General features: G+C 42.2%; 7 protein-coding genes and 3 long non-coding RNA genes across 10 annotated transcripts in view; 7 read left to right on the top strand and 3 right to left on the bottom strand.

Moving 5' to 3' along the window:
* The window catches only part of LOC138959716 (uncharacterized), a 25,424-nt gene extending 15,119 nt beyond the window's left edge, over positions 1-10,305 (bottom strand). The window contains exons 1-5 of the mRNA XM_070331305.1: positions 10,264-10,305; positions 8,829-8,945; positions 8,412-8,507; positions 1,663-1,844; positions 485-534 (exon numbers count right to left, since the gene is read on the bottom strand). Coding sequence (XP_070187406.1) covers positions 485-534; positions 1,663-1,844; positions 8,412-8,507; positions 8,829-8,945; positions 10,264-10,269 — 451 coding nt within the window. The 5' untranslated portion in view covers positions 10,270-10,305. The remainder of the gene's footprint in view (positions 1-484; positions 535-1,662; positions 1,845-8,411; positions 8,508-8,828; positions 8,946-10,263) is intronic.
* A 4,734-nt stretch (positions 10,306-15,039) lies between these two features.
* LOC138954247 (uncharacterized) lies at positions 15,040-16,366 on the top strand. Its single transcript, XM_070326138.1, has 3 exons — positions 15,040-15,312; positions 15,665-15,755; positions 16,064-16,366. The coding sequence occupies exons 1-3, from the start codon at positions 15,263-15,265 to the stop codon at positions 16,364-16,366; spliced, it is 444 nt and encodes a 147-aa protein (XP_070182239.1). The 5' UTR covers positions 15,040-15,262.
* A 262-nt stretch (positions 16,367-16,628) lies between these two features.
* On the top strand, positions 16,629-18,206 carry LOC138954240 (uncharacterized). Its single transcript, XM_070326133.1, has one exon. It carries the CDS (start codon positions 16,629-16,631, stop codon positions 18,204-18,206), a length of 1,578 nt encoding a protein of 525 aa, XP_070182234.1.
* A 1,258-nt stretch (positions 18,207-19,464) lies between these two features.
* LOC138954228 (uncharacterized) lies at positions 19,465-20,178 on the bottom strand. Its single transcript, XM_070326125.1, has one exon. It carries the CDS (start codon positions 20,176-20,178, stop codon positions 19,465-19,467), a length of 714 nt encoding a protein of 237 aa, XP_070182226.1.
* Positions 20,179-23,847: 3,669 nt separating this feature from the next.
* On the bottom strand, positions 23,848-45,196 carry LOC138959714 (dentin sialophosphoprotein-like). Its single transcript, XM_070331304.1, has 9 exons — positions 45,155-45,196; positions 43,720-43,836; positions 43,303-43,398; positions 37,826-38,007; positions 37,514-37,563; positions 34,983-36,596; positions 33,704-33,890; positions 33,011-33,095; positions 23,848-31,685 (listed from the first exon to the last, which is right to left on the bottom strand). Exons 1-9 carry the CDS (start codon positions 45,158-45,160, stop codon positions 30,906-30,908), a joined length of 3,117 nt encoding a protein of 1,038 aa, XP_070187405.1. The 5' UTR covers positions 45,161-45,196; the 3' UTR covers positions 23,848-30,905.
* Positions 45,197-53,783: 8,587 nt separating this feature from the next.
* On the top strand, positions 53,784-58,535 carry LOC138959713 (uncharacterized). The gene is made up of 3 exons (XR_011453787.1): positions 53,784-53,982; positions 57,835-57,957; positions 58,440-58,535. It is a non-coding gene; the product is annotated as an uncharacterized lncRNA (long non-coding RNA).
* A 7,746-nt stretch (positions 58,536-66,281) lies between these two features.
* On the top strand, positions 66,282-88,073 carry LOC138959712 (AT-rich interactive domain-containing protein 4B-like). The gene is made up of 8 exons (XM_070331303.1): positions 66,282-66,335; positions 67,949-68,191; positions 70,180-71,355; positions 73,677-73,863; positions 76,907-76,988; positions 78,442-78,656; positions 81,777-82,363; positions 83,164-88,073. Exons 1-8 carry the CDS (start codon positions 66,311-66,313, stop codon positions 83,265-83,267), a joined length of 2,619 nt encoding a protein of 872 aa, XP_070187404.1. The 5' UTR covers positions 66,282-66,310; the 3' UTR covers positions 83,268-88,073.
* A 13,555-nt stretch (positions 88,074-101,628) lies between these two features.
* Positions 101,629-116,124, top strand: LOC138959711 (uncharacterized). Its single transcript, XR_011453786.1, has 4 exons — positions 101,629-102,208; positions 109,926-109,970; positions 110,371-110,532; positions 112,645-116,124. It is a non-coding gene; the product is annotated as an uncharacterized lncRNA (long non-coding RNA).
* Positions 116,125-116,842: 718 nt separating this feature from the next.
* On the top strand, positions 116,843-125,580 carry LOC138959710 (salivary glue protein Sgs-3-like). The gene is made up of 5 exons (XM_070331302.1): positions 116,843-116,911; positions 117,580-117,649; positions 119,404-119,613; positions 122,857-122,922; positions 124,716-125,580. Exons 2-5 carry the CDS (start codon positions 117,592-117,594, stop codon positions 125,009-125,011), a joined length of 630 nt encoding a protein of 209 aa, XP_070187403.1. The 5' UTR covers positions 116,843-116,911; positions 117,580-117,591; the 3' UTR covers positions 125,012-125,580.
* Positions 125,581-141,489: 15,909 nt separating this feature from the next.
* LOC138956646 (uncharacterized) overlaps positions 141,490-144,179 on the top strand; it is a 7,838-nt gene continuing 5,148 nt past the window's right edge. The window contains exons 1-3 of the long non-coding RNA XR_011452742.1: positions 141,490-141,553; positions 143,164-143,226; positions 144,022-144,096. This is a non-coding gene — a long non-coding RNA (uncharacterized lncRNA). The remainder of the gene's footprint in view (positions 141,554-143,163; positions 143,227-144,021; positions 144,097-144,179) is intronic.

The raw sequence follows: 144,179 nt of genomic DNA, 5'->3' as shown, positions 1-144,179 counted from the left end.
CACCCCCACTGACATGCATTGTTTACTTATAGCTGCTCTGATTTCTTGTCAATTCTAAGAATTTTTTGCTGACAAATAATTTAGTCATGTACCGTAATCTTACAACATCCTTAGCAGGGTTTCATTTACTAGTGCGCCCTGCGCCATTGGCGCATTAAATCTGAAAATGTCCCATCACAATTCCCTTCAGTGCGTCAAAGTGCGCATTGAGATTACATACCACTGCGCCACCAAATGCACACTTTACATCGGATCACACACACACACACACAGATAACACAATACAGCGGTCAATTCTCAGATGGCACTATATTGCACCATTTTGCATCTTTAGTTAAAATGCATTCAGGCCTCTTTAGTGTTTCTTGCCTTAGACTATGTCCCATCGGAATTTGGTTGAGGGGGACAAATGTCCCATTGCCTTTTTTTCCCAGGTTAATCCCTGCCTTAGCAAGGTTATGATGAAAATTTAATACAGACTTACCTTCCTCTGATTCAAGGTACTTCTCTTTGTGTTCATCACTGCAAAAAACCCTGAAAAAGAAAGTTGTGGATTTCAAGAAAATTCAAACATCTTTTCTCTCTCTCTCTCTCTGCATGTTGAATGTATACATGTATAATGTAAAAACAAGTCGCGTGAGGCGAAAATACAACATTTAGTCAAGTAGCTGTCGAACTCACAGAATGAAACTGAACGCAATGCCATTTTTCAGCAAGACCGTATACTCGTGGCATCGTCAGTCCACCGCTCATGGCAAAGGCAGTGAAATTGACAAGTAGAGCGGGGTAGTAGTTGCGCTAAGAAGGATAGCACGCTTGTCTGTACCTCTCTTTGTTTTAACTTTTTGAGCGTGTTTTTAATCCAAACATATCATATCTATATGTTTTTGGAATCAGGAACCGACAAGGAATAAGATGAAAGTGTTTTTAAATTGATTTGGACAATTTAATTTTGATAATAATTTTTATATATTTAATTTTCAGAGCTTGTTTTTAATCCAAATATAACATATTTATATGTTTTTGGAATCAAAAAATGATGGAGAATAAGATGAACGTAAATTTGGATCGTTTTATAAATTTTTATTTTTTTTTACAATTTTCAGATTTGTAATGACCAAAGTCATTAATTAATTTTTAAGCCACCAAGCTGAAATGCAATACCGAAGTCCGGGCTTTGTCGAAGATTACTTGACCAAAATTTCAACCAATTTGGTTGAAAAATGAGGGCGTGACAGTGCCGCCTCAACTTTCACGAAAAGCCGGATATGACGTCATCAAAGACATTTATCAAAAAAATGAAAAAAACGTTCGGGGATTTTATACCCAGGAACTCTCATGTCAAATTTCATAAAGATCGGTCCAGTAGTTTAGTCTGAATCGCTCTACACACACACACACACACACACACACGCACAGACACACACACATACACCACGACCCTCGTCTCGATTCCCCCCTCGATGTTAAAACATTTAGTCATAACTTGACTAAATGTAAAAAGTACCTCATTGGGCGAGGATTCGATGTAGTAAAACAACAATTAACAACACGTTTGTATGCTTACTCCAATACAATTATTGATTTGACTTGTTTTGATCTAACTCTTTCATATTTTGATGTGGGTTATGATGATATCAACAAACACACTTAATGACTTACCAATACAGATCAGTTAACTTCCCTTTCTTGGTCTTGTGTTTCCTGCGAGATGTTTTACCTGCCTGCTTTGCACAGTAAAAATGGAATGTTTTCCCGCATTTCTTCCATCCACAGCCAGCAGTGGCACCTCGTTTTGTTCCTTTATGGCTTTTTTTCTTCTCTTGTTTACACTCATTGCAACTCTGCAACAGAAGCGATTTAAATCAGTGCTTTTCTGGTGCATGCATCTTGATCAGTTCTCACTGTACATGCACTCAGAAAATTGCACACACACACACACACACGCACACACACACACATACTCACACACACACACGCATGCACGCACGCACACACACACACAAACACACACACACACAGACACACACACACACGCACACCCTCACACACACACACACGCGCACACACAAACACATAGAGATTATAAACAAGATTTCTGACTTGACTCAATAGTTTTAAGAGCGCAGTACACATAGCTAGCTAGTCATTACACCCATATTACTGTTCAGAAATAAGTCTGTTTTGATTTTTTTTTAGGGCTGTGGAAGTATTATATTGCTCGAAAGTAAGAGAAGCTGAGCTACAGGGTGACCCCCCAAAAATGCCACCCATTAAAATGCTAATAACTGCAGCAATTTACTTCATATTTGGTGTACATTAGCCTAAGATGTAGGATGATAACTTGTTTTTACAGAATATTTTTCACATTTGGATAATGTGTGAACTCATCATCCCATAAGTCAAGCCCATGCACACCACATATGAAGTAAATTGCTGTAGTTGTTTATGAGTTATTGTAATTCAATCAAGTTGGCGTTTTAATGAAACAGATCCTGTGATTGGTCAGAATGCCCCAACTCATTAAAAATTACCGGTCATTAATTGTCAATGTCAACTCGCTAAAAAAGCCATTGGCTACCTGCTGGCGAGGCGCATTAATACAACCTCGACTAGTCTCGGTTAGCTTTGAGGGTCATTTTACAAGTAGGAAATATGAAGGCCAACGAAATACCAAGACCATAAGGTATGTGAAGTGATGACGTCGAATACGTGACGTAGGTTGATGCATGAATTCTTCCGGACTACGTCAGTCAATTCCAAAGATCTCTTTTGTGATAAAAAGAATTTGTTTCAGAGTTTGCTGTCCAGAAACCCGTCAAAAAAGAAGGGAAAATATATGTGAAAGAAAAAAAAAACAGGAACAGAGTGATAAGATAGGAATACAGAGACATATTTCTTGGGACTTGACCCTTGCGGGTAGGTGGACTGAAAGTAGTGTGTGAACAGAACAGAACCAATTCTGTCTGTTTACAGCCGCATGAAAGCAGGAAAGAGATCGTCGTCAGATTGAATTACAATAACATTAACATGCTTCCATTTGAAACTTCTCGGTCTTCATCGTGGATTGACATTTTAATGGGTGGCATTTTTGGGGGCTAATAACCAGTGAAGACACGCTCTTGGCATCACAGCTGAATAATTAAGTTCCTATCTGTATTGTTTTTGAAAAAAAAAGGAATCAAATCTAGCAGACACTGCATAGACATCAGTATCATTTGCTCATAAATGTACATAGAGGTTACAACACGAGTGGTTTTTTATATGGCTTGTATTTCAGTCAAGACCCAGCGGATGAATATCAAGGGACTCACGAGCCTCTGGACGGACGGACGACTCGGGTGAGTACATAGACTCACTTTTGCTTCGCATGTGAGTCAAAAAAATGCTAGTTCATATCCCACTCAGCTGGCCTCCCCTTCAAGAACTACAACTCTCTTGCAGCCCATCAAATAAAAACAGTTTTATTTCCGGAGTTTGTCTATTAGACGTAATCCGCTTTTGCATGATCAAATGACCCTTGTTTGGTGTTAAGCAGCGAGTTAAAGCATTCTGGCCTTGGAAATATGAATTGAACCCCCTCTGGTGAAACTATATATAAATTGTGCACGTAAAAAAAATAAAATAATTGTTTTGTTATTTTTGCTTTCGCGAAATTACGGAGATTTAGGTTACCTGCTGCAGGCCAGGGGGCAGGAAGTTGTTGTAAGGCAGCTGGAGTCTTGCTCGCATCATGACTTGCAGGCGCCTGTACTTACAACAGGAGACAAGCAAGTGCCGGTTTGCTCAACGAAAGCATCCCCAGCACAGCTCTCCACACTTCCGCCCAGGGGGCAGGAAGTTCTCTCCAGAGAGGATACGAGTAGGGGACATGCCTCATACGGTACCTCTCTTCCGGATAACACTGCCTATGACTATGACAGTCAATATGGCGGTGCATTTCCGGAAGGCACTTCCGTGCCGGAAGGAGAAGCGGAATACGGGACTTCCTTTTCTGAGGAAGATCCTAATTTCCGGCTACCAGACAAGCTTCACAATGCAGTGGCGTTGGCGGCACATGCAGGTAGCTTCAAGATACTTTGAGGAAGGAGTGGTGGCAACAACAAGCTTGTCTGCACCACCACCTTCTGCTGTCAGAGATTTTCGCGCATCACAGGGAGAAATACAAACTTTTAGGTTTCGTGAATCTCCCTCAGTGGCGTATGAGATGTCTAAGATTTTGGCTACGAATTCCCGGTCGGGATATGTGCCTTTGGACACGGTGCCTCTGCTTTCAGCGCACAGTCCGGCACCAGAAGTAGCACAGCCGTGGCTAGCTTCCGCACAGCCAACCCCTTATGTCGGGCAAGCTGCTGCACGGAAGTTCGGGTTGAACGCTAGGCTAGGCACACAATCTCTTAGACACTTTTTCCCTACCACGTGCTCCACTTCCGGTTACACCGGAGTTAGCGACACTCAGGGAGGATGGCTACAATAGGGACAGAGCTGTTCATTATACAGAGTCATCCCTTGTAGCATTGGAGGAAACAGGGAGATACAACCTAGAGTTGGCTTCCCTTTCGGAAACGCTACTCAGGTCCCTCTCCCGTTCTATCACTACGTCCTTGGAACCGTTTGAGTTCCGACAGGACGCGAGTGAAAAGGATGTGACGACGCTGCTCGCTATTTTGGCCAAAGTTTCAGCCAAACAAATGCGTCTTTCTGCGCACCTTTATGCTCATGCCGTGCACACGCGCAGGTCAGCGTTTCTCTCGGGTTCCAGGATCCAAGACAAAGCCACGCTGGAGGTGCTCAAGTTTATCCCCTTTCACGGAGGGTGCCTTGTTGGGACAGCCGTCGCTCAACGCGCTCCACAAGCAAACCCGCAACGATCGGGATTTGGCTATAGCCAAGATAGCGCAACACGGCTTTCCTAAGCCTCAGAGCAAGAGCTACGGTCCGCCTGAACCTTCCGCCTCTTCGGCGAATAGGGGCAGGTCAGAACAAGCCAGCTCTTCTTCACGAGGACGGGGAAGAGGCGCGCCTTACCCTAAGAAGAAGCCGTCTTTCGGCAATTAAAGGGGGTCGGGACGCAAAGCACACCCCCAATGATGCGTCCCCGAACCACTAGCCCATGCGTCCACCATGCCTTTGGTGGCAGGCGGCCTGTCAATGGCCCTACCCCTTTGGTTGCTAAAAGTAAACAATCAGTGGATAGTGGGTATAGTGCGCTCGGGGTTCAGGCTACTCTGGAAGGAGGGAAAAGCTCTCTTAACCAGAGTCCCACCTTCGTTCAAGTTTCCCATCAGGCTGGAAGCAGAGTCAGCGATACAAGCTGTAGCCCACGGTCTCCAGATCTTTCTATCGCTGGTGTCAGGCAAGCATGTTCGTCTTCTTACAGACAATACAGTTGCAGCCTACATAAACAGGCAGGGCGGTTCCCGCTCTCACACGCTTTCTCTCAAAGCATGCCGAATTCTGAAGTGGTGTGAACAGCATCAGATCTGGTCATTGGCAAAACATCTGCTGGCGAAACTGATTGTTTTGGCAGACTCGCTCAGTCGATCCTTGAAAGTACTTCACACGGAGTGGACGGTCACCCACCACGCTCTCCGGCGGTTTTGGGTGCAGGTAGACAAACCGATAGTCGATCTTTTCGCGACCCGGTTCTCAAGGAGTATACCAGTATTCATATCCCCGTTTCCAGTCCCGGAAGTTTGGAAAGTGAATCCACTGGAAGTCGATTGGACAGGACTCACGGCTTACGCTTTCCCACCATTCCAACTTCTTGGAAAAGTGCTGAGGAAGGCAGAGTTGGAACGACCATCCCTGATTCTAGTCGCTCCAATGTGGTCGAGTCAGCATTAGTTTCCAGATCTCCTCCGCCTAGCAGAAGGTCCTCCCATTTCTCTAAACCTAGAAAAGGGAGAATTACTGCAACCCCGCACCGGCATTCAGCACGCGAACTCACAGTCCCTGCTCCTTCACGCATGGAGACTGTGAGAAGATCCCTGCGTCTGTCAGGTGCTTCAGAGAGGACACTGGATTTGGTTCAAAAAGCGCACAGGAAGTCTACGAGCTCATGCATGTACGCTTCACATTGGACAGCTTGGGTTAAATGGTGAGCGGAGAATTAAGTCAGTTCTGTCTCTCCGCGTTCTATGCAGGTAGCTAATCACTTGTCATGGTTAGGAAATCAGGGCAGCTCCCCATCGTCTCTTCGAGTTAGGCGTTCTGCCATATCGGCTACGTTGAGGCAGTTGGGTCATAACATTAACCTCAGCGGTGTAGTGTCCTAAAAGGTGCGTCGATAGGTTTTGCTAGAATCAGAGCCCCAGTTCCTGCTTGGGATCTCTTCCATATTCTAGAATTCTTAAGATCGCAAGACTTTGAACCTTTGCAATCAGCAAGTTTAGTTAATCTTACTCGTAAGACACTTTTGCTTGTTCTTTTGGCCACTGCAAGAAGAGGCAGTGAAATTCATGCTCTCTCAGGCTTAGCTAGAGATATAGCTTTTGAAAAAGATGGTTCTATTTCTTTACGTTTTAGGCCGGATTTTCTAGCCAAAAACCAGAAGCCTGTTCGAGCTCTTAGCAGTTATTTGTCCCGTACGGCTCATATCAGAGCGAATCAGCAGAAACTTCTTTTCTTATATCTGAACACAGCTAGAGACAAGGACATATCTAAGGTAACTCTTGCAAAATGGGTCTCAACGCTGATCAAACAGGCGTATGATTGGTGGCACAAAAAGAAAGGGGGGGGGGGGGGGGGCAGTCAGTTCTCCCTCTAACGTCGGCAAGGACGCATGAGGCTAGATCCTGGGCATCCTCCTTAGCTGTGCTAAAATCTGGGAGATTATCCGAAGTCCTCCAGTCTGCGTACTGGAGATCGGAAGATGTCTTCATCAACTATTACCTGCGCGACATTTCCAGTGTGCGGCAGGACGGTACCATGGCGCTACCAGCGATGGTAGCAGCAGGGCAGTTGTTGTCTAGTTCATAGGTGAGCACCCCACCACCTTAATTAGCAATCTGCAGTGATGTACATTTTAGTCGGTCTCCGGTCTCTGACCGATCCAATTTCCCCAGGACCTATAGCTTTAACCCCAGCAGGACACAGGTCCGATTAACCTACAGAAGAAGTGGTCAAGGGTCCGATCGTTTTTGACAATGAAGCGGACATGCGGACTGTTCAATTTTCAAGAGGAAAGCTGGTTTCGGTTTTGCCAAGCAAAAGTATGCACTGCGTGTGAGTTTGTTGAGTGAACGAGGCACCATATGGGATCTGATTCTTTGAATTAATTTATCCTCAAGTTGGATCAAGAAGAAAAAAAGAAAACCGAACCCATATGGTGCCTCGAGTGCATTCATTGGCTCAGCAATAAATCGTTTAAACCAATGGGAACCACCCGTGCATGTTCGCACATGCGCAAGGCATTACTTTTCGTCATAATATCCGGAAAAACCGTTGTGCGTTCAAAACGAAAGGGAAACGACATGGGTCCGAAAAAAAAGCTCAAAGCAGATAAAAAAAAAATCAGCAGACATTGATGTCCATGCTGCGTTCGCCAGCCACTGTGGCTTCAGCTGAACCAACAACAACGTCAACCGAGAATTTAAACTGAAAAATCTTTTTAAATGCGGTTTTACGAGTCGTGTTTTTGTCCTATTGAAATTGCAATCTCAGGACACTGTGTCCTATTGATTTTCAGTCTTCAGGACAATTGTCCTAAAGGCTGCTAGAAAAATGTACATCACTGAATCTGCTATATGTGAATTGGGATAAGATTTGATTAATATACTTACCCAATTCACATACATGTACTAAAGTCCCTCCCGCCTACCCTGCTTTAGATCCCCTAAAAATAAAAGGGGCACTTCGAGCGAATGAAGAACATGGCGGCGAGAGTGCGCATGCGCAATGCATGTGGAGAGTAACCATTGGTCAGAGATGGTCATGTGACTGTTCAAGGCCGTTCTATTTTTAGGGTTACTCCCCCCCTACCAGGGTGGAGCGTAGTTTCAGCGTTCTAGCACTAAACTGAAGTAAATTGCTATATGTGAATTGGGTAAGTATATTAATCAAATGAAAATTTATCCTTAAAATTTTCGATTCTAATCTCCATAATAAAATTTAAAAAATATTATTTCAAAAACTATACAATTCTACTGCTATCGCAAAGCATCATGTGACTTTCAGCGAAATTAGCTAAACTTTACAGGAAATGCAAATGGATGCATTCTCTGTAAGACTGTATACAGGAAAAACGCCTACAGGAAGTGCACCCACTTTTGATCAGCTTAGACCCCCTCTACGCTAGTGGCTTATCCACAACCAAAAGTAAACACAAATCTCTGACAACCTGGAACACCTGTCGGATGAAAACACACTTGAAATAACTAGCAGTATGTACTACAAATTAAATGTCTTACCAGTTGCTTTCCTCTTGACATCTCAACACAGACTTCCTCCACATCGAATCCCCCAAAATGGTCAAACTTGTACTGTGTCAGCCCAGCAGAATATTTCTGGAAGAAAACAGAAATGTTGTGCCAAAAACAAAAGCAACCGTGCAGTTGTGGTTAAAGTGATCTGGAGTGAGCAGAACATACTGAAACCTGTATCAAACCTAACAACTCCCATACACCACAGGAACATTTGGCACAGTCAATAGTGTAATTTCACTTGAATTTGAGAGGCAGCGATCTTTCATGAGCCATCATCAGAATAAAGCACACGCGATAACACAGACACACCAATATTCACAACCAGCAACCGACTGTATGGTTCACACGCATACACTCACACACAGAGTCCACTTCTATCTAAAGATAAAGAAAAGGTCCTACCATGCATTTGTGATGTGCAATAAGCTTTTCTTTGTTGACTATAGCAGAGAAAAGTTTTCCACACACCAACTCTGCTTCCTTTCCATGGCCACAGAATCCACACTGCAGTGTTGGAGGCTGCACATTAGTGACAAGCATTACATGTATGTATGTAACATACATACCTGTCAAGTTCTACGCATTCTGCGTAAATCTTACGGGTTTTCGGTGTTTTTGGGGTCCTACGTCGTATACCTCAAACCATACGCATTTTCAGTTTAAAAAAAAAAAAAAAAAAAATTTTGTTTTGTTTTTTGTTGCTGGCATGGACTTCCGTTCATTCGTTTCTGAGGAGGAGCTTGCACCAGCCACACAACAGAAGTTCTGGCATGATGTGCGCCAGTTCTACGTGGCCTGTGTGAGGAAAATGTTGAATAAATTTCCATTTGGCAGTGAAACCCTGCAACACCTTCAAGTGCTGGATCACAGTCTGGGAGCTGACACACTGACTGCCTTCTTGCAGGTCAAAATTAACTCTGATGCATGCTGCCATGATTTTAAGGTGACTGGCAGCATGATTGACAAAGCAAAAATTTGCACAGATGAATACAACAAAGAACACAAGTGACAAGTGACAAAAAAATGAACGAACAAGAGTGCAGTGTAAATGTATTACATGTAGTGGTAAATAAAGAGCAGTTTGTGTGGAAAGGTATTTGTGTTTTACTTTTAGTTTGCAAAAAACAATCTGATTGGTTAATTTAGTGTGTTGAATTTGTGCGTTTAACCACATTCTTTCTTTATTTGGTGTTTAACGTCGTTTTCAAACGTTCAAGGTTATAGCGCGACGGGTTTCCTGATCCACGCATTAACTATGGTTTTTGATAACCAACTATGGTTTCTTATGCCATTTACTATGGTCAGAGGCCAAAAGTACTTGACAGGTATGAACATAGTAAGGGGAAAAGTGGGTCGAGAGGAGGAAAGAAGGCCTGAAGCTAGATTTGCAGTTTGAGCTTCTTAATTGTGAAACTTTGTTGTATAGCTTTGCAATGGCTGTGTCCATGTGCGGCACTACCGTGCAGCTACCATCATTCTGATCATAGACATATATATTAGATATAGGTCCCTGTTCTGATTCACCAATAACTTAATAACAAAAGTATAAATACTTGGACATAACAGGCCTTTTCACAACATAAATAGTAAAGAAAGTAAAGTAGCCAAGGAGCTGGAAGGGTGAGATCTCCAAATAAATGTTTCCTATGGCTTTAAAGCCACCCCATGACTACTTTCGGTTTTGATTGAACCGTTTAAACTCCACGCAGAAAAAGCACTAACAAAGACTATAATGAAATCCATCTATTCTAATCATGTTCAGCAATCAAAAAGCTTTAATAATATTCAAATTAACACAGCTTGAAAAGATCAAGCGGGTAGATATGACTTGACGTACCGACATAGTGAAGGATGCGCTATCACCACCAGCTTCCCGGAATATTTTGTTTTATCTTTCAATAGAATCTTATACAAAAAAGTCTTAATGGTACACAAATTCAGACACAAGACCTGGCCACTTCTCCATATCTTGTGTGTTCCGTTCAATGTGTGTGTGAGTGAGAGTGAGTGTGTGTGTGTGTGTGTGTGTGTGTGCGTGTATGTTGTTGTTGTGTTTGTGTACGTTCCTTGTGTCCCAGCGTGTTACCATATAAGTGTCTTATTATCGAAACCTTACGATGTAACACACGTGTTTGTTTGCGAAAACATAAAAATAGTGTGAATACTTGACTGAATGATTTAAAGACGTACTGATTTGAGGGCGGAGGGTGAGGGTTGTGTGTGTGTGTGTGTGTGTGTGTGTGTGTGTGTGTGTGTGTGCGTGCGTGTGCAAAGCATTTCAGTCTCAAAAACGACAGAACGGATTTTTTTCAATGTGTACACGTTTTTGTGGACATTTGCTTGTGCCGTTTTCCTCTGATTTCAATTGTCAAAGGGTAACTTGATGACGTTATATTTCCCGTTTGAAAAAAAGTTGATGCGGCACTGTCAAGGCTACATTTTTTTCATCAGTTTTACAGTCTTGAATTTTTTGTCACACAATCTTCGAACTGATCCGGACTATGGGATTGCATATTACTTATTGACATTTTCGAGTCTGGAACACACAAATGACGACATACTTAAAGGCGAGAGACGTTTTTTTGCAAGCATGGTAAAAACATTGTAAAACTTTAGCGCCCAAGGCCAGGCTTTCTTATTTTCGGATGTATCTGTCTGTCTTTCTCTGTCTCTCATGTCAGCCCACAGGGAAGTCCAACACTTTTACCGTTGGCTGTTCGAACTTTCGCAAATCGGCCCTTACCGATCATCAAAAAACCAAAGACCATGCTGTTACTGTGCAAGTGCTATCTCTCCAGAGAGACAAGGAGATAGTTGAAACCCGACAGCTGACAAAACAAGAAAAGAGGGCAGCTGTGGCAGTCAAAGCTGCTCACTTTTTGCCAAGAAAAGTATTTTTGTTCTTTTACCCTCGTGCCAAGAAACTAGTCGAGTTTAATTATATTTACGTTTTGTTACGGGAAAAATGTTTCCTATTGATTTGTTTTTGTTCAGGACAAATGTCCTATCACTTTTACATTGGCCAGGACATTTGTCCTATGCTACCTCTCATGGATGTGAGGCCCTGTTTATATGTGCGCCATCCCATTCACACACACACACACACTGACACACACACAAGGAGAGAGGTAACTAAGACTCCTACTGTTCAGGCTTTTTAATAACAGGATGCTATAGTATAACAACTGACAGGCGCAGTGGCCTAGTGGATAAGACATTGGCCTCCTAATCAGAAACTGAGTTCAATTTAAATCCCCGCCGCGGCCGCCTGGTGGGTTAAGGGTGGAGATTTTTCTGATCTCCCAGGTCAACTTATGTGCTACAGTGCCTTATCCCCCTTCGTGTGTACACACAAGGACAACACCAAGTGCCCACGGGAAAAGATCTTGTTATCAATGTCAAGAGTTTGGTGGGTTATAGAAACTTGACATGAAAATACCCAGCATGCTTCTCCCAAAAGCGGCGTATGGCTGCCTGAATGGCGGGGTAAAAACGATCATACACGTGAAAACCCACTCGTGACAAAACATGAGTGAACGTGGGAGTTTCAGCCCATGAACAAAGAAGAAGAGGATGCTATAGTATAACTACTGAAAAAAAGAAGAGGGTTTCATTAATGGATTAAGAAGGTTTTTTTTAAAGATATAGTTATGCCCATCACCACTACCAATACTGTTTGCAAATCAGTCACTATTTGATACTGGTGACAGAGAAGAGGAATTGAGGCTGAAATTTATAAACTAAACAAGAAAGCTGAAATTGTGTGAGCAGTGATGTACATTACTGAGGAATGTAAAACCATAAAAGAAGTGCTAGACAACGCCATTGTTTGTTAATTTGGTAAAATTTGAGTTTTCTCGTGAAACTGGACTATCGTTACACGGGACACGAATGTAGAGGTTACATGCCGAGTCTCAGTGATTATTAAAAATAATGGTCGAAGTTTGCGGATCATGAAAAATGCGAGCTTTAGCGAGCTTTTTCATGACCGCGAACTGAGACCATTTTTTTTTATAATCACTGAGACGAGGTGTGTAACCTCTTTATTCCTCCTTTCTTCAGTTATTCAAAGAAAAGAGGAGTTTTTTTGCGAAAGTTTGATCGAATCCTATTCTCTCAACCAGTCAACCTGCGCAGGCGATCGATTAATGCGCGGTTGTATAGTTCCGTGCAAATCATTCCATTCTGTTAACACTTCTTGTCAGTTTTCCTATTTTGGGCTAAAATCAAGTACACAGATATGCTGTTATTCTGCTGTGGCAGCAAAGGCAGATATTGTGTGTTTTGTATATGTTTTGGTATCGGTTAGGATAATGTTCTTTCGTCAAATGGGACTAGCAGACGAACTTTTGCACCCGTGTTCCAACGTTAAAAACTGTATGAAGTTAAGTTTTCTGGAAAAAATAGTGTATGAAACCGCTTTATGTTGTTTAAATTGATGAGATGTGTGCATTTGGTTGCGTGTGATCTGTTTATTAAATGAAATATTGTTGAAAACTGACCGTCGGATTGCAGTCTGTTGTCGAAGAAACTGAGTGAAAAGAAGGGGAACTACTCTTGTCGCTAGACAAAGTATGAGTTACTTGCCTTGGGAAATTGCTTGTGATGAACGTCTGATCTAGATTCAGAAAACAACCGAACTCATGGATTTTATATGGAGATTCATGTGTTCAGGCCTGTAGTTGTTAATTTAAATGCGGTATGTTTGTATTGTTTGCTCCAGAGATGTATACTTCGTACATTAGAGCGTTCGGAACTTTTCAGTCGCAAAAAGTAGTACCGAAACAGAACAACCTCTCAACCCATTGCACTATCGAGGATTCAGGCTGTTGCTGGGTCGTTATTTGTTTGGTTGCTGGGTCATTATCGAAAAATAACTACCCCTACAAGTTTACAGAGGTAAAGAAGCAGAGGGGGGAATAAATTACATTAACATAACTATTACAAATGGGTTTGAGTTTATTCATTTTTTAAACAATATGAGATAGTATAAAAAAAAGTTGTTAGCACAAAATTGATGTTTTTATATTTAGTCAAGTTTTGACTAAATATTTTAACATCGAGGGGGAATCGAAACGAGGGTCGTGGTGTATGTGCGTGCGTGTGTGTGTGTGTTTGTGTGTGTGTCTGTGTGTGTGTGTAGAGCGATTCAGACTAAACTACTGGACCGATCTTTATGAAATTTGACATGAGAGTTCCTGGGTAGGAAATCCCCGAACGTTTTTTTCATTTTTTTGATAAATGTCTTTGATGACGTCATATCCGGCTTTTCGTGAAAGTTGAGGCGGCACTGTCACGCCCTCATTTTTCAACCAAATTGGTTGAAATTTTGGTCAAGTAATCTTCGACGAAGCCCGGACTTCGGTATTGCATTTCAGCTTGGTGGCTTAAAAATTAATTAATGACTTTGGTCATTAAAAATCTGAAAATTGTAAAAAAAAATAAAAATTTATAAAACGATCCAAATTTACGTTTATCTTATTCTCCATCATTTGCTGATTCCAAAAACATATAAATATGTTATATTCGGATTAAAAACAAGCTCTGAAAATTAAATATATAAAAATTATTATCAAAATTAAATTGTTGAAATCAATTTAAAAACACTTTCATCTTATTCCTTGTCGGTTCCTGATTCCAAAAACATATAGATATGATATGTTTGGATTAAAAACACGCTCAGAAAGTTAAAACAAAGAGAGGTACAGAAAAGCGTGCTATCCTTCTTAGCGCAACTACTACCCCGCTCTTCTTGTCAATTTCACTGCCTTTGCCATGAGCGGTGGACTGACGATGCTACGAGTATACGGTCTTGCTGAAAAATGGCATTGCGTTCAGTTTCATTCTGTGAGTTCGACAGCTACTTGACTAAATATTGTATTTTCGCCTTACGCGACTTGTTTTTTTATCCGGTTTCTGGTGTATATTGCAGAGTTTTGTATGGGACACTTTAACGATAGTCCGCGTGCTTTTGAAATTTTGCTAGCAACGTGTAATTTGTGTAGTAGGGTTAAACCATATATTCTGTACATTCAGTAACTAATACCTGATATGATGTCAAGCGCTTAGTTTGCTTGATGAATACAATCATTTCCATGTTTAACTTGACAGGGACAGCGTTATACGGGACATGAAAAACAGGCAACACAATGACAAACACTGATAATAAGAACAGATCACATTCTTGAAATACAACGGCAATTTTAATAACAAAAAACATAAACATAAAATCTTCTGAGGTCTCTCTTTTACATAACGGCATGTAAGAAGTGATGTACAGGCACCTAAAATAAAGCTTATTTTAGGATTTAAAAAACCCCACACACACCTTGTTTTAAGATTTCAAAGTTCAAAATTGAAATCCCCCCCCCCCCCCCCCCCCCAACAAACAAACAAACAAAAAGCAAACAAACATTGTTGCAAAAGTTTGAAGCATAGGAAATTGGTTAAATCATGGTGTAGATCTAGACTCCAGTGGTTGGGTATGAAACAGACCAACAATATGACCGCTTACTAGTCAGTAGTGCCAAAACCTAGGGTTACCATTTTCAGGTGAAAATTAGTGTTAATTACTCATTTTCATTTTTGCCTTGTTTTCGGTCACAGTAGTCGGACTTTAACCTTCACCGGGCTTCGTGTTTGATACCCCGATTATGGCATCCTGGGTCCTACAGGACCCATATTTTTCAAAGAAGGATAAAACTGTTTATACTGATTCGGATGATGTGGGTACCACAGGACCCATACTTTTTAAAGAAGGTTGCACATAGTTATTTGCTTTGGCGATGTAATTCTTTTGTTTCCGTGAGTACTGATCATCGTGACACATTGACAAAATGGCATCAGCAAGCAAGGCAAACCTCGAGGAAGCTTTCAGAAATGTTGGGTAAGCCATTTTAAATCCTTTGTTGTCTAAACTTCGTTGGTACTAGAAAATGAACGGCACTGTAATAAAGTACTTTCAACAAGTCAGAACATGATCTCTTTGTGTACTTGGAACTATTTATTCATTTGGGTGTGATAATGAGATTCCCACGTGCTTCAGTTATTTAGCTGAGCTCGAAAAAAAAAAATATCAACGTGCTGCGCGTACTGTCTTGTGTTTTATAGACTACTTTGTAGATGTACAGTGATGATCAGTGATGCATGGTGAATACAACGTCCTAGTGAGTTAACACCATTTTCACCCTAATGTTAGTTCTGATTTCACCAATATTTTACATCCTTTGTGTCTGTAGCGCGGAAGTGCCAAAGGGGATGGTGCATATCCTGCACCACGTGGGTTCCACCAGGCAGGATGTGTACAGGTCAATGTGGAGCAGCCTCATAGTAAGTTAGTTTTACTGTTTTCATTTATACAAAGTGTACTGTTTGTTGATGGCACAGAAGTGTTTATTTATTCGATATCTGGCCTTCTAATTGGAGACAAAGAATGTGTGCAAAAACGTAGATTATCATGTGGTCATTTTGATATTCACACTGTATACCAAATAAGTTCTCATTGCAATGATACTTGATATGTTGCACACACACACACACACACACACACACACACGCACACACCAGAGAGAGAGAAAGAGAGAGAGAGAGAGTGAGTTTTCTAACTCGTAACTGAAATTACTGGTTTTTTTATACAGTACGTTGGGAAACTGTCGACGTCTGGAAAGAGGACACTGGTGTATCCCACCCGCGTCGCTGGGGCCGATTCGCCCGGCCCCTCGTCCATGGGTTCTACTGCTTCGGCAAAGGGATTTCCGGCCACAAGATTTCTTTCGAGGGATCGTGGCACTTTCAAATCGTTACCATCGACTTCCGGTTCGCATCCTACGGGAGTTCCGGTCGTAGGTGGTAACGGCAATCCGTTTCCTGCCTACGCTTCCGCTCAGGCGGTTGCGGACGGTGGGGGACAGGATGGGTCAGCTTTCAGAGCTTGCCCTTAAGCAGGGTCAGAAGAAAGGCGGTTCCACGCAGTCTTCGTCTTTTCGTGGGTCTGGGCAAAAGACGCGGTCGCATAGGGGTGGCAGCCGTTCTCGTCCCTATAATAAGAAGCCTTCCTTCGGGAAGAAGGGGTCAGGTGGTAAACCTAACCCCCAATGAAGGCTCCCCGATCCAACCACTCCTCTAGCCCCTACCCCTTTGGTAGCGGGCGGCCTCTCAAGGGCCGTTCCAGCTTGGTTGTCTCTCGCGAGCAGCCCTTGGGTTATGGGAGTGGTTCGATCGGGGTTCCGGTTGCTCTGGTTAGAGGACAAGGCTCCTTTAACCAGAACAACACCCAGTTTCAGGTTTCCCGCCGATCCGGAGGCATGTGCCGTCATTCAGGCGGAGGTGCTGCTGCTTTTGCAGAAGCATGCGATAGAGGAGGTCATCGATCGTCGATCCCCGGGGTTTTACGGGAGACTGTTTGTCGTCCCGAAAGCGTCAGGGGGTTGGCGACCGGTGTTGGATCTGTCTCCCTTGAACGGCTTTCTCCGGAAGGTTCCGTTCAAGATGGAGACTCCAGCGTCTGTCAGGGAGGCCCTTCGTCCGTTGGACTGGGTCACTTCCATCGACCTGACAGACGCATACTTCCATATTCTGATGCACAGGTCAGATCGAAAGTGGCTGCGGTTCCTGTGGGACGACAGGGTGTTCCAGTTCAGGGCGCTGCCGTTCGGGCTCTCGTTAGCGCCTTGGATCTTCACCATGATAGTGCGCCAGCTTTGCGCTTTAGTGCGGCAGCAAGGGATTCGTCTCAGAGTTTATCTGGACGACTGGTTGGTCCTGAATCAGCTAGAGTCCCTGTGCGATCAGCACACCCGGATAGTCTTGCAGACTGCGAGAGACTTATGTTTCTCCGTGAACCAAGGGAAGTCCGACTTGGTTCCCTCTCAGCAGTTTACGTATCTGGGCATGGTGTTCGACACCCGAGCTTGGACTGTTTGTCCCGCCCAGCGGAGGATAGACAAGCTACAGGATCTGGTCAGGTCCCTGTCGAGCCTCCGCCACGCGCCAGTCAGGGTATTGGCTTCACTCCAGGGCCAGATGGAGTCGATGTCTACCCTGATTCCGCTGGGCAGAGTTCACAAACGCCCGTTTCAGGCGTTTCTGAACTCTGCCTGGGATCCAGCCTCTCAAGGTTGGAATTTGTCTCTTCCCCTTCAGGGATGGTTCCTGGAGTCAACGAGGCAGTGGTTGGATTCGGCCTGGCTGACTCAGGGCGTTCCGATTTCACTGCCCCTTCCGGAGTTGCATCTCTTTACCGATGCTTCTCTTCAGGGTTGGGGAGCTCATCTGGAGGGGAACACAGCTTCCGGTCTTTGGGACCAGGCTCAGAAGTTATTGCACATCAACATTCTGGAATTGGAAGCAGTGTGCCTCGGGCTTCTGGAGTTTGTCGCCTCTCTGCGAGGCAAGCAGGTGTTGATCCACATGGACAACACCACTGTGGCCGCGTACCTGAACAAGCAGGGGGGCACGCGCTCGCTAGTTCTGTCCAACAGAGCATGCGAGATTCTCACTTGGGCGTTCCATCAGGGGATAGTGATCTCAGCGAAGTACCTTCCGGGGTGCCTGAACATCTTGGCAGATTCGCTCAGTCGCTCATCGCAGGTACTGCACTCGGAGTGGACTATCGCGCACCAGGCACTGCGGCGTCTTTGGACGCAGGTGGACAAACCCCTCTTGGATCTGTTCGCCACCCGGTTCTCTCGGCGTCTCCCAGTCTTCGTGTCTCCGGTACCGGACCCGGAGGCTTGGGCGGTCAACGTCATGGGAATATCCCTTTATCACTGCTGCGCTTAAAAAGTGTGGGTCCTGTGTTACCCACATCATCCGAATCGGTATAAACACCTCCATCCCTCTTTGAAACGTATGGGTCCTGTGGGACCCAGGAAACCAGAATCGGGTATATCAAACGACGTCATTGCTGATTGTTTTCTAATTTGACCGATTGACTTAAAATTTGGGTCATAGGAAGCCATGCAGGTGGCCGAGGAATACACCAAATTTCATTAAAAAATTCGTATTAGCACTGGAGTTATGGTCATTTTTATGTGCCTCTGGGTCCTGTAGGACCCAGGAAGCCCGGTGAAGGTTAAGAGTCCGCACTGAGAGGCTACAACGTCCAGCAAACATCACTCTCACACTATTTCTGAAATATCTTTTAATAGAAGGCCTTATCGAGCAAGTTATCCGACAGAAAGATGCATGTAACAGTTTTCTGCAATAGCGCTTTCCTTAACGTTGTTTTGGGTATCTTAGAAAAGAATGATCGACCACGAAAACTTTCGAATCGAAGCTGTTTTTAGCAGACGGACTTTTGATCAGCTGTGGTCACACACTTTCACATATATCTTTCAATGTAATTCCTTATTCGACAAGTTGTCGGGTAGACAGCTGTACCTCATATTTATTACCACTAATAGTAATACACTCATATATAGATCTGCTTTGTAGTGTACAGTCGAACCCACTTAAAACGAACACGCTAGTTACGAATTTTGACTTATAACGTATTAGTTTTAAGTTCCCAACTGAATACCTCTTTCTTCATGCTTAAAAAAAATGCTTAAAACGAATTCTTTATAACGAATTTATGCTTATAACGAGCACTTTTTGGATTCCCAAGCATGCATAATGTCTGTAATTTACTCACGCTTATGACGAAATCTTTAAACTCGTCCCGAGATCGACATATCATGGGAATTTGAGAAGTTTGAATACATGTGTCAAAGTCTTCCCTTGCGTCGACTGCTTGAACCATTGCTCAACCGATCACTGAATAAAGTTAAACTTCTTCTTCTTCTTCTTCTTCCATTTAACGCCCAGGGTCAACGTTCTGACTATTAGTGGCGCTTTGGAGGGTTGCGGAAGAAAATAAAATTTGCAGGGAGAGGGGGGTGGGGGGGGGGGGGGGGGCAGGACCACACAGCATTTTCAAGTCTCGGGCTAGGCCAAGCCGGCGGCCGGAGCGGTTGCAGGGGTTAAACCCCTGCCGGTGCTGCCCTAGCCTTCATCGACCCTACTTACTGGTGGCCTAGGGCAGGGTACAGGGTTTTGTTTACAGGTGCTGGCAGTGGTGGGATGCGCTGGAGGTGAAGGCGGCTGCTGTCGCCGCGCTGACAACCTCCTCTGGTAGCTCATTCCACTCCCTGATGGTTCTGGGGAGGAAGCTGTTCAGTCTCGTATCGGTCTTGCTTGGGATCCTGTTGAAGGCTCTGGTGTTTGTTCTTGAGCTTCTTCTTGATCTGCTGGGAAGGTGTTGGAGCTCGTCGCAGTTGACCTTGACGAGGTTGTTGGTAATCTTGTACAGCATACACAGTCTGGACGTCCGTCTTCGTTGCTCAAGAGAGGGCCACTGGAGGGTCTGCAGCATCTCTCCGACACTTGAGGTGTTGCGATGTCGGTGGAGAACGTAGCGTGCTGCCCTGCGCTGTACGGCTTCGATCTTGGCGATGTTCTTCTGCGAGGAGGGGTCCCAGGCTGTGCATGCGTACTCCAGCAAAGGTCGCACTAGGGACTTGTAGGCCAGTTCTTTGGTGTGGACTGCTCCTATCTTGAGGTTCCTGCGAAGGAATCCAAGGGTCTGGTTGGCCTTCTTCACGATGGTGTCGATGTGAATATCCCACTTCAGATCTGCTTGCACTGTCACTCCAAGGTATTTCGCGGAGGTGACATTCTCGAGGGCGTGTCCGTGCAGCGTATACTGGTGTGCGGAGGTCTTCTTCTTCTTACTGACTGTGAGCACACTGCATTTGTCGGGGTGGAAGGTCATGTCCCATTGTGACTCCCACTCTTCTAGTCGTTGTAGGTCGGACTGAAGGGCAGCATGATCGCTGGCGGCAGCGATGAGCCTGTAGACGATGGTGTCGTCGGCGAAGAGTCGAGTCGTGGAGGACACCCGCGCAGCCAAGTCATTAATGTAGATCAGAAACTGATTACACTGTACTCACAAAACAATTTCAAATTTAGAATCAAAGTGATTGATAGCTCAGACACTGAACATGAATGACTGACTGACGTTTATTTCCTTCGCGAATACCAAAAACGAAACATCAATGTTTAGAACGGAAGCCATTGCCAAAAAATATAGATGCCAGAGTGGTTTCCCTTACCACACTCTCAACGTTTGCGTTCGCCGGTTCGCGATAGTTTATCAGTGCTTTCGATTTGGATTTGAACATCATGTTGCAACAAACAAACAAAAAAACTAAATTGGCCAAGGTTTGCTACCCGTCGCCAAGGTAAGTGATTCCGGACAAATGATAGGAAAACCGCGAATGTGGACAGTGTCAGTGTGTGCGTGTGTGTGACCAAAAACGTAACAACTGGATGAAACATCTGTGTGCTCACTCTCACTCAAACTCAACAATCATCACTCAACATGAGACACACATGAACATGTAACTGAATATGTCACTTTATTGTCTAAACGTGAAGCAGCATGAAAGTTGCGAAAGAAACAAATTGAAACACCATAAAATGTACAAGACTTAAAAAAAATAAAAAAATAAATAAAAAAAAAAAATCAATCAATTTTCTTAGTACGAATTTTGGTTAAGACGAACTTTTTTTCCGATCCCCAGTGATTCGTCTTAAGCGAGTTCGACTGTATTAGTGAAGGACAATCGATCCAAAAATGTTCGAATCGAGAGGAAAAATGGCATCTGGCCGGATGTGTGCTAAAGGTCCGACCACTAGCAGACCGCTCAGTTCGGTCTAGACTCACACACTTTCACAAATATCTTTCGATAGAATTCGTTATTGAACAAGTTGTCGGGCAGACAGTTGTACGTCACGGTTATCTACACATGCGCTCATGCAGCTCTTTTGTTAATTTGGATCGGTTTAAAGGTACTGAACTTGTCAAATCCAGGTGCACGGAGCCCCTGGGGCTTTTAGTCATACCTCAGGCAGCTATCCGTTAGAAGAACTACCGAGTTTCATTGACTTGCACCCAAAGAGTCAAGAACTGCGATTTTTTTACGAATTAATTTCGGACTCTGTCCCGGCTGGTCTTGACCTATTTTTGGATCTAAATTTAGATCAGGTCACCACATCATGCACAAAAAGACACGTCACTAGTAGCAAACTATGTCAGACATCATCATGAGTTTGTGTAAAACAAAATGGAGGCCGGAATCACTCAGTTGAATCGAACTCCGACCAAACACCACGTAATAACTAGGTTAATTTATGCACTCGCGTGAACAAGCCAACTGTCGAGCTTCACAGATGTCGTCGTTGGGTAGTTTTGGGTTTGTTTTACTACCATAGGAGGATTTTTGAACTGTAAATGCACTCAGCTGCAACAAAAACGCAAAACAAAGGCTGTGAGCTGCACTGTGCCTTTAAAGAACTATGGACCAGAAAAGTATTGAATCGAAGGATGTTTCGCTCTGGCCGGTGTAACAGTCGCGCATGCGCATTGGACCTCCACAGTCACGAGGCACATGAAAATTAGTAATTAACACGTGAAAATTACTATTTTTTAGTTTTGGCGCTAGAAAGCCGTCAGGAGGTGAGCCAAAACTGAAAATTAGACATTAACACTTGAAAATTAGTAATTAACACGTGAAAATTAGTCATTAACACATGAAAATTAGTAATTTTCACGTCAGATTTGTCATTTTCTCATGAAAATTAGTAACTTTCACGGGTTAATTACTAATTTTAAGTTTTGGTGCTAGTAATTCAAGCCATCATACAACAACACTGACAGACTCACGCCATAGTGAGTTTTGAGTCTTGATCATTTTTCTTTTTAAATTCACCAGACTGATTCTTGAGGTAACTTTCATTCAAATGAATTCTAAGCCCTTATTTATCAAATGTGTTACCGGCCGCAGTACTTTGACAAGTGCAAGGTTGCATCGGCGTTTGTGAGAGGAGAGCATTTAAAAGTCACATGGAAATTAAACAAACAATTCTGTATCAAACTTTCTCACCTGTTGCTTTATACATAAGGTTTTTTAGTAAAGCAGCAGCAGACACCAGGCAAATTTTGCGCCACTTGGCATATGGTGTAAGCATATCTCGCGTCCCGTCATCGACAGGCTCATGAATGCCTATGATATTAATAGCACGTTTGTTGTTGTGACGTGCACATCTCGTCATTGTTGAGAGCAGGAACATCCGTCAGACTAAAGGTACAATAAGTTAGGAATAGATCGATAAACGTACCTTATTGCCATTGTGTGAGACACAATAGTCGTAAACCCCGACCTACAACTCTTATGCCAAATAAAAGGGGACCCCCAAACTGAAAAAAAAACAAAACAAAAAAAAACAACGAATAATCACAGGTTTCGTTTAAAGACCTATTTTTTTAACAATCATCTTTTCACCTGAATTGTTCAATCTATGATACTGAACGCAAAATTACTACATTTAGTCAATCTGTCGAACTCACTGCATTGTTTCACCATTTCATTTTTCATTTTCATTACTTTATTGTCCCATCGCTGGGAAATTCGGGTCGCTTACTCCCAGTGGAAAGCTAGCAGCAACGGAGTCGCGCTACCCAGGTGTCTGCGCGTTTAGGTGTATTCAGCCACTTGCACTTATGGCAGAATGACCAAGGTCTTTTACGTGCCATTGTGATGACACGGGGGTGGGACATGGCTTCCGTCTCTGGGTCTGCACATAAAGTTGACCCGTGTCCGTCCCGGCCCGAATTCGAACCTGCGACCTTCCGATCACAAGTCTACCAACTGAGCTACCAAGACCGTATCGCATCGTCAGGCCCCCGCATGTGGAAAAGGCGGTGAAATTTGCAAGCCAGTACAGTGCAGTTGCAATTGCACACTTTTCTGTATCTCTATTCTTTTTAACTTTCTGAGCTTGTTTTTTTTATCCAAACTAAAGATATCTTTATGTTTTTGGAATCAGGAACCGACAAGGAATAAGATGAATATGTTTTTAAATTGATTTATGAAATTTAATTTTAATTATAATTTTCTTATTTTAAATTTCAGAGCTTGTTTTTGATCCGAATATAACATATTTATATGTTCTTGGAATCAGGAAACGACGAAGAATAGATGAAATTGATTTTGGATCGTTTTCTAAAAATAAATTTTTTATTACAATGTTTAGATTTTTAATGACCAAACAGTGGGGCAAACTCATTCATTAGTTTTTAAACCTCCAAGCGGAAATGTAATACCAAAGTCCGGCCTTTGTCGAACCTTGCTTGACCAAATTGCAATCAATTTCATCAAAAATTGAAGGCGTGACAGTGCGGCCTCAATTTTCACTAAAAGCCAAATATGACGTCATCAAAGACATTTATCGGAAAAATGAAAAAAGCGTCTGGCGATATTGTACCCAGAAACTCTCATGTGAAGTTTCATGAAAATCGGTCAGGTAGTTTTCTCTGAATCGCTCTACACACACACACACACTACACACACGCACATACACACATACACCACCACTCTCGTTTCGATTCCCCGTCTTTGTTAACAAATTTGGTCAAAACTTGACTAAATGTAAAAATGACCGCTACCATATTTTTGTTTAGACTCTCCCCTATCAAATATTAAGTCTCTCCATTCCCCTGCAAAAAAACCACAAAAAAACAACATGCATTCAAGCAAACATGCGTTATGCCAAGTTATAACTACATAAATGCCATGCTGGATTTATGAATGCCATCCTGAATTTATGCTCCCAAATAACAGGATGCTGCCTCACAGCATGTAAAGATTGCTATTCTCAATTAAAAAATAATGCAACGGAAGTACAATGATGAACAATCACATATAAAAAGCATGATACATGTAATGCTAGCAATATATTGCATACAAAATAAACAGATTATTATTTAAATAAAAAGTAAATGTTTCCAATTACATCAGACTTTTAGCAAGACCACAAAAATTTCCAGATTTGTATTTGTATCGTTTGTGCATACAGGGCTGGGATGTAGCTCAGTCGGTAGCGCGCTGGATTTGTATCCAGTTGGCCGCTGTCAGCGTGAGTTCGTCCCCAAGTTCGGCGAGAAATTTATTTCTCAGAGTCAACTTTGTGTGCAGACTCTCCTCGGTGTCCGAACACCCCCGTGTGTACACGCAAGCACAAGACCAAGTGCGCACGAAAAAGATCCTGTAATCCATGTCAGAGTTCGGTGGGTTATAGAAACACGAAAATACCCAGCATGCTTCCTCCGAAAACGGCGTATGGCTGCCTAAATGGCGGGGTAAAAAACGGTCATACACGTAAAATTCCACTCGTGCAAAAAAACACGAGTGTACGTGGGAGTTTCAGCCCACGAACGCAGAAGAAGAAGAAGTTTGTGCATACATATATTTGTGTGTGTTTCTTTCTTTATTTCTTTATTTGGTGTTTAACGTCGTTTTCAACCACGAAGGTTATATCGCGACGAGGGAAAGGGGGGAGATGGGATAGGGGAAAGGGGGGAGATGGGATAGAGCCACTTGTTAAGTGTTTCATGTTCACAAAAAACACTAATAAAAAAATTGCTCCAGGGGCTTGCAACGTAGTACAATATATGACCTTACTGGGAGAATGCAAGTTTCCAGTACAAAGGACTAAACATTTCTTACATACTGCTTGACTAAAATCTTTACAAACATTGACTATATTCTATACAAGAACCACTTAACAAGGGTTAAAGGAGAAACAGAATCCGTTAGTCGCCTCATACGACATGCGGGGTGCAGAGAAATAAGGATGTGGAAAAGAAGACTTTTGGTAAGTGAAATAAAGGTGATGGATCCAGTCAGGTAGAAATAAGACAACAAGAAAAGAATTGGAAAACTGCAGGGAATAGTAGGGAGAGTTTTCTTGGAAGGAAATATAGGTGAAAGGACTGGTAAGGCAGAAATAAGACAAAAGAAGAGAAGAAACAGAACCGTTAGTCGCCTCTTACGACATGCTGGTTAGCATCGGGTAAATTCTTTCTAGTCCCAACCAATATGGGACTCCCCCTAACCCCAGTAAGCCTCCCGTAAACCATCACAGGCTTTTACACACAGTACAAACACCCTTTCATTTAAACACTCGCCGCTTGAGAACATCCTAGGTGCCCTCCGTAAAGAGCGAGCAATTTTCAAAGAATTTTTTTTTGCGTGGTTTATCTTACCCCTGAGCCATCGTGTGATCCAGTTTCCTTTTTTTCACAATTTAGTCGTCAGTTTGTGATTTCAATGCGACTCGCTGTAAGCTTATCTGCAATAGCACGTTATTGTGTACCTCTGAATCTAAAACGCAACAAACGGCTGCGAGTCACACGAACCCGGACCGCTTAAAGGAACTGGCGCTATGCAGAACCGTCGTCTGCTACAAGAAAGACGTTTTTCCCTGCTTTTCTTTTTTCAAAATTTCAAAATTTCGAATTGTACTGATCTTGTCTTAACAATTCTTTTAAGATTTAAGAATGTTTGTGTAACAAGCTGTCAATTTATTATTTAGATTTTAAAAGTTAGATCTAGCGCCAAAACGAGGCGTCCGATTGTGATACTGAACAATCCGGCTGGCCACGCAAAAATTAATTCTTTGAAAATTGCTCGCTCTTTATGTTGGGCACCTAGGATATATGTTCTCAAGCGGTGAGTGTTTAAATGAAAGGGTGTTTGTACTCTGTGTAAAAGCCTGACAGTATCTGTGATGGTTTACGGGAGGCAAATACTGTGCCTTTTATCAAAACAATGAAAATGTGTCAAGCACTCATGGAAAAAAGGAGAAAAAACACACATGCATTATGTGCAGCAGTGTAGAAGCTGCGCATGATTACTTGCTAGGTATAAAAGGTTGGTTAATTTACCAGTCACAAGGTTTACTTACATAAAGCCAAAAAAGTAAAACACAAAAACTTGACTGATTCAGCATTTTTGTAAACCTTATTCTTTTTCTTGGGGGAGACAGATGGTTGTGTTTTTGTTTTTTGCTGTTTAAAATTCTCATATGACCATTGAACAACACCCCAAAATACCAGTAAGGTAATACAGTTAAACTATCTCTAAAACATTCTTTTGAAGCTGAATAAAATGTACAACATGTTTACTCTGAGTATGTATAAAAAGTAAAGCGAACTATAACTTTAACAAGAAAGCTTTGTAAATGTCTTTGAATTATCTACATATATACACCATTTTAAAAAAAAGCAAAAGATGTTATTAGATACGTAGGGTGTTCTGAAAGTCCTTAGACTCCAAGCTCCTGGCAATACCTCATGATATTTACAATGACGTATGCATACGGCAATCTTTCATCGGCGATGACACAAATGTTCATGTATCTCAAAGTTTCCTCTGCAAAGAAAACAGCTCTTAAAGAACACTACCCGTCCATGTTTATTTGCATGTCATGGAGCTAAAAAAAAAGGGAGTTTACAACAATGATGTATTAACATCTCTGAAAGAATTGTTATGTTTCTCACACCTACTGCATATTGTGTGAATTTGGGGGCAAGAACGCTCCTTCCAAAACGAGTAATTACATCTGGTACAATGAATTTAAATCGGGTAGACATGTCTTCAAAGATGACACCCGCCTAGACCGACAGTTGAATGCTGTTACTGCAACAGACGTTGCTGCCGTTGAAACTTTGAAGAGAGATGATTCACGAATCACACACACGGAGGTAAAGGACACATTAATAATTGAATCGGCACCCAACGATGTGATCTGGCACAAGCCTTTATGGGTACACAAGCGTTGCAGACAGTGCATGGGTGCCCGTGCTCTTTCTGATGTACAAAAGGGGGTATGTCTCGAAATGTGCATATGAATATTCTCCAGTTGTCACAATAGAGAGTGGAAGGGTTTTATGAAGGTTGTCACAGGCGATGGGGACTTGCGTCTATCAATCTGACCCCGGGCAACACATCGATCAGCCGTTTTGATGTTCCTAAACGGCTCCACCCCTATCAACTATTGATGATCTCGGAACACTGGCAAGAAGAAGGTGGTCCCAATTTTTTTTTAAATAAGGACAAATCTCCACAGTTCTAACAGGGGAGCTGCGTACGGTTACCTTATAGCAGTACACTGCATCATTGCCTGCTCGTGGTGTTAAAAGCTTGGCGACAAACATGGGTACTTGAGTGTTGATGCTAGACTCCATTGAAATGTCCCGTTTTACACAGCTTCCAAATCAATCGAATTTCTAACAAATTAGGATGTTTGCCTGATGTTTCGTTTCCTATATTTTCCTGAATTGGCCCCGTTCGACGTTTTCCTGTTTCTACATTAAAAGAAAAAGCTCAGAGGAAACCGTTACGAGAGCCCTGATGTTGCTGTCCGAGAGTAAACGAGGGTCATTTAAGGTATTAGCAAAAACACTCGCGCCGTCACTTTTGAAAGATATTTCTACAGAATGTTAACGTGTGTCGCAGCTGAGGAAGGATCCTTCGAGAAAATGGCGTGGTCAAATTAACGGTGAACTGTGCGCTAATATGAGATTCTAAGGACTTCCAGAACAGCCCTCGTACCAGCACTTTTTTTTTTTTAAGGTTGAAGGGCACTTTTGGCAAACTGCACAAAACATTTTCAGCTCCTTCAGAAAGTGGGTCAAAACTAGTTCATAAGATACGTGTGACCAAAACCTGGTTAATAAAATGGCTGGCCAAGAGGCTCTCACCGAGAGTACACCGTGAGTAGCGAACCAGAGTTCCAACTGAGCAGTTGCTCCAGCGCACGATGTCCTAAAAATGTGCTTCCTGATTTTAATTCAGACACCATTCGCAGATAAAAAAAAGTGCGCCTTAGTCTGAAAGCCAGAATCAACTTTTGTAGAAAAAAATGAAACTTCGAAGAAATCCTTGTGCATGCATTTCAGGATGCTCAAGCACATTGATTCTTTTTCTTTATTTGGTGTTTAACGTCGTTTTCAACCGTTCAAGGTTATATCGCGACGGAGGGAAGGGGGGTGATGGGATAGAGCCACTTGTCAATTTGTGTTTCTTGTTCACAAAAGCACTAATCAAAAATTTGCTCCAGGGGCTTGCAACGTAGTACAATATATTACCTTACTGGGAGAATGCAAGTTTCCAGTTCAAAGGACTTAACATTTCTAACATACTGCTTGACTAAAATCTTTACAAACATTGACTATATTCTATACAAGAAACAAGGGTAAAAGGAGAAACAGAATCCGTTAGTCGCCTCTTACGACATGCTGGGGAGCATCGGGTAAATTCTTTCTCGTCCCAACCAATATGGGACTCCCCCTAACCCGCGGGGGGCAGCACATTGATTAAAGGGACACAACTTTATATTCAAAAGAAGTATTACAGTACCCTGAGCTTCCTCAGTGAAATGAATGAAAGGATAACAATTCCAAGCACATACACAAACAAACAAATATAACTTTGCTCAACCAACAACAACAAAACACACAAAACTGCCCTTGTTTGAATCAATGTTGTGCCCAGACTAAGAGGATCATAGGTGTTGGACCTGGACTGAAAATATGTATAGGTCTAAATGTCCTGGCTACATGTCAAAACTATCGGACAATCGACCAGCCAGGGTCGGAACAATGTGTCAGATCAAATAAGTATGCGTCAATGAACGAAGACCGAGGCCTGGGACCAACACTTTTGAATTCCGCCTCATCAAATTGTACCGGTCAGTGCTGACTGTTTGAGCTATGGCTAGTGCAATTCACGTTGAAAGCATGGTGCCACGTTTTGGCTAAACCAACCAGAGGTGCACCCTTGACATCAATACTACTTGTCAACTTCTTCGCAGAATACATTGCTTTCTTTTAGTTTAGCCAAAACAGTTATAAACTAAACTGTGAATTTCAGCAAAAAATCCATATCCACTAAGAAGTTTCACAGTTTTACATTTGAGTCAACAAAGATCACTTGAAAGAAAAAATGGTGACCCAGACCAAAGTCATATGCATAAAAAGATACAAGAAGAGAAAGACAATCAAAAAAACAAATTAAGATAAATAAAAGCCATTTGCTGATAATGTTCAGATGTACATGTACCACAAAATCTGAAAACATTTATTTTCATCGTTTTAAATCTAACAAACATTATATGTCTAAGCCACAATAACGCCACAATAGAGTGGTAAATGCCTACACACACAATATGACTACAACAACATGTGTTTACAAAAAAAGCCAACATATTTCTTATGCATAACATTCAATCATTAACTGTTCAGATGTGGTAGATCATATTTTAGGTAAATATACCCTGTTTGATAAGTGAGTATATGACACATACACACACAAAAAGTAAGATATTATCACATCAAAAGTCAAATTCATGTCTACAACATTACAAAAAAAGGAAAAAAAACCTTATACATGTAACAAAACAAATCTCAGAATACAAAACAAGAACCAGAGCCAACGTAAAAAAAGCAACAACAGTAACAACACACAACAGCAGTAGTAACACATGATACACACATAATAAGGGCTAACACACAAAAAAGTGAAAAACCTGAAAGGCCAGGGTCCAAGGCAACAGGGCAAAGAACACCTTCTCCTGGTACTAAAATGTATGTCAATACATCATATAATAATACACATTTTGCCTCCATCAACCATCCAAACTAAAAAAAAAAAATTTAAATTTTACTTTAAGAAACCGGAATTTCTGGGTTTAAAAGTTTTTAAAAAAACGGATTTCCGGCGAGAACCGGAAAGGTGTTAGCCCTGCATAATTGACACAGTGAACAAAAAGTGATCACTGAACAAAAGTGTCTTTAAAAAAAGATGAAAAAATTATTGTCAAACAGGAGCCAAACCAAAGTCCGTTGAAGGAATAGTAAGTTACAATTTAAACGTATTTTAAACCAATTTTATAGAACATCCTCTAAAACTGTGATTCAAACATTTCAATTTTTTTTTAATTTTACTTTAAGAAACGGGGATTTCCGGGTTTAAAAGTTTTCAAAAACTGGATTTCCGGCAAGAACCGGAAAGGTGTTAGCCCTGCATAATTGACAAGGTGAACAAAAAGTGATCACTGAACAAAAGTGTCTTAAAAATAGATTATTGTCAAACACGAGCCAAACCAAAGCCTGTTGAAGGAATAGTAAGTATTTAAACGTATGTTAAACTAATTTTATAGAACATCCTCTAAAACTGAGATTCAAACATTTTTGTGGAACTCAAAAGTTCCTGTAATGTCTATAAAAAAAAAAAGAGAACTCCTATTATATCATATCCAAAACCAAGTCATGGATCTGAAATCCTTTCGCTTTATGTATATTCATATTTGATTCCAAAAGCACTCCATAGGTTTGTGCACACATGTGTGTGTTGGAGCTTGCCCAAGTATGTTTGTGTGTATATCTACATGCGTGTGTGTGTGTGCTTGTAAGAGTGTCTTTTATGCATGGTCCCATGTAAGTTCATTAGTCAAACGAAAGGTTAGTTCCTCAAATGTAACATTCAACAATTAAAGCGAGAGTGACTTCCATGATGTTCAGTGAGCGTACAACCAAATTCACTCATACAAAGTAGTATGGCGGTGTAAGTCAATGTAAGTAACCAAAAAGACAAGTTACCTGCATGATTTATTTTGTGCAACCACAGCAACCACAAAGGAAACTGGTTTCTCGGATGGGTTGAAGGCACTGGAAAACTCCAGTCTCCTGCCAGGCTCATCAAGGCTGATCTGAGTATGTTTTATGGTGCCCAAGCTCTCCACATGGAAGGCAAAGACCACCTGCTGCTTGCTGAAATCTTTGCTGTATTTCTTTATGTTCCACTGGATGTATGTCTCCAAAGTGATCATCTCTGCGTTCACTTTGTTCAAGAGAACAACCACCGGAAGATCAGACTCTTCAGCTTCGTCAACCACTAGATTCTCCACTGCATCGCACAAAGCAGTGAATGCATCGCCGCTGCCATCACTGTCCCTTTCACGCTGTAAAATCTCTTCTTTTGGAAGAAGTATAACTTTGTGCAGCTGGAGGAACTTTGTGGTGAACCAGGCCTGGAGAATCATGGACTCCTGAAGCTGGTAGGATTCCTGCTGTTCTGGTGACATAACAGGCGAGGCTGCGCATGATACGTCACAATCAGGCCAGCGATACAAGACAGGCTGCTGATGCAGACTGTGCCTCAGGCTTTGCTTTTCATCGGCGATGTCACCGACAAGGAGCAGCAGACAGTCAACCTGGGAGATAGTAGTGAATACTCCCAGTTGATAACGGTTTTTCTTGCGTGCCTCCTTGAGAAGAAGACAGACAAGCTCCTGTAATACTCCAGTATTGTCTTCCTTGTATTTTTTGGCCATGTTATCCGCCTCCAGGTCAGTAAGCTTTTTCTGGAGACTGATCTGGAAATACAAAGCTGGAAGTTAGACAGACAAAGATGCACCAAATGATTGTGATGACACTAGCTGTTCACTTTAATAAAGGACATGTGTGTGCATGCTTGCGTGCGTGCATGCGTGTGCGTGTTTATTGGTATTGTAAAGTGCTTGGAGCTGCATGTGAATCAGGACTTGCGCTATAGAAAAGTGATTTATTATTATCATTATTATTATTAACCAAAGAATATATGTTTGTTGCCTGCTTTACCTGATCTACATGTACTCTCTTTTGCTCCTATGAGAATTAAGAAACGAAGAAAGAAAAATGAACGGGACAGTTCAGAAAACTTCTAGAAGCAAAGGGAGGTAACTCTTACTTGGTTATACATTCATGGGCGGTTGCTCTTATCATGCAGGCATGCCTGGTCATTTTCACAGAATGAATAGAGTCGAAGTTTGACCTGCTGCTCAAGTATCTGAGATGTTCCCAAGGAAGGGAGATAACTCATGTCAAAGTTATTTTTCAGCGTGTTGATGGTAATACTTTTACATTGTCTCTTGGACTTTAAATCTACTCTTATCCTTATTTGAATAACATTCTAGAAGTTTCTGAGAGAGGGGAGATCAGAAGCACCCGGGCGAAGCTGTGTCCTGACTGCAAGTTATTTAAAAAAAATCGAAGTTGTTCAAAACAATTAGTATACTACATGTATTTTGTGATATAAGGGTTAAGTGCTATCCCTGATTGTTTTTGCTCTACCCTCATAAATTTTAAAGTGATACGACCAACAACAAAAGGGCAAATTTGAACCATGAACGAGCCTCAGTAATGCACACCACTGACCTCTCTACTGTGTCGAGTGCAAGTTTTTTTCACACATGTCAAGTTCCGTTTCACTGCATTCCTCAGTCAGGTTCTGTCCTATTAGCATGACAGTTTTAAGAAGCACGAGAGTTCAAACAAATAGATTAAAACATTGAGCCTGGGGCTCTTTTGGAGTTTAAATGTGAGGGCTTTTCCTCTTGATTTGCGAAAACGTACGTGCATAAGGCTCAAACTGCGAAAGCTGGAAACATGTCCTTTTAACAGAAAATGGTACTAATGGTTTTGAACAACTTTTCTTCTTGATTAATTTATAAATGTTGCGTAGAATATTTTTAATAAACATGTAAATCTTTCCTGAATATAGATTCCTTATTTGAATCAGTCAAAACTTGTGAACAGTCCAGATTCATAGCATGCGACTGAGTTCGCAATGAGAGCAAGAAAGCTCAAGACAGAAAGGGAGAGAGAGATGGGTTGACAATGACAGACACTGAGACAGAGACTGAAGATGACTGAAGCTTACAAATGCCTTGTACTCTCCGTCAAGCTTCCCAAGTATTGTTGTGGTATCCAACAAAAGTTGTCTCAATTGGTTCCAGTCTTTCTTTCTGCAAAAGCAAAACTGAAACTGCAACAAATACTTGTAGAACAAGTTTACCTGATAATAGAAACTTGCAACTCTGTCGGGATTTTTGAGGGGTGTGACAGAGTATAAGAGCAACAGACATTGAGGCAAGCTAGTCAAAGCAAGGCCAAGCAACAACACGCAGCTGACCAGCTGAAACCTGGCATAGCAACAACAAACTAACTCTGATGTGCAAGTTATATTGTGTGCACAACTTCCACAAAGAAGGTACGTGACATCTTTACCACAAGGCTTTGCGTTCGTCCATGACATAACTGTTTCAAAAACCAACTGTCCAGTGATTTGCCTATTCTTGGGTAAATTGACTTATGACAAGAGAACCAGTAACTGCTTTCAAAAGAAGATATTGTTTTCTTGAAGGCATATTATTTAGTTAATTAATTTGTAGGCAAACCCTTGTGAAGTCTGAACACAAAATGCAAGCTCAATTAACATGCAAAGGTCAGCCAGCCTTATCACCTTCACTGGGCTAAAGATTGTTTTTAAGAGGAAAATATGACAACGATTTTGAAATAAAGAGATACATAAAGAAGTACCAGAGGGAATAAAATGAATTTACAACCCACTCACTTTAGAGCGTTGGCTATGTCAACGAAGAAATGAAGCATGCAACTGGATGGTAGCATAACTGGGGCCACAGCGTTCCAGAAATGAACATGGTTTTCCTCAACAGTGAAGTGCTGTGCGATTTTTCTTTGCACCTGTGCCTTGACAGTGTCATATTTCAGCGGATCTGCCAGAATTGCCAGCACACACTCTGAAAAATAATGCAAAACCAAACACATATATAACAGGCTACTGTTCATGGTGGTCTAGCTCTATAGGCACAACTACATTTTTCTTTCCTTTTACATGCATGTATTTTTTTCTCTCATTGCCTGTTTCACGTCGTTAGAGATTTAAATTCTCACCTAAAACATTATTCAATCAAATACAGACCACAAAATGGTCCAGTCTGTAAAAACACAACTTTTCTTAAATAAACAGCCAAACATGCACACAAACTGTGTCTCTGCTTGTACAGACACAGATGCGCGCACACATCCACATACAAACACACGCACATACACACACCTGCCAACCCTTCTGAAGCCACAAGTGTAACAACTTTTTCAGCATAGCATATGGTGTTCAAATGTAGTATTGTCTAAAATGTATTCGCACATCCACATTTATGTTATTTCACGCAAGAATTCACATTTAAAAAAGTTTATTTAGAAAGCAGAAACATAATGGTCTGGGTGGCCGAGTGGTAACGCACTTGCGCTCGGAAGCGAGAGGTTGCGAGTTCGACCCTGGGTCAGGGCGTTAGCAATTTTCTCCCCCCTTTCCTAACCTAGGTGGTGGGTTCAAGTGCTAGTCTTTCGGATGAGACGATAAACCGAGGTCCCTTCGTGTACACTACATTGGGGTTTGCACGTTAAAGATCCCACGATTGACAAAAGGGTCTTTCCTGGCAAAATTGTATAGGCGTAGATAAAAATGTCCACCAAAATACCCGTGTGACTTGGAATAATAGGCCGTGAAAGGTGGATGCAGCGCCTATAGGCTGTTGATCTACTGGCCGATGTGAATATTGTGTAAAAAATTCCATCTCACACGGCATACGCGCTTTGAACTTCGGATAAGGCGCTATATAAATACCCGTTATTATTATTATTATAATGGGCAAAGAGAGTGTCTGCAGTGCCACTTTTCAGTGTCGACAATGTTATATGACCCATATTCTGATCGCTGCACAGAGTCAGAATCAAAAATGAGTACCAGGACAGCTCAGCAAATTGTCATAAAACGTAGCATGCTAGCTGCACACACACACACACACACGCACACACACAACTATATATACCTGAGGCATCATCAGGAGGTTCCACATTCTTTGGCCAACTCTCTTTTCTTTGGAAAGCTCCTGAATACTCTCCGCCTTTGGAATTTTCTTTCTTGTTTTTCTTTTTTCTCGCATCTTCTGGCTTCCTCACATTGACAACAGGGTACAAGTTTGCATTCTGAACAGGACCATTTTGATCTTGGCTTCCAGCATCAGACCCTGAGTCAGAGTCACCAGACAGGCTAGCAGCTGGGGGGTCTGGAGATGAATCATTCTGCTCCTCCTCTTCTCCGTTCAATTCACTGTCATCGTCTGACATGTCTTCTGTTGGGGACTGTTTACGTTCAGTTTGCTTTTTCCGCTTGGGGCTTCCTTCACCTTGATCTCCGGTTCTGGTTTGTTCCATCCTCAGCCCCTTGCATGCTGTTTTCCTGCCCATTTCACTTGCATTCACCACAGTCCAGGCACCAGCAGATCTCATCTTTTTTGCTGTATCTGCTTTTGACTTTTCATCAGAGGTCTTCTTGTCAGGGGATAATTTTCTTTTCTTGCCTTTGTCCGTCTTTGAAGGTGAGTTTAAAATTTTGGCTATGCTTAATTTCTCTGTAGATGTAGCTTTCTTGAAGGACTTTGTACTTTTCTTCTGTCGTCGGGACGGCCCTGGCATGTCCTCGCCCTCCTCCTCATTTTCGTCAATATCATCATCATCATCATTCCAGAAGTGGTCCTCTTCAACTGAATCAACAATTTTGGTGCCATTTTTCCTTCCATAATATTCGTGAAGGACAGTCTGCTTTTGGGGAGACTGTTTGGAAGATGGAGATCCTGTTGATGGTGTCTTTTGTTTGCTTTCCTCCATAAGTGGGCTAGATCTGCTCGTCCCTTTAGATTTGTTTCCAGGTATGAAGGCGGGTGTAAGGAAGTGTTCGTCATTGTTCGAGCTTGTCCGTGCTCGTGCAGATGGCTTTTGGGCAGGAGGTGTTGATCTAAACTTCCTCTTAGGTTCTATCCGGATATCGGACAAGCTGCTGCTGTCAGAATCAGTGTCAACAGACACATCCTCCTTTTCAGGAAGCTCTTTTGACTTCGCATTTTTGCTCTGCTTTTTCGCATTTTTTGAAATCTTCTTTTTTTCCTGCTCAGGGCTCTTCTTGGGCATTCCTACTTTTCCTGTTGTCTTTGTGGGAGAAGACTTGGTTTTGCTCTTAGGTGTTTTCTTTTTTGAGGTTGGTGTTGTTTTGCCTTCGAGGGATTTTGCCTTGGCTTTGCCGGTTTTCTCTTTAGTTGACGTTTTGCTGATTCTGTTCCACATTTCTTCAACACTTTCCAGGCCACTGCTCTCACTATCTGAGCAAAAGCTTCTGTCATCTGGTTTTACGCTCATATTTTCCTCTTCTTCTAATGCCCCAGAATTATTGTCTGAATTGTCAATATCACCATCATCATCATCTTCTTCTTCTTCTTGACCTTCGTTTTCTTCACCCTCACCCACATTCGCATCAATGACAATGTCCTCTGATTCTTCAGAGCCGCTTTCGTTGTCATTGTTTCTGTTTTCTTGTAGATTGTTGCTTATTGTTTGTGTATTGCCTTCCTGTTCCTCATCAGTGTCACTGCAGGAAAACGTACCTTTTCCTGTTGAAAATGAATGTTACAGATACATGATGTATTATGTATGTCAAGCATGGAAAGCTGTCAGTAAACTGGCACGCAGAAAACTGATGAAAGATGCAACAGAAAACAAAGATTTAACAGAAAAGGTCTAAAAAGTCAATGTAATAAAAATAAAATGGATTCAAGTGAATAAAGAATATGTGTGTTCTTTGACATACATTGTATATGTGTCACTGTGCTCCCATAAAATGTAAAGGCAATGCACCCAGCAGTTGCTCAAATGTGGTACATGTAATTTCTTTTTTCTTACTGCATACCCCACTATAACTGGCATCAAAGCACGTGTTTATTGTATTTTTACTTACACAAAGAATGACACAGTTTGGCATGACATTGCATCATTACTAACAGGGGTAGCTGAACAAAAAAGGACAGCTGAGGATAGGGAATTCATTGGGCTTTTCACCCCCACTGACGTGCATTGTTTACTTATAGCTGCTCTGATTTCTTGTCAATTTTAAGAATTTTTTATTGACAAATAATTTAGTCATGTACCGTAATCTTACAACATCCTTAGCAGGGTTTCATTTACTAGTGCGCCCTGCGCCATTGGCGCATTAAATCTGAAAATGTCCCATCACAATTCCCTTCAGTGCGTCAAAGTGCGCATTGAGATTACATACCACTGCGCCACCAAATGCACACTTTACATCGGATCACACACACACACAGATAACACAATATAGCGGTCAATTCTCAGACGGCACTATATTGCACCATTTTGCATCTTTAGTCAAAACGCGTTCAGGCCTCTTTAGTGTTTCTTGCCTTTGTCCCATCGGAATTTGGTTGAGGGGCGACAAATGTCCCATTGCCTTTTTCTCCCAGGTTAATCCCTGCCTTAGCAAGGTTATGATGAAAATTTAATACAGACTTACCTTCCTCTGATTCAAGGTACTTCTCTTTGTGTTCATCACTGCAAAAAACCCTGAAAAAGAAAGTTGTGGATTTCAAGAAAATTCAAACATCTTTTCTCGCTCTCTCTCTCTCTCTCTGCATGTTGAATGTATACATGTATAATGTAAAAAAAAGTACCTCATTGGGCGAGGGTTCGATGTAGTAAAACAACAATTAACAACACGTTTGTATGCTTACTCCAATACAATTATTGATTTGACTTGTTTTGATCTAACTCTTTCATATTTTGATGTGGGTTATGATGATATGAACAAACACACTTAATGACTTACCGATACAGATCAGTTAACTTCCCTTTCTTGGTCTTGCGTTTCCTGCGAGATGTTTTACCTGCCTGCTTTGCACAGTAAAAATGGAATGTTTTCCGGCACAGCTTCCATCCACAGCCAGCAGTGGCACCTCGTTTTGTTCCTTTATGGCTTTTTTTCTTCTCTTGTTTACACTCTCTGCAAATCTGCAACAGAAGTGATTTAAATCAGTGCTTTTCTGGTGCATGCATCTTGATCAGTTCTCACTGTACATGCACTCAGAAAATTGCACACACACACACACCCACACACACACACACACACACACACACGCACGCACGCACGCACACACGCACACACACACACACACACACACACACTCACACACACACACACACACACACAAACACATAGAGATTATAAACAAGATTTCTGACTTGACTCAATAGTTTTAAGAGCGCAGTACACATAGCTAGCTAGTCATTACACCCATATTGATGTTCAGAAATAAGTCTGTTTTGATTTTTTTTAGGGCTGTGGAAGTATTATATTGCTCGAAAGTAAGAGAAGCTGAGCTACAGGGTGACCCCCCAAAAATGCCACCCATTAAAATGCTAATAACTGCAGCAATTTACTTCATATTTGGTGTACATTAGCCTAAGATGTAGGATGATAACTTGTTTTTACAGAATATTTTTCACATTTGGATAATGTGTGAACTCATCATCCCATAAGTCAAGCCCATGCACACCAAATATGAAGTAAATTGCTGCAGTAGTATATAGGCTTTATAGCTCATTGGTAATAACCAGTGAATAGTTTATAAAACTCAGCTATAACACTGAACGACTCTCGCGCAAGTTCTCAAAAGCGTGGTTACCCCTTGCACATCCGGTCTATAGGTACATGTGCATTTTGGAATGTCAAGGACGACAGAAAGTAGAGCCAGCTATGATGTATTTCTTGCACCTCTTATTTATCCTCTATTTTATGTGTTATAAGAGTGCAATAGTTACATCATAGATGTAACAAGAGAACAATGGAAATACAAGAAATATACCTAGAGTACATTTACAGAGACAAAGAAGGGAGGTCATGGGATATATATATATATAATTATTGATTGATTGATTGATATAATTTTTTAAAAAAATGCTAGTTCATATCCCACTCAGCTGGCCTCCCCTTCAAGAACTACAACTCTCTTGCAGCCCATCAAATAAAAACAGTTTTATTTCCGGAGTTTGTCTATTACCTGTTTTTAACATTTAAATCTCACGAGGCAAGAAAGCCTATTATTTGTGCAAAGTCTCTGCCTTTGTATTAGACGTAATCCGCTTTTGCATGATCAAATGACCCTTGTTTGGTGTTAAGCCTTGGAAATATGAATTGAACCCCCTCTGGTGAAACTATATATAAATTGTGCACGTAAAAAAAATAAAATAATTGTTTTGTTATTTTTGCTTTCGCGAAATTACGGAGATTTAGGTTACCTGCTGCAGGCCAGGGGGCAGGAAGTTGTTGTAAGGCAGGAGTCTTGCTCGCATCATGACTTGCAGGCGCCTGTACTTACAACAGGAGACAAGCAATTGCCGGTTTGCTCAACGAAAGCATCCCCAGCACAGCTCTCCACACTTCCGCCCAGGGGGCAGGAAGTTCTCTCCAGAGAGGATACGAGTAGGGGACATGCCTCATACGGTACCTCTCTTCCGGATAACACTGCCTATGACTATGACAGTCAATATGGCGGTGCATTTCCGGAAGGGGAGAAGCGGAATACGGGACTTCCCTTTCTGAGGAAGATCCTAATTTTCGGCTACCAGACAAGCTTCACAATGCAGTGGCGTTGGCGGCACATGCAGGTAGCTTCAAGATACTTTGAGGAAGGAGTGGTGGCAACAACAAGCTTGTCTGCACCTCCACCTTCTGCTGTCAGAGATTTTCGCGCATCACAGGGAGAAATACAAACTTTTAGGTTTCGTGAATCTCCCTCAGTGGCGTATGAGATGTCTAAGATTTTGGCTACGAATTCCCGGTCGGAATATGTGCCTTTGGACACGGTGCCTCTGCTTTCAGCGCACGGTCCGGCACCAGAAGTAGCACAGCTGTGGCTAGCTTCCGCACAGCCAACCCCTTATGTCGGGCAAGCTGCTGCACGGAAGTTCGGGTTGAACGCTAGGCTAGGCACACAATCTCTTAGACACTTTTTCCCTACCACATGCTCCACTTCCGGTTACACCGGAGTTAGCGACACTCAGGGAGGATGGCTACAATAGGGACAGAGCTGTTCATTATACAGAGTCATCCCTTGTAGCATTGGAGGAAACAGGGAGATACAACCTAGAGTTGGCTTCCCTTTCGGAAACGCTACTCAGGTTCCTCTCCCGTTCTATCACTACGTCCTTGGAACCGTTTGAGTTTCGACAGGACGCGAGTGAAAAGGATGTGACGACACTGCTCGCTACTTTGGCCAAAGTTTCAGCCAAACAAATGCGTCTTTCTGCGCACCTTTATGCTCATGCCGTGCACACGCGCAGGTCAGCGTTTCTCTCGGGTTCCAGGATCCAAGACAAAGCCACGCTGGAGGTGCTCAAGTTTATCCCCTTTCACGGAGGGTGCCTTGTTGGGACAGCCGTCGCTCGACGCGCTCCACAAGCAAACCCGCGACGATCGGGATTTGGCTATAGCCAAGATAGCGCAACACGGCTTTCCTAAGCCTCAGAGCAAGAGCTACGGTCCGCCTGAACCTTCCGCCTCTTCGGCGAATAGGGGCAGGTCAGAACAAGCCAGCTCTTCTTCACGAGGACGGGGAAGAGGCGCGCCTTACCCTAAGAAGAAGCCGTCTTTCGGCAATTCAAAGGGGTCGGGACGCAAAGCACACCCCCAATGATGCGTCCCCGAACCACTAGCCCATGCGTCCACCATGCCTTTGGTGGCAGGCGGCCTGTCAATGGCCCTACCCCTTTGGTTGCTAAAAGTAAACAATCAGTGGATAGTGGGTATAGTGCGCTCGGGGTTCAGGCTACTCTGGAAGGAGGGAAAAGCTCCCTTAACCAGAGTCCCACCTTCGTTCAAGTTTCCCGTCAGGCTGGAAGCAGAGTCAGCGATACAAGCTGTAGCCCACGGTCTCCAGATCTTTCTATCGCTGGTGTCAGGCAAGCATGTTCGTCTTCTTACAGACAATACAGTTGCAGCCTACATAAACAGGCAGGGCGGTTCCCGCTCTCACACGCTTTCTCTCAAAGCATGCCGAATTCTGAAGTGGTGTCAACAGCATCAGATCTGGTCATTGGCAAAACATCTGCTGGCGAAACTGATTGTTTTGGCAGACTCGCTCAGTCGATCCTTGAAAGTACTTCACACGGAGTGGACGGTCACCCACCACGCTCTCCGGCGGTTTTGGGTGCAGGTAGACAAACCGATAGTCGATCTTTTCGCAACCCGGTTCTCAAGGAGTATACCAGTATTCATATCCCCGTTTCCAGTCCCGGAAGTTTGGAAAGTGAATCCACTGGAAGTCGATTGGACAGGACTCACGGCTTACGCTTTCCCACCATTCCAACTTCTTGGAAAAGTGCTGAGGAAGGCAGAGTTGGAACGACCATCCCTGATTCTAGTCGCTCCAATGTGGTCGAGTTTCCGGCATTAGTTTCCGGATCTCCTCCGCCTAGCAGAAGGTCCTCCCATTTCTCTAAACCTGGAAAAGGGAGAATTACTGCAACCCCGCACCGGCATTCAGCACGCGAACTCACAGTCCCTGCTCCTTCACGCATGGAGACTGTGAGAAGATCCCTGCGTCTGTCAGGTGCTTCAGAGAGGACACTGGATTTGGTTCAAAAAGCGCACAGGAAGTCTACGAGCTCATGAGTGTACGCTTCACATTGGACAGCTTGGGTTAAATGGTGAGCGGAGAATTAAGTCAGTTCTGTCTCTCCGCGTTCTATGCAGGTAGCTAATCACTTGTCATGGTTAGCAAATCAGGGCAGCTCCCCATCGTCTCTTCGAGTTAGGCGTTCTGCCATATCGGCTACGTTGAGGCAGTTGGGTCATAACATTAACCTCAGCGGTGTAGTGTCCTAAAAGGTGCGTCGATAGGTTTTGCTAGAATTAGAGCCCCAGTTCCTGCTTGGGATCTCTTCCTTATTCTAGAATTCTTAAGATCGCAAGACTTTGAACCTTTGCAATCAGCAAGTTTAGTTAATCTTACTCGTAAGACACTTTTGCTTGTTCTTTTGGCCACTGCAAGAAGAGGCAGTGAAATTCATGCTCTCTCAGGCTTAGCTAGAGATATAGCTTTTGAAAAAGATGGTTCTATTTCTTTACGTTTTAGGCCGGATTTTCTAGCCAAAAACCAGAAGCCTGTTCGAGCTCTTAGCAGTTATTTGTCCCGTACGGCTCATATCAGAGCGAATCAGCAGAAACTTCTTTTCTTATCTCTGAACACAGCTAGAGACAAGGACATATCTAAGGTAACTCTTGCAAAATGGGTCTCAACGCTGATCAAACAGGCGTATGATTGGTGGCACAAAAAGAAAGGGGGGGGGGGGGGGGCAGTCAGTTCTGCCTCTAACATCGGCAAGAACGCATGAGGCTAGATCCTGGGCATCCTCCTTAGCTGTGCTAAAATCTGGGAGATTATCCGAAGTCCTCCAGTCTGCGTACTGGAGATCGGAAGATGTCTTCATCAACTATTACCTGCGCGACATTTCCAGTGTGCGGCAGGACGGTACCATGGCGCTACCAGCGATGGTAGCAGCAGGGCAGTTGTTGTCTAGTTCATAGGTGAGCACCCCACCACCTTAATTAGCAATCTGCTATATGTGAATTGGGAAAAGATTTCATTAATATACTTACCCAATTCACATACATGTACTAAAGTCCCTCCCGCCTTCCCTGCTTTAGATCCCCTAAAAATAAAAGGGGCGCTTTGAGCGAATGAAGAACATGGCGGCGAGAGTGCGCATGCGCAATGCATGTGGAGAGTAACCATTGGTCAGAGATGGTCATGTGACTGTTCAAGGCCGTTCTATTTTTAGGGTTACTCCCCCCCCTACCAGGGTGGAGCGTAGTTTCAGCGTTCTAGCACTAAACTGAAGTAAATTGCTATATGTGAATTGGGTAAGTATATTAATCAAATGAAAATTTATCCTTAAAATTTTCGATTCTAATCTCCATAATAAAATTTAAAAAATATTATTTCAAAAACTATACAATTCTACTACTGTCGCAAAGCATCATGTGACTTTCAGCGAGATTGGCTAAACTTTACAGGAAATGCAAAAGGATGGATTCTCTGTAAGACTGTATACAGGAAAAACGCCTACAGGAAGTGCACACCCACAAGGAATGCGCACCCACTCTTGGTCAACTTAGACCCCTTCTGCACTAGTGGCTTATCCATGACCAAAAGTAAACACAAATCCCTGACAACCTGGAACACCTGTCGGATGAAAACACACTTGAAATAACTAGCAGTATGTACTACAAATTAAATGTCTTACCAGTTTCTTTCCTCTTGACATCTCATCACAGACTTCCTCCACATCGAATCCCCCAAAATGGTCAAACTTGTACTGTGTCAGCGCAGCAGAATATTTCTGGAAGAAAACAGAAATGTTGTGCCAAAAACAAAAGCAACTGTGCAGTTGTGGTTAAAGTGATCTGGAGTGAGCAGAACATACTGAAACCTGTATCAAACCTAACAACTCCCATACACCACAGGAACATTTGGCACAGTCAATAGTGTAATTTCACTTGAATTTGAGAGGCAGCGATCTTTCATGAGCCATCATCAGAATAAAGCACACGCTATAACACAGACACACCAATATTCACAACCAGCAACCGACTGTATGGTTCACACGCATACACTCACACACAGAGTCCACTTCTATTTAAAGATAAAGAAAAGGTCCTACCATGCATTTGTGATGTGCAATAAGCTTTTCTTTGTTGACTATAGCAGAGAAAAGTTTTCCACACACCAACTCTGCTTCCTTTCCATGGCCACAGAATCCACACTGCAGTGTTGGAGGCTGCACATTAGTGACAAGCATTACATGTGTGTATGTAACATACATACCTGTCAAGTCCTACACATTCTGCGTAAATCTTACGGGTTTTCGGTGTTTTGGGGGTCCTACGTCGTATACCTCAAACCATACGCATTTTCAGTTTAAAAAAAAAATTTAAAAATTTTGTTTTGTTTTTTGTTGCTGGCATGGACTGCCGTTCATTCGTTTCTGAGGAGGAGCTTGCACCAGCCACACAACAGAAGTTCTGGCATGATGTGCGCCAGTTCTATGTGGCCTGTGTGAGGAAAATGTTGAATAAATTTCCATTTGGCAGTGAAACCCTGCAACACCTTCAAGTGCTGGATCACAGTCTGGGAGCTGACACACTGACTGCCTTCTTGCAGGTCAAAATTAACTCTGATGCATGCTGCCATGATTTTAAGGTGACTGGCAGCATGATTGACAAAGCAAAAATTTGCACAGATGAATACAACAAAGAACACAAGTGACAAGTGACAAAAAAATGAACGAACAAGAGTGCAGTGTAAATGTATTACATGTAGTGGTAAATAAAGAGCAGTTTGTGTGGAAAGGTACGTATTTGTGTTTTACTTTTAGTTTGCAAAAAACAATCTGATTGGTTTAGTGTGCATGCGTGAGAAGTTGAATTTGTGCGTTTAACCACATTCTTTCTTTATTTGGTGTTTAACGTCGTTTTCAAACGTTCAAGGTTATAGCGCGACGGGTTTCCCGCGATCCACGCATTAACTATGGTTTTTGATAACCAACTATGGTTTCTTATGCCATTTACTATGGTCAGAGGCCAAAAGTACTTGACAGGTATGAACATAGTAAGGGGAAAAGTGGAGAGAGGAGGAAAGAAGGCCTGAAGCTAGATTTGCAGTTTGAGCTTCTTAATTGTGAAACTTTGTTGTATAGCTTTGCAATGGCTGTGTCCATGTGCGCGGCGGCACTGCCGTGCAGCTACCATCATTCTGATCATAGACATATATTAGATATAGGTCCCGGTTCTGATTCACCAATAACTTAATAACAAAAGTATAAATACTTGGACATAACAGGCCTTTTCACAACATAAATAGTAAAGAAAGTAAAGTAGCCAAGGAGCTGGAAGGGTGAGATCTCCAAATAAATGTTTCCCACCCCATGACTACTTTCGGTTTTGATTGAACCGTTTAAACTCCACGCAGAAAAAGCACTAACAAAGATTATAATGAAATCCATCTATTCTAATCATGTTCAGCAATCAAAAAGCTTTAATAATATTCAAATTAACACAGCTTGAAAAGATCAAGCGAGTAGATATGACTTGACGTACCGACATAGTGAAGGATGCGCTATCGCCACCAGCTTCCCGGAATATTTTGTTTTATCTTTCAATAGAATCTTATACAAAAAAATATTAATGGTACACAAATTCAGACACAAGACATGGGCCACTTCTCCATATCTTGTGTGTTCCGTTCAATGTGTGTGTGAGTGAGAGAGAGAGAGTGTGTGTGTGTGTGTGTGTGTGTGTGTGTGTATGTTGTTGTTGTGTTTGTGTACGTTCCTTGTGAAGCGGACATGCGGACTGTTCAATTTTCAAGAGGAAAGCTTGTTTCGGTTTTGCCAAGCGAAAGTAAACACTGCGTGAGGAAAGCTGGTTTCGGTTTTGCCAAGCGAAAGTATGCACTGCGTGTGACCAGTTTGTTGAGTGAACGAGGCACCTGCATATGGGATCTGATTCTTTGAATTAATTTATCCTCAAGTTGGATCAAGAAGAAACAAGTCGCGTGAGGCGAAAATACAACATTTAGTCAAGTAGCTGTCGAACTCACAGAATGAAACTGAACGCAATGCAACGCAGCAAGACCGTATACTCGTAGCATCGTCAGTCCACCGCGCACGGCAAAGGCAGTGAAATTGACAAGAAGAGCGGGGTAGTACTTGCGCTGAGAAGGCTAGCACGCTTTTCTGTACCACTCTTCGTTTTAACTTTCTGAGCGTGTTTTTAATCCAAACATATCATATCTGTATGTTTTTGGAATCAGGAACCGACAAGGAATAAGATGAAAGTGTTTTTAAATTGATTTGGACAATTTAATTTTGATCATAATTTTTATATTTTTAATTTTCAGAGGTTGTTTTTAATCCAAATACAGACCTGATTACCACTAAAATTTCCTGGTGTACAAATGAGGCTAAACATGTGTACAATCAGAATTTTAAGGTGTACAATTCATTCTCGCGGTACACACTGTGCTTTATTCCCCCCTCAAACCCCATTATTTAAAGACTGTAAATACATGTAAGAAAGAATTTGTGCTGAAAGTAAATTAAAACATTTTTGTTGAAAAAAAAAACCCATACACTATTAGATATTTGAAAATGTGACACAAAACGAATGATAGAAAAACATAATTTTTATTTTTGACCTCTGAGGAAAATTTGCATCAGCTGCTGTCAGCAGTATTGAGTCAGCCCTTCATTTGTGTCACTGCACTGGTCAGTATTTTCTGGTCTCATACAGTCCTCTTTACACATTGCTTTCTAGGCTCACACAGTCCTCTTCAGACTTATATTTTTAACTCCTGAAGAACCCCATAATTAAGGTAGTCATGTTCCATCTTCACACAAAAACCCCTTCAGTGATGTACAGGAATAATTATTCTCGATTGATTTTTTTTTTTGTTGTTTTTTTTTTGCGTATGATTTTAATGTCTGGCGTATAATCGTACAGCGGTCTTCAATTTCGTAAGATTGTACGCAAATTTCGTACAGTAAACAGGTCTGCAAATATAACATATGTACATGTTTTTGGAATCAGAAAATGATGGGGAATAAGATGAACGTAAATTTGGATCGTTTTAACTTTTATAAAAAAATATTTTTTTTACAATTTTCAGATTTTTAATGACCAAAGTCATTAATTAATTTTTAAGCCACCAAGCTGAAATGCAATACCGAAGTCCGGGCTTCGTCGAAGATTACTTGACCAAAATTTCAACCAATTTGGTTGAAAAATGAGAGCGTGACAGTGCCACCTCAACTTTCACGAAAAGCCGGATATGACGTCATAAAAGACATTTATCGAAAAAATGAAAAAAAACGTCGGGGGATTTCATACCCAGGAACTCTCATGTCAAATTTCATAAAGATCGGTCCAGTAGTTTAGTCTGAATCGCTCTACACACACACACACAGACACACAGACACACATACACCACGACCCTCGTCTCGATTCCCCCCTCTACGTTAAAACATTTAGTCAAAACTTGACTAAATGTAAACAAGTCGCGTAAGGCGCAAATACAACATTTAGTCAAGTTACAAGTAGCTGTCGAACTCACAGAATGAAACTGAACGCAATGCCATTTTTCAGCAAGACCGTATACTCGTAGCATCGTCAGTCCACCGCTCATGGCAAAGGCAGTGAAATTGACAAGAAGAGCGGGGTAGTAGTTGCGCTAAGAAGGATAGCACGCTTTTCTGTACCTCTCTTTGTTTTAACTTTCTGAGCGTGTTTTTAATCCAAACATATCATATCTATATGTTTTTGGAATCAGGAACCGACAAGGAATAAGATGAAAGTGTTTTTAAATTGATTTCGACAATTTATTTTTGATAATGATTTTTATATATTTAATTTTCAGAGCTTGTTTTTAATCCAAATATAACATATTTATATGTTTTTGGAATCAAAAAATGATGGAGAATAAGATGAACGTAAATTTGGATCGTTTTATAAATTTTTTTTTTTTTTTACAATTTTCAGATTTTTAATGACCAAAGTCATTAATTAGTTTTTAAGCCACCAAGCTGAAATGCAATACCGAAGTCCGGGCTTCGTCGAAGATTACTTGACCAAAATTTCAACCAATTTGGTTGAAAAATGAGGGCGTGACAGTGCCGCCTCAACTTTCACGAAAAGCCGGATATGACGTCATCAAAGACATTTATAAAAAAAAAATGAAAAAGACGTTCGGGGATTTCATACCCAGAAACTCTCATGTCAAATTTCATAAAGATCGGTCCAGTAGTTTAGTCTGAATCGCTTTACACACACACACACACACACACACACACAGACACACACACAGACACACACACGCACATACACCACGACCCTCGTCTCGATTCCCCCCTCTACGTTAAAACATTTAGTCAAAACTTGACTAAATGTAAAAAGAAAACCGAACCCATATGGTGCCTCGAGTGCATTCATTGGCTCAGCAATAAATCGTTTAAACAAATGGGAACCACCCGTGCATGTTCGCACATGCGCAAGGCATTACTTTTCGTCATAATATCCGGAAAAACCGTTGTGCGTTCGAACGAAAATAAAACGAAAGAGAAACGACATGGGTCCGAAAAAAAAGCTCAAAGCAGATAAAAATCAGCAGGCATTGATGTCCATGTTGCGTTCGCCAGCCACTGTGGCTTCAGCTGAACCAACAACAACGTCAACCGAGAATTTAAACTGAAAAATCTTTTTAAATGCGGTTTTACGAGTCGTGTTTTTTTCCTATTGAAATTGCAATCTCAGGACACTGTGTCCTATTGATTTTCAGTCTTCAGGACAATTGTCCTAAAGGCTGCTAGAAAAATGTACATCACTGCACACACACAAAATAAATTAATGAATAAGAACGATCGAGGGGTGGGAAAACATTAAAAAAAAATACGCGGCTACACACAAATTCTGAAATAATTCAAAAGTTGTCTTTAGCTGTCTTTAGCCGTCTTTATTTGTCTTTAGCTGTCTTTAGCCATCTTTAGCCGTCTTTAGTTGTCTTTAGCTGTCTTTAGTTGTCTTTTCGCCCTTTATAGGTACCCGTCTTATTGGCTCAGAAGACCGACACTCCCATCGCGCGCGCGCGTGTGTGTGTGTGTGTATGTGCGTGTCATATTTGTGTGTGTGTGTGTGTGCGTGTGTGTGTGTGTGTGTGTGTGTGTGTGTGTGTGTGTGTGTGTGTGTGTGTCATGTGTGTCATGTGTGTGTATGTATGTGTGTGTGCGTGTGTGCGAAAAGAGAAAACCACAGGATGAATTGTGGTACTTCGGACGAGTCAGTGTAAAATAAAAGGAGTGACGCCGGACTGCTAATCCGGAAGAGTAAAGTTTTCCACACACCAACTCTGCTTCCTTTCCATGGCCACAGAATCCACACTCAGTATCGCGGCAATTAAAACAAGTCGCGTAAGGCGAAAATACAATATTTAGTCAAGTAGCTGTCGAACTCACAGAATGAAACGCAATGCCATTTTACTCGTAGCATCGTCAAGCCACCGCTCATGGCAAAGGCAGTGCAGTGAAATTGACAAGAAGAGCGGGGTAGTAGTTGCGCTAAGAAGGATAGCACGCTTTTCTGTACCTCTCTTTGTTTTAACTTTCTGAGCGTGTTTTTAATCCAAACATATCATATCTATATATTTTTGGAATCAGGAACCGACAAGGAATAAGATGAAAGTGTTTTTAAATTGATTTCGAAAAAAAAAATTTGATAATAATTTTTATATATTTAATTTTCAGAGCTTGTTTTTAATCCGAATATAACATATTTATATTTTTTTGGAATCAGCAAATGATGGAGAATAAGATAAACGTAAATTTGGATCGTTTTATAAATTTTTTATTTTTTTTTACAATTTTCAGATTTTTAATGACCAAAGTCATTAATTAATTTTTAAGCCACCAAGCTGAAATGCAATACCGAACCCCGGGCTTCGTCGAAGAGTACTTGACCAAAATTTCAACCAATTTGGTTGAAAAATGAGGGCGTGACAGTGCCGCCTCAACTTTCACAAAAAGCCGGATATGACGTCATCAAAGACATTTATCAAAAAAATGAAAAAAACGTTCGGGGATATCATACCCAGGAACTCTCATGTCAAATTTCATAAAGATCGGTCCAGTAGTTTAGTCTGAATCGCTCTACACACACACACACACACACACACAGACACACAGACACACAGACACACACACGCACATACACCACGACCCTCGTTTCGATTCCCCCTCGATGTTAAAATATTTAGTCAAAACTTGACTAAATATAAAAACAAAATTTGTCAACCCTCTTTCTCTCTTGCTAAACCCTTCTTTCTTGTATTTTCTGATCTTCCGTCTCCATTCCAAAGCTTTTGAGTGCTTTATGAGAGAATGATGATGTAATGCCACGACAAAAATGGCCCGCTCTCCGGTACATATTTCGGCCCCCTCAATAAAAAAACGCTGGCGCTGGACCCGAGTACTCTTCAGACTGGCTCGCTCCCCCAGTATGAATTTTTTTGTCTTGTGCACGTGGATTTAAAAAAAAAAAAAATTTTAATTTATTTTACACAATTAAAAAAAATATTAGAGTAAAATAAAACATTAAGAAGTTCATAATATTATAAACAATAGTAAACAAGAATTAAAAAAAAAAAAAAATAGACCACCCATGCCGGGAATCGAACCCGGATCACTTTGGCCATAGGCGGACGTGCTTTAGTCTTGTGCACGTGGATTTAAAAAAAAAAAAAAAAAAAAAAAAAAAAAAATTTATTTCACACAATTAAAAAAATCATTAGAGTAAAATAAAACATTAAAACGTTCATAATAAACAATAGTAAATAAGAATTTTAAAAAAAAATAGACCGCCCATGCCGGGAATCGATCCCCGATCACTTTGGCCATAGGCGGACGTGATTCGCACCAGCTAGCTGGCTGTTCCATTAGCTGCACGGCAGTTGTACTCCCACCGCAAAAACATTATGAAGTTTTAATACGATCAATCGGACCTATTATCAAGTTAGTGTATCAACTTTTGAACGAACTGCGCCCAGTAGTTTCCCAGCAATAAGCTGTTAAGTCGAGACAGACAGACAGACAGACAGACAGACACACACACACACAATTAAAGTCTGTTGGACCTTAGCTTTACTGCGTACTCGGGGATAATATATATATACTCAAGACTGAAATGTTGTTTCCTGGTAAAATTAAGAAGTGAAATTATTTATGGACGAAAAGCATGTCAGTTTCTTGAATGTGAAGAAAATTGGTGGTGAAATGTAATAGATTTCACGTGACCCCCAAAATCGATTTATTCGAAAACGTGTACCGAGTGGTTACGTCCCTGGAGTAAGAAGGGAAACATTTTAGGATGAATCAATATTTCTAAGTTAAATAAATTTGGCCCCATGAATGTAAGGTACACAAGGTCGCTCATCAGTACTATCGAAGGGTGGTTTTTTGGTCAGTGTACAGGGGCGGATCAGTTCATTTTATGGGGGGGGGGGGGTCCAAAAGTATATTGTGAAGATATGGGTGTGAAGGCGCGAAGCGCCGAACCGACGGTGCGAAGCGCCTAGCTTGCTAGGGGGGTCCGGAAAATGTTGAAAAAAAGGATGCAAAATGGTGCAATCTGGTGCATTCTGAGGATGATCATTACCAGTTTCAGGCAGCAGATTTTGTCACTGATTAATGATACCCCAAAAATTGAAACTCAACCCAAAAAAACACACAAAATTGTTTTTATTTTTTGGCTGGGGGGGGTCCGGAAACCCCAGACCCCCCCTCGTCCGCCCCTGGTGTAGAGTTTATACTAGATCAACGAGGCCGAGAATCGAAATATCACCACGGCGAAAGATGAAAACGTCACACCCGGCAACGGAGTCAATGATTCAAGTTCCCAGTAAATCAATGCATGACACGTGACACATGATATCATGGAGACATTCAACACTTTTCTCAGCCCCCCCCCCTCCCCCCCTCCCCCACATACCCACTAGTATGTATTAGAAAGGGAACAAGTGATGTTTTATCCGCAATTTCGTTAACACATTGTGAGAACTTTGTTCAGTAAATGTCACTGTTTCAATTAGTCATCCGTGTGATATTTTCAGTGAAAGGGGCCGGGGTGAGTTTATTTTTTAGCTGCACTGAAATCGTAAATGTTCTTTTAGCAGCCATGACGAAAAATGTTTGTAAATTCCAATTAACAGGATTCAACATGATTTTTTCTGTTTTTTATTATTTTTTTATTACCAAAATGGGAAACATCTTGAACAACTCCTGAATTACGATCAATGACACAGTAGCCTGCATTTTGTAGCATGCAAGAAAGGAGGGCCACGCAAGGCGTGGCAGCTGACTTGGCAGTCTTTTACCACTGTGACAATAATGACAAACAAACAAAATATGACTTCAGGCAGTATGGTATCGGTTGAAACGGCCAGGCCTGTTAACAAAGTATTTCTGTTAGTTTCAAAACTGTTATTTCTGCTTTATATAAAAGATAAACGAAATTAGAAACAAGTATGAAATTAATGTAAAACATTGAGACCATGGTCAGTCACTGTCGAGTCATGTGGAATTTGTATTTTAATTTATTAATTCGCCTGTGCATATTGGCCAGAAGAAAACAAAATATGAAAAGAGCAACTTGTTTAATAAAACCTGAAAACAAGATTTCATTAATCCTGAAGTCATCTCCAAACGGAAAAATACCTTAGAGTGACATTTGTTACATGAAATTTGACGTTCACATAAAGAAAAGTGCAATTCAGTAATAAGGCAGTTAAAATGCTTCGTATTATAAGAAAGAGTTTTCATTATTTGGACAAATATTCTTTATTGAAACTGATTGTATGAATCATTAGTTAGACCACATTTAGAATACAGAAATTTGGTACGGTCCCCGTCTTTGAAACTTTGTATTTTGGACTTTCCAACCCAGAAATTTGGAAGGCTTAGAGGTGATTTAATTCATGTTTAACGGCACAGTCAGCCTCCCGTAAACCATCACAGACACTGTCAGGATTTTACACACAGTATAAACACCCTTGGAGCTGCCCAGAACCGGGTGCGTTGGCGAGGAGTTGTTGCGGCCCTATGCTCCACAGCGGGAGTCTACAGGAATAAGTCAAGTAAGTCAATAAACACCCTTTCATTTAAACACTCACAAGAGCGAGCAATTTTCAAAGAATTTATTTTTGCGTGGTTTATCATCTTACCCCTGAGCCATCGTGAACCCGTTTGATCCAGTTTGTGATTTCAATGCGACTCGCTGTAAGCCTCTGCAATATTGTGTACCTCTTAATCTAAAACGCAACAAACGGCTGCAAGTCACTCGAACTAGAGCCGGGTGGCGGTTGACCGTTCAGAGGAACTGGCGCTATGCAGAACCGTCGTCTGCTACGAGAAAGACGTCAGTTTTGCGTGACACGTTTCCGGGCTTTTCTTTTTTCAAACTTTTAAAACTTTGAATTGTACTGATCTTGTCTTGATGAAAAAAAAGAATTCTTTTATGATTAATTTACGAACGTTTGTGTAACAAGCTGTCAATTCATTATTTAGATTTTAAAAGTAAGGTCCAGGATAGTCCGTTCGGATAGTCGGATAGTCCACGAAAATAAATTCTTTGAAAATAGTGTCTTACTCTCGACAGAAAGCAGCCAGGATGTTCCCGTTCTTTGAGCGTTCAAATGGAAGTATGCTTGCACTGTATGTGGAGGCTCGGGGAGCTCAGTGATGGTTTACGGGAGGCTTACTGAGCCTTTAAGATTGTAAAAAAAAAAGTACTAAAAATTAGAAAATGCCAAAAATGTTCAGTTTTACTGAATATGACATTTATAAAAAATTTTTATTGAGCACAGCAAAATCAATTTGAGGAAAACAATAATATTTACAGAACTGCTCGTTTTTGGAATGCCATCCCTCCAACTGTTAAGATATCACTCAATATTAACTCTGTCAAAATTCGGCTATTACAAATTTAAAATTGAAATTCGAATTTGATGAATAAATTGAATGTAAATGAAATACCCTGAGTAATTTAAGTGGAACCCACCCCCCCCCCCCCCCCCCCCCCCCCAAAAAAAAAAAAAAAAAAAAAAATATATATATATATATATATATATACAACAACAAAAAAGAGGAAAAAAAGAAAGAAGATATTGATGGTACGATTTATGGGTTTCACAGCCTACTGCATTTTTCCCCACAAACTATATCGCTTATTTCGGTAGATTTTGCACGATTTCGGTAAATTGTCTTTTTAAGGGTCATTTCCTGTCTGTTTTGGAGGGAAGCTTGGCATTCATTGCATTGTTAGTCGGTATACTTTAAACAGCTGGTAAACGAGCTTTATTGTACCACTGACCGGGCATGGATGAGGTATGTAATATCGCATTTTCATATTTTAGCTTTGAAGTTGAAAAATAGTTCAGTGCGCGTGTGCAGCGCTTGGGATGGTTGTGTCTGGGACTGGAATTTCACACAAGCGTTCAGACAAAGTAACGAACTGCAGGCCTAGCCACAGACTAGATCATAGGACGACAGCCTTTGTAAAACATCGCAGTGGCTATTATACACTCCGAATGTACACATATTTCCGTCACTGAGGCAGAAATAGGCCTTGTAATACTAACAGTAACAAGGCGTTCATTGGGTGTTGGTGTTAGTTACTGATTTAGAAGAGTTACTCAGTTGGGTTTAAAACAAGAGAAAGTAACTCAGACTTACTCAGTCAGAAAGCGTTCAAAATGTAGACCAGGCATGAGCAAGTTCCAAAATTTTCACTCGCCTTGTGGGCTAGTGAATTTCAAAATTGACTAGCCCACAAAAATATTCATTCGCCCACAAAAATGAGTTACCAAAGAACAAAATGATTTTTTTTTTGGCAGCAAAGTTTAATTCAAACCATATTAAATGTAAGTTAAGGAATTACATAAGGCCTACAAAAAAATAGGTGTGGTTACGGTAACCCGACCTACCCTATTTTTAGGGGCCGACCCTATAACTTTTTATTACATTTGTAAAAAAACCAAATAAAACACAAGAAAACGAGTGCAGAAAACGCAATGAAAGCGAAAGCACTCGAGTCATCATGCAGACGACAGACGATGCAAGGGTAATAACTCTTTCTTCTAAAAAGGCCCAACAGACGCTTGTCATGACAAAAATGGCGGCATCTTCGGTTGCGAGTGCTACACGCTTGGTTGCTCTGCTATTTAGAAAAAAAAGTTAATAAAAAAAAGTGATTGCCTACCTTCCTACCCTATTTTATTTTGGCTATGTTACCTTAACCACACCTATTTTTTTTTTTTTGGCCTAAGGAGAACTCAAAAATTACAAAATTACATTGACATAGTTATACCTTTCATTTGGGAATAAAGTTGCTCCGATCAGCTACACATCCGTTAACACTAGTACAAAATGTTTAACAAAATAACAATCAAACAAGACATTTCTTTCACGAATGATGTGTGAACGTGACTGTTAACTGAAGTTGCATTTCTTATCTGTTGGGGGAAGGAGTTCCAGAGAAATGTTCCCGAGAAGGCTAAGCTCGATTTGTAGAGGTCTATGTGAGGTATAGGAGGGATGATTTTTTGGGACCCATATCTTTTTGTGGCATGTTTGAAATGTGATTGCAAATATTTAGGACAGTCGTCATTTAGAGAGAGAGAGGGGTAAGTGCAAAATGGTTCAGAATAAGCTATAATATTAATAGCGAAGCGCGCAATAACCATTAGAGCCGAACTAAGAGACACATTAAACATTTCAAGAAAAAATGACATAACTGCTGTTCAAAAGTTCAATGTCGAATACGGAAAATATACACCCACACACACACACACACACACAAGAAGGCCATCATGCCATTAAGCTATGTTAATAACCCTTTCCAAAAGTTTCGGATCAGCACTGACAGACACGCGGTTCAATAGTATGGTACACAAACCACAAAGTGGTTGGGAACCCAGGTTGACGCAGGTTTGTCTTTCCCCAGACAAGACGTCCACATGATAGTCGGCAAGCTTTCCTGGGAAGTGTTGATCTCACTTTGTCGACAGATGCGAGGCTGCACAACTCTATGGAGGTCCTTTCTTACATTGAAACCTCCATACTGTTGGTACACAGACTGGACAGGCACACCCAGTACACTACTCAAACCATGGATTCCCCACATACTCATGTAGGATCCTGGGCATCAGCAGTTCATCACCTCATTCTGAAAAAGGTTGTTCATGTCTTCTTCCGTCACGTTGATGGAAAATACATGGCCTGAGTATGACATGTTTACAAGTCTTCACCAAATTCTGAAGATCCATGCAAGGAAATCATGAGAAAAATACAGGTCTGAATTCTGAACCATCTCAAAAATGATTCTTAAAAATAAAAAGTTAAACAAATCTTTGGAGCAAACATTTAATATAGCCAGGTAAAAACGTCCCGTGGGCTGAATTTTTGTTTCAATATAGCCGACTTCAATGTAGCCAACATTTTTTAACAAAGAAAAAGTAGAGCTTCAGCCGGGACCTGAAAAATTCTTCAATATAGCCGGGATTTCAATATAGCCTACTTCAATATAGCCGGGTTTCACTGTATTACTTCTCGCTGAAATTTTAGGACAAGAGCTTTTTAGGTTCCTGAGGCATTCATAAAAGCTCATTAAAAAATTTCAACTAGTTTAAGAGATATTTGCAATTAAACACCCTTCTGGGTCCACACAGACCCACGACCACCAGCGTAGATTAATCTTAGCTCTCATTTATTTTATTTTGCTATATTATTCTTTATTCCAAAGCATTTCAGTGATCGAACTAAGATTGCAACAGGAAAGCTCATGAGTCATTGATTCGGTATTGATCACTGAATTTGTTCGCGAACCACCAGTTAACAACAGTACATAAATTATTAACATGGGAAGAAACACACAAAAAATAACAAATTTGTTTCAGTTATGGCAGAACATATTAGTCTGCTTCGCATCGAGTTACTTCGACAGAATCTCTGACACCTGCTAACCACATTTTTCGCAACGGTTAGTCGCTTAACAGTGATCGCGCTGTTCCCGAAATACAAGTCTTTCTGAGTCTTAAACTGATCTCCATTCTTTTTTAAAAAAAGCAAAGATTGATGTTCTTTTATCTGAATCTTAGAAGAAAATCTCAATGAATGACTCATCAGACATCGGGCCAAAAAAAAGAAAGGTTACTTGTGGAGAGTGCCCGTCCCTAAGCCTGGGGGCTCCGTGACGGACTCTTCGGTTCTCCAGCCATGGCCTTTAAACATAAACACACAGTATACACACTCACACAAACACACAAAAGGTTTGAGGGGGGGGGGGGGGGGGGTGGGCGCTAAAAGTGAAAGCTGGCGAACATATTTGCAAAATTCCTTAGTTCCTTGTCCGGGTAAGCAGTTCAATTTGAAAACTACTGATTATTTATAAGGTACAATAAATCCAAATTAAGGAAAAACAAAAAGTAGACTGAGAGAGAAGAGTTGCAGACGATGATGAAAGCTGGCGAACATATTTGCAAAATTCCTTAGTTCCTTGTCCGGGTAAGCAGTTCAATTTGAAAACTACTGATTATTTATAAGGTACAATAAATCCAAATTAAGGAAAAACAAAAAGTAGACTGAGAGAGAAGAGTTGCAGACGATGATGTTATGGCAGAACATATTAGTATTAGACATTCTTGTGCTGTGCTCTGTGAGAGGTGTTTTCTTTGTGCTTAATATTATTTTGTTTTGACCTAGCTATTGATGTGTACATTGTTGTTAAACCGTTGTTTGTTGTATGTTTACCAGGGTTTGCTAGTGTGTGATAGGGTTCGTGTCCGTCTGAAGATGTTAGTTTCTTTGTTAGTCCTGTGTTGACAACTCTTCGACAAGCGCTTAGAACTGTACCCACGGAATACGCGCTATATAAGCTTCATATTGATTGATTGATTGATGTGTATGACTACAATGTTGGCCACATAAAATGTCCTATTAAAATTCGTGATGCTGGTCAAAAGACTCAAATATCCTATTAATGTTGATGAGGTCAGGACATTTGTCCGATTCACCAAACTTTGTACTGGTAGCAACATCCCTGGCTGTAAGTTAGGGATGTTTGCATTGCAAGTAAGATGATTACAATTTCCATGCAAGTAAAATAGTTAAAATTTCCATTCCACAGTTGCTTGCCTTTATAACCACTCTCTTTTATTCTAAATTTATTTCCTCCACCAGAAGAGCGAATCTCTGCAGTGTCAGTTCTGCGGACGTGGCTCTGAGGCAGAACATTTGTCAGGACAGCTGCATGCAGAAGATGCAGATTCTGGAAAGCTGATTTCTGCACATCACCGGTGTATGGTAGGTTTGCGCTGAAATAAATTGAAGACACTCCTCAGTCCGACTCAAAATTAGATTTTTTTCTTTAAGAAAATTCACATCTTGTAGAATTTGACTTGCAAATGAAAAAAGGTTTATGCTCTGCAGAGTGATACAGCCAATCGTTTTCTCGGATTCTCCGTTTTACTCTTTGTATAGTTTAGGATTACTAGATTTTGTTTGTTCAACTTCAAGTTGAACGAGCAGTTGCACCATAGCACAATGATAATCTAAAAGTAAAAGCGTTCTAAGCTCTCACTCTCAGAAAAGCTGTGAATGTCCTGATGATATCTATTAAGTATTATCAGCTATTGAGCTAAGTCCCTGAATTATATTTATAATGATTCTTCATTACTGGAATTGGTTTATCATTAATCATTTAATGTAATGTTCTGTGTTTGTTTGCAGTGAGAGCTATATATATATATTGAGCGACTTAGTGTTGACACGTTTTCCTGTTTCAGCAATATGCGTCAGGACTTGTCCAATACAAGAGTGATGAGTTTGGCGGCTTTGACATCAACGAAGTGGAGAAAGAGATCAAACGTGGGAGCAAATTGGTAATAATGATCTTATCTTATTTTTATTTCGTTTTTAGAGCTTACTTAATTAACTTCCTGAATTAATTCTGTGGCACTGGAGGTGTCAGGAATGCTTGGAAACAATATTTAACATACTGTTAAAGTGTGATGCCATACTTCATCTGAGAAATTTACTCATTTTGACTTCAAGTTATGCAAGATCATACATGGTAACACAATATTTTTTACACAGGAGTGCCACTTCTGAAAAAAGATCTATGTAGTGCTACAGGTATCTTAGATTCACAAAGCCATGAATCGAGATGATTGCTCTGCACAGACAATTGCTCATCATCATTTTGTGTTAGTACAGTGAAACCCCACTTTGAGACTCCTCAAGACCTTGCTTTTAGTTACAACTTTTATGTTCAAAACCTCTGTAAATTTACCCCTAATATAAGACTCCTTCCGTTTTGCTTTCCTCAAATCTGTGGTCTTAAAAGGGGGGTTCAACTATAATTAAATTACATATCTTACCCAACTCACATATAGCAATTAACCCATAGTTCAGTGCTGATATCGCTGTACGCGTCCCCTTAGCAACAAGGAAGACGCCTCTAAAAAAGAGTGACCGAGACCCGTAAGGGTATCCAAGTCAGCCCGTAAGGGAGGCTGCCTTCCATATGCGCGCGCATATGCCGCCATCTTGTCATTCTACTCTCAGCGCTCAGTGGAGCTGGTCGTGTTTGGTACGCTCCGGCTGTGTTTCAGCCTACTTGCTTGGTCTTCCAGACCTGGTTTGTGTTCCCCTTGGTGTCTTCTTGTCTCCGGACTTCGCATTTGCTGTTGAGGTGAGATCTTTCCATTTTTTACCTGAATTTTGGCGGCATTGTTGGCTTGTTTTCGGACTTACAAAATTTTTTCCAAATTTGTTTGTGAGTTGTTTTCATCATGGCCGACAATGCGGACGGGAAGAGGTCAACATCTAAACATGTAGCTGCTTCGCCCTCTCCTGTTAAGAAAAGTTCTAGAAGTTCTAGAAGTTCTAAAACGCACGGCGATACGCCCGTGTCTCTTTCGGGTTCAGAATCCAAAAAATGTAGTGATGTTGTTGTTGGCGTGCCCGGAGTTTCCGGTTCGTCTGCTAAACCTACGGAGAAGCCCTTGCTCGGGGTTAAGCATGTTGTAGGGGATGTCTCGCCTGTAGGTTCTGGGCTTGCATCTGCGGATTTTGCTTCTTTGCTTTTGACATTAAGCTCTCAGGTTTCGGCCTTAGCGGCTGAAGTTTCGTCAACTAAGGCGGAGATACGTGCGCTGCCGGCAGGTGTCGGGGGTACGTCGTCGCTGGCCAGTGTGCGTTTGCCTCCCTCTGCTACTGTTACGAGGGCGGACGTGCATGCGTCTCAGGATGGGATCTCTCAGGCTCCCGTGGGGTCTCCGGCCGGTGTCCGTTCTTCTTCACAAGGTATGTGCACTCCACGTGAGCGTTGTCTTGAGGGAGTAGCCTCGGGTCTAATCCCAGGTGAAAGTTCTGAAACATCGGCTGATATCCACCGCTTAGTCGGGGTGTCAGTGGGTGCTAAGGGCCCTGACAAGCGAACAGATGTTCCTATTCTTCCCGACTGTGGTCAGGTTGAAGGGCATCTGCTTCCGCCCAGGGGGCAGGAAGTTGGTGGTAGTATGGCTGGCTCTGGACTCGACTCTGTTAGTCAGTACGGGGACCAGCCTCCGGAGTGCATGGAAGGGCACGAAGGCTACCTGGATGACGGTGCCGCCTCTCAGGCTGAAGGTGCTGGATTCTTTTTGCCACGGCAGCTGTCAGATGCGGTGGCTCTGGCGGCTGGAGTGGCTTCGAAATATCTCGAGGAGGAGGTGGCGGTGAACAAATCTCAGTTTGTCCATCCTCCTTCTGCCTTAGGGGATTTCAGGAGTGCTAAGGAACCGAAAAGTTCGTTCCGATTCCGGGAGTCCCCCTCTGTGGCGGTCGAGATGTCGAAGGTTTTTGCGAAAGGTCGAGCTATGTCCGATGCCTTTCCGCTGTTGTCACAGCATGGGGAGGCGCCGGAGGTGGTGGGCCCCTGGTTGGCTAAAGCGGGTCAACACGTTCCTTGTTCTGCGCTCTCAAAGAGCTCTAAACTGTCGGTTCGTCCAGTCGCTCTACTTGACTCTTTTGCTTTGCCGAGATCAGTTCTACCGGTGACTCCGGAACTGCTTTCTCTGCGGGAGGACGGGTATGCCAGGGATAGAACAGTCCCTTACACGGAGTCTGCTCTTCAGGCTTTGGAGGAGACGGGTAGATCTCTGCTCGAGTTGGGTTCCGTCTCTAGTTCTCTCCAACGCTCTTTGTCTAGGTCTATCGCTTCATCGTTAGACCCGTTTGAGTTCCGTTACGACGCCTCCCAGGAGGATGTGACAACTCTGTTGGCGACGCTTGCCAGGGTCTCTCAGGAACAATTGAGCTTGTCAGCCAGGCTTTACGGGCATGCTGTGCATTCCCGCAGAACTGCCTTTTTGGCGGGTTCAAAGATCCGAGACAGGGGTACCATTGACAGACTTAAGGTATCTCCTTTTACGGAAGGGTCGCTGCTGGGTACTTCCTCTTTGGACGCTTTGCAGAAGGAAACCCAGGACGCTAGGGATCTGGCTATTGCAAGGATTGCTCACCACGGCTTTCAGAAGGTTCAGAGCAAGCCTACCTCTCAGAGTAAGGCTCAGCCTTCTTCGTCTGGGGGGGGCAAGATGCAAAATCAGTCCACCTCTTTTCGGGGTAGGGGGCGAGGCGCGCCTTACCAGAAGAGAGGCTCCTTTGGGGGTTCTCGGGGGTCGGGGCACAAGCCTCACCCCCAATGAGGGTCTCCCGAGCCACTATTCCCAGTAACCCCCGCCTTGGTGGCGGCGGGTGGCCCCTCCAGGGCCTTGGCCGCCTGGACACGCCTGGTGTCCAGCCGGTGGATTTTGGGAATAGTGCGTTCGGGATTCCGTCTCCTCTGGGCAGAGGGGAAGGCACCTCTGTCCAGGATACCTCCGCCTTTCAGATATCCCGTGGACCCGGAAGCCAAGTCAGCCGTTCATGCGGAGGTGGCTTCCCTACTCCTGAAGGGTGCGATAGAGGAAGTTCGAGATCGAGAGTCCCTCGGCTTTTACGGCAGGCTGTTCGTGGTGCCCAAAGCCTCAGGGGCTTGGAGGCCTGTTTTGGACCTGTCCACCCTGAACAAATACCTACGGGTAGTCAAGTTTGTCATGGAGACTCCACTCTCTGTAAGGGAAGCTCTGCGTCCGGGAGATTGGGCCACGTCGGTGGATCTCACCGACGCATATTTCCATGTGCTCATGCATGTTCAAGACAGGAAATGGCTGCGCTTTCTGTGGGGCGAGAAAGTGTTTCAATTTCGGGCACTCCCCTTCGGGCTTTCCCTGGCCCCCTGGATCTTCACGCTGGTCGTTCGCCAGCTTTGCTCCCTTGTCAGACAAGAGGGGGTACGCCTACGGGCGTATTTAGACGATTGGTTGAATCTGCATCAGGACCAGTACATGTGCAGAACTCAGACTGCGAGGGTTCTCGACCTGGCGGCTCAGCTGGGCTTTACAGTCAATCTAGGGAAGTCAGAGTTAGAACCATCCCAGCGCTTCACTTACCTGGGCATGGATTTCGATACGGTGGAGTGGTTAGTCCGTCCCTCTCAAAAGAGGGTGGACAAGCTTCAGAACTTGGTTCGCTTGTTGATAGGAAAGAGTGTGTCCACGGCCCGGGAGTTGTCCTCCCTACTGGGGCAGATGGAATCGATGGCTCCCCTTGTGCCTCTAGGCAGGGTCCACAAGAGGCCGTTTCAGGCGGCTTTGAGGAGGCAGTGGGACCAAGCCTCTCAGGGCTGGAATGTTCGCATAGGACTGGGGAGTTGGTTCAGCAACACTACAAGTGTTTGGCTGCTCCCCTGGGTCTCTCAGGGTGTTCCGATCGTTCCTCCGGCGCCGGAGAACATTCTTGTTACAGATGCATCCATGACAGGCTGGGGTGCTCATCTGGCCGATCAGACAGCCTCCGGTCTGTGGGATCTCTCCCTAGCTCCTCAGCACATAAACGTGCTGGAGCTGGAGGCTGTGTCTCTGGGTTTACAGGCTTTCCTGCCGCTTCTGGGGGGCAGTCATGTTCAAGTCCACACGGACAATACGACTGTGGCCGCTTACATAAATCGGCAGGGGGGCACACGCTCGCAGAAGCTGTCGGAGAGCGCTTGCCGTCTGTTGGTTTGGTGCAGCTCGCACAACATACTTCTCTCAGCGAAGTACCTGAAGGGCACGCTCAATGTTTTGGCGGATGCCCTCAGTCGGGGGGACAAGGTTCTGCATTCAGAATGGACCCTCTCCCACCAGGCGTTGGACCGTCTTTGGGTTCAAGTAGACAAGCCTTGCATAGATCTGTTTGCAACGAGATTCTCCACCAGGCTTCCCCTTTTCGTCTCACCGTTCCCGGACCCTCTGGCGTGGGCGGTGAACGCGTTGGATCTGGATTGGTCAAATCTGCAGGCTTACGCTTTTCCTCCGTTTTGCCTGCTAGGGAAGGTGGTAAGGAAAGTGGATCTGGAAAAACCAGCGCTGGTGCTGGTTGCTCCTCTTTGGCCCAGCCAGCACTGGTATCCGGACCTTCTGCGGCTGGCAGTGCGCCCACCCATTCCTCTAGGCGTTCGAAGGGGCGACCTGTTACAGCCCAGGTCAGGGGTCCCGCACGAGAATCCGCAAGCGTTGCAGCTTCACGGCTGGATTCTGTCAGAATCGCTCTGCGTCGTGCCGGGGCCTCGGCCACAACTCTGAAACTGGTACAGAAAGCACACAGAGACTCAACTAGCTCCGTGTACTCTTCTCATTGGGCTGCATGGGCCAAGTGGTGCTCTGAGTATAAGGTTCAACATCTTTCCCCAAGGTCCATGGAGGTAGCCAACCACCTCTCTTGGTTGGCTAGTAGGGGGGTCTCTCCTTCGTCACTGCGAGTTAGAAGGTCTGCGATTTCTTCCACTCTTAGACAGCTCGGTCGCAAGATCAATCTTGACGGTGTCATTTCAAGCGTGCTTAAGGGAGCTGCCCTTGACGCAGCGCTCTCAAGATCACAGCTCCCTGCCTGGGATCTGTTTGTGGTTCTCCGTTTCCTTGCATCGGAGGACTTTGAGCCTCTCCGGTTGGCTAGTTTACCTAATTTGACGAGAAAAACTCTGTTTTTGGTCTTGCTTGCCACGGCTAGGAGGGGTAGCGAGGTGCACGCACTTTCTGGTCTCGCTAAAGATATTTCCCTGGAGAGGGATGGCTCCTACTCTGAGATTTACGTCTAATTTTCTCGCTAAAAATCAAAAGCCCGGTCAGGCTTCGCCTTGCATTCGTATTCCACCCTTGAGCGATATACTCGCTCCTGGAGACCCCGATCTGTCAAATTGTCCTGTCAGGGCGTTAAGCAGCTACCTGTCTAGGTCTTCGCCGATTCGCTCGGAAACTCAGAAATTATTGTTTATATCCCTCAACACTGTGCGGGCGAAGGATATCTCGAAGGTCACCTTGACTAAATGGGTTTCACTGACCATTAAGCAAGCGTATGGATGGTGGCAACGCCAGTCTGGCGAGGTCAGGGCGGTGCTTCCTCTTACGTCAGCCAGGACGCACGAAGCGAGGGCTTGGGCGTCTTCTGTGGCCGTGCTTCGCTCAGGGCGCCTATCAGAGGTCCTGGCGGCGGCTTATTGGAAATCTGAGGACGTGTTCATCAATTTTTATTTGAGAGACATTGAGGCAAGGCGGCAAGATGGCAGTGCGGCTTTGCCTGCTCTCGTGGCTGCAGGGCAGGTCCTGCGGTCTTAAGTTGGTAAGTACCCTCCTCCTATAGTAGCAATCTGCTATATGTGAGTTGGGTAAGATATGTAATTTAATTAAAAATTTTAATAATAAATTTTCATTTGATTAATATACTTACCCAACTCACATCGTTTATTCCCTCCCGCCTCCCCGCTGTGGGGGGTATGGGGGTCTAAAAAAGTAGTGGGTTGGGCTTCGTGTAGAATGACAAGATGGCGGCATATGCGCGCGCATATGGAAGGCAGCCTCCCTTACGGGCTGACTTGGATACCCTTACGGGTCTCGGTCACTCTTTTTTAGAGGCGTCTTCCTTGTTGCTAAGGGGACGCGTACAGCGATATCAGCACTGAACTATGGGTTAATTGCTATATGTGAGTTGGGTAAGTATATTAATCAAATGAAAATTTATTATTAAAATTTTTAATTTAAATGCATGATAACAACTTATTTATGTCAAATGTGGTATGTTTGACTAACAAAAGTCTCTGTTGGCCCCCCCCCCCCCCCCCAAAAAAAAAATGAGGGTACCTGCTGTGTTGCTGAATCAAAGTTTGCTCCCTTGCAGTGATTATATTGTTTTTGACTTGCAGAGCTGTCACATTTGCAAAGCCTCCAAAGGAAAAAAGTGCAAGGGTGCATGCTGTGGCTGTGCAGTGAAGGCCTGTCGTAAGACCTTCCACTTCACCTGCGCGCAGGAGGACCCTGAGTCGATCACCAAGAGACTCGTGGTCACAAGAAACAGGAACAACGACAAAGAAAAATTTGTTCTCTACAGGCAAGTCTTTGGATAGTCGCTGCTAAGGCAAAAAAAAAAAAAAATGTTGGTTTAGGGTAACATGACCAACAAAGATAGGGTCGGTAGGTCGTTTTTTTGTTTATATTAAAAAAAAAAAAAAAAATTTTAGTTAAGTTTAAAGGAGGTTACTTCCCTTAGTCTCGGTATGGTTCACAAAATGTGCCAAAAGTTGATTTGTTTTTTGGAAATGAAAAAGAAAACGTTTTAGGGTCGGCGAGAAAAATAGGGTCGGCCGGGTTACCCTTATCCAACATTTTTGTGTTGTGTGGCCTAAACTTAAAAAATCAACTTGAACAAGACCATTTTTGTGTCAGTGGTAGGGAAAAGTGACTGTGTATGCACCTCAAGCGTGCAATATTTAAACAGTGAATGCAAGCCCTGCTAAATTTTCAAGTTTGAGTTAAAACATTTGCTTGTAAAACTGGTAAACTTACCGTAAAGTGGTGCCCCTTTCAAAGGCTTCCTCTATTTTTATACTTCCCAATCAGATTTACAGGTTTTAAAAAGGGGGTATCACTCTACCTTAGTTGGAAAACTGTGGAATCTTAGGTAGGTGAGAAGGGATATAGTTATGGATTGACACAAAGAAAGTAACTCACTAGCGGTAGTAAACAGTTTGTGTATGTATGGCATTATGCTTGAGGTATTATTGACGGGCGCAGTGGCGTGGTGGTAAGACGTCAGCCTCCTAATCGGGAGGTCATGAGTTCGAATCCCGGTCGCTGCCGCCTGGTGGGTTAAGAGTGGAGATTTTTCCGATCTCCCAGGTCAACTTATATGCAGACCTGCTAGTGATTTAACCCCCTTCGTGTGTACACGCAAGCACAAGACCCAGTGCGCACGGAAAAGATCCTGTAATCCATGTCAGAGTTCGGTGGGTTATAGAAACACAAAAATACCCAGCATGCCTCCCTTGAAATCGGCGTATGCTGCCTGTATGGTGTGGTAAAAACGATCTTACACGTAAAAATCCACTCGTGCTAAAAACATGAGTGAATGTGGGAGTCTAAGCCCATGAACGAAGAAGAAGAAGATGGTATTATTATTCACAAAGGCTAATATTTGACATTTTAATTGTGCTGTCTTTGTCTTGAGTTGGTGAGTAAAGATACATTTTGTTTTATAACAAAATCAGTTTTACTCTTTTTGTTTCTACAGGGTATTCTGCTCCAAGAACCATGAACTTATGTTCCGGAAGACACTGAAAGAGGGTATGCTTTCTGCAGACTTTTTTTTCTGTTGTAAAGGATGAATTTTATCTATAAAAACTTTATGCCTCTTGTAGCCTGATTTTGCTAGTGCAGATAATCATGTGCTGTAGATGTTCTGCCTCTGGAAGACTGGGTTTTTTTTTTTTTAGCAATCTTAGGTTTTGCAAGTGCAGTAGGTTATCTCCTGAGAGCAAGAGGACATCCTTTTGGCCATACATGTCTCTTCATTGGGTTAGTGCTTGTGTTAAATGAACACACCGTTTGACAGCAGGTTTGGCTGGTACTCTTATTAGCGGGACCTCCAAATTACAAATAATGAATACTGTCGTACCTGAATATAAAAACAAGTCGTGTAAGGCGAAATTACTACATTTAGTCAAGCTGTGGAACTCACAGAATGAAACTGAACGGACTGCATTTTTTTACAATGACCGTAGTCCGTCACTAGTGCAAAAGGCAGTGAAAGTGACGAGCCTGTACATGTTTAGCGCGATAGCGGTTGCGCTGTGCTGCATAGCACGCTTTACTGTACCTCTCTTCGTTTGAACTTTGAGCGTGTTTTTAATCCAAACATATCACATGTTTTTGGAATCAGGAACCGACAAGGAATAAGATGAAATTGTTTTTAAAACGATTTCGGAAATTTAATTTTAATCATAATTTTTATATTTTTAATTTTCAGAGCTTGTTTTTAATCCGAATATAACATATTTATATGTTTTTGGAATCAGAACATGATGAAGAATAAAATAAAAGTAATTTTGGATCGTTTTATAAAAAAATAATTTTTAATTACAATTTTCAGATTTTTAATGACCAAAGTCATTAATTAATTTTTAAGCCACCAAGCTGAAATGCAATACCGAAGTCCGGCCTTCGTCGAAGATTGCTTGGCCAAAATTTCAATCAATTTGATTGAAAAATGAAGGTGTGACAGTGCCGCCTCAACTTTTACAAAAAGCCGGATATGACGTCATAAAAGACATTTATTGAAAAAATGGGAAAAATGTCTGGGGATATCATACCCAGGAACTCTCATGTCAAATTTCATAAAGATCGGTCCTGTAGTTTACTCTGAATCACTCTACACGCACAGACACACACACACACACACACACACACACACACACACACCACGACCCTCGTCTCAATTCCCCCCTCTATGTTAAATCATTTAGTCATAACTTGACTAAATGTAAAAAGAAGAATTACTCTGAAGTGTGAATTGACCAGCACGGAGAGGTTCTATCATTCAAGTATTTCAAATGTACAGATGATGGCTAACTAAAAATAGAGTTGATCAACAATTCAGTAGTTGCAACAAGAAAAAGTTTTGTTCAGCCACCCCACTGATAGCACATGTTTCAATAGAAAGAGCTGCTTTATGGCAGAGCTGTGAGGCAATACAATGTCATCAATTAGAAAAGCAACCTTTTGCAAATCTGCAAGACAATATTTTCATTAGAAAAGCCACTTCTTGCATAGCTTCTAAGGAATATTTGTATTAGAAAAACCACTTCCTGCATAGCTGCTAAGGAATATTTTCATTAGAAAAGCCACTTCCTGCAGACCGTCAAGGCAATATTTTCAATAGAAAGGGCTCCTCTTTGCAGAGCTGCGAGGCAAGAAGAATAGCAAACGTCACGACAGTGATGATGAAAACTCAGATCCTGATGGCAGCCAAGCTTCCACCGCGTCCTGCAACACGTCGGCAGCACTGCACAATACAAGCGACTATTGCTTGATGTCGCCCATTGAGCATGAAAAGAAAGCCAGCACCTCTCTGGGCCAAGTGTTGGTGGAAACAGACTTCATGTTTGCAACTCCTGTCACCGACCAGACTGATGCTGGTCATGGTGAGTGTGTGATTATGTTTGTTTGTTTGTTTTCCAAAAGGTTATTCAGTGTTGTTCCCAGGCCATCGGTCATTTACGCATACTTTTTTGATCTGACGCATTGTACTGAACCCAGGCCGGTCGTATGTCCGATAGTTTTGACACACTGTATGTCTTGACACACAATTTTGTTGTTGCTGCCAGGACATTTTGAATTCAGGTCAAACTAACCTATTGCCTTCTGTGTCTGCGAACAACATTGGTCATTATTAAAATTTGGAAGCAGTGCAGTTGACTTTACTGAGAAAGTCATTCATCACACTAGAAAAAAGTTTTCTGTTTCTGAGACATAATGAGATGTGAGAACCATTTTGTTTTTATAATTAAGCTTTGTCCAGAATATATCTATATATATATACGACTAGTGTCTGTGTGTCTGTGTATCTGTCTGTGTATCTGTCTGTGCGCGATGCACGGCCAAAGTTCTCGATGGATCTGCTTCAAATTTGGTGGGCATATTCAGGTAGACCCGGGACACGACACAACCTGGTCGATATTTCAACACGTGCTCTCAGCGCGCAGCGCGGAACCGATTTTGGTTCCACCTCAGCTATTTTGGTTCCACCTCAGCTACCCGGGCCCCCATACCGACACACCATAGCCGCTACACCACATCACAACGCCAAAGTTCTCGGTGGATCTTTTTCAAATTTGGACACCGTATTCAGCTACACCCCGGACACAATATCATCGATGAGATATTTCAACACGTGCTCTCAGCGCGCAGCGCTGAACTCATTTTCGTTTTTGTGTTCATTTCACCATTATAAGTAACTCTTCCTTATCTTCTCCAGTGTTTGGCGTTTATCTCCCTTCCTTCGTGTGGCTTTCCCGTTCAGTTCTAAGTTACTATTACTATTTTTAGAATGTCACTGCGCTGTCCACTGCGCTGTCCACAACGCTTCCCTTGCACCCGTAAGTTGTTCTTACTGTCAAAGTGAAAAGGTCGAATCAATTTATAGCCACGCGAAAAATACACTCTCACCTATCTCTATATATTTATAGATACAGATATGCATATATATATACGGCTTCTCTGTGTGTGTGGGTGTTTGTGTGTGTGTGTGGGCAAAAACCTGTGTATTGTAGAGTTCTGTTTGTGATGTGGTCTAGCGGCTTTTGTCTGTCTGTATGTTCTGGCATGTGAGAAGCCACAGCAGATAATATAGGGCCAAGAAATAAGCTCTAAAATTCTCAATCCCGTTTGACAGGACTTCGCCTTCAAAGGTGATTGTGGTGAACCGCCACGCTGTCTGTCTCTGTCTCGCGCCGTTCACCCCAAATTCCCGTTTCTGAGTAACTATTTTTAGAATGTCACTGCGCTGTCCAGAACGCTTCCCTTGCACCCGTAAGTTGTTCTTACTGTCAAAGTGAAAAGGTCGAATCAATTTATAGCCACGCGAAAAATACACTCTCACCTATCTCTATATATTTATAGATATAGATATACATATATATATATATATACGGCTTCTCTGTGTGTGTGTTTGTGTGTGTGTGTGTGGGCAAAAACCTGTGGATTGTAGAGTTCTGTTTGTGATGGGGTCTAGCGGCTTTTGTCTGTCTGTATGTTCTGGCATTTGAGAAGCCACAACAGATAATATAGGGCTAAGAAATAAGCTCTAAAATTCTCAATCCCGTTTGACAGGACTTCGCCTGCAGAGGTGATTGTGATGAACCGCCACGCTGTCTGTCTCTGTCTCGCGATTCACCCCGGCGAAGCCGGGTATTCCTCTAGTTAATTTATATACCACATTGAGTGATTCCTTAATGCTGTACCTGTGTTATTTAAGTGGCACAATTGTTTGAACATGATGGATCAGAATTTTACTTGAAGGAAGTCTTTCTCACTGCAGTTCCATGATGATTGGTACAGAAATGTATGTTTAACACAAAAAAGTACTGTTTTCTGATGTCAATGTTGGTTGTTTTGTGTGTTTTTTTCTCAGAAGAAAGCAGCACCAAAGAAGAGGAGGAAATGACAACATCCACCCCATTGGCAACTAAAACCAAGCCTAGTCGACGGTTGAAAGAGCGTCGCAGTTCAGGTTTTTTGCGTCCCAAATTGCAGCGTGTGACTAGAAGGGTTTCCCAGCCTCCATCTTGCAGCCTGATAGAAGAGATGAGCAATCCTGGCATGCAAAGTACCACAGAGGAGGCTGACCCTTCCAAGAGTGGAGACACACCCTTGCTGCATTTTGATGAGGTGTCAGAGACTCGGGCTGCTTCTGTGTCCACTGCCACTGTTGTGGTTCATGTGTCGCCCGCTCAGGGAAGTGTTGAAAACCAGTCTCCAAACATTCTGCGTTTGTCGCCGCAAAAAAAGCCAGTTCTGGAAAAGTCCTTAAACGAGTGCTTCGTGAGCTTGGAAAACAATCTTTCAGTGCCTGGCAACAGTGTGCATAAAGTGGGAGTGGGTTCCCCCAACAAAGCTAGTCCTTCTAAAGGTAATCTGAAACAGGGTATTTCTGAAAGCCCTAGTCCTAGACCAGAAGGCAGTCCCCTCAAAGCGTTTGTTGCTAGCCCCGCAAAATCACCACAAAATGGTTTGGTGAACGGTTTGCCTAGCCATTCAGCAAGCCCTCTGAAGAACTTGCAGCATGCAGATGAAAATGCGAAAGACAGTCCTGCAAGATCTGCAGCCAGCCCAAGGCGACCATTTCAGCTGAGCCCAAGGAAGAGCCCCCTTCCAACCAGCCCACACAAATCAACACTCATTGTTAAGCCTAGTCCTATTAAATCACCTCAGGCAGTGGCCTTGTCCAAGCAGAATGAGAGTCACAGCGAAAGTCCAGAGAACAGCAGCCGGAGTCTGAATGGCACCACTGAAGAAATGGCCACCAGCCAAGACTCCTCGGGAGACGCACTTCAGTCACCCCCCTCAGGAAAAGAGAGCAAGAATAGTAAGAAGAACACTTCCCCCAAGACGCAAACAAACGGTGAGACTAATGGCGCTTTAAGCAGGACTGCCATGGACACAGGCCCCAATCCAGGCGGGGATGCAGGAGGTCTGCTGAGTGAGAAGAACTTCCGTAAACGGAAAGCCCCAGTCACCAGTGTTGTCAGGGGTGTTTCTTCTCCCAGCAAGATGAACAGGAGAGGTGGAGATGGTGGTGAAAGCGAAGGTAAGCTGGTGTAGGTTAAGTAGAAAGCTTTTCCTTTGTTATGAGTGAAGCCCACAAAATGGGCTATGGGGAATGAGATTGCGTGTGGTCAGGCAAAAATCACACCAAATAATTCAATGTTTCTAATTCCCCAGCCTGGGGCCTTACCTTACAACTGATTGTAGAATGTTTTGTTGACATTATAACACTAAGTAGCAGTCTTTTCGATTCAGTCACTGTGATCATAAAACTGTGAACCACTTCTAGTTTGTGGAGTGGAGGGATTAGGGAAGAACGGGAAAACAAGGATTTAGTCATCCACACCACTCTATGCCGTTCAGTTTCAATTATGCACTACGGTAAACATTTTATTTTGGTCTTTCCCACTGCTCTGCCATTCCTTTTGCCTTGCTTTGTCTGCTTTCTCCTTAATTTTTGGCTCACGAAGTGTAGCCTATGCGATCGTAACTTTGTCTGTCTGTGCGTGTGTGCGTGTGTGCGTGTGTATGTCTGTGGTAGAAACTTTAACATTTCGTCATTTGAAGACGTCACATTCTGGCGTAAGAGGGTTAGACGTCACGCGTCTCGGTCATTGTTATTTTGAGCGGGCCGAGACTAGTTGGCAGTCGTGTCCTGTACATGCAGACAGACAGATCCAGATCTAGTGTCTCGCTTTCTTGCACAGTTTCACCTATGCTTACTGTGTGTGTGTGTGTGTGTGTGTGTGTGTGTGTGTGTGTGTGTGTGTGTGTGTGTGTGTGTGTGTGTGTGTGTGACGGAGTGATTGAGTTTGTGTTACTATTTGTCGATTTCTTACGTGAGCCTTGAAGGCTTTGCCTCTTGTTTCTTGTAGGGATTCTTGAATTGTTGCTACAGCCCGGCAGATTGTTCATGCTTTTGCACTTTCTTACGAGGTCGATATCCCTGTGGTCTTGAAATTTCTAGAGATTTGAAACCCTGACTGTTTGAAGCTCTCATGTGTTGTTATTTCTAACTTGCACACTGTGGGAGTTTCCAACAGTGGAACCCTGGCCCCCCCCCCCCCTCCACCTCCTTAGCCCCCCCCCCCCCCCTCCACCTCCTTAGCCCCCCCCCCCCCCCCTTAATGGAAAGAGATAATGCTTAATGACCTACAGGCTAAATATTTCGCCTCATATGTGTTATATGATTTGAGTTTTACGCCCTCACGGCTTTTGACGAGATACACAAGTGTATGCGTGTTTAGTTGGTATCACTATCAGCCATCTGCTCTTATGGCAGAATGACCGAGATCTTTTACGTGCCATTGTGGTGACACAGGGGTGGGACATGGCTTCCGTCTCTGGGTCTGCACATAAAGTTCACATAAAGTTGACCCGTGTCTGTCCCGGCCCGAATTCGAACCAGGCTCCCCCCCCACCCCTCCTCAATTTAAGACTTCCTCCTTTTTAAGACCATGCTTTTTTGACTCACATGCGAAGCAAAAGTGAGTCTATGTACTCACCCGAGTCGTCCGTCCGTCCGGACGTCCGTCCGGAAAACTTTAACGTTGGATATTTCTTGGACACTATTCAGTCTATCAGTACCAAATTTGGCAAGATGGTGTATGATGACAAGGCCCCAAAAAACATACATAGCATCTTGACCTTGCTTCAAGGTCAAGGTCGCAGGGGCCATAAATGTTGCCTAAAAAACAGCTATTTTTCACATTTTTCCCATTTTCTCTGAAGTTTTTGAGATTGAATACCTCACCTATATATGATACATAGGGCAAAGTAAGCCCCATCTTTTGATACCAGTTTGGTTTACCTTGCTTCAAGGTCAAGGTCACAGGAGCTCTTCAAAGTTGGATTGTATACATATTTTGAAGTGACCTTGACCCTGAACTATGGAAGATAACTGTTTCAAACTTAAAAATTATGTGGGGCACATGTTATGCTTTCATCATGAGACACATTTGGTCACATATGATCAAGGTCAAGGTCACTTTGACCCTTATGAAATGTGACCAAAATAAGGTAGTGAACCACTAAAAGTGACCATATCTCATGGTAGAAAGAGCCAATAAGCACCATTGTACTTCCTATGTCTTGAATTAACAGCTTTGTGTTGCATGACCTTGGATGACCTTGGGTCAAGGTCACATGTATTTTGGAAGGAAAAATGTGTAAAGCATGTGAGTCGTATGGGCTTTGCCCTTCTTGTTAGATTTTCTGTTCATAATCTGTGTAAATTTACCTCCAATTAAAGAATACCTCCTTTTTGAAGACCTGATTTTCTCAGATTTGTTTATCTCTTAAAACGAGGGTTCCTTTGTACCTGTATTTGAACTGCTGTTAACAAATGTGTGATGCTTTTTTCAGCCTGTGTGCTACTGATCCCAAGTGATATGGAGATCTATAGCAATGTCCAAGACCAGGTGCTGGGGATGGCTGCTGACAGGTTCAGGGTCAAGGCTGACAGTGTGTGTGTCTGGCAGAAGGTCACCATGCAGACTCTGCCCTCCCAGTTAATTCTTTTCTTCATGGTCGACCTCATCAAAGAACTTGAGTAAGTAAACAGGATGGGGCCAAGAAAACAATTCTCCCCGACCGACCCTTTTTTTTTTCTCACAACCCTAGAACTTCAGGGTTCGTACAGAGTCCTTGAACCCTGGAAAACTCCTTGAAAATTGGAAAACCTTTTCCAGGCCTTGAAAAGTGCTTGAAAATAGAGTTTTGTTAAATAGTCATTGAAAAGTACTTGATTTTTCCAAATTGTTGTCTATACATTTCGTCAGCAGCTTGTCTTATTTAAAAAAAAATGCAACCCCCTTTTTTTTGGTCAAATACAGTACACATTTTGGGAGAATAAAAGATCGAGTGAAAACGAAAGCAGATGAACTATTACTAGTCACCCGTAGTTGCTTCCCTTCCCGGAAGTTGGCAAGGGGAAACAACTACGGAATGACTAATAGAAATTCACCAGAAACTTGATGACTTGAAAAACTGAAGGTAAGCTTGGTGCTTTGCATTAATTTGGGGAAAATCATGTCCTTGAAAAGCATTTATTTGGTCCTGGAAATGTCCTTGAAAACTCCTTGAATTGTATCAGCTCTGCCCTGCAGGAACCCTAGAACTTGTTTGTTAAAAAAAATAAAAATGACAAAACTAAATTTTGCAGACTTTACAAAAGAAATTACTTTTCGTCGAAATCCAGGGGACATAGCTTGCGTCAATTTTCCCAGCCAACAAAAAGCCACATACGTATACCTGTATTAATGGGAAAAGAAACTTCAATCAAAAATTTAAAAAAATCGCCCCGACTTACCGTTACCAACCCTAAATTTTTTGGCCTTGTCATCAGAAACAAACATATCATTTTTTTTGTCTAGAATCACTTGTTCATTGATGGCTAGATGGTCACACCGATTCCCTACATTAATGATGCCTCCTGAGGAGGATTCTCTCGTCCATAAGATCAACAAACTTCAGCTTGGTTTTGGAGGCTTAGGCTGAAGCAGTTATTTGGAGGGATGAATTTTGATGTGTGTAACTGTTTTAGGAACTTATATAGCTATTCTGATGAACACGTGGGGGAATTCGGGGGCTGTGATTGGATGGTCTCTTTCGATCATCAAAGCATAATGCTACGGAAGTCGGCCATTTTTCTCAATATCGAAAAGCATATTGTCAATAACAAAGACGCATGGTTCCGGTTTACCCACCTGTACCACACGATGTTTCACTGATCGACAACAGCATACACTGACAACTTGAAATTCTTCCCGGGAATGTTTTTCAGCTTTACAAATGTCGATAGCATACCCTTTTCTGCTAACTTCCCGATGAAACAGGCCTAAACCTATTATTTTATGTCCCTAAACACTACAAAATGCCCAAAGTCAAAAGATGTAGTACAAACAGGGGAGTAAAACGAAACAGCCGTTTTTGTGTGCCTGTGAGCTTAGTTCACAGTTGCTGACTGACACACATTTTCGCATTCGGCTTTTCTTATCTCGTAACTCCACACTAAATACCCCACTTCCCCTCTGAAGTATTGATGTACAACCCATGGCACTAACATTCATGTAGTCGTTTATAACTGAGGTTGAAAAATTCGCTTCATGACGAGACAAGTCTAAATGCCATTCACCCAAACTGGAAACGTCGCTGCCGTCTGCTCGCTTTGTACGGATTAGCTGTTCTCTTTTCCTCCCCTTGTTGCATCCTAGTTCTTCAGTTGTTTCTAGTTTTCCGTTGATGTTGTGTTTTGGTCTTCTTCAAAAGTAGTCTTGTTCAAAATTAAACAAGTCGCGTAAGGCGAAAATACAACATTTAGTCAAGTAGCTGTCGAACTCACAGAATGAAACGGAACGCAATGCAATTTTTCAGCAAGACCGTATACTCGTAGCATCGTCAGTCCACCGCTCATGGCAAAGGCAGTGAAATTGACAAGAAGAGCGGTTTAGTAGTTGCGCTGAGAAGGTTAGCACGCTTTTCTGTACCTCTCTTCGTTTTAACTTCCTGAGCGTGTTTTTAATCCGAACATATCATATCTATATGTTTTTGGAATCAGGAACCGACAAGGAATAAGATGAAAGTGTTTTTAAATTGATTTCGACAATTTAATTTTGATAATAATTTTTATATTTTTAATTTTCAGAGCTTGTTTTTAATCTAAATATAACATATTTATATGTTTTTGGAATCAGAAAATGATGGAGAATAAGATGATCGTAAATTTGAATCGTTTTATAAAAAATTTTTTTTTTTACAATTTTCCGATTTTTAATAACCAAAGTCATTAATTAATTTTTAAGCCACCAAGTTGAAATGCAATACCGAAGTCTGGGCTTCGTCGAAGACTACTTGACGAAAATTTCAACCAATTTGGTTGAAAAATGAGAGCGGGACAGTGCCGCCTCAACTTTCACGAAAAACCGGATATGACGTCATCAAAGACATTTATAAAAAAAACGAAAAAAAACGTTCGGGGATATCAATCCCAGGAACTCTAATGGAAAATTTCATAAAGATCGGTCCAGTAGTTTGGTCTGAATCGCTCTACACAAACGCACGCACGCACACACACATACACCACGACCCTCGTTTCGATTCCCCCTCTATGTTAAAACATTTAGTCAAAACTTGACTAAATGTAAAAAAACTCAAACTTCTTTTTGTTGTATACGAATGAACTAATAAAAAGCTGTTTAACAGCTGTGTTGTCAAATCAAGTTTTTTTCCAAAGTCAGTGTGGCGCCTGCGCAAAACTAATGCGCATAAGAAACGGCGTCTGCTATCAAAACCTGAGATCAACGCATCGACGCAAAAACTGTCATTTTGTAAGTTTGGAACAACAAATAAAGGTCAGAACAGCTATGTAATCGCTATTGCGTTTTCAGCGTAGCAATAGGGTCCGATATTTAGACTCGAACAAGTATAATGCGACTCGTCGGCTGTTAACAAAGGGTTGACAGAACAGGTGCTATAATTATTTTGAACATGGAGAGAGATGGGATGAGGTAAAGGGACAGACCGCTTTATCAATATTATTTGTGACAGTCTTACTCTTAGTTAAGATGAAGTGACAGTTGTATGGTGTTTTGCAGAACTGATAATGGTGAAACGCTGGTCAACCTGCTTTTTGACAGTAGCCACCTGACTACAAGGCTCAACAACTACCTCATACAGGTGATAAGAAGGATTGCATTGGGCAGACACTATTTGTGAAATAGTATCAATGTCTGCTTGTTTTGGCGCAACTGTTTTGTTTCTTTTTTTTGTTTTTTTGTTTTGTTACAGTGATACTACTAGTAGCAGGCATGGGAATTGTCCGCCGAGAGGCAAATTTCCACCGAATTTTTTTTTGTTCCACCGAAAACGCCAAAGTGTCTGCCGAAAAAATAAATGGGGGAGGCAAAAATGGTTCTAAAAACTGAATTTAATGGCAAACTTGGAGTTTAGATGACACCAAATTGCACCATTTGGGTTCTTTGGAGAAAACAAAATCCGGGGGGACATGCCCCTGAACCCCCCTAGCAGGGCTAGGCGCTTCGCGCCATCGACTTTGCCATTACTTACAAATTTTCAGCCTTTTTTACTTTTTTCAATTCCCATGCCTGTAGTAGTAGTACTAATAGTTATTCAGATGTTAATAATAGTAACATGAACTAGACATTGTGCTAGGTGTTTTGCAGAACACTTTTGCTTAAAAAGTAATAGAATATGTTTCCGAGAAGCTGATATCGTGGCCACAACTCTGCACACAAATTATTGCACCCATTTTCGTATCCCAACTAAAACATTCATTCCCATACTATTTTATTCAAACTTATATGCCATTAAAGGCCCTTTACTGGGCTATCTGGCACACTTTTCGGATCAAAGATTTCTGCTGTAGGTGTCATGTGACCACCGCCGAAGTAAGGGTACCCCCAAAATCGACCTGACAAACACGTCAGGTACCAATTAAAAAACTTAAAAACTTCAGAACAGGCCCAACTTGGCAACTTTTACATACGAGGGGAAAGCCAAATCAATTATCTATCCAGGGACGGGGATGTAGCTTAGTCGGTAGCGCGCTGGATTTGTATCCAGTTGGCCGCTGTCAGCGTGAGTTCGTCCCCACGTTCGGCGAGAGATTTATTTCTCAGAGTCAACTTTGTGTGCAGACTCACCTCGGTGTCCAAACACCCCCGTGTGTACACGCAAGCACAAGACCAAGTGCGCACGAAAAAGATCCTGTAATCCATGTCAGAGTTCGGTGGGTTATAGAAACATGAAAATACCCAGCATGCTTCCTCCGAAAGCGGCGTATGGCTGCCTAAATGGCAGGGTAAAAACGGTCATACACGTAAAATTCCACTCGTGCAAACCACGAGTGCACGTGGGAGTTTCAGCCCACGAACGCAGAAGAAGAAGACTTATCTATCCACAACAGGTTGTTTTGTTTTGCTATCTTGCGTATCTCTTGTGTTATGTCATTTCTATTGATGCAGGTGAGGAGCACATGAGCAGTAGAAAACAAGGTTTTTGTATCCATTTTGAGGGTACCATGACAAAAAGCGCTGTATTTCAGCAATGCCTTAAAATGCCTCATATAATGTAAGTGATGCACTACAGTCATTTTCTAAACTTTTTCCAGGCGCAGATTTTTGAGAACCTGAGCGACAAGAGAGCGCAGAAGGATGTCCAAGCTGCTATTTCCTCTGGTATGGAGAAGTGCATGGAAAACTTTCACGTTGTGCAAGTGTTTCACTTGAAGGAGCAAGACTTCACTGCCCTGGCTGTGGATGTCCGGCTGTGTCAAAACAGTCAGAAGCTGATGGCATTCTTGCAAGCCTACAGCGGCTTGTTCTGGTGGGTTTCCTGTTTCTAACCCTTTTTTTTTTTTAGATTTAAATTCTCTTCATAGGCATAAATTAAGTTGATTTGGGGAACATTAAAAGGTTAGTTTTGTCTTGAATATTTTGGAAAGAGATGAATTGCAGTGAAAATGAGACAGTTTGATGTATTTTGGAAAGAGATGAATTGCAGTGAAAATGAGACAGTTTGATGTATTTTATGTGGGGGATGCCATGCAAAGTGATAACACAATCTTCACTGTTGTTCTTTGTTGTGTTTTTGTGTGTGCTGACCAGCTAAGTTTATCACTTTAACTATGAAGGGGGACTAGCCACAACCGGGAAAACAGTGAGTATGTGGGTTTGTTAAGCAAGTTGATGATTATCTCATACTTTCCGTCAAGGTGTATCAGACCTGGGAACCCATACGATTTCGCCGTATTTTGTACGCATGATTGTCTAGAATACGAGAAGTACGGTTTGTGGGAAAAAATACGACGAGAAAAATTCATCCTAGACTACTTTTCTTCACAAGCGCATCTCAAAGCCAATCCACTATGTTGACACATGATTACAGTTTTTGCCAGTAAACATTGAAAGAAGCATTTGTTTAAAACGTTTTGATAAATGTAATTAATATAGCGACGGACGCATGTGAAACATGTTTGAATCATGGATGTTCAAATGCTGTTTTGAGTACGCTTATTTTTCTGCAAATACACCAAGTTTGCTTGAGAATACTCCAAGTGCAAAAACAGGGGTTCCCAGGTCTGGTGTATCATGTTTAGAGATTAGATTCTCCTCAGGGTATCTTAATACACACTTCATTTATTGTGAAGCAGTAAACAATACCTTAGTCATCTGAAAATCATTGCCTGTCTTTGCTTAAGTCAAGGGTTATAGACTTAGAAAGACAATGAAAATGTGGACATTTTGTTCTGATTTTTGACTCACATGCGAAGCAAAAGTGAGTCTATGTACTCACCCGAGTCGTCCGTCCGTCCGTCCCCCCCGTCCGACGTCCGGAAAACTTTAACGTTGGATATTTCTTGGACACTATTCAGTCTATCAGTACCAAATTTGGCAAGATGGTGTATGATGACAAGGCCCCAAAAAACATACATAGCATCTTGACCTTGCTTCAAGGTCAAGGTCGCAGGGGCCATAAATGTTGTCTAAAAAACAGCTACATAGCTGCCAACCCTCCCGAATTTTTCGGGAATCTCCCGATTTTTTAAATCCGTCACGAAATCCCGAAATGTGTTCGATTTTCCCGAAAATCGAAATTTCTAAAATACTTTGTGTAAGCAGCCTCTCTTTGGAGGAACAAACCGGTGAAAAGATGCTCTGGTTAACCGAGACCAGCCACGTTGGTGTGCGCATGTGCAGAAAATAAGTTGTGCCTCGATCTTAAATGAATGTCAATTTTGATCATAATATACCATAAAAAAAAGCAATTTTGGCACCTTCATTTACAAAAAATCTTCAGCTTCAGGGGGCGTTGCCCCCTGACCCCCACCAGGGGCTTTGCCCTGGGATCCCACCGGGGCCTACTGCGGCCCCCGGGCCCCCACAGGAATTTCATTGTCAGAAAGTTGGCAGCTATGCAGCTATTTTTCACATTTTTCCCATTTTCTCTGAAGTTTTTGAGATTCAATACCTCACCTATATATGATATATAGGGCAATGTAAGCCCCATCTTTTGATACCAGTTTGGTTTACCTTGCTTCAAGGTCAAGGTCACAGGAGCTCTTCAAAGTTGGATTGTATACATATTTTGAAGTGACCTTGACCCTGAACTATGGAAGATAACTGTTTCAAACTTAAAAATTATGTGGGGCACATGTTATGCTTTCATCATGAGACACATTTGGTCACATATGATCAAGGTCAAGGTCACTTTGACCCTTATGAAATGTGACCAAAATAAGGTAGTGAACCACTAAAAGTGACCATATCTCATGGTAGAAAGAGCCAATAAGCACCATTGTACTTCCTATGTCTTGAATTAACAGCTTTGTGTTGCATGACCTTGGATGACCTTGACCTTGGGTCAAGGTCACATGTATTTTGGTAGGAAAAATGTGTAAAGCAGTTCTTAGTGTATGATGTCATTGCTAGGTTTAGTTATTTGACCTTGACCCTGAAGGTCAAGGTCATGTAAAGGTCAAGCATGTGAGTCGTATGGGCTTTGCCCTTCTTGTTATTGACTCACATGCGAAGCAAAAGTGAGTCTATGTACTCACCCGAGTCGTCCGTCCGTCCGTCCCCCCCGTCCGACGTCCGGAAAACTTTAACGTTGGATATTTCTTGGACACTATTCAGTCTATCAGTACCAAATTTGGCAAGATGGTGTATGATGACAAGGCCCCAAAAAACATACATAGCATCTTGACCTTGCTTCAAGGTCAAGGTCGCAGGGGCCATAAATGTTGTCTAAAAAACAGCTATTTTTCACATTTTTCCCATTTTCTCTGAAGTTTTTGAGATTCAATACCTCACCTATATATGATATATAGGGCAATGTAAGCCCCATCTTTTGATACCAGTTTGGTTTACCTTGCTTCAAGGTCAAGGTCACAGGAGCTCTTCAAAGTTGGATTGTATACATATTTTGAAGTGACCTTGACCCTGAACTATGGAAGATAACTGTTTCAAACTTAAAAATTATGTGGGGCACATGTTATGCTTTCATCATGAGACACATTTGGTCACATATGATCAAGGTCAAGGTCACTTTGACCCTTATGAAATGTGACCAAAATAAGGTAGTGAACCACTAAAAGTGACCATATCTCATGGTAGAAAGAGCCAATAAGCACCATTGTACTTCCTATGTCTTGAATTAACAGCTTTGTGTTGCATGACCTTGGATGACCTTGACCTTGGGTCAAGGTCACATGTATTTTGGTAGGAAAAATGTGTAAAGCAGTTCTTAGTGTATGATGTCATTGCTAGGTTTAGTTATTTGACCTTGACCCTGAAGGTCAAGGTCATGTAAAGGTCAAGCATGTGAGTCGTATGGGCTTTGCCCTTCTTGTTAAACTTTAAAACCATTTCCTTCTCCTTTGTGACCATTTTTCATTTTATCTCTCAAAGTGTGAAATCCAACTTATTCTCTTGCATTTTTCCCCAGGTGGAAAAAAGACACGGAGGTGGCAACCCTTCCCCTCAGTCCCGGAGACCATCGTGTGGCCACCGCCGCAGAGGCCTTGACCTTGCAGGTGTGGTTGACCAAGGTCAACCCGGTCACGGAAGTTACCATCTTTCCCCACGATGATTTTGTCCTGGACAGGGCCAAGCTGGACGACTGCTCTGACTACCTGACCCTCATCCAGAGCCTTAAAGACAGCACTCAGATGGCCATGGCAGCACAGGAGTGCCAGGAAGCAGCAGCAGGGGGTAACGCGCTACGCACTGTAGTGCCCTTGCTGGCCTTCAAGCCGGTCGACTTTGTGGTGGTCAACTTCCAGCAGTACTTCAGGAAGGTCTGCCACGAGTTTTTCCGCGTGCGAGGCTTGATGAGGTTCCTGGCCCTCATGCCTCTGTGCAACTTGTACTGCAGCAGTTATGAGTCCATCTCGACGCTGATCGGACCCGAGTATGGCAGGAAGGACGGCTACTCCCTGTCAGTGTGCAGCGCCTTCTGTCCGCTGTTGCAGCCCACCACCCTGGTGCTGTTGGAGATTGCTGCTCACCCGTCTGTTGTTCAGAATGTTTTGGGTAAGTGAGGGGGGTTTATGTGTGTGGGTGACTGTCTGTCTGTCTATCTGTTGTCTAAGCTGACCCGGGTGGGATTGGGTGTTTTTAGAGAAAAAAATTCTGTGTAAAAGGTGTCTGAAAAATGTGTTGTTAATATTATAGAAGAATAATTAAGTTTTGTCCTGCTTTGCAATCCTACCTTTTAAAAGACATGCAAATGGTACAGAAAGTTCAGTGAAACCCCTCTTTTTAAAGGCATACTAACGCACTCCCGTGTTTACAAAGTGTAGTTTGCCCACAATCGATGTCAAACGCACCATAAGACCATATAATGACGATATGTCACCATGCGCGGACCATAATACATGCATTACAGCTTGTTCTAGCCTCTGAAAAAGTGAGGATGTCAACAAAGCCGCGGTGTTAGCTCCCTTGCATCAACGTTACATGTGTTGCCAAATCTATAAATAGGACCATCTAGATCAAAATAAAAATTCAAATATCTCAACATTTAAGGGCTCCTAGACCACAATATTTTGCAGGGAACTTAATTTAGTCTGTCTCCAGCTCTGGGTAAAGCAATTAGCGTGTATATTCATCAGCTTTCTATGCCTTTAAGACCTTGATTTTTCAAATGTTATGTTCATAACATAAGTACACCTCCAATTTGAGATTTCATTTTTTTTTAAGAACTTGATCTTCTCAGGTTTGTAGAAGTATTAAAATAGGGTTCGACTGTATACATTAGTCATCCATTTAAACATTTATGTACTTCAATGTTCTGAAGTACACAATTCATTTTTTAATTTTTTTCCCTTCAGATTCCAGTCTGGTGATTTCAGACACCCAGAACATGCCTGCAACGCAAAAGAAGAAAAGAGGTCGCCCAAAGTCGAAGAAGGGCCAAGGACAGAATCTCAAGTGAATGAGCAGGAAATACATGAGCTTTGCTTGTATTTTTCTGTTCTAGTGTTGAGGGTATAAACTGCTGCTATTTCTTTTTTTAGCAGGAGCAGTGGTATGGCAGTCAATACTTGGTTGTCTTCACCTTCTTATTACCATGAAGACTGAGAAGCAGTAGTTAGATTTACACAGCTGGACAGCCCATGTATTTTCTTTCAGTACATCTGTCTTGTGCTATTTTCAGAATGTACACGTGATAAACATTAGCAACACAAACACCAGCTCTCTGATTGCTTCAAAACACAGATACAGCATAGGTAGACCAACAATCAAAGGGAGGTAAGCGCTGAGAATACTAAATAACGGTGTGCAGGAGTTTGTGCAGTCCATGGACCTTTTAGAGTAGAACGAACTAAAAACTAGAACAAGTGATTCAAAGCAAAGGGCAGTTGAGGAATGTGAATACTGTGCATCTTTTTTTGACAGTGTTAGAACTTGCTAGTGCTAGTTTTGCCCTAACTGGAGGAGTTGGGAACAGCAAGCAAAAAACCTTTTTATATTTTGGGGGGTTCTTATTTACACATGTTGCTCGTTTCAGAACAGATATCTAGACATGTGTGACCAAAAAAATAAGGGTCACTATAATAAACTTTGCCGGCAGCCTTTTGTGTCGGACTTTGGCTGAATGAAAACATTTAATGTATCAGATTTATTTTTACTGAGTGTGTAGTCACAAAAATGGCAGCCTATTGTACAGGGTGACCCAAAAAAAAGAGTACCCAAACAAAACGTCACGGTCATAAATTGAACAAAAATAAAGCAATCTTCGTAAAATGTATTTACACACACAAGTAGCCTCTGCATGATTTGCACAGAAAATTTTAGCGTTCTAGCTTGTCTTTCAGGAAAGTTATGCTCATTCTACAGAACATGCTCCTTCTTCTTCTTCTGCGTTCGTGGGCTGAAACTCCCACGTACACTCGTGTTTTTTGCACGAGTGGAATTTTACATGTATGACCGTTTTTTACCCCGCCATTTAGGCAGCCATACGCCGTTTTCGGAGGAAGCATGCTGGGTATTTTCGTGTTTCTATAACCCACCGAACTCTGACATGGACTACAGGATCTTTTTCGTGCGTACTAGGTCTTGTGCTTGCGTGTACACACGGGGGGTGTTCGGACACCGAGGAGAGTTTGCACACAAAGTTGACTCTGAGAAATAAATCTCTCGCCGAACGTGGGGACGAACTCACGCTGACAGCGGCCAACTGGATACAAATCCAGCGCTCTACCGACTGAGCTACATCCCCGCCCGAACATGCTCCAAATGGCCTCCGCGCCGCTGCAGGCAAACTTGAACTCGCCGCGCAAAGTTATCAATCACCCGCACACACTCCTGTTGCGAGATTCCACGAATGGTTTTTGTGATGGCTCTCTTGAGTTCTGTGATTGTCTGTGGGTTGTTCCTGTAGACGTTGTCTTTCAGGAACCCCCAAAGATAGAAATCTGGGGGATTTAAATCCGGGGGAGGCCATTTGGAGCATGTTCTGTAGAATGAGCATAACTTTTCTGAAAGACAAGCTAGAACACTAAATTTTTCTGTGCAAATCATGCAGAGGCTACTTGTGTGTGTAAATAAATTTTATGAAGATTGCTTTATTGTTGTTCAATTTATGACATTTTGTTTGGGTACTCTTTTTTTGGGGGTCACCCTGTAAATCGAATACAGTAATTTTTTCTCATTCAAAAACATACAAAAAGCAATAGCAGCTATGGGAAATAGGCCTTTTTGGGGCTGATTTCAGAACACAGGCTTAGTGGCATGAACTGATAGTTTAGCAGCAGTAGACAATTCTTGTAAACCTTCAGTTTTTAACGGAAGCGTCTGCTTGTTACAGAACGGAATGAAAGTGTGCTGGCCATTTGGGGGAATGCCATCATAAATTACACATTCTTAGCTTTCATTGTTGCATCATTGCTAAGCATTCATTTTGCCCCTAAGCCTGTAGCGCTTTCAGAACATGACAGCCTCTTTTCTGATTCATGATGATGTCATCCCTTTGAAGGAAAAACATCTTTTGCTATAAGTTCACATTGAACTGTCTTTAATTTGCTTGGAACTGGAAGACACCAGTGTGAAGTGTCAGAATTTAAAGCTACAGTACTTGTGTAAACGATTGTGTTCATCACTGCAGATCTGTCCAGGCTTTTACAGCGGATTCTTTCTTTCTTTTTTTATTTGGTGTTTAACGTCGTTTCCAACCACGAACCTAGAGTTCCCAAGTGGAAAGAATACACGGAGGTGGTAACCCTTCCCCTCAGTCTCAGAGACCTATCGTGTGGCCACCGCCTTTTTTTGCTACCTTAATAAAAAAAAAATATATATATATACAGAAATTACAATTAAAATAATTGTTAAACAATTAAAAACTGTAATTGTTACTGACCTACCGACCCTAATTTTTTTTGGGCCTAGTTTTTAGAAATTTTGTTTTCTGTTGTTGGCCTAGTTAATTTCACAGGGTGACTAGTCTCATAAATGTATTCAACATAAAAAAATCCCACTGCACAGAATTTTGCCACACTATTTCTTTTTTTTAATTTTTTTCAAGGGAAAGTACTCCCACACCCCAATGAAAACCTGTGAGGGTGATTGTGTACATGGGAAGGATGAATAGTACAGTACTCTGTGAAAAATGTTATAGTCTGGCGCCTCATGTCTATACCGGCACGGTGGCCTAGTGGTAAGGCGTCCGCCCCGTGATCGGGAGGTCGTGGGTTCGAAACCCGGCCGGGTCATACCTAAGACTTTAAAATTGGCAATCTAGTGGCTGCTCCGCCTGGCGTCTGGCATTATGGGGTTAGTGCTAGGACTGGTTGGTCCGGTGTCAGAATAATGTGACTGGGTAAGACATGAAGCCTGTGCTGCGACTTCTGTCTTGTGTGTGGCGCACGTTATATGTCAAAGCAGCACCGCCCTGATATGGCCCTTCGTGGTCGGCTGGGCGTGAAGCAAACAAACAAACAAACAAAGCCTCATGTCTTTATACCCTGTGTACTTACAACCTTTGTTCTACTTAACTAGTTTTTTTCTGTGTTGTTGTGTAGATTTGTATAGATATTAACGTTATTGTTGTTGAGATTGGTTTTGCAATTGCACATGTTGTTTACATGGTTACATTGCGTTTGTTTGCTTCTGCGAATGTTACTCTCCTTTAACTTGATTGTTGTTGTTTTTTAAAAATGTTTTTTCTCTTTTCAATTCTGGTTTATTAGAGTTGGTGTTGCAGCTAGGGTCTTGAATATTTTTCTCTCCGTTTTTGAGATGTATTTCATTTTATTTCATTTCATACTATATCAGCTTAACCCCTTCACTGCCACAGTATAACAGCATTTTGGTATTGCTGTGTGCCAGGGCAAAATTTCGCTTTCTTCGGTATGTTCACTAATCTGTTCACTGCTCGATCATTTATTGAGATATCTCTTAGATCTTTGGCATGTGTTTTGCTTATACCCTTGGCTATTATGTGATGACATGATCATTGGACTTTGTTTGTGATTGTTATAGTAAAAATTGATATGATGACCATTTTTGTCAAAAATTACAGTTTCCGGACTTACACACACATTGCAGCACGTAAAACCACACAAAACACTGCTAAAACTGGTGTCAAACATCAGGTACATTACAGCCCATAAAAGTATTCTTCTGTGTGGTAATCCATAAATCACTTCTTGTAGAGCTTCCAGAACACTGTATCACTTGAAAACAGGTCTACGAGTTGAGGTCTGACTTTCGGCCGCCAGTTTGAGTCCTATAGATCGGTTGTACACTTCTAACAAAGTTTTCACCACGTGGTACTAATTTATCCAAACGGTCAATGGGAAAGAACTGTGTTTAGAACCCCTACAAGTACTTGGACAGTGGTTACCTCCCATTTAGTTTTCAGAAATGTCCTGAAATGTTGCTGATCCAAATCCCCCGTACTAGCTACGGTTATGGGCGTACGACAAACCGAAAATGACCACGTAATTAGTACGGGGTGGGCAGTGAAGGGGTTAATAGGCATATTTTGTTCACATATAAAAGTCATTCTCCACAGGATATACTCCTCTCAACGCGATCACTGGTAGAAGTGTTACTGTCTCATGTTTTCATTTTTGTGGACTTGCACTGGTATTTATTTTGAATGTCATTGTGTATATTATGTACTTACTCTCCATATCATGTCATGTTGTGCTGTCTTCCTTTTACTCATTTAATGTACTTAAACTGGCAAACACTCTTCACATAATTAGTAGTTATATAAAAGTCATACACCACATTATGTACAAACTCTTCACATAATCAGTAATAAATATTCTTCTTCCTCTGCGTTCCCGTTGCCATGCTAGTATTATTGCTACACTGTCAGGTTCGTTGACGTGACAAAGTTTGCAGTTCGCCGCAGGGACTCCGCTGGGCCCCACAGTTTCTCCTGTAGGTCGACCATCTCTGGCCAGAATTCTTTTCTCAGGCCAGCAAAAGTTGGGCATGTCTGGAGAACATGTTCATCTCCAGATGGCATTGGAGTCTTCTGTTTACCATGCGTTCCATGGTCTTTCCAAAGCAGCTGAGGGGGCTGATATTGGTTGGGACGAGAAAGAATTTACCCGATACTCCCCAGCATGTCGTAAGAGGCGACTAATGGATTTTGTTTCTTCTTTTACCCTTGTTAAGTGTTTCTTGTATAGAATATAGTCAATGTTTGTAAAGATGTTAGTCAAGCAGTATGTAAGAAATGTTAAGTCCTTTGTACTGGAAACTTGCATTCTCCCAGTAAGGTAATACATTGCAAATTTTTGATTAAATTACATATTATTACCCAACTCACATATAGCAATTAACTCTAGTTCAGTGCTGGTAACGCTGTACGCGTTCCCCTTGGTAACAAGGGAGACCACCCTAAAAAAGAGTGATCCATCCCATAATATCAGACCGATGTCCGGTCCAACATCCGTATGCGTGCGCATACGCCGCCATTTGTATCATTCTCTCTCAGCGGTTCAACTGGGAAGGACGCTCCTGATGTACGCTCCTGCTGTCTTCAGCATTTTGTCATAGTCTTTGGCTTTGGCATCTCCCCTTGGTCGTCGCCTAGCTGTTCACCTTTACCTACTTGTGTGGTGAGATCTTTCCGTTTTGTTATAACTTTAGCGACGTTTTCGTCGCTCGTTTTGTACTTGTGAAATTTTTCTGAAATTGTTTTTCTTTGAAATTTTTCGTGAGTTCTTTCGCTATGGCGGAGGCTGCGCTTGTTGATAGCGTGAATAGGAAGCCGAGTTCGAGGCAGGTGCCTGACGATTCGCCTCCTAAACGTAGCTCGAGGAGAGAGAAGGGCGCAGGAAAATCCGCGTCTGTTTCTTCTGATTCAACTTCTGTTAAATCTCCCGTGTTAGCAGACGTCAGTTTAACTTCCGGTCAGGCTTGTTTACGTTCTGGCAAGAGTGGCGGTTCGCGCAAAAGAACTTCTTCTTCTGCTTCTGCTTCTGCTTCAACTTCAGATGGCTGCCCTGGGTTAGCGCCAGCTGAAGTTGCGTCTTTATTGTTGACTTTGAGCGCTCAAGTTTCGACACTTGCGTCGGAATTATCTTCCACTAGGGAGGAATTACGTGCGCTTCCGTCGGGTGTTTCTGATGTTCTCTCCTTAGCACAGGCACGGCAGTCTCCTGCAGTTCCGGCTTCGACTTCCGCTTTGCCTTCGGCGACTGTGACTCGGGCGGATGTCCATGCTTCGCAGGACGGGAGTACCAAGTTGGTGTCTCTCCTTTATGGGACACCGGTTCAAGGTATGTCTACACCGCTTGCCGGTGTGCGAGCTCAGGGGGCTCTCTCTGGCGTTGGTAGTCGTGAGACTTCCCACGAGCAGCGAAAGGACGAACGCCTCCGTACGTCTCTTTATGAGAATATCGGGGACCGTTTTAGTCCTCTTCCGCCCGGGGGGCAGGAAGTGGTCGGTTCTGCCGACGATAAACTGTCTGATGTTCTGCCTCCTGGCTCCGAGCTTGATCTCGAGTCGGAGTGTAGGGCGGAAGACGGGGATGCCTCAGTGGTAGAGGATTCCCAACTGAATTTGCCCGTGAAGCTGTCAGCCGCAGTGGCGCTGGCGGCGGAAACGGCGTTCAGATACTTTCCGGAAGGGGTGGTGAAGGACAAGGTTCAGCTTCACCCACCTCGTTCTGCTTTTGACGATTTCCGGAGTGCTCAGGAGCAACGGCCTCGCTACCGCTTCCGGGAATCGTCAACTATTGCCTATGAAATGGCTAACGTCTTGTGTGGTAAACGCAAACCGGCGGTGCCGTTGTTGGTTCAGCACGGCGAGGCCCCGGAAGACGTTGTCTCTTGGCTGGCTCAGCCTGGGGCTCGGGCTGCTTCCGGTGTTCCGAAGTTCAAGCTCACCCCTTATCCTGTGAATCTGATTGACTCTTTTGCTCTGCCGTCAGGGGCACTTCCGGTGACGCCGGAACTTGCTGCTTTGAGAGAGGACGGGTACAATAGGGATAGAGTTGTCCCATGTACTGACGGTTCTCTCACAGCTGTGGAGGAAGTTGGAAGGTCTTTGCTGGAGCTCACGTCCGTGTCGGAGTCTCTGCAAAGGTCTTTATCCAGATCGATTGCCACATCTCTTGATCCTTTTGAATTTCGGTTTGATGCGTCGCCGACAGATGTTTCAACACTGCTGGCTACTCTGGGCAAGGTGACTAGAGAACAGGTTACTTTGTCTGCCCGGCTGTATACTCACGCGGTGCTTTCAAGGAGATCAGCCTTCTTGACGGGGTCCAGATTTCGGGACACCGCGACTGTGGAGAGGCTGAAGGTCTCCCCTTTTGCTGAGGGGTCTCTCTTAGGGCAGGCGTCTTTCGATGCACTCCAGAAAGAGACGCAGGACGCGCGGGATGTAGCGATCGCGCGTTTGGCTTCACAGGGCTTCCAGAAGCCTCAGGGCAAGTCTCAGACTCAGGCGTTTTCTTCTGCTAAGCCTCAGACGTCTTCGTCAGGTGGTGGGAAGGCCCAGAAGCAGTCATTCTCCTCCAGGGGTAGGGGGCGTGGAGCTCCTTACCCTAAGAGGGGTCAGTCTTTCGGGGGTTCCAGGGGGTCGGGGCGTAAGCCTCACCCCCAATGAAACTTCCCCGAACAACACATCCCGGTGGCCCCCGCACTAGTTGTAGCGGGCGGCCCGTCCAGGGCCCTTTCTTCCTGGCTGCAACTGGTGGCCAGCAAGTGGGTCACGGGGATAGTGTGTTCGGGGTTCCGGCTTCTCTGGTCAGGGCAGAAGGCTCCCCTGGTCAGGATAATCCCGCCCTGCAGGGCGCCAAAGGATTTGGTGGCACGGAACGCGGTCCAGGAGGAGGTCTCGGCTCTGCTGCTCAAGGGAGCTATAGAGGAGGTCTTGGACGCGCGGTCCCCGGGGTTTTACGGCAGACTTTTTGTAGTGCCGAAAGCCTCGGGGGCGTGGAGGCCGGTGTTAGATCTTTCTCCTTTGAACAAGTTTCTGAGAGTAATCAAGTTTACCATGGAAACTCCAACTTCGGTTCGGGAGGCCTTACGGCCGGGAGATTGGGCAACGTCGATCGATCTTACAGACGCTTACTTTCACGTCCTCATACATGTCGCGGACAGGAAGTGGCTTCGCTTCCCTTGGGGCGGCAAAGCTTACCAGTTCAGGGCTCTGCCGTTCGGCCTGTCTTTAGCTCCGTGGATTTTCACGATTGTGGTCAGGCAGCTTTGCGCTCTTGTGAGACAGGAAGGCATCCGTCTCAGAGCATACCTGGACGATTGGTTAATCCTTCACCAGAACAGGGGGCTTTGCGAGGCTCATACGCACAGGGTGCTGAGCCGGGCGGCACAGCTGGGTTTCTCTGTCAACCTGACAAAATCCGAGTTGGAACCATCCCAGACGTTTACTTACCTGGGCATGGAATTCGACACGCTTCGGTGGTCTGTCCGTCCGTCTCAAAGGCGGATCGACAAGCTTCAGGGTCTGATTCGGTCTCTCTACGGAGAGAATCACGCCAGTGCAAGGGTTCTGACTTCGGTTCTGGGTCAGATGGAATCCATGGCTTCCCTCATTCCGTTGGGCAGGGTTCACAAGAGGCCTTTTCAGGCCTCCCTGCAGTCAAGGTGGGATCAGACATCCCAGGACTGGAGTGCTCCGATCGCACTGGGAACTTGGTTTCAGCAGACCACAGGTGTTTGGCTTCTTCCGGATTTGTTCCGGGGTGTTCCCATTGTTCGTCCACCGCCGGAGAGAGAGTTGTTTACGGACGCATCTCTGACGGGGTGGGGTGCTCATCTGGACGAGCACATGGTTTCGGGAGTTTGGGATTGCTCTCAGGCCTCCCTACATATCAATGTACTGGAGTTGGAGGCCGTTTCCCTGGCGCTTCTAGCGTTCAAGCCTTTCCTGGAGGGCAGTCATGTACGTCTTCACACCGACAACATGTCTGTGGCGTCGTATGTGAACAAGCAAGGGGGGACTCGGTCTCACAGTCTTTCCGACATTGCATGTCGCATTCTCAAGTGGTGTCACGCCCAGCACATTCTGTTGTCAGCAGTGTACTTGAAGGGCAGTCTGAACGTCCTTGCAGACACTTTGAGCAGAGGGGACAGGATTGTTCATTCAGAGTGGACTCTCACACACCAGTCTTTGCAGCGGCTTTGGTCGCAGATCGACAAGCCCAAGATAGATCTCTTTGCGACGAGGTTTTCGGCGAGACTGCCTCTCTTTGTGTCCCCCTTCCCGGATCCTCTGGCCTGGAAGGTGAATGCTCTGGAAGTGGATTGGTCAGATCTTCCGGCGTATGCCTTCCCTCCGTTCTGCCTCTTAGGCAAAGTCCTCAGGAAAGTGGACTTGGAGAAACCAGCGCTGGTTCTGGTCGCTCCTCTGTGGCCAAGCCAGCACTGGTTTCCCGACCTACTGCGTCTAGCAGTTCGGCCCCCAATCCCTCTCGCCCTGAAAAGAGGAGATCTCGTGCAGCCTCGGTCAGGCGTTCAGCACGAGAACCCACAGATCCTGGCCCTTCACGCGTGGATTCTGTCCGAAGCGCTTTGCGTAGGGCAGGGGCCTCTTCCCCTACTCTGAGATTCGTTGGACATGCGCATAGAAAATCGACTTCTTCGGTTTACTCATCGCACTGGGCCTCTTGGTCTAGGTGGTGCGCGCTTAACGGGGTTAAACCTCTTTCTCCTAGGTCTATTCATGTAGCCAACCATCTGTCTTGGTTGGCTGATCAGGGGGCTTCTCCCTCTTCTATTAGGGTCCGGAGGTCGGCGATCTCTTCGACCCTCGCGCAGTTAGGCCACAAAATTTCGCTCGGAGGGGTTATCGCTAGTGTTATTAAGGGGGCTGCCCTTTTAGCAGCTCGTTCAAAATCGCTTCTCCCTGCATGGGATTTGTTCCTGGTCTTACGTTTCTTAGCCTCGGATGAGTTCGAGCCTCTTTTGTCAGCCACTTTGGCCGATTTGACGCGTAAGACTGTGTTTTTAACGCTTCTCTCTACTTCTAGGAGAGGTAGTGAGGTGCATTCTTTGTCGGGTTTAGACAAGGACATTGCGTTCGAGAAGGATGGTTCCATTTCTCTCAAATTTGTTCCCGGCTTTCTCGCGAAAAACCAGATACCTGGCCAGCTTTCTCCAATCTTGCGCATTCCACCCTTGAGCAAGATTTTGGCTCCTGGAGATCCCGATATTGCAAATTGTCCTGTGAGAGCTCTCCGATGTTACCTGTCTCGAACTCGGCCTGTTAGGTCAGAAAGTCAAAAGCTTCTTTTCATATCTTTAAACACGGCTAGGTGTAAGGATATAGCGAAGGTGACTCTGGCCAAATGGATCTCCACTCTGATCAAACGAGCATATGCCTGGTGGCTAGTGCAGTCGGGTGATGCTAGGGCAGTGTTGCCTCTCACCGGGGCTAGAACCCATGAGGCGAGAGCCTGGGCATCCTCAGTGGCAGTTCTTCGGTCCGGCAAGCTAGCCGAGGTACTGGAAGCTGCGTATTGGCGCTCTGAGGACGTTTTCGTCAACTTTTACCTCAGAGACGTCGCTTCTGTCAGACAGGATGGAAGCTCCGCGCTGCCTGCCATGGTAGCGGCGGGACAGGTCCTGCGTGCCTAGTTTTGGTAAGTACCCACCACCTATAGTAGCAATCTGCTATATGTGAGTTGGGTAATAATATGTAATTTAATCCAAAATTTTAATAATAAATTTTCATTTAATTAATATACTTACCCAACTCACATCGTTTAAACCCTCCCGCCTCCCCGCTGTGGTGGTATTGGGTTCTAAAAAAGTAGTGAGTTGGGCTTCGTTCGAATGATACAAATGGCGGCGTATGCGCACGCATACGGATGTTGGACCGGACATCGGTCTGATATTATGGGATGGATCACTCTTTTTTAGGGTGGTCTCCCTTGTTACCAAGGGGAACGCGTACAGCGTTACCAGCACTGAACTAGAGTTAATTGCTATATGTGAGTTGGGTAAGTATATTAATTAAATGAAAATTTATTATTAAAATTTTGGATTAGTGCTTTTGTGAACAAGAAACAATTGACAAGTGGCTCTATCCCATCTCCCCCCCTTTCCCTCCGTCGCGATATAACCTTGAACGGTTGAAAACGACGTTAAACACCAAATAAAGAAAGAAAGAATGTGTTTGGAGTGGCGGTCTTTTTCTTTTTTGGGGACTGGAATGATGATAGCTTCTTTCCAGGCAAATGGAAATTCTCCTGTTGGAAATTCTCCTGTTCTCCACGAATGATTGAACATATCGAGTAGCTTCTGCTTTGCACAGCTTCCCAGGTTCTTGATAATTTCGTTGGTGACTCCATCCTTTCCAGGAGACTTTTTGTTTTTCAGTGTCCTGATCGCTGCATAATTCCTGCTTGGTGAGGTCATCAGGTTGCTCGGAGCCGTTTTACGATGTTCTAGTGTGATTTCCTTTCGGACCTCTTCCTCTCTCTCCCTGGGGACGTTGAGGGAGCTGTCTTCCTGGAAATTGTCTGCCAATAGGTTGGCTGCAAGCTTTCCTGTGAGGTGTTTGTCTTCAGCGAGAACGGTTGGCAGACCTGTTTACCAGTATTTTATACGTCAAATTATTATCGGTACGACAATACGCGACACACGCACAAAATACGACTAAGAAAAAGTCTAGAATACGTTTTCTGGTGTTGGTGTGCTGATTACGGGATGGTACAACTAATACCGGTTTCGGTCTAAGGGAGATAACCCTGACAGCGAGTCTCAGACCTTGGAACCCATACGATTTCGCCGTATTTTGTACGCATGATTGTCGAGAATACGATCAGTACGGTCAGTGGGAAAAAAATACGACGAGAAAAATTTCTTGACTACTTTTCTTTACAAGCCCATCCCGAAGCCGATCCAGTATTTTGACACATGATGTTTTTGTCAGTAAACATTGAAAAAAGCATTTGTTTTAAATGTATAGGTAAACTTAATTAACGGTGTGACGGACGTGTGTGAAGCATGTTTTAATCATGGATGTTCAAATGCTGTGTGGAGTACGCTCATTTTTCTGAAAATACATCGTTTGTTTGAGAATACTCTAAGTGCAAAACAGGGATTCCCAGGTCTGGAGTCTTCAGTTGTTGGCACGTGCGATCGTCTGGACAATCGTGGCAAAATGAAACGGAAAAATTTGCCAGTTTCGGATGACTGTACCAAGAAGAAGCAGCAGATTTTCTTCGAGAAATATAAGAAAGAGCCAGGAAGTGTGGAGTCTACTGTGGGAAAAAGTCATGCGCACTGCAAGTATTGTAAATCAGATTTCTCCGTTGCCGATGCCGGGAAATATGACATTTAACGACACTGCAGTTCCAAAACTCACCTGGACAAGGTTGCTGCAAAGAAATCCACTGAAAGCTGCCAAGGAATTATGAAGTTCATTCCCGCAAAGCAAATCCTACCAGAAGAAAAGGCTGTAGTCCGTGCTGAAGCAATGTTTTCTGAGATGATTGTAAAAATGAACTTGCCACTGTCAACCGCAGATGTTATTTCACGAACTTTATCTTTTCATTATCAATCTGTTTGGAAGACACTGGTTATAATGCGACAAACTGACAGGTAAATAAAATTGTTTTATCCCTGTTGTATTGGAAGGAGTTAAATTCTGAAGGTGTTCACAAGACATGCTATTCTTACACAAACACGTTTACACCCACGCGTACATTTTCCCTAGCCCATATGGCTTTGCTTGCAAAGTACACCAACTTTTTGAAAAATACACTCAACCTTTTGGGAAAGTACTCTTGCCTCGGGTTTAGGGTAAACAGGTCTGGGTTGGGCTTCTGGCAGCTTGGTGGTCCTCATTTAGACTTTTCAGCAGCCTCCAAAGTTTGGTGGTGTCCTTTTCCATGTTTAAGTCTGATGTCTTTTCCCTCCATGACTGTTGTACTTGTCTCACCTTCTCCTCATCAAAAGTGCTTCTAGCTCTTGAGTAATACATGTAAATATAACAGTCATACACCACATTGCGTACTTACTTCCCAGTATGTTTCTGTTTTCATTTTTGTGTACATTAGTATTTTGTTTGAATGTCATTGTGTAAAAACCTCTTCACTTGTTCAGTAGTAATTTAACAGCCATTCTCAACCTTATTGACAAACTCTACGCATTTAATAATCAGTAGTACTGGGTAATATAAAAGTTGTACACCACATTTGTTCCTACTCTACACATTATCAGTGGTAGAAGTGTAACTTTTTGTTTTTGTGTACTGAAGCTGGTATTTAGTTTGAATGGCTTTGTATCCCGCAGTGGGGCACTGCGGTTATGAAATTAAAAGCCCCTCCTGTTTTTGGAACCGCAGGAGCTTTCTAGTTTGCTGTTAGGTAGATTTTTGGTTCCTCTTTCCTGTCATGCTCTCTTTTTCTTCATGAATTCTTTTCTTTTTTCTGCCTTCTTGCTCATTCACCTGTATTTTTTCCAAAAATCTCTTCTCTTGCCGCTTGTCTCGCGATTCATGTATAGTTTAATCTGTTAGTGTTCTGATGTAAGTCCAGCAGTAGATAGGTTAAGCCTATTTTAACATACTGGAAACTGGTAATCTTCCAGTAGGTATTAATTTAGCTGGACGTTAAGCAACAAATAAACAAACAAACAAACAGACAGAATTGACCAAAAACTGGTATTCTTTAGTATGTTTTATTTTTAAGAGAACTGCCTGTATGTTTGAACTTTGACGTGGGTAATAAATGGCACACGGGTGGCTTAATCAGTACTGTTGTTTTTGTGTTTAGTTGGACGTTTTCTGGTTATTGCAGCATTTGATCTTGGTTGTCAGTAGAGTGACGTGATGTTTGTTTTTCATGAAAAGAATAAACATATGTGTCTTCCCTATGCTTGCCTTGTGTGTGTGTGTGTGTGCGAGACAATATCTGAAACTGGTTCGTCCAACAATGGCAGGGACATCGTTGCAGCTGCTAGGAAGTAGGCTGGTATGTGTGCACACACAAGAGAGAGAAAGATGCAGACTGTGAGCAGTGGGATTTTTGTTATGAATTAATTTTGTAAAAGACACCTGACTTTTAGAAAAATAAACCATCAACTTTATTCTAAATCACCACAGCAAGCTGTTGGGTTTTGTTACAAGGCTGGTCTTATCCCATGTATAATCCTGACAAGATCTCAGGCGTACTGTTTTCACGAGGAGTATGCCTTTATGGATCCATTCCTTCCGTGTAAACCACCACGCCGACCACCACAGATCTATCCAGACTTTTTCACATTGGATAAGACTTGGACACACACCAAGCTAATTGACCAATTCTTAAAATAACTGTCGGGTTTGTATGGGTTGTAGAAGTGTGAATGCCCTAGCTTTTACGAGGACAAACTTGGTAGGGGCCATGCAATCACCAGCGAGGGATGTGTCTGAAACACGGGAGCACGTGTGAATGTATTTGTCCTATCAAAGACGGCAAGGGTATTCACTCTTTCATGACCCACAGAACCTGACGGAGCTATTTCCGAACATCGTCTATTGACATAGGTGTCAGTAACGAAATAAATTCAGTAACACACACTCACTCTGCACAGGAAACGGCAATACTTGATGTGTACATTTCGCCAAGTTGTGACTGAGCGTATTCCAGTAGACTGGGAATCGAGACGATGGTTGTGGACAATGAATTCACTAAAATAATTACTACTGTGCACGCAGGCTGTTCGTTTTTGGCTCACGAAGTGTAGCCTATGCGATCGTAACTTTGTCTGTCTGTGTGTGCGTGTGTGTGTGTGTATTTCCGAGTCTATGTGTGAGTGGTTATCCAAGACTATGGATAAAGCTCGCATAAGATTACGTCACGGTCAAAAGTGTTTGACGTCAATTAATGCATCATGACGGCATGCCTCCCTGTCGTCTTTCTCTCTCGCGTGGTGTGTGTGGTCTCGGTCATTGTTATTTTGAGCGGGCCGAGACTATTTGGCAGTCGTGTCCCTGTAAGTACAGTGTAGGCTACATGCAGACACAGACAGATCTAGATCTAGTGTCTCTCTTTCTTGCACAGTGTCACCTAAGCTTACTGTGTGTGTGGGTGTGTATGTGTGACGGAGTGATTGAGTTTGTGTTACTGTTTGTCTATTTCTTACGTGAGCCTTGAAGGCTTCGCCTCTTGTTTGGTATGTAACCAAGTGAAGGGATGGTCTTATCCCATGTGAAAGCCTTTCCGGATCTGAGACGCTGAGGCGAACTGTTTACAAATGAAGGGGTGTGCAGGGGCGTCTTATCCAGGTGGGGCCATGGGGCTAGAGCCCCACCACTTTTTCCCCCCTAAAAAATAAAATAAAAAAAGAGAGAGGGAGAGAGAGAGAGGAGAGAGAGAGAGAGAGAGTGAGAGAGAGAGAGAGAGAGAGAGAGCCTCAAAGGGAAAGAACTCGATAACGCTCTTCTTTTGCAATAGAGACAGAAAGTTCCGATTTGGTGTGTCTGCTGCTTTTTCACGTTCAAGTAAGTGTAAAGTAAATATTCCTTGATATTGTTTGATAGCCCCACCACTTTTTCATAGCGTGTGACGCCCCTGGTGTGCCTTTAAAACCCTCGCTTGCCAAGTTTCGCAGCAGTATTTCTCTGGCTTTGGACGAGCTAGCCACGTGATGATTTACAAATTACACGACCGTTTACATGGGGAGGAAGATACCTTTAAGTTTGACAAAACCGTCTGATACGTATCGACTCGTTCATCATTGTCGATGATTGATTCAGCAGGCGCGCTTAGACACGCACTTGAAAACAAAAACATCTTCAATTTGTCGTGCGAATAATTGGAGCCGCAAAGTATGGTCGATTTGTTATCCTAAATAAATAAATGTTCCCCGTTTTGTGACGAATCAACGTGTATTGATTAATAACTAATCGACTTAGTACGAACAAACTCATCGCGAAGTGCTTCCGGCTGACTACAGTTTACGGTTGGAGAATTTCACAAATCGAAACTTCAGTGACCGACGCGCAGATATTCAAAAGAAATGTTTGTTTCCGTTTCTGTAGGGCCTACGTGCAAAATATGATCAATGATACGGGGAAGGTTTTTTTGATTAGTGCTTTTGTGAACAAGAAACAATTGACAAGTGGCTCTATCCCATCTCCCCCCTTTCCCCGTCGCGATATAACCTTCGTGGTTGAAAACGACGGTAAACACCAAATAAAGAAAGAAAGAAAGAAAGAAAGACGGGGAAGGTTGAATATAATTATGATCAATTAGTCAATGACTGTGACGTGATCGAAACGCAGCTTGCTCAGGTCCACTGACAAGACGTTTGTGAAAATATTCATTTGATCATTTATTCAAAATTCAAAGCACCGTTTAACACTTTACGGAAACAAGTTAACAAATTTCTCCGTATGCAAATGAAAGGGGGGGGGGGGGGGGGGGTGTTATAGGGTATCGTGGTAAACGCATTGCACCTATTTAAACATGGATTATTTCTCTTCTAACCACGAATCCGGGCCGGTGTAACACGAAATTCAGTTTTACTCCAGGAAAATTTTACTCCGGAGTAAAAATTTCGTACGAAATTCTTACTCCGAGTACACCTTTAGTACGAGAAAAGAACTCCCCAAGGTACGACGAAAAAATTACTCCCGGCACGAAATTGTGACTCCCCAAATTTTTTACTTCCAGTAAAAATCTCGTACGCGAAAATGGGATGGGGGCGAAGGGATAATGCCAATATGTGATCTCGCGCAAAAAAATGTCGCGCTATACCCTCCCTCCACCTCTTCCACCACCAAGACTAACAGGGGACAGGGGAGTAAAAGTTGCGTACACCTGGCGTAAGCAGTAAATTGCTCGTGTTAGGGTGGAATAATTTATTCGTTATTTATTCGTCAGGGGAGTAACATTTTCGACCGAAATGTTGACTCGGAACACACCTGTCGTTGAAAGTCATTTTCTCGTGTTATGGGGGAGTAGTTTTTTCGTAAAGGGAGTAAAATGTTTGTACGAAATTTTTACTCCGGAGTAAAAATCTCGCGGGAGTAATGTTCTCGTGTTACACCGGGATGGACACAGGTCAACTTTATGTGCAGAATCAGAGACAGTATCCATGTCCCATCCCCGTGTCACCACAGTGGCACGTAAAAGACCTCGGTCATTCTGCCATAAGTGCGGGAGGCTGATACCACCAAAACACGCATACACTTGTGTATCTCATCAAAAGCCGTGAGGGCGTAAAACTCGAATTATCATATAACCCATATCTTGTCTTTAGGAGGCGAAATATTTAGCCTGTAGGACAGTAAAATTCTCTATTTTATTTCTTCTAACCACAATTTAAATGAACGTCGTTCATGATGATGATGATGATGATGATGATGACGATGACGACGACGATGATGATGACGACGACAATGCTGCAGCTGCTGCTACCACTGCTGCTGCTACTGCAGCTGCTGCTGATGATGACGAGGAGGAGGACGACGACGACAACGACGATGATGGTGGGGCTGGTGGTTGTGCTACTGCTGCTTCTGCTGCTGATGATGATGACGAGGAGGAGGAGGAGGGGAAGGAGGAGGACGACGATAACAATGATGGTGGTGGTGGTTGTGCTACTGCTGCTGATGGTGGTGGTGGTTGTGGTGGTGTCAGTGGAGGTGGAGGATGGAGCAAATATCACACCACGTGCACGTGAACTGATCGTGGTCACACGTGGCGAGACGTTTGTATTAGCAGAGACATACATTCTATGTCTCTGGTATTAGTGATTGTTATAATTTCATCTCAACGAAATCTATGGTGCCAGTGCTAAAGAACCACACATATTGACATAAGCTTATTGTCTGAAGTATTGATTTCTGTTCATCATTTACAACAAATGATTTTGAATAGGAGACAAGGAAATGTGCGAACGTGTGTGTGTGTGTGTGTGTGTGTGTGTGTGTGGGAGGGGGGGCAGAGGTTGTGTGTTTGGGAAGGGGGCAGAGGTGTGTGTGTGTGTGCGTGTGTGCTGCATGCGTGCGTGCATGTGTGTGGAGGAAAACCAGTTTTACAAGAGTGGAACTGTGAACCAATTAGCAGTTAAGCTGCAACAGTCGTGAAAACTTTCATTCTTTCTCGGCTGATCCTGCTACTGAATTTAATCTGGCATTTCAAGTTGAGTGCAGGTTGGTATATCATAGTCTACTTCACAGCAGCACCATTGCTATATAACGTAATAGGCTATAAACCGTGACTCTGAAAAAGCAATAAGTGTGCTTGTGCTTAAATAAATAATAAGTAAAAATGTTAAAAAAAAATTCCATTTACAACTTGGAAAAGTAATCATTTTTAGGCGGTGGTAGTGTGGTTTACAGTGGCGGGAGAGAAACACATTTACCGTACATCCATTATTTTTGCAGGAGCTTTGTTTAGAGGTATTAGTAAGAAAGAAAGAAAGAAAGAAGGAAAGAAAGAGAAAAGAGAGAAGCCGCATGAAAAAAAAGAAGAAAACAAGATGGAATTGTTTTTAAATCGATTTCGGAAATTTAATTTTAATCATAGTTTTTATATTTTTAATTTTCAGAGCTTGTTTTTATTAATCCAAATATAACATATTTATATGTTTTTGGAATCAGAAAATGATGAAGAATAAGATGAACGTAGTTTTGGATCGTTTAAAACAAAAAAAATGTAATTACAATTTTCAGATTTTTAATGACCAAAGTCATTAATTAATTTGTAAGCCTCCAAGCTGAAATTCAATACCAAAGTCCGGCCTTCGTCGAAGATTGCTTTGCCAAAATGTCAATCAAATTGATTGAAAAAGGAGGGTGTGACAGTGCCGCCTCAACTTTTAAAATAAGCCGGATATGACGTCATCAAAGACATTTATCGAAAAAATTAAAAACACGTCTGGGGATATCATACCCAGGAACTCTCATGTAAAATTTCATAAAGATCGGTCCAGTAGTTTACTCTGAATCGCTCTACACACACACACGCACAGACAGACAGACAGACAGACAGACAGACAGACAGACACACACACACACACACACACACACCACGACCCTCGTCTCGAAACTTGACTAAATGTAAAAAAGAAGAACAATAACAGAGAAAGAAAGCCCTCAAGAAATACAACAAGCAAGAAAAAAAAGAATCATAGAAAGATAAGGAAAGACAGCAATAAAGAAAGATCGGAAAGGAAGAAAGAAAAGAAGGAAGAACGAAAGAAAAAGAGAAAGAACAATAGCCCTGCAACTCAATTATCGTACCACGCAGAAATTCACTTTACTTTACCAAGATAGATACTTGCTTTTGACAGCCCTTTACACCTCGTCATCCCCCCTACCCCACGTTTTTAAATCCGTTGTGAAACCAAAGTTCAACATTTTGTACCATATGTTACAGATAAACCAGAAGATGGCGAAGTTCATGAGTATTGGACAGCTTGGGTGCCTACTCTTCATCTTTCTATTTGGTAAGTAATGAATTCTGTTTTCATTAAATAGAAAGATGTTCTGTGTGGAGTATTAGTAATGCTGCTTGTGTGAAATGTAGGAGATATTGCAACTTATAAAACAAAACATCACATTATTCAGGGCGATCAACAACAAAGATAAAAATGTGATATCTACCACCGCCAGTTTTGCTTTTAATACACACAGCCTGGTATGCTGATGAATGTGAACCAAACAAGTTGATGTTTTCATAAACGCTCATGTTTTCTCTTTACTTCAACCGAAAATCAAGTAACAACCGTAAGATTTTGAAAAACAATTCAAATGCCTGAGTTTAGCAAGGTTAAAGGTTAATTTCATCAAATGGGGCTCACTTTGAGCAGTCTCACATGTATGATTGTTTGACGACAGATTATTTGTTCCCTTAGCAACAACATTCTTGTTCGAAATGAGTTCACAAACTCGAAAAGCGCTTTGCAATAACATTCTTCTTTTGTGTAAATCTCTTTACTCTCCGTGATGACACAGGTAAGTAATGCAAATCTTTAGGCATTTGACAGAATGGTATTTGCCATGTGTGGAGAAAACTGCAGTGCACATAACTTTTTTTGGTATCTCTTATTTTCCCCATCTTCTTCTTCTTGGCGTTCGCAGAGGTTACACGATTAGTCTAGCACTGGTGATAAATGTTGTCGTTTTCTCCAACTCCTGTCGACTGCCGTATAGTTTGGTCTGCAAGGGAGTTGGTGACGGCCGTGCACTTCTTTTCGTTCCTCGTCTAGTAAGGGACATCGCTGTAAGATGTGCTCCGCTGTTTTGTCTTCTTGACCGCAGGCACAGGTTGGTGATGGCGCCAGCTTGAACTTTCGGTGCATGTGAGCATTGAGCCTGTTATAGCCAGTACGCAGCCTGATGAGGTTGACTTGCTGCTCTCTGGACATTGTGTGGTAGTCATCTCTGTTTGTCCTTGGCCTCATCAATGCCTTGATGATTGTCTACTGCTCACTAAAGCTGACACTGTTTTCAGGTTGGTCTTCCACGGCTCCTTCTTTCGCCAGCTAATCTGCCCTTTCATTTCCTGGTATCCCACAGTGTGCTGGTATCCACTGGAGGACAACTCTTCTGGTTTGTCTGACCATCTGTAATGCTTTGGCCAGCTGTGGGAGTTTGTCGTTCTCTAGGGCCTGAAGGACTGAAAGGGCGTCCGAGAGGAAGACAACTTGGTAGCAAGGGTCTGCGGAGTCCTGAACCAAGGAGGCGGCCTGCATGAGAGCTTCTGCTTCTGCTTTATAGTTTGTGCAGTGTTTGCCAGTGGCAACGCTGGATGTAGCTGTATGTCCCCCAGGGAACTGGATCAGAATGCCAGCACCGCCATTGAGCACGGCGTTAGTTGCTGATCCATCGGTGTATACATGGATCCACGCCTCTTTTGGGTACTGTTCGTCGATCAGGGCTAAGGTGAGTGCCTGTCGAGCTGTGTCATTCTGATCTTCTCCTGAGGTAACATGTGGAACACTGGTGCAGATCTGGATGCCTGGTTTCTCTGTTGCCTTGGGGGTTTCCTCTTCTTCTTGAGTCAGAGGTAGAGTGTTCTGTGGGAGGACTTCCCTGTACTGTCGAGAAAGTCTCTTGCTCTCGTGTACAAAACTGCTCCGTTTGAGCCGGTTCTTGGTGAGGTTGCTCAGTCTGTGCTTCATGGGGTGGTCGGGTAGGCACTTGAGCTTCTCGGCCTGTACCATAGTCTTGGCTTCTCTTCTCTGACAGAGGGGTTGGATGATGGTAAGCTTCTCCGTTTCCTTGACGGGCGTGGATTTCATTGCACCAGTGATGAGTCGGAGGGCCTGGTTTTGCACACGGTCGAGGGTCTGCAGGTTTGTCTTGGCTGAGGTTGACCACGCTGTGGAGCCGTACTAGAGGTGGGGTCTGATTGTTCCCTAGTATACTGTCTTCAGTATCTTCTCGTTCGCTCCCCAGGTGGTACCTGCCAGCTTCCTGAGTATGGCTAGCTTGCGCCGGGCCTTCGTCTCTGCCTGTGCAATGTGTGGTTTCCAGGTCTGCCGTCTATCAAAGGTGACACCAAGGTACGTTGCTTCTTCATCCTCTCTCAGAGGAGTTCCACCAAGCCTAATGGTTCCGGCTTTCTGCTTTGGCGACAGTGTGAATAGGGTGATGGAGGATTTCTCCTTGTCGATGGAGACGCACCAATCTTCTGCCAATGCGTTCAGTCTATCTGCCGCTTGCTGCATTCTGTAGGTGGCAGTACTTGCGTGCTCCTCCTTGCACCAGATCACAAGGTCGTCTGCGTAGAGAGCAGCTTTGATCCCCTTGGGCATCTCAGATACCAGATCGTCGATGAAGAGAAGGAAGAGTGTGGGGGAGAGGACTCCGCCCTGAGGGACGCTATGACGAAGGAGGAACTTCTTGCTTTTGGTCTGGTCGACGTTAACTCTTGCCCTGCGGTTATAGATGTAGGAGCGAATCCACTGGTACGTGTTGCTGGACACGCCTTTCCTCAGCAGTTTTACAAGGAGTCCATCTTTCCAGACCTTGTCAAAGGCCTTCTGAAGATCTATCCAGGTGACGAAGACCAGCTTCTGTTCCTGAAAGGCATCTTCAACTTCTTGCGCCAGGTAAGTGACCTGATCTTCAGTGCTGCGGAACTGTCGGAATCCAGCTTGTTCAGGGGCGAGGAGGTTCCTGGATTCCAGGTACCACCTTAGGCGCTCGTTCACAATTCTCTTCAGGGTCTTCACAACACAGCTGGTGAGGCTGATTGGGCGATAGCTGGTGGCCTTCTTTGGATCCTTCCCTTTTTTTAAGATGGGGATCATGATCGCTTCTCGCCAGAGTTGTGGTAGCGATCCTTCTTGCCAGCTGCTGTTGAAGACCTCGAGTAGCTTGTTCTCTGCTGCACTACCAAGGTGGGTTAGCATCTCGTTGGTGATGCCGTCTGGGCCAGGGGACCTCTTCGCCTTTAACTTTTTCAGAGCTGAGTGCAGCTCGTGGAGTGTGAGTGGTTGACTCATGACGTCCACTGTCGACTGTCTGGCAGGTCTCTCTCTTGTCTCTCTTCTTGCTTCTCTCTGTTTCTCGGGGCTAACATGGAGGTTGCTCTCAGCTGCATAGCTTTCAGCAAATTGGTTGGCAGCATGCTTTCCAGTTAGCACCTTCCCGTTCTCTTCTAATGTGATCTTTCCTCTGCTGGTGTTCTCATCATTCAACTGCTTGGTAAGCCTCCAGAGCTTTCTGCCATCCTTCTCAAGGTTCAGAGAGCTTGTTTTCTCTTGCCAGCTTCTCCGTCTTGCCTGTAGCTTCTTCTTGAGAAATTTGGCTTTGGCTTCCTGGAGGCGGATGTTGTTGTTTTGTGACGGGTTGACTTCTGCTTCCCTTCTGGCGTCTGCCAGATCATCATCCAGTTCCTGCAATTCATTGCTCCAGTAGGGCTTATAATCTCTCCTGGCACCCCTGGGAATGGACTCACGCGCTGCTCTGAGGATGCTCATGTTGAAGTCCTTCGCCACAATGTTGATGTCTCGACCCTCGAATCTGATGTCTTTAGTGAGTTCGCTGGTGCGATGTCTAAAGAGGAACCAGTTCGCTCTTTTGTAGTTCCACCGTGGGAAGGAAGCTTCAGTGCAGGACTCCATGCCCAGGGTCAAAAAGACTGGCCGATAGTCACTTCCACCTAGCTGTTCTCCGACCTCTCTGCTGGTTAGCTGGTGCATGTCTTCCGTGCAGAAGGCTAGGTCAGGACTTGATGTAGTGTGCCATCTTCTGGAGTAGAATGTAGGGCAGTCAAAGGGACTGTTCAAAAGGATGAGACCTTTGTCGTCCTGCCAGTTCTCCACCTCTTCTCCTCTCCGATCCAAGTGGTCATATCCCCAACTCTGTGAATGACTGTTGAAGTCACCCACCACGATGAAGTTGGAGGCCTTTGCGGGGATCGTGTTAAGGGCGAGGTATCTATTATTGGGGCAGTAGAAGTTGACAAGATGGAATTCTGCTGTCTTTGTCTGGATTAGAATCACCTGATATTCGGAGTCCTCCATGTGCGTTTCTATCAAACAGGCATTGATGTTGTTCCTGATGAGGGTCAGGATTCCTCCCTTGCTTCGGTCTGTTCTGTCGGACCTAAGGCACTGGTAGCCTCTCACTTTGAAGGACTTTTGGGGTGTCAGGTGCGTCTCCTGAATACAGCAGATGTTGATGTTCTTCTCATGCAGGATATGCTCCAACTCTGTCTTCTTGTTCAGGATACTTTCTGCGTTCCAGTGCATGACCTGAAAAGGTCGCTGCTGACTGGGTTTCTTCCTGGTTGTGGTGGTGCCAGTCACTCTCCTCCCGCGTCTCCTGGCGTGACAAGACGGACGGGAGGGACCTCCAGTAGTTGGGGCTGGGTCCCTTTGAGGCATGGGACCCGACGCTGCTCCACCCTGGGGGGTCCTCAATGGGCGAGCGCCATTTCCATCTGTGCTGGTTGATTGTGTCATCATTTGCGTAAGCGCGTGTGCCCGTGGTTTGTTAGAATGCGCCGTGCGGCCCGGGTCCTCCGTCTTCAGCATTCGGGGTTTTCTGTCGGGGTTACCTCACCCTAATTAGCTCATGGCCCGTACGTCCTACCCTGAGAGTACAGGGGGGAGGATTTGCCGGGATCCCACCCGGAGCTAGGGTTTTAATGCGCCATTAATCACATTAGATGAGTCCCGTCAATGGACGATGGAGCATTTCCAAGGGGGTAGCAGTGCCGCCTGCTACCCCACTCCGCCCTGGTAGGAAACACCGCCAGTTTGGTCCGCGGCCGCAAGCGGCTGATCTCCATATCTGAAGACCGTTCCCCTATCCCCCACCCGGGGACGCGCTGGGTTGGGGGTGGTCGCCCCACTAAAAATCCCACACTGGGTTAAGAAAGATCAGCCTGTCCCAGTTATTTTCCCCATAGGAGCCTTGTAAGTGTACAAGAGGAGATACAGTACGAATAGCCCGTGCGTTGAGCAGAGAAAGTAGGTCATTTTAAGCTGACAACTTTTGGGCAGCCAAATTGGAGTTTTACTCTATTCCTTAGCAAAACTCCGGTACCGAGCGAGTTAATTACTTTCACATGTGTTGCTGAGGCGAGCTTGGCTGGCCCTGAGAAGCCGACTGACCACAGAGGGGCCTTTGTTCTAGTCCCCCCTCCCCTCCCGCAACTGGACTTTACCCTCCCCCCCCCCCCCCCCAATGTAGCTATAGGAAATGATTCGATTTGGAGATTTTAGGATCTTTTTTGCCCTACCTTTTCTTGTAATGTTTTAATCACATCGTTTTTGGATACAACACATAACGTCCTTTTTTGTTTTAGGACCATCTTTGTTAAGTTTTACAGTCAGTTTTTATGAAGGTTTAGTTAAGAGGGGCGTGTTCTTTTTACCCTCTCTTTCGTTTTCCACCCCCTTCTTTTGTTTGTTGATTACTGGGCTTGACGTTTCCTGCTGCTATACTCACAAACGCATACTCTCTCTCTCTCTCTCTCTCTCTCTCTCTCTCTCTCTCTCTCTCTCTCTCTCTCTCTCTCTCTCTCTCTCTCTCTCTCTCTCTCTATTTTATTTTGCCATTCTTTTCCTCGGTATCCCTTTCATTCGTATATTCAATACATGTATTCATTTATTCAGTAGAATGTAGGCGCTATGTTAATCATATATGTGGCTAATGCGAATGTATAAAGACGGATGAAACCGGTGTGTGCCGACGTTTTTGTAATGGCAATGGCCGTTGTTGACGTTGTTGCTTTGAGCACGCAGCGTTTTTGTGGTTTTTTTATGGGCATGGATTTGCCGTTTGATATGAACGTCTAGCGTACGTTTTGTGTATTAAAGAAGAAGTATTTTTGTGTGTAACATAATTGCTCAATTGGAAGTTTTGTAGTTCGTCTGCGGTTTTGTTTACCTACAAGTGTTTGGTATCTGCAGATACGCTGTAAGGTTCGTCGCTTAAGGACATATGTTTGTACATCATTTTTCATGTGGGTTTTCTTAATAGAAGAGCTTTTGTGTATATTTGAGGAATTTAACTTCAGTCAATAGGGAGGTTGGCAGCAGGCTCGGAGCCCTCCACCTCCCCTCCCTTTTGCTCCCGCGCTGCCGCGAGATTTTCATTGATCCCGCTAGGGTGACGTGGGAGGAAGCCCCGTTAGCTATACAAGCCAGCGTCCTCATGAGGTCGGGAGACGTGTGAGAGAGTAGGGTGCTGAATAAGTGCCTGAAGCATGCGTCATCAAAACTACCACAAGGGGAGAGATACACTGAGTTGGGCAAAAGGTGCGGGAACCTATCTGCTTGGTGCCTCTCCCCGAAAGATACATTGAGTTGGGCAAAATGTGCGGGAACCTATGCCATCTGCTCGACAGTGTCTTTCCGGAGTTGCGTGTGCTTTGTGCCTTAGTACCTGACCTTATAGACCACGTCCTCAAATCGCAGCTCCAGTCCCAGCCAGCAATAGTGAACCAACGAGCAGTGATCGAGCGGCGTCGCTCGATTTTGTCCAGGCCCCGAACCCCTGCCCAATTTTTCCTGCAGATTAGGACTTAGGTTTTGTTTTTGAGAGTAAGTTAGGTTGCCAGGGTACCTACGGGTCATGCCCGATTTTTCAGCAGTTTAAAGATTTAGATTTTATTTGTTAGTATAGAAGGAAAGACTGTATTAAAGCCAACCTAGATTCTTTATAGATATATTTTCTATGGAAGAACCCATGTATGTTTTATGATTGTTGTTTTGGTCTGATTACAATTTGAAATCTTACTACACTCTTGTTGATTTTACATTTTGTTGTCAGAAGTATTCTGTTCGTCTGCTCGTCTGGTGCGTGTGGTTTGAATGCCATCCTGACAAATGTCTTTTAGAAACACATGCACGGTAACATCTTAGGCGCAGACACAGACAGGTATTGTTTCCGTGAAGCTACCACCGCTCGGCTTTACACCATGCAATACGAGGGAAACCGATACATTGGGGGGTTACGTGGGATATTACAGTGTTCTAGATGGTCGAACGTGTAGCAAAGACCTGTACGTGTACTTGTAGATATTGCGTCACCCGTGACTCACTTTTTTCTCCAATGTTCCAAATGCATACGTTGTTTTGCTCCCACCAAGACAGCAGATCTTGGCAAACGCGTGACGTAAAAACTAGATTTGATGACGTTACCCGTTACCAGTTTCATCAAAATGTGAAAACATGAAATGAACATTTCAGAAAACAACAAAAGGGTTTGTCGTTCAATGCAAAACTGTAAACTTTTCTTTTTAACTTAAATGGCTACATTAGCTATTTACATGTTGATTAAGCTGCGATTTTATCTGCATGTCTCTTGCACTCATTCGGACTTTTGAGGTAAAGTTACATTACATTCATGTTAAAATTCAAACAAAAGGAAGCGATAAATCAATACATCTATGCAATATTTGCAATGTGCACGCCGAATAATATTGTCTTGGTTTATGCCCCTTGCCCATAACGTAGCTTTGCGATGTTGTTGTTTAACTCGGGTCAAAATGGATGATTATGGGGAGGATTGTCTCGTTAGCCATGTACAAGAAGAAGAACAAGAACAAGAAGAAAAAGAAGAAGAACAACAACAACAACAACAACAACAACAACAACAACAACAACAACAACAACAACAGAGAGACAGATAGACACACAGACAGACGTACTCACATCATTCAATGTATATAATACTTTTTTTTTCTTTATTTGACAACAGCAAAGAAAGCTGAGGGAACCACAACAACGCCTACTCCTACGCCTGGTAAGCTATGCTGTCAAATGATGTTATCGTTGACATCATTAACATTGTTGTTGTCTTCATATCGTGTGTGTGTGTGCGCGCGCGCGCGTGTCAGTGTGTGTGTGTGTGTGTGAGTCAGTGTGTGTCTGTGTGTGTTATGTGAACGTGCGCGCGCATGCGTGTGTGTGTGTACGTGTGTGCGCGCGTGTGTGTGCGTGCGTGTGTGTGTGTGCAAGCGTGCGTGCGTAAGTGTGTGCAAGCGTATGTGTGTGTGTTTGTGTGTGTGTGTGTGTTTGTGTGTGTGTGTGTGCGTGCGTGCATGCGTGCGTGCGTGCGTGTGTGTGTGTGTGTGTGTGTGTGTGTTTGTGCGGTTCTGCACATAATTATAAAGATACCTTTCGTTCGGTGTATTTGACAACAGTACAGACAACTTGGGGAATCCTACCCAACACCGAACAACCGAGGACAACACCGTTCTCCACTGGACCTCCCAGCTCCCCTCCCAGCTTCTCGTCAACTGGTCAACAGCCCACAACTACTCTTCCCTTTTTGGCAACACAACCGGCTCCGCTTTTTGGTTCCGGTGAGCTATCCCGTTAAATGATGTCGTCGTTGAGATATTTTTCAAGTGTTTCGCATAGCGCAATACAACTGTCGGCCAATTTTTTTTTTCTAAAGCAACATTCACCGCCGTTTTGGTAATTCTAAAAAAGGCAAGTTTAAATTAAATTATATCCCCTTTGATTGAAGCATTTGTTCTTTTTAAAGATTGTATATAGCTATTCTGATGGACACGTGGGGGAATTCGGGGGCTGTGATTGGATGGTCTCTTCCGATCATCAAAGCATATTGCTACGGAAGTCGGCCATTTTTGCCAATATCCAAAAGCATATTGGCAATAACAAAGACGCATGGTTCCGGTTTACCCATCTGTACCACACGATGTTTCAGTCGACAACAACATACACTGACGACTTGAGATTCTTCTCGGGAATGTTTTTCAGCTTTACAAATGTCGATAGCATACCCTTTTCTGCTAACTTCCCTGTGAAACAGGACTAAACCAATTATTTTCTGTCCGTAAACACCACAAAATTCCCAAAGTCGAAAGATGTAGTACAAACAGGGGAGTAAAACGGAACAGCCGTTTTTGTGAGCGCAGTTGCCGACTGACACAAACTTTCTCATTCGGCTTTTCTTATCTCGTAACTCCACACTAAATACCCCACTTCCCCTCTGAAATATTGATGTACAACCCATGACGCTAACATTCGTGTTGTCGTTTAAAACTGAGGTTGAAAAATTCGCTTCATGACGAGACAAGTATAAATGCCATTCACTCAAACTGAAAACTTCGTGCCGTCTGCTCACGTTGTACGGATTAGCTGTTCTCTTCTCCTCCCCTTGTTGCATCCTAGTTCTTCAGTTGTTTCTAGTCTTCTGTTGATGTTGTGTTTTGGCCCGGCGGTCTTCTTCATAAGTAGTCTTGTTCAAAATAAAAAAAAACGCAAACTTCTTTTTGTTGTATACGAATGAACTGATAAAAAGCTGTTTAACAGCTGTGTTGTCAAATCGAGTTTTTTTTCTCCAAAGTCAGTGTGGCGCCTGCGCAAAACTAATGCGCATAAGAAACGGCGTCTGCTATCAAAACCTGAGATCAACGCATCGACGCAAAAACTGTCATTTTGTAAGTTTGGAACAACAAATCAAGGTCAGAACAGCTATATAATCGCTATTGTATTTTCAGCGTAGCAATAGGGTCCGATATTTAGACTCGAACAAGTATAATGCGACTCGTCTTCGACTCGTCGGCATTATACTTGTCTCGTCTAAATATCGGACCCTATTGCTACGCTGAAAACACAATAGCTGTTAATAACATTTTTGACCGGATCTTAACTTCTTTGGAAGAGTATAAATAGCCATTGATCAGTCTAAGCGTTACGTGAGGTGAGATAAGATCATCTTTGCACGTGCACACTTACCAAACTGCGCCTCGCTGTTTTCTGCGCAGAGTGGACATTTCTTGAAGAACTACTTTCGTAACTGACACAGGGGCGGGGATATAGCTCAGTTGGTAGCGCGCTGGATTTGTATTCAGTTGGCCGCTGTCAGCGTGAGTTCGATCCCAGGTTCGAAATTTATGTCAGAGTCAACTTTGTGTGCAGACTCTCTTCGGTGTCCGAATCCTCCCCCCGTGTACACTACATTGGGTGTGCACGTTAAAGATCCCACGATTGACAAAAGGGTCTTTCCTGGCAAAATTGCTTAGGCACAGTTAATAATTGTCTACATATACCCGTGTGACTTGGAATAATAGGCCGTGAAAGGTAAATATGCGCCGAAATGGCTGCAATCTACTGGCCGTATAAAATTTCATCTCACACGGCATCACTGCAGAGCGCCTAGAACTGTACCCACGGAATATGCGCGATATAAGCGTCATTGATTGATTGATTGATTGATGTGTCAAGGTGCGAAAATGTATCAGACTTTTTTTTTAATTCTTCAGGCAGCAGGCAGGCTGTTCACTTCTTTTTCTTTTTTTATGGTATGTGTTCAAGTGGAAAGATATGTCTCATGTAATCGTATGGAAAGATGTGTGGTAGTGCACAAGATGGTTTATGGTGGAAGGGAGGAAAGTTCAACGCTCACTCTCTATTTTGACAATCCGCTATTTTGTTCCCCCACGCAGGTAAAATCGGACCTGTTGAAGAAATCTGCGTTCCACTCAAGACAATTCCAACCCCAGCCATCTTCACAAGCCAAAACATCCTGGCAAATGTCTCTGTCACGAGTTTCGGCGCATGCGTAAAGCAGTGTCTTGTGACTTCCGGCTGCGTCGGCTTGGCGATTGAAAAAACGGTCAAAGAGAACATCACCCCTGGCCTCTGCGTGCTTGGAAATTCAGGAACCTATAGAGCGAATACAGAGTATATTTTGTATATGACATCGCTGACAGAATCAATGGAACTAGTTACGGATCCCCCGATGGATGCCGATGACGACATGTTTAAATGACCTAGGCGATTCGACAGGCAGGCAACATATACCCATAATAGAAGGAAAACGGGAGTGTTTTTACTGATGAAAATATAATTTGTCTGATATAAGATCTATCAAATAAAAAGAAAAATCCGTAACGGATACGAGTAACGTTCCAAAATGAAAACAAAAGAAACAAACAGCATAGGTTTATGAACGAAACATAACTTATCAATCAGTTGCATTCATATTTTGCTCGTAAATAACGTTGGAATATGAAACTCAGAGATAAAAATTCTGTAAGCACAATATTTTCAATAATAGCTCAGTCAGGCAAATTGAATGTGAGCATATTTGGTGAAGACGGAGAACCACCGAAAACAGCTTACATCGCATAAAAACAGTGTTTCTTACTGCGCTTCTGTATTGTTTGGTATGGGTCCAGGGAGTCTGCTGACTTTTAGCAATAAGCTTTGAGATTGCTAGTAGCAAACTATGACAGTTTTTTCCCTTTGCCTTTTGCTGCTCACGGTAAGTCAGCTGGTCTGTTCTTTTTCTGTTTTATTCTGTAGTATTCCTTTTTTCCCCAATGTATTTTGTTCCTTGCCCATTTGTTTTAAAACCAAGGTTATGTTTGGATCGGATTTGATTCAACTTTTCTCTGTACTGTAAATTACAAACAAAATTCAAAACAGAGATAGACTGTTGACGTTACCATTATCAATTCCCTTCGACTCTCGCCATCTTGACTTTGACAAGTCAACGCCTGCTGAGCTAAGTTCCTTTCATTGTCTCATTATTAAGTGTATGTCCGTCCATTTCAAATATTGTTAGGTCAACGTAGTAGTAAAATATGTTTACTTTTGTCTATAATTAAACGGTCCAAAACTAACCCTTTTTTGTCATTATTTAGTTGAATAGTTTTACAAAACTTAAATGTTTGTTTTGGAACTTAACTTTGTCAGTTATTGTAAGTGATATGTAATTATACTACTTCTTACCATAGTAATTGTTGCATGTTGCACCTAAATCTTACAGCTCAGAAGCATTCCTATCCCTATAGCAGTCCACGTGCAACTAACGAACATCCGTCTCTGTTAGAATTGCGTCCGAGTCATAAGCATGAAGTTGTCAAATCAATAAACAACAACAACAGCCAGCGACGTGAATTCTCCATTTTGAATAATATTTTGATAAGATGGCGCCATGCTTGAGTGAAGGCAAAATCCTGGAATATTATGAGATCAATTTTTGGCCGCCCTGTTTATTTCAAACGGTAAGCAGGTGTCTCTTTTTACATTTAGTCAAGTTTTGACTAAATGATTTAACATAGAGGGGGGAATCGAGACGAGGGTCGTGGTGTATGTGTGTGTGTGTGTGTGTGTGTCTGTCTGTGTGTGTGTGTGTGTAGAGCGATTCAGACTAAACTACTGGGCCGATCTTTATGAAATTTGACATGAGAGTTCCTGGGTATGATATCCCCGGACGTGTTTTTCATTTTTTCGATAAATACCTTTGATGACGTCATATCCGGCTTTTTGTAAAAGTTGAGGCGGCACTGTCACACCCTCATTTTTCCATTAAATTGATTGAAATTTTGGCAAAGCAATCTTCGACGAAGGCCGGGGTTTGGTATTGCATTTCAGCTTGGTGGCTTAAAAACTAATGAGTGAGTTTGGTCATTAAAAATCGGAAATTTGTAATTAAAATTATTTTTTTATTAAACGATCCAAAAACAATTTCATCTTATTCTTCGTCATTGTCTGATTTCAAAAACATATACATATGTTATATTTGGATTAAAAACAAGCTCTGAAAATTAAAAATATAAAAATTATGATCAAAATTAAATTTCCGAAATCGTTTTAAAAACTATTTCATCTTATTCCTTGTCGGTTCCTGATTCCAAAAACATATAGATATGATATGTTTGGATTAAAAACACGCTCAGAAAGTTAAAACGAAGAGAGGTACAGTAAAGCGTGCAATGAAGCACAGCGCAATCGCTACCGCGCCAAACAGGCTCGTCACTTTCACTGCGTTTTGCACTAGCGGCGGACTACGTTCAGTTTCCTTCTGTGAGTTCCACAGCTTGACTAAATGTAGTAATTTCGCCTTACGCGACTTGTTTTACATTTGGTCAAGTTTTGACTAAATGTTTTAACATAGAGGGGGAATCGAGACGAGGGTCGTGGTGTATGTGTGTGTGTGTGTGTGTGTGTGTGTGTGTGTGTGTGTGTGTGTGTGTCTGTCTGTCTGTCTGTCTGTGCGTGTGTGTGTGTAGAGCGATTCAGACTAAACTACTGGACCGATCTTTATGAAATTTGACATGAGAGTTCCTGGGAATTATATCCCCGGACGTGTTTTTTTTCTCGATAAATACCTTTAATGACGTCATATCCGGCTTTTTGTAAAAGTTGAGGCAGCACTGTCACACCCTCATTTTTCAATCAAATTGATTGAAATTTTGGCCAAGCAATACTCGACGAAGGCCGGACTTTGGTATTGCATTTCAGCTTGGTGGCTTAAAACCTAATGAATGAGTTTGGTCATTAAAAGTCGGAAACTTGTAATTAAAATTATTTTTTATTAAACGATCCAAAAACAATTTCATCTTATTCTTCGTCATTGTCTGATTCCAAAAACATATACATATGTTATATTTGGATTACAAACAAGCTCTGAAAATTAAAAATATGAAAATTATGATTAAAATTAATTGTCCGAAATCGATTTAAAAACAATTTCATCTTATTTCTTGTCGGTCCCTGATTCCAAAAACATATAGATATGATATGTTTGGATTAAAAACAAACTCAGTAAGCTAAAAAGAATAGACATACTGAAAAGCGTGTTATCCTGCTCAGCGCGACCACTACCGCACTATTCTGCATGGCTTGTCGATTTCACTGCCTTTGCCACGAGCGGTGGACTGACGAAACTACGACTATGTGGTCTTGGTGAAAAAAGCAGTGCGTTCAGTTTCATTCTGTGAGTTCGACAGCTTGACTAAATGTTGTTATTTCGCCTTACGCGACTTGTTTTTAACTGCCAAACCCTACTAGGGTTCTATATGATAGCCGCGTGAACACAAACACAGTGATAACAATCCAGGCATATTTTGTACTTTTCTGTTACAATTTTTGTTTATAAAGGTGTGTGTAAAATAAAGATTTTGTTGAGCAATGTAGACTTAAATGTTGTTATTGTTGTTGTGTGTGAGTGTGTTTGTGTGTGTGTGTGTGTGTGTGTGTGTGTGTGTGTGTGTGTGTGTGTGTGTGTGTACGTATGTGTGTCTGTGTGTGTGCGAGCGAGCATGCATGCGGGCGTGCGTGCAGTGTGTGCGAGCTCGTTAATTAATACCAGTAGCCCTGTTTAAAAAACAGTTGTTGAAAATTCTCTTTCAGAGCATCGTATGGCTTAAAAGATATTTTCTTCTGTAATTGGGTATTTAAAATACATGTGAGGAGGGTGAACAAAAACCCATATGATACCAATTGCACGTGGGCTGATGGTGATCGCACGTAGCGAGATGTAGATTTGTGAATGTTACATTTACATGTGAAGAATTTTGTGTTGTCAGTGTTTGCCCAAGAGAACAAAAATATGTACATATATATTGAAGAATTGGTTTCAGTTCATCTTTATGCGACAAATGAATTCTATAGGGGACAAGGAAATGCATGAACGTTAATTTGCGTGTGACGTTGTTTTTCTCCTTTTGTCATTCTATGCGCATCGACCGTTTTGTGTGCGGTTGTGTGTGTGTGTGTGTGTGTGTGTGTGTCAGTGTGTGTGTGTGTGTGTGTGCGTGCGTGCGTGCATGTGTGTGTGTGTGTGTGTGTGTGTAAAGCAGTGTTACAAGAGTGATACTGCAAACCAATGAGCATGCAGTAAGTTTGCAGCAGTCGGTCAAACTGGATGTCATTCCTCTGCTGACCCAGCCACTGCATTTTAACCTGGCATTTAGGGCAGAGGTAGGTACATATCATAGCCCGCCTCACAGCAGGCTATATACTGTAGACCGTGACTCCGAAAAGACAGCGATCTGATGTATGCTTGTACAATTTATGTTTAAACCGATGTAAATAATAATAGAAATGTTAAAATACTAAAATAAATGATAATGAATAAAATAACCCTAAAATAGTATATTTTCTTTTTCGGCGGTTGTACATTTATAATTGTGGTGTAGCCAGTTAACGCATTTACAGTACATCAACTATGTTTGCAGGAGCAACATCGGTATCAGCAGAAGAAAGGACTCCAAAATCTTACCTTACTTATGCTGATATTTTGGGGGGAATAAGAAAGTCTTCAATATGTAATATCTTTCGCCTTATGTCTAAACAAAAATAGTCGACAACATTAATTCAACCTATTGGAATTACAAAAGCAACGCTGGTAGTTTTCTTGTTGCAAATGTTTTTACACAACTATTGTGATGGCAAATCAGCGTTAGAAAAAAGGAAGGAAAGAGAGTGACCATTCATTTCTATTACATACAACGCAGAAACACTTACCTTCTCGGGCTATATATCCTTATTTTTGCATTTGACGGCCCTCAATTGAGGTTAACCCCCCCCCCCTCCCAATTTCCTCCGCTTTGAAACAAACGCTCACGAACCTCAACTGTGTGTTACAGACGCACTTGAAGATGGACAAGGTCAAAAGGCTCCGACAGTTTGCCTGCGTTCTCCTCATCATTTCCTGCGGTAAGTAATCACTTTTACTTTCACCACAAGGGGTAGGAGTTGAGATGGGTACGATACTTCTGCGCGTGAAATTAGTGTAGGTGACATTTAATAGCCACTTGTAAAATATTTGATTCGATTGAATGAATGTGTGTGCGTTCGTCCGTCGGTCCGTGCGTTATTTTTTGAAATATCAAGAGAGTGTTTTTACAAAACGGGTAGCGCCGTCAAATGTAGGCGAACTTTAATGACACATGTTTTCCAAATGTTACACGTCGTGCAAGCCAACAAGACGTGTGAAATAGATTCCAGAGAGCAACCGTGTTGAAGACTATTGGCTTAAAGCCACCCTCCGCCTCCCGTAAACCATCAGTTTCTGGCCACGGACACTGTCACACACAGTACAAACACCCTTTTGTTTAAACACTTACTGCTGGAGAACACTCTAGGTGCCCTGCATAAGGAGCGAGCATTTTTCAAAGAATTTATTTTTGCGTGGACAGACGGATTTCTATCCAGACAAATCGGAAGCCTCGTTATGGCGCTAGACCTAACTGTTAAAATCTAAATAATAAATTGACAGCTTGTTACACAAACATTGTTAACTTTGGCTTATAAAAAAAAATGCTGGTCGACTGAGATTTCAACCATTGTGTCTGTGTAGATTGAATATTGCGCACATACACTTCCGCGACGTGGATAAAATTACATCTAATGAGCTGCATCTTATCATTGCCCAAGCAGACGAATTTTCCGATAACTGCTAGTTTCTTTGAAGAAGCCGACACTCGGTTTGTGTCACAATCAGTCATGTGTTGTATTTTTGATTCAGAGGTACACAATAACATGCTATTGCTGATACAGAGTTGCATTGAAACTACAAACTGAGAACTAAGTTCATCACATAATTATATATATATATATATATATAAAAAAAAAAATAAAAAAAAAATAAAAAGTGGGTCACACGTACGGGGCCATGACGGCTCGGGGGTTGAATAAACCACGAGAACTTGGGTGTGGTTAAAGCATGCTAAATAGCCATTCAAGCAAACTGTGTCATTTAGTTATGTTAAATGCTATTGCAAGTGAGTTCCATAAGGTTAGACTGAATTGCTTATTTTGTGAAAGATTCCATCGTTCTGTAAACCTCATGTGAGGCGGAGTGGGGCTTTAATTTCTAAATTCTGTTTATCCTACATACTGTACTTGCGTGTCTTCTGCTCCAAACATCCCGGAATCGACGCGTCCAAATCGAAGACGCTTCATATGGAACCTCGATTTCTTCCAAAACCTTTTTCAATCTGTGACGTCAAAGCAAAGAGACGTCACTGCAGAAAGTATAGCGTGACGTGTTGATTTTAAAAAAATTTCAAGGGGAAACAACAAGCGCACAAGTGTTCCCAGAATGACGTTTGTCTCGGTGACTTTGGAATCAAGAGAAGTGAAAAATCTGGTCCCTGCCAGATTAGTTTGACACGACCTCATTTACATGATATACGAACAGGTAAATTGAACGATATTGTTATCTCATGGGTGGTCTCTCTCACGTATGTAGGATAAAGTATACTAATATAATACTGTCATGTCCGACATTATGATTGTGGCATTTCCCATCTGTCTGTCGGACCACAAACAGATCATCATAGATAGTATATATACCTGTGATCGCACCTAATATAAGCGCTTGCCTGAGTTCATGTCCATATATTGTTCTTCGAGTGATAACTGTATAATGTTTATATTAAATAAGATCCTGTTTAAACCAACCACAGGTACTCCTCTTATAAAAGCAACAACTCCACCAACAACCACTACACCAACAACCACTGGTACTGCGCCTACCACGACAGGTCCTGCAACAACCACTAGTACTGCTTCTACACCACCATCCCCTACACCAACAACCACTGGTACTACGCTTGCGCCAACCACGACAGGTCCTGCAACCACTACACGACCATCCCCTACACCAACAACCACTGGTACTGCGCCAACCACAATTTTAGCATTGTGAAACAATTGTCAGAACATTCGTTGTATTTGCAGCCAAACATTAATTGATGACTTGTAGATCTACGATCGAGCTCTTTAAATTAAGAGTAGTTCGCTTTTTTTGTAACTTAAAGAGATTATATCTAACAAGAAAACTGTCTCTCATCGCCCCAAGAGCTATACAGTTCAGGTTGGGGGTTGTAATTATGTGACTACACACCACTGGTGACACCAGGAATACCTTTAAATAAACATTTGAGCGCTGAGTTACTCAAATTGAAAACTGCTGTGTTTTGAGTAGGAATCCCAAACTGTAATTCTCATTGTGACGGCTTTTTGCACAAGTCATAATTTTCGTCCTGCCTCTCGACCCTGAGTATTTCATGCGCTATTCCTAGAGATACAGATTTAAAATTGAGCAGAGAGCTACAGAAGTCGTTTTGGGAGTTGAATAGATGACAACACACAGGAGGAAGGTCTTAGAATTAGTGTTTGAGCGTTCTATTTTTCAAATCTGAATGCTGTGTTTGGTAGTTATTTCAGACCGTGATATTCTCCACCGGACATTGTGTTTGTTTCTGTTATGCAGCGTTTTAGTTCTGTGTGGCACGGAATTTTCATGCGTAAGTTAGACTGTAGGTTTGACTTCTTAAATCCAACGGTCTTTATCTGCTTTGACGAATGGGTATCTATGAGGACTTAATAAAATATGATGACGGACGGAAGTCCGGACTCCTGACAGGAGAGCTGGGCGAAAAAAACCGCTCGCTGATTACAAATCATGTAATTATTTAGCATAGTTACGGAGCAGTTTTGAGCAAATCATCGCAGGTGTTTCTAAATTACAGTACAGCGAATGTCCCATGAACTTTTAAAGGTCCAAATCGTCAGAAAAATTTCAAAAATGGCGCCTATCTTTAACCCATTTTCTGCAATATATGCAGTCAGGACGCAAGGGGTAGGTTTCAGATTCATAAGTGTTCTATTCTGCGTGTCGGAATGCAAACATAAACAAATTAAAGCTGAGTATTGGTTATTTCGGGCAACGGCTTAAATTCCGTCTTCTTTTGATAGTTTTAGCTACTACCCGCTGGCGCTAAATACGCTGTACGTAAATCTACAAATATGATTTACCTAGCGATGTGTGTAGATAATTCACCCCAGGTTTAAACAGCAATCCTATATTCACACGAAATTTCGTCTCGATCCTTCTCTTGTTCCTCTCTCCGTAAGACAGATTATTCGGTACTAATACTGGTTATAGTTTGATGAGGGAGACACCAACCATATAAATACAAACAATTTGTGTCACTGTGCTTCATCTGCTAAAAGAGATAAAATCAAAGACAAAAAAAGCTGGCACATACAGTCCTGGAAAATAACAGTTTTGGCCTGCCTGATATCAGTTTTGCAACTTCTGAAAGATCAAATCGCGATCATCAAATATTCATTAGTTTTGACCTTTTTTGCTGTTATACAATAATTTAAATTCTGGTTTTACCTCGGGATGTCAGGAATTTCATTCACAATTTAACATAATGCATTTCGCATCCAATCTATTAAGTGTAGTTTGAAAGTAAGCAATAATGAAAATATGCTCCTGATATTCTTTGAAACTACTGAAACTAAATACAGTTTTGTACCTTGCTCTTCTTAACAAACATGAACGAGAAAGATTAATTTTTCATTTTAAAGAAGTTCATACATTGTGCAAAAACACAAATATAAGTGCTTCAGGTTTTTTTTAAACAATATTGTTAAAATCATCAGATGATGGTAACTAATCTATCCAAACACATGCATACCGAACGTGTCTGTTTGGGATGGATGGAACAACGTTGTCCCATGGTTTGTCACCACACAATAACTTCTAGACCCATTCTATTACGAGCAGCACCGCCCGGATAAATTACAGAAAAACCCGCACGGAATTGGCGAACATTGATTCATGATTGCTTAAGGACAGATCAATGTTTCTTTTGTCAACAACATTCTGTATGTCCTGTTCGCAGAAAGCTTAGAAAGTCAAACAACCGTTCACGAAATAGGTACTTTTTCGTCGTTATCATCATCATCATCATCATCATCATCATCATCATCATCATCATCATCATCATCATCATCATCATAATCATCATTATGGTGTGTGTGTGTGTGTGTGTGTGTGTGTGTGTGTGTGTGTGTGTGTGTGTGTGTGTGTGTGTGTGTGTGTGTGTGAGCTCTTTTTGCCGATGTGTGCTGGTAGAGGTAAAGTAATGCAAATCTTTAGAACTTGGACAAATTAGTTATTGATGTCTTCTTAACTGTTTGCTCTGCAAAAGGGTGAAACGAAAACCTATTGTCACGTCGGATATGCTGTTATGAGGAAACAGTCTACATGTAATGTTGTTTATTGCAATTTTGCTGATGTGTGTTTTGCAGCTACGTTGCCTCCTAAATAATTCATTTTTGTTTGAAACGTAAAAATGTAGTTTCATCCCAATGTAAAACTCGCATAATCATTTCTCAGAAAGGAGCAAAACGTTTTGTCTTTTCATGCATAACTTTACATACTTTTTCTAAACGGCCACGTACCAAACAAGCATTTGAATTTTGATGCAATTTCGAATGGAGTGATAGAAATGATCCCTGCGCCTATTAAGCGAAACTCAGCAAAAAGCATATTGCGACACTTTTTGTACTCCAACTGAATAATTCATGCCCGTGTCCGAATTATAAAGTCGGAGCACAGAATGTGTTGCAATAATTTGTTTGCAGATATTGTATTTTTAGACAATGACATTTTTGACGTCGTGTGTGTGTGTGTGTGTGTGTGTGTGTGTGTGTGTGTGTGTGTGTGTTTGTGTGTGTGTTTGTTTGTGTGTGTACGATGCAGTGTTATGTATGTGATATTTTGCTCCGATGGTATACACACACACACAATATTTTGCTCCGATTGTATACACACACACACACACACACTCACACACACACATACACACACACACATACACACACACATACTCGCATACACTCACACACACACACACGCACACTAACACACCCACTCACCCAAACTTTCTTTTCAGCAAAAATGTCATGTTGTTTTGTTGTTGTTAGTAATATTTGTTTGATTAAATATTATCTTTATTCTAAAACGTTGGTAATTAATATCAAAATAATTCAAAACAAAAATAAACACCCTTCTCTTCGGTGTTTTCTTCTAAATGACTATGACTTTTTTTCCCGTAAAGAAACCTTGCCAACAGCACAAACCACTTGGGGGTTGCCATCCAATACAAGCCTATCTTCTGGTTACGGTGAGCTTTGCCAGTAGATTATGATCGTCTTTGACATCATTAACATGATCGTCGTCGTTGTCATATAATCGTCATCGTGGTCATGAGTGTCGTCATCGTTGTTGTCGTCATTATCATCATCGTCACCATCATTGTGTGTGTGTGTGTGTGTGTGTGTGTGTGTGTGTGTGTGTGTGTGTGTGTGTGTGTGTGTGTGTACACTGTACATCTGTCTGAGTAGCATCCGGTGGGAATTGTAAATGTACATTTTCAGCCAGATCCTCAGGAGATCAGCAGTCTGAATCAACCAACATTGATCATACAAACGATTTTGGACAAAATTAGAAAAAAAGGGTAAAGAATAAGTCAGGTTTCGCTTAGTCTCGTCAAGTCAAGGCTGTCTTTCCGTTAAAGATACATTTCTTCCCATTTATTCCCCCCTCTGCTTCTTTACCTCTGTAAACTTGTAGAGCTAGTTATTTTTCGATAATGACCCAGCAACCAAACAAATAACGAGCCAGCAACAGCCTGAATCCTCGATAGTGCAATGGGTTGAGAAGCTGTTCTGTTTTGGTACTACTTTTGCGACTGAAAAGTTCCGAACGCTCCATACGTACGAAGTATACATCTCTGGAGCAAACAATACAAACATACCGCGTTTAAATTAACAACTACAGGCCTGAACACATGAATCTCCATATAAAATCCATGAGTGTTGTTGTTTTCTGAATCTAGATCTGCCGTGCACAACCCGTTCATCACAAGCAAATTCCCAAGGCAAGTAACTCATACTCTAGCCGACAAGAGTAGTTCCCCTTCTTTCAACGCAGTTTCTTCGACAACACTGACTGCAATCCGACGGTCAGTTTTGAACAATATTTCATTTTATAAACAGATCACACGCAACCAAATGCACACACCTCATCAATTTAAACAACATAAAGCGGTTTCATACACTATTTTCCCCAGAAAACTGAACTTCATACAGTAATTAACGTTGGAACACGGGTGCAAAAGTTCGTCTGCTAGTCCCATTTGACGAAAGAACATTATCTTAAAGCGATACTAAAACATAAACAGAACACACAATATCTGCCTTTACCGCCACAGCAGAATAAAAGCACATCTGTGTACTTGATTTTAGTCTAAAACAGGGAAACTGACAAGAAGTGTTAACAGAATGGAATGATTTGCACGGAACTATACAACCGCGCATTAATCGATCGCCTGCGCAGGTTGACTGGTTGAGTGATTCGGATTCGATCAAACTTTCGCACAAAAACTCCTGTTTTCTTTGAATAACTGAAGAAAGGGGGAATAAAGAGGTTACACACCTCGTCTCAGTGATTATTAAAAATAATGGTCTCAGTTCGCGGTCATGAAAAAGCTCGCTGAAGCTCGCATTTTTCATGATCCGCAAACTTCGACCATTATTTTTAATAATCACTGAGACTCGGCATGTAACCTCTACGTACACCACCTTGTAAATACCCGCTGATCAGTCCATGCATGACCCGAGAATACAACATCTTTTCTTGTGAACTAATACCAAACTTTGCCTTACTATTTCCCGTGCATTTACAGAATTAATTCCGTAAGTGACACATGTGTAAATCTGCAAAATTGAATAAGGAAAATCTTTCTAACTCTGAACAGAAAGCCGGCTTGCTGGCGACTTTTGGGTATGTGCTAAAGTGAACGCATGTTTTTGCCCCATTTAATAGTTTGGGCAGATCTGTGGTTTTGTATAAGATGGTTTAAACTCGAAGAATACCTTCCATTTTGACAATCATGCCTTTGTTTTCCCCACGCAGTAAAAATTGAACCTGTTGAAGAAACCTGTGTTCCACTCAAGAAAGTCTCAGACTCATCCAACTGCACAGAACAAGACATCCTGGCAAACATCACTGTCCAAAGTTTCGGCGCATGCGTAAAGGCGTGTCTCGTGACTTCCGGCTGCGTCTGTTTGGCGATTGAGCAATCGGTCAAGGACAACTTCACCCTTGGCAGTTGCGTGCTGGGAAATTTAGGAACCTATGAAGGGAATCTAGAATACGTTTTGTATGAAACCGTTGGTAGAATCAATTCAACTAACGAAGGATCCCCCTGATAGTCGCGATGGGGCCTAGGAGTATCATTGCCGACGACGAAAGTGTCCAAGCTCCGGCCAGGTGATTCTTAAGGCATGCAAAATATACCCAAAATGAAGGAAACAGGAACTTTTCTTTATTTCTTATTTTCATGTATCTTTTTATGAACACGTTATTAATGTGATATAAGATGAATCGAATACAAAGAAGAATCCGTAACAGATAAAAGTAACGATCCCAAAAACGAAAACGAAAAAACAAACAGGATAATTTATGAACAAAAATAATTTATAAAACTGTTGTATCATTTAATTTACTCGTAATAAACATTGGAAAAACAAAAGGGTGGGTTGGTGTTTTTGCGCATTATTTTCAATAATAGCTCTGTCACATGTGACTTGGAATAAAGGCCGTGAAAGGTGAATGCTCGCCCTAATAGGCTTGAGGTTTGCTGGCCGATGTGAATGCGTGATATATTGTGTAAAAAATTCCATCTCACACGGCAGAAATTAATATGTAAAGCGCATTGAGCATATATATGATTATGCGCTATAACAAATGTCCATTATTATTATTATTATTATTATTATTATTATTATTATAATAAATTGCTGAGGACGGAGAACGACCAAAATGATCTCACATCGTACGAAACCAATGTTGTTACAACGTTTCTGTAATATTTCATATGCGCCTGGGGAGTTTGCTTTCTTTCAGGACAAAGCTTTGGGTTTGCTACTCTAACCCTAACCCTAAATAGCATTTGTATGTCGTAGCTCGTCTGTTTTTGTAAATTTTATTTGGTCCAATTCGTGTTCTTCTTTTATGTATTTTGCTCTATGCCGATTTGTTTTAAAGGCTATGTTTTGTATTTTGATCGAGTTTGATTAAACCTTTTGTTTGTTTTAAGTAACATTATTAAATTCGGAACGGATAGACCTGCTACCGTCCAAAACAAAACAAAAGAAGAAAATCAAAGAAATGTCAGTTCATTTTACATACCTTTAACTAATTTTCTCTCTTTGAATCTTTATTAAAGTATATTAACACAAAACAGTAAAAGCTTTGGTAACTGGCAAGAATATAACCTTTAACTTTGTGTTACTAGTTTGTTGTATGTTGTCCCCCGAAAGCGGAGTATTGCTGCCTAAATGGTGGGGTAAAAACGGCCATACACGTAAAAACCCACTCGTGCAAAATCACGAGTGTTCGAGGGAGTTTCAGCCCATAACGGAGAAGAAGGAGAAGAAGGAGAAGAAAAGTCAATGCCATTGCATGATCCTTAGTGTTGACTGCCGACGCCCGCTGACATAGCGGAGGTGCGCAAAAGGAACAGCCATGTATGTGCAGACTTTTTGTTACGCCTTCATTGCCTGCAGCTAACTATGGCAGTTGTGTGCCCCTTGACTTTAGATGTTCACACATTGATTCTTACACTTTCTCCTTTTTACATTTAGTCAAGTTTTGACTAAATGTTTTAACATAGACGGGGAATCGAGACGAGGGTGGTGGTGTATGTGTGTGTGTATGTATGTGCGTGTGTGTGTGTAGAGCGAGTCAGAGAAAACTACTGGACATGAAATTTCAGATGTAAGTTCCTGGGTACGATATCCCCGGACGTTTTTTTCATTTTTTTTATAAATGTTTTTGATGACGTCATATCCGGCTTTTTGTGAAAGTTGAGGCCGCACTGTCACGCCCTCATTTTTCAATCAAATTGATTGAAATTTTGGTCAAGCAATCTTCGACGAAGTCCGGACTATGGGATTGAATTTCACCTCCGCAGTGTCAAAATTAATTAACTAGTTTGCTCATTAAAGTTGTCGTTAGAATCGAATTTTTACTAACAGATTTAAAAATGATTGCATTGTATTTCCCAATTTCTCCTGATTTTAAAAACATATACATATGTCATGTTTACTATAAAAATGTGCTCAGAATTACATAAAATAGGTTTAAGTAAGTACTGCGTTCGTGCGCTAAACGCGGAGACGAGCGTGACCCGTCTCGGTTTTTCGGTGTGGTTAGTCGAGACTATCTTGATATGGTCTCGGCGATGACTGTTTTTTGGTGTTAATCTCAGTGTTACTTTGATGTCGACAGCTTGACTAAATGTTTTTATATCGCTTCACGCGACTTGTTCTTCTTTGTTCATGAACTGAAACTTCCACTATCACTCATGTTTTTGCACGAATGGATTGTTACGTGTATAACCACTTTTACCCGGCCATTTAGGCAGCCACACGCCGCTTTTGGAGGATGCATGCTTGGTATTTTCGTGTTTTTATAGCCCACCGAACTCTGACTTGCATTATTGGATCTTTTCCGTTTGCACTTGGCCTTGTGCTTGCGTGTACTCACGAAGGGGGATAAGGCACTAGTAGGTCTGCATATAAGTTGACCTGGGAGATCGGAAAAATCTCCACCCTTACACCACCAGGCACGGTCGGGATTCAAACCCACGACCTTTGGGAGGCCGGCGTCGTGCCGTGCTTTTTGGTCTTTTTGTTATCCAATAGGCCCGATTCGCCCGCCACTTTAACATTTTAACTCTCGCCATTTTGACATCGAAAAATCGACATGCAACAGGGCTCATTATATTTTCATTATTATTTGCATGTTTGGCGCCTTCAAAGACCACTAGGTCGATGTAGTTCTTTTGTTGAATGTCTCGTTTTGTCTGACATTACATAACGTTCTTAACACATACACACACACACACACACACACACACACCTACGCACACACACACGCGCGCATGGACGGACACACGCACGCAAGCACGCACACACACACACACACACACACACCAGGACTACATTTTAATTTGTGTGTGTCTGAAATTGTTTGCTTTTGTCAATTTTAAAGGCCGTTGGGTTGAAGTTCTTATGAATTTTTTGTTTTGTTGTGAATAAAACGTTCCTTAAAATCTAAATGTTCTTGTTTTTAATTTATTTTTGTTTTTATAAAATACCTTGCTCGAGAAAGTTTACGACGGTTTATCTGGATTATCCTTTTTTACAGCTTAAAAACCCCATTCATACCGCCCTGTACTTTTCAATATGTTAAACAGTAACGCAAACTTGTAATTTTTTTTGGGTAGTTGTTTTGTTTTGTTTGCATTGCAATCTTCTGGGACATCATAGTCATTTAGATGCAAACACCGAGGAGAAGGGTGTTTATTTTTGTTTTGAATTATTTTTATATTAATTACCAACTTTTTAGACAAAAGATAGTATTGAATCAAAACATATTACTAACAACAACAAAACAATATGACATTTTTTGCTGAAAAAAGGTTTGTGTGAGTCAGTCAGTCAGAAGTCAGAAATTTTATTCGCGTAAACACAGGCCCGGTTCATAGCGAAAAGGGTGCTTGGGGGGTTGGGTAATCGAACGATCAGCAATCCTCAGTGTTCACATTGGGTTCGGTCCGTTACAAACACAATGCATCGTTCGGAAGCATCCGACTGGTATTCCAAGGTTTGTGTGAGTGTGTGTGTGTGAGTGTGTGTGTGTGTGTGTGTGTGTGTGTGTGAGTATGTGTGTGAGTGTGTGTGTGTGTGTGTGTGTATGTGTGTGTGAGTGTGTGTGTGTGTGTGTGAGTGTGTGTGTGTGTGTGTGTGTGTGTATACAGTCGGAGCAAAATATCACATACATGACACTGCATCGTACACACACACACACACACACACACACACACACACACACACACACACTCACACACACACACACACACACACACACACACGCGCGCGCGCGCGCGACTGTCTAACAGAAAAAGCTTGCCGAGCAGTCCTGAAACAAAGGTGAACTTTTCTGCGTTTGAAGTTCTCGTCTTTCTTTTATAAGCGAGACAAAGGACAAAAGCGACTCTAAGTCTACAGACATCTGCCACAGGTAAGAGTCAGCTTCTAACCGTAATTCGGTTAAAAATCCAAAAACAGATAGACTGCTAACGTCCCAAAATGAATTGTCAAAATACAAGAATGATAAGATCTGGGAACGTTTTTATTTTAACAAACAAGACGTTCACGAGTACATCGGCCCAAATGCCTTTTTAGTTGACAAACAAACAGACAGACAGACAGACATACAGACCGACAGACAAACAAATAAATGAAGTAAAAACTTGGTTGAGAAAGCGTTCAGTTTGCTGTAATGTGGTTAAATGCAGAGCCACAAAGAATGGCCATGGATTCATAAAAAATAAAATAAACGTGATAGTTTTTAGATCATTCTTTATGACTCCGTAATTCAGTTAGGTTTCAATCTCAAATACATAACTGAAAGCATGAATTCGTAATCGAAAACGCGTGTACATGCTTCAGCAGAAACATAATTGATGTATTTTGGGGTCGTTTTCAGCTATTGATATTAACAGAAGCGAGTTATAGAAATGAAAGGCACACTCAATCTCGTGAAAACATTGCATAGTTCTCCTCATCATCTCCGATATGGCCAGACTTTCACAAGGAATATGTTCATCTCTCCACTTGGTCACATTCCTAGAATTAAGAGCCAGGGTGATCTCTGAGCGCAGTTAGAATTGTAGATGAATTAATTTCGTAAAAGCAACTGGTTGCTTCTTAAGGAATTATTTCATCAAACGACAAGCAATCAGGATGTTGAATTTGGCATGTGACCAAACAAAAGGATGACCACTAACTTTGTGTTAGGGGCAAACTTATACCTGCGCAGAGTCAGCGGCACAGACTACGCACTGCAGATTATTGAGGTAATTCTTTTTTTTCCCAGCCCGCAATACGTTGCGTGAAAAGAAAACAGGCCAAGTACTCGTCATAATCCCTATCGCAGCATGCAGCGCCGCTGACTCTGCCCAGGTATAATTTGCCCCTTAGGGGCTCCGCTCACATGTAACTTCAGCAGGACCGACGACGCACTGCAGCTTATCCCAGCCCGCTACACGTTGCATGAAAGGAAAACAGGCCAAGTACTCGTCATAATCCCTATCGCGGCATAAATAATAGGCCGTCTGTGCCGCTGAAACTGCGCAGGTATATTCTGCCCATTATGACTTTTGGTTTGTGTTGCATAGCAAATTTAATCGTTTGTCCCTTTGACAATGCTGGCAATTGAATTAGTCAGTTATAATTCTTATCAGTTGGGTCGTCACGTCGTCAGTCGAGCGTAAGGGGTTTGTGTGCTGAACGTAGGAACAGGTAAGCCTACTATGTTTTTACATTTAGTCAAGTTTTGACTAAATGTTTTAACATAGAGGGGGAATCTAGACGAGGGTCGTGGTGTGTGTGTGTGTGTGTGTGTGTGTGTGTGTGTGTGTGTGTGTGTGTGTGTGTGTCTGTGCGAGTGTGTGTGTAGAGCGATTCAGACTAAACTACTGGACCGATCTTTATGAACTTTGACATGAGAGTTCCTGGGAATGATATCCCCGATTGGTTTTTTTCATTTTTTCGATAAATACCTTTGATGACGTCATATCCGGCTTTTTGTAAAAGTTGAGGCAGCACTGTCACACCCTCATTTTTCAATCAAATTGATTGAAAAATTGGCCAAGCAATCTTCGACAAAGGCCGGACTTTGCTATTGCATTTCAGCTTGGTGGCTTAAAAACTAATAAATGAGTTTGGTCATTAAAAATCGGAAACTTGTAATTAAAATTATTTTTTTATTAAACGATCCAAATATAATTTCATCTTATTCTTCGTCATTTTCTGATTCCAAAAACATATACATACGTTATATTTGGATTACAAACAAGCTCTGAAAATTAAAAATATGAAAATTATGATTAAAATTATTTTTCCGAAATCGATTTAAAAACAATTTCATCTTATTCCTTGTCGGTCCCTGATTCCAAAATCATATCTAGATATGATATGTTTGGATTAAAAACAAACTCAGTGAGCTAAAAAGAATAGACATACAGAAAAGCGTGTTATCCTGCTCAGCGCGACCACTACCGCACTATTCTGCATGGCTTGTCGATTTCACTGCCTTTGCCACGAGCGGTGGACTGACGAAACGACGAGTATGTGGTCTTGGTGAAAAAAGCAGTGTGTTCAGTTTCATTCTGTGAGTTCGACAGCTTGACTAAATGTTGTTATTTCGCCTTACGCGACTTGTTTTTATTTGGTCCAATTCATGTTCTTCTTTTATGTATTTTGCTCTTTGCCGACTTGTTTTAAATGCTATTTTGTATTTTAATCGAGTTTGATTAAACTCTTCCTTTATTTTAAGTAACATTATTAAATTCGGAACAGATAGACTGCTATCGCCTAAAACAAAAAAGAAGAAAATCAAAGAAATATCAGTTAACTAATCTGTCTTTTTTTCTGATTCTTTATTCAAGTAGTTTTACCAAAAAAAGTAAGGGTGTAAGTAACTGGCAGGGATATATCCGTTGACTTTGTGTTACTAGTTTATTGCATGTTGTCCCCCGAAAGCGGAGTATGGCTGCATAAATGGCGGGGTTAAAACGGTCATACACGAAAAAACACACTCGTGCAAAATCACAAGTGTTCGTGGGATTTTCAGCCAATAACGCAGAACAAGGAGAAGTTGCATGTTGCATTTGACACAAACTGAAAAAAATCAATGCCATTGCATGATCCTTGGTGTTGACTGCCGACGCCCGCTGAGATAGCGGAAGGTGCGCTAGGTGCAGATATGTGGGTGCAATATCTTTTGTTTAAACTATCGCAGTTGTGTACCCCTTGGCTTTTGATGTTCACACTTTCTTTTTCTTCTACTTCTTCTTCTTTGTTCATGGGATGAAAACTCCCACGTTAACTCATGTTTTTGCACGAGTGGAGTTGTACGTGTATGACATTTTTACCCCGCCATTTAGGCAGCCCAACGCCGCTTTTGGAAGATGCATGCTAGGTATTTTCGTGTTTCTATAACCCACCGAACTCTGACATGGATTACTGGATCTTTTCCGTTCGCACGAACCCACGACCTTCCGCTTGAGAGGCCGGGGTCTTATTAACTAGCCTAATTCGCCCGTCAGTTTTAACACTCGCCATTTTGAGATCGAAAATTCGACATCCAACAGAGCTCATTATATTTAGTCAAGTTTTGACTAAATATTTTAACATCGAGGGGGAATCGAAACGAGGGTCGTGGTGTATGTGCGTGTGTGCGTGTGTGTGTGTGTGTGTGTGTGTGTGTGTAGAGCGATTCAGACTAAACTACTGGACCGATCTTTATTAAATTTGACATGAGAGTTCCTGGGTATGAAATCCCTGAACGTTTTTTTTCATTTTTTGGATAAATGTCTTTGATGACGTCATATCCGGCTTTTCGTGAAAGTTGAGGCGGCACTGTCACGCCCTCATTTTTCAACCAAATTGGTTGAAATTTTGGTCATGTAATCTTCGACGAAGCCCGGACTTCGGTATTGCATTTCAGCTTGGTGGCTTAAAAATTAATTAATGACTTTGGTCATTAAAAATCTGAAAATTGTAAAAAAAATTAAAAATTTATAAAACGATCCAAATTTACGTTTATCTTATTTTCCATCATTTGCTGATTCCAAAAACATATAAATATGTTATATTTGGATTAAAAACAAGCTCTGAAAATTAAATATATAAAAATTATTATCAAAATTAAATTGTCCAAATCAATTTAAAAACACTTTCATCTTATTCCTTGTCGGTTCCTGATTCCAAAAACATATAGATATGATATGTTTGGATTAAAAACACGCTCAGAAAGTTAAAACAAAGAGAGGTACAGAAAAGCGTGCTATCCTTCTTAGCGCAACTACTACCCCGCTCTTCTTGTCAATTTCACTGCCTTTGCCATGAGCGGTGGACTGACGATGCTACGAGTATACGGTCTTGCTGAAAAATGGCATTGCGTTCACTTTCATTCTGTGAGTTCGACAGCTACTTGACTAAATATTGTATTTTCGCCTTACGCGACTTGTTTTTACATTTAGTCAAGTTTTGACTAAATGTTTTAACATAGAGGGGGGAATCGAGACGAGGGTGTGGTGTGTGTGTGTGTGTGTGTGTGTGTGTGTGTGTGTGTGTGTGTGTGTGTGTGTGTAGAGCGATTTAGAGAAAACTACTTGACCGATCTTCATGAAATTTTACATGGGAGTTCCTGGGTATGATATCCCTAGACGTTTTTTTCATTTTTTTGATAAATGTCTTTGATGACGTCATATCCGGGTTTTCGTTAAAGTTGAGGCGGCACTGTCACGCTCTCATTTTTAAACCAAATTGGTTGAAATTTTGGTCAAGTAATCTTCGACGACGCCCGGACTTTGGTATTGCATTTCAGCTTGGAGGCTTACAAACTAATTAATGAGTTTGCTCATTAAAGTTGTCATTAAAATCGATTTTTCGCAAACAGATTTAAAATTGATTGCATCGTATTCTTCATGACATTCTGAATCTAAAAATATATACATATGTCATGTTTACTCTTAAAATGTGATCACAATTAACGAAAATAGATTAATTAGTCTTACGATTACAATTTAAGAAATCGATCCAAAAATGATTTCATCTTATTCTTTATCGTTTCCTGATTCCAAAAACATATAGATATGATAGGTTGTATTCAAAACAAGCTCAGAAAGTTAACACGAATACAGAAAAGCGCGCTTTCCTGCTTAGCACAATACGCTACTGCGCTAATCTGGCATGTGCATATCACTGCGTTTTGCACGTGGGAGGTAAGCGATTTCCTTCTCGCGGGGATTGACGAAGCTCTACTGTCTTGATGAAAAAAATACAGTGCGTTCAGTTTCATTCCGTGAGTTCGAGAGCTTGACTAAATGTAGTAATTTCGCCTTACGCGACTTGTTTATTTATTATTATTATTAGTGTGTTTGTCCCCTTCAAAGACCATTGGGGAGATGTATTTCTATTGGTGAATGTCTTGTTTTGTCTGTCATTATAACGTTCTTAAAACACACACACACACACACACACACACACACACACACACACACACACTTTTATTTTTATTTTTTTGTTATCTGTTGTGTCTCTTTTTTTGTCCACTTTAAAGGCCGTTAAAGCCAAGTTCTCATGAATGTTTCGTTTAGTCCTGAAGCAACGTTCCAAATATTTAAACTTTTTAATATTCTTATATTTTGTATTAATGAATAACCTTAATTGACAGAGTATACGATGGTTGCACTGAATCATCTTTTATTTTACAGCAAAAACAATTTAATATCCCCAACTGTGCGCGCGCATCGAACGAACGCAATGTTGCATGAACACAAATATCAATTTTAAGACCGTCCTGTATTTTTAAAGCAGTTGTGGAGAAAAGCGCAGTGCACATAATTTTTATTTTATCTCTATTGTTTTGTTTCTATTCAAAATGCTGTTTAGTGACATATTTCTTTACAGCAATTTTGATGTAGATTTCTTAGTGGAGGAGTTCTGGTATATTTTTGAGGGGATTTAACTGCAGCTTGTAAGGAGATTGATAGCAGCCTCGGAGCCTTCAACCTCCCTTCCCTTTTCTGTCGAGCGGCATTTTCATTGGTCCCGTAAGCTGTGACGTCAGAGATAGTCCCGTTAGCTAATAGAGACCATGGTTACCAGCGCTCGGGAGACGTATGAGCAATTAAGGTTCTGAAAAGACCTGAAACCTGCGTCTCCCCTGTTTTAGATTCAGAGTCAACAAAACGCTAGGGTATTTGTCTCTGATTTGAAGAGGAAAAGCCTTGTGCCTGCTACGCCAGATTGTAGCATTTCTCCTTGAGTTGTGTGTGGTTTAGAGAGAAAAAGCCTTGTGCCTTCTGCGCAAAACAACGGCCCCAATACACAACTCTTGTGCCACAGCAAGGTGCTGTTTACATGGTTACCAAATGGCAATTAGGGTAGTGCACGCTACCCTAAAGAGACCAAAAAGGCAGTTTTCGAGCGGCGTCGCTCGATCCTTCTCAGGCCCCGAACCCCTGCCCGATTATTTCCAGCATTTTAGGACTTAGGTTTTATTTTTGGTGGGTGGGTTAAACCATCAGGGTACCCACGGGTCATGCCCGATTTTTCATCCATTTAAAGACTTAAAATATTTTCTGGGTAAGGTTCTAAGAGTCGTTTTCAGGCCTAGGAGTGCAGCCCGATTTTTCGGCAGTCTAAAGACTTTGACATTTTTGTACTTGAAGGACAAGCGACTGTATTATAACCAACTTCAACTTTTGTACAGACATATTTTCTTTGAAAGATCCCATGTATGTTTTTAAGATTGTTTTCTTGGCTTGAATACACATTTGGAACTTGACTTGACTCTTGTCACTGAATTGATATTCTGTTTGTCTGTTCGTCTTGTCGTGTGTATGTTTGATTGCCATTCTGACAAATGTCTTTCAGACACATATGCACCATAACATCTTGGACACAGACAGTACAAGTTTATGTGAGGCTATTACCGCTCGGCTTTACACAGTAACACAAGCTTGTTACTTTTTGTGTGTGTGTGCACTACTACATTCTAGGACTTTGTATATCAGTGAAAGAAAACAAAGATGGGAAACATTCAAAGGAAATTGTTTATGTTTGTTTTGAAGTTTAAAAAAAATAAATATTTATAACGTACATGTAGAATAACGATCGTATTTTAGCAACACATCTTATCAAAGAAAACTTGATATTTTTGCAGAAAGGAAAATTTGGCCACTTTCCTTGTCATTCTATCCATACGTCACACCGTGTGGGTATGTGTCTGTGAGTGTTCATTTCGTTTAATTTTACCTAAGTGGAAAGTCAGAAATAGCAGAATGATCGAAAGTTTACGCAAGCCTATCTAGATAAACAAAGGCTGTAAACAATGCAGCTACGGGCGAAGTGGCGCAGTGGTAAGACGTCGGCCTCCTAATCGGGAGGTCGTGAGTTTGAATCCCGGTCGCTGCTGCCTGGTGGGTTAAGAGTGGAGATTTTTCCGATCTCCCAGGTCAACTTATGTGCAGACCTGCTAGTGACTTAACCCCCTTCGCGTGTACACGCAAGCACAAGACCAAGTGCGCACGGAAAAGATCCTGTAATCCATGTCGGAGTTCGGTGGGTTATGGAAACACGAACATACCCAACATGCCTACCCAACGAAAGCGGAGTGAAGCTGACTATGCTCTCAGAGCATAGTGTGGGGAACCCAAATGGGCAAACAAGCTCACACGTCACCAGAATTTCAGGAACGCTGAAAAAGAAGAATGCAGCTACAATCTCAACGACAATACGAGATTTTGAACTACAATGGAAAATTGATTAATTGTGCAAGTGCAATTGTCAAAAGTCCATTACTGAAAATGTAGCGGCCAAAGTCAATTAACTGAACACGATGTTGCGATAAATGTGTGTGTGTGTGTGTGTGTGTGTGTGTGTGTGTGTGTGTGTGTGTGTGTGTGTGTGTGTGCGGGTGTATGTATGTATGTATGTATGTATGTATGTATGTATGTATGTATGTATGTATGTATGTGTGTATGTGTTTTCGTGTGTGTGTGTGTGTGTGTGTATGTGTGTGTGTTTGTGTATGTGTGTGTGTGTGTGTGTGTGTGTGTGTGTGTGTGTGTGTGTGTGTTTGTGCGTGTCTGTGTTTATTTTTCTTTGTTTTGATTGAGCGTAGATGAGAGAATTGGGGATTGCAAATACAGTTAAAGAAAATCGACTTATGCTTTGACTTTCTGACATCAAAAAAATCATTTGTACCAATAGGGAAAAGCGTTCGTGCTCCATTCAAGTGCGGGACAAAGAAAACAATACAATGCGTGCCTCTCTCCAACTTTCTTTTTTCTCTTTGTATGATTGAACTTTTATCCACATTACCTAAATGTTGATTAAAGGAACTCTCCAAAGCAGTAACAAAAAGAAGAAGAAAAATCTTACCATTTTCTTGCAAAGGAGAACAGATCATAATGATTTGACCAGATTTAGATGTTTTGCGATTCACTCACACACACACATACAAACTTCAACAACAGTACAAGCATCACAGACGGCAGATGTATTTTCTTGGTCATAGAAGAGCTAACTTGGAAAATTGGTTTTTCACATGCTTACTCGTACTAGAAAGATCGTTTTGTTTATGTTGTACATAGACCAAGCTCCTGTTCTTTGCGCCATAACAACGACCATAAGACGGCATACTATTTTGTTGTTTGAATGAAGAAAGGGAAGCAGGTTTCATTTCTGTCAGATATCAGGCAGTGATGGATGATGACGTTAAATTGAGCTTACTGCCTTGGAAACAGCTAGATCTGGCACAGCTAGACGACAGGGACCGATGGCGGATCAGCTCCCTCACTGAAACAAACACTGCCCTTACATTAGGCGGCACCATGCTCTCCTCACCAAGGCACGGTAATCACGTTACCAATGCTGCAGATCACGAAAGGGCATCCATTATTATTTGCAGGCAGTACGTGCGTTTCTCAAGCCGTGAACTTTATAGATTGTACAGGTCTAATGACGGGCGCAGTGGCGTGGTGGTAAGACGTCGGCCTCCTAATCGGGAGGTCGTGAGTTCGAATCCCGGTCGCTGCCGCCTGGTGGGTTAAGAGTGGAGATTTTTCCGATCTCCCAGGTCAACTTATGTGCAGACCTGCTAGTGACTTAACCCTCTTCGTGTGTACACGCAAGCACAAGACCAAGTGCGCACGGAAAAGATCCTGTAATCCATGTCAGAGTTCGGTGGGTTATTAAAACACGAAAATACCCAGCATGCCTCCCCCGAAATCGGCGTATGCTGCCTGAATGGCGGGGTAAAAACGGTCATACACATACAATTCCACTCGTGCGAAAAACATGAGTGAACGTGGGAGTCTTAGCCCATGAACGAAGAAGAAGAAGAAGAAGAAGTACAGGTCTAATACATCAATTCTTTATGAGTCACAAAAAAGTTAGTTCTCCTTAACGTCATTAACTTTTCAAAACAAATTGCAGGTGGGTTTTTTTATGACAAATCGGGAATGTCACTGTCCACTAAATCGTAAAACGCACTTTAACCGCTAGCTGAACATTCAGTGTAGAAATGCACTTTACACGCTGCTTAATTTTTTTAGCTACGAGCACATAAACACATTTGCAAACAAATGAGCACCGCCACCCCCAACCCACCCTTTCATTTCATAACAATGATTGTGAGAGGGAACGGGCGCAATAATTATCATGACCACTAATTTTGTGTTATGACTTTCGGTCTTGTGTTGAATAGCCCATTTAATCGTTTGTCCCTTTGCCAATGCTGGCAATTTAATCAGATATAATTCTTATTTGGTCGTGACTTCATCAGTCGAACGTAAGGGGTTTGTGTGCTGAACGCAGGGAACAGGTAATATGTTTGTTGTTACTTTTGTGGATGTGTTTATATTGCGTTTGTTGTGTTAGTATTATAGTTTAAACACTGTTGTGTGAAGCATCGTTGTTTATTTTGTGTTAACTTCATAATATTTTGTTTATCCTTGTGACAATTGTTCTTTGTATCTTCACATTGACTCGGATGTATTAAGTTCAGTTTTGTTCTTTTCGGTTGAAAACAGATTTTAACAGATTAATTCACATTTTTAGGTCAAATATTGTTTGATAGAATTCGCTTTTGTAGGGTCCTCACTTTGTGTTCTTGTCACACGTTTTATATATATATATTATGCTTATTCTAAACCACGTTAAAGTCGCCTAATATCTGTTCTGTTTTGTCTCTAGTTTTCTGTGTGAAGAGACAAGGCTTTTGGTTTTCTCTGTCACTGAGATCACAAAGGAATTGTTTGTGAGATAAACAAAACAAAAATCTTTTTCTTTACCTCTTTTGTACCTTACCTGTTTGCCTTTGTCCCTTGCTATATTTAAGTGGGTACTACATAATGTAACGGTGACGTCCCGACTAGCCACCTCCTATCTTGCCCTCTCCTTTCATGCCCCCTCCCGTCTCGCCCCATCCCCCTCCCAAATTCAATTTCTGTGACCCTTGCTATGTCTAGTTTTAGGTCAGTAGTACCTAATGTATCTAACAAATTCAATGTTTACACTTGTCTCTCACGCTCCAGCGTGACCGGGATCTGCGTTGTGAAAAAGGCGTGTTTGACGAACCTCAATCAGCAATCTTCGTGAGTACTTTTAGTCCTTTTCATAATGTTAAAAATATGTTTTATGTGCGCAGTGTTGAAGTTTAATATCTTTACGACGCTTCTGTGGACTGTGCATCTGTAAACTGTTCATTTTGGAGGCCTAGTGCATGAACACGGATACCCACACAAAACTCAGAACTTGAGTCGACGGGCGACATATCCTGCCCAAGACACTTGTTTCCACTAGGCCTATTTGTTTTAGAGTTGGGAGATTTTACAGGAATGAATCTAAAAATCGATTTTTTTCAGTGTTGCTTGTGTACCCAGCATATTCAGATGTCTGGAATATTCCGATAAAAAAGCATTTAACACTACTCGTCATCTCTGTTTCGAAAAACAGACGAACGCGCACGTAGATCTGGACCGAAATTGGAAAGTGGTGACCGTGACGGGATGTGACGTCATCACTTCAACAAACTCGCGAAGATAGGAACTCACGAACTTTTGACGAAGGCAAATCTGGATGTCTCTACTGTCGCATTCAATCTTCTCATGTATTTTCTGAACGAAAGCAAGTGTGACAGTACGACAGCACTCTGATAAATTAATGATGCTTTACCTCCTGTCAGGCCTCTAAACCTTGTTAAGGGTCGAATCTACATTTGTAAAAAAGCACTTATCTGTAAGTTCAGGAGAGTGCTGGGGATAGAAATAACAAACGAGCTAATTTTCAAGATAACGACTGGAACTTGAGTGTGGGGTATCGGACTTTTGCACAAAACCACTAATGACACAATACGATTTTAAGATTATATTTTAGATATGTAAATAAATCAACAATCAAAGTAACACACCGGAAGACGTGTGATAGAGGAACAATATATAGAACGCAATATAAGTCACTTTAATAGTAAATTGAAGAACAAAAAACCCGACAACTGTGAACCAACGTTTGAAAGACAAATACACAAATAAAACTGTAAAACGTTGTCACATCCTGGACAAGGTATCCCCTTAACCACATTCAAAATATGAATACCCCTAGCCCTTCACGTGTTCAATTTTGAACTGTGGTGCTTCTACGTCCATTTTGACAGAAAACATGCTTTGAGCCTACGGCTGAGCATAGGAAATTAACTAAGGGTTGCTAAGGAGAAGAAAAATAAGTAAGCGTTAAGGTCTCATTTATAAGATAATGTATAAAACTTGAGTGTGGGGTATAAGCCTTTTGCACAAGAGTCACCACTGAATAAATTAGTATAATTGAAAGGAAAAATATATTTGCTTTCGAGCTTAAATTCCGGGTTTCAATCAGTTCTTTATAATGCTTTCTATATCTTCTTCTTCTTCTTCTTCTTCTTCTTCTTCTTCTTCTTCTTCTTCTTCTTCTTCTTCTTCTTCTTCTTCTTCAACGTTCGATGATGTTTGTGTCTATATTCTTTGGCCCAGGATGTTGACAGAGTGGGCTGTCAGTTTGAGATCCTGGGAACTGCCCCACAGGTCTATCTTTTCAATTTTGAACGGGTCCATTGGGTGACTGACCTATTTTAATTCTGCTTGTTGTTTTCTGGGGTAGACTCCAGCCTTAAACGCACAGATAAAGCGAATGTCTGCCATTTAGACACGATCGAACGTTCTGCCCGAACAGACTGTATGCATTCGGAAACGACCTTCATCCCCATTGTTAGTTCCGTGTGCTTTGAGTGAAACAGGACGCATGTTTTTACAGTAATGTTGCGGGGTTTGTCAAGAGGAACCACAACAAAAGGAGCACTCAGTCTGCTGGAACAACGACGTGAGGGACAATTGTTTGGCAGTAACAATTACAGTAACATTAGCAAACACTTAACTGTCTATTAAAATGAACAAGTTAACACGTAAAATTGTCTTTGACGCATATAAACCCGGCCGCCTGTCAAACATACGTTTTCAGTAAACGGTTTTCAAGACTGTCGGACACGATAACACGTCAAAAATCAGAACTATTCATATACAAAAACATACACATACTGCCGCCAAAGTAAGTGTGCAATGACCGCTAATATTATCATAGTATTACAGTTTCCATTAAAATCACTATTCTGGCTATATATAATATAGTTATGTATAATTGCGCTATATCTAATTGCAATTTTTAAACCAAAAAGGTGATTGAAGCCGATAGCAGCATCAACAAAGACTACCTATCGAACAGACAACCTTATGATTTGCTTTGCTCCGTATTTGTGGGTTGTATCTTTTGTTTCCATCACAGTAGGTGAACCGTGTATCGCTCTGTTTGTTTGTATGTCTGCCCGGCGCCTGCCCGTCTGTCCGTCTATCTGTCTGTCTATCTGTCCGCCTGTCTTTCTGTCTGTTTGTGTCGGTGTGTGTCTGAATGGAGGAAAATAACTCCAATATAAACCGATCAAACATAAATCAATCAACCAGCCCAAGACCGACAACAGTATTTTAAAGTGTACCTGTTTTCTTTTCTGTTTATAGAAATAACAGATGGGCAAACTTGCAACGTTTCCGTTGTCGATCGCACTTTTAATGTGCTTTCAAGGTAAGCGATAATTACATTTATAATTTTTAAAGAGAACAGCAACCACGACCGCATTACCTCAATCACCGAAACTAACGGCAACACACCGAGACACAGACAGACAAATATACAGTCAGACAGACAGACAGAAACAAACCAGACAGACTGACACACGCAGATACACACAGACTGTGGGATAAAAACTGAAGCACAGTTTACGTATTGTGCAGATATTGAAAATGTCGTTATTATGAGTTATTTCTAATATGCTGACTGTTAGCAAATGATAACAGACATGTCGAGAAAAAAGATATCAAGCATGTAGAATGAACACAAAGACACAGCTAACAAATTATGCAAACATTAGGAAATGTCATATCAATCTTATAAGTGTACTTACCCTGTAGAATGAACACAAAGACACAGCTAACAAATTATGCAAACATTAGGAAATGTCATATCAATCTTATAAGTGTACTTACCCTGTAGAATGAACACAAAGACACAGCTAACAAATTATGCAAACATTAGGAAATGTCATATCAATCTTATAATTGTACTTACCCTGTAGAATGAACACAAAGACACAGCTAACAAATTATGCAAACATTAGGAAATGTCATCAATCTTATAAGTGTACTTACCCTGTAGAATGAACACAAAGACACAGCTAACAAATTATGCAAACATTAGGAAATGTCATATCAATCTTATAATTGTACTTACCCTGTAGAATGAACACAAAGACACAGCTAACAAATTATGCAAACATTAGGAAATGTCATATCAATCTTATAATTGTACTTACCCTGTAGAATGAACACAAAGACACGGCTAACAAATTATGCAAACATTAGGAAATGTCATATCAATCTTATAATTGTACTTACCCTGTAGAATGAACACAAAGACACAGCTAACAAATTATGCAAACATTAGGAAATGTCATATCAATCTTATACTTGTACTTACCCTGTAGAATGAACACAAAGACACAGCTAACAAATTATGCAAACATTAGGAAATGTCATATCAATCTTATACTTGTACTTACCCTGTAGAATGAACACAAAGACACAGCTAACAAATTATGCAAACATTAGGAAATGTCATATCAATCTTATACTTGTACTTACCCTGTAGAATGAACACAAAGACACAGCTAACAAATTATGCAAACATTAGCAAATGTCATATCAATCTTATAAGTGTACTTACCCTGTAGAATGAACACAAAGACACAGCTAACAAATTATGCAAACATTAGGAAATGTCATATCAATCTTATAAGTGTACTTACCCTGTAGAATGAACACAAAGACACAGCTAACAAATTATGCAAACATTAGGAAATGTCATATCAATCTTATACTTGTACTTACCCTGTAGAATGAACACAAAGACACAGCTAACAAATTATGCAAACATTAGGAAATGTCATATCAATCTTATAATTGTACTTACCCTGTAGAATGAACACAAAGACACAGCTAACAAATTATGCAAACATTAGGAAATGTCATATTATTATTAATCTTATACTTGTACTTACCCTGTAGAATGAACACAAAGACACAACTAACAAATTATGCAAACATTCGGAAATGTAAATCTTATATTACCATGTGCAGGTTCTCCATCAACGGTAAAAGCAGTTACCACGCCCAACGCATCAATGCTTGCTCTTGCAAAGAGTGAGTACAGACTTTGGCTTCTATATAGTTGTGCAAAAAAAAGACTTTCCGGTTTCGTTGTGCTCTGTATCAAAATGTTATTGTAGCCTTGATTGTTTGTTACTGAACTGCAATAGTAACTATGTCTGTGAAAACCCTGTTTCAAGTATCCAAAGACACATCACCACGTGATAACAACAAAAGCATCTCCGACAAATTTTGACTTCAACTGTTTCATAATTTTTTGAGTCGATTTTCTTGTGATTGTCTTGTTTTGTTAATACTAACGTACCATTCTTATTGTTTTAAATTTACCAATAAAAATCCTTCGTATAACTGACATTATATTTTAAAGATTTTATACAAGTCCACAAAATGACTTTGCAAACAACCTTACTTATTGTCGAAAATGCAATTTTAGTCCGCATTTCCTGCTATCTACATAATTATATGATATTTCACGCAATGTAGTTTACAGATATTTGGCCACCATCCCCAAAGCTACTACATTTGCATAACACTGGTAAAAGTATATATTAAAAAATGTGCATAAGACATCGTAGCGCACACGAAATTGTCTTTGTCCAATTGCCTTGACTCCAACCATAGTACAAGTACCTACAATTTTGTCTGCTTATTCTTTGAACGATGAATATAAAAATCTCTCTCTCTATATATATATAAGTGTGTGTGTGTGTGTGTGTGTGTGTGTGTGTTTGTGTGTGTATATATATACGAGTGTGTGTGTGTGTGTGTGTGTGTGTGTGTGTGTGTGTGTCTGTGTGTGTGTGTGTGTGTTTGTGTATGTGTCAACAGAGCAGGTCAAACTTCAGGCAGACAAGCTAAATTGTGCCGTCCAATCCATACCACTGAATGTATCGTCTGTGATTGGTAAGCTAAAATGAGTCTTTTGACATATCTTATAGGGGAATGGCCCCTAATATTGACCGGCTCCTAAAATGGATCACCTGCTG

This window comes from Littorina saxatilis, linkage group LG2 (genome assembly GCF_037325665.1).
Source record: "Littorina saxatilis isolate snail1 linkage group LG2, US_GU_Lsax_2.0, whole genome shotgun sequence".
Taxonomy (NCBI): domain Eukaryota; kingdom Metazoa; phylum Mollusca; class Gastropoda; order Littorinimorpha; family Littorinidae; genus Littorina; species Littorina saxatilis.
The sequence above is the reverse complement of the archived record's forward strand: the minus strand, read 5'-3'. Positions and strand labels throughout refer to the sequence as shown.

Excerpts from the sequence above, each read along its gene's own strand:
- LOC138954247 (XM_070326138.1), top strand. The coding sequence starts at position 15,263 with ATGGCATCAGCAAGCAAGGCAAACCTCGAGGAAGCTTTCAGAAATGTT. Across the intron at positions 15,313-15,664 it reads GAAGCTTTCAGAAATGTTGG|CGCGGAAGTGCCAAAGGGGA; the intron begins GTAAGCCATTTT and ends TTGTGTCTGTAG. Across the intron at positions 15,756-16,063 it reads CAATGTGGAGCAGCCTCATA|TACGTTGGGAAACTGTCGAC; the intron begins GTAAGTTAGTTT and ends TTTTTTATACAG.
- LOC138954240 (XM_070326133.1), top strand. The coding sequence starts at position 16,629 with ATGGGAGTGGTTCGATCGGGGTTCCGGTTGCTCTGGTTAGAGGACAAG.
- LOC138954228 (XM_070326125.1), bottom strand. The coding sequence starts at position 20,178 with ATGACCTTCCACCCCGACAAATGCAGTGTGCTCACAGTCAGTAAGAAG.
- LOC138959714 (XM_070331304.1), bottom strand. Across the intron at positions 36,597-37,513 it reads GTACCTTGAATCAGAGGAAG|GAAAAGGTACGTTTTCCTGC; the intron begins GTAAGTCTGTAT and ends CATTTTCAACAG. Across the intron at positions 33,096-33,703 it reads GACATAGCCAACGCTCTAAA|AAAGAAAGACTGGAACCAAT; the intron begins GTGAGTGGGTTG and ends TTGCTTTTGCAG.
- LOC138959712 (XM_070331303.1), top strand. The coding sequence starts at position 66,311 with ATGTTCCGGAAGACACTGAAAGAGG. Across the intron at positions 73,864-76,906 it reads GACCTCATCAAAGAACTTGA|AACTGATAATGGTGAAACGC; the intron begins GTAAGTAAACAG and ends GGTGTTTTGCAG. Across the intron at positions 82,364-83,163 it reads TGTTGTTCAGAATGTTTTGG|ATTCCAGTCTGGTGATTTCA; the intron begins GTAAGTGAGGGG and ends TTTTCCCTTCAG.
- LOC138959710 (XM_070331302.1), top strand. The coding sequence starts at position 117,592 with ATGGACAAGGTCAAAAGGCTCCGACAGTTTGCCTGCGTTCTCCTCATC. Across the intron at positions 117,650-119,403 it reads TCTCCTCATCATTTCCTGCG|GTACTCCTCTTATAAAAGCA; the intron begins GTAAGTAATCAC and ends AACCAACCACAG. Across the intron at positions 119,614-122,856 it reads CCCTACACCAACAACCACTG|AAACCTTGCCAACAGCACAA; the intron begins GTACTGCGCCAA and ends TTTCCCGTAAAG.